At 37.2% G+C, this 115,290-nt stretch overlaps 8 protein-coding genes across 8 annotated transcripts; 5 read left to right on the top strand and 3 right to left on the bottom strand.

Moving 5' to 3' along the window:
- Positions 1–3,414: 3,414 nt before the first annotated feature.
- On the top strand, positions 3,415–20,929 carry LOC146132256 (uncharacterized). Its single transcript, XM_083397240.1, has 17 exons — positions 3,415–3,559; positions 4,131–4,237; positions 4,543–4,683; positions 7,524–7,575; positions 8,180–8,344; positions 9,202–9,350; positions 10,873–10,980; positions 11,809–11,919; positions 12,288–12,407; positions 12,756–12,935; positions 13,744–13,930; positions 14,271–14,397; positions 14,769–14,892; positions 15,064–15,259; positions 16,735–16,864; positions 17,731–19,705; positions 20,527–20,929. The coding sequence occupies exons 1-16, from the start codon at positions 3,415–3,417 to the stop codon at positions 18,062–18,064; spliced, it is 2,376 nt and encodes a 791-aa protein (XP_083253366.1). The 3' UTR covers positions 18,065–19,705; positions 20,527–20,929.
- Positions 20,930–22,191: 1,262 nt separating this feature from the next.
- On the top strand, positions 22,192–29,615 carry LOC146132255 (uncharacterized). Its single transcript, XM_083396882.1, has 4 exons — positions 22,192–22,260; positions 22,405–22,597; positions 22,883–23,109; positions 24,508–29,615. Exons 1-4 carry the CDS (start codon positions 22,242–22,244, stop codon positions 28,281–28,283), a joined length of 4,215 nt encoding a protein of 1,404 aa, XP_083253008.1. The 5' UTR covers positions 22,192–22,241; the 3' UTR covers positions 28,284–29,615.
- Positions 29,616–38,876: 9,261 nt separating this feature from the next.
- Positions 38,877–46,072, top strand: LOC146132254 (uncharacterized). The gene is made up of 4 exons (XM_083397312.1): positions 38,877–39,101; positions 39,183–39,378; positions 40,287–40,510; positions 40,764–46,072. Exons 1-4 carry the CDS (start codon positions 39,050–39,052, stop codon positions 44,606–44,608), a joined length of 4,317 nt encoding a protein of 1,438 aa, XP_083253438.1. The 5' UTR covers positions 38,877–39,049; the 3' UTR covers positions 44,609–46,072.
- Positions 46,073–49,791: 3,719 nt separating this feature from the next.
- Positions 49,792–53,428, top strand: LOC146132253 (ras-like GTP-binding protein Rho1). Its single transcript, XM_083397492.1, has 4 exons — positions 49,792–49,912; positions 50,607–50,803; positions 51,372–51,584; positions 52,817–53,428. Exons 1-4 carry the CDS (start codon positions 49,901–49,903, stop codon positions 52,989–52,991), a joined length of 597 nt encoding a protein of 198 aa, XP_083253618.1. The 5' UTR covers positions 49,792–49,900; the 3' UTR covers positions 52,992–53,428.
- Positions 53,429–55,152: 1,724 nt separating this feature from the next.
- Positions 55,153–67,240, top strand: LOC146132252 (uncharacterized). Its single transcript, XM_083397459.1, has 10 exons — positions 55,153–55,297; positions 55,632–55,785; positions 58,586–58,769; positions 59,252–59,371; positions 60,263–60,422; positions 64,343–64,553; positions 64,870–64,987; positions 65,081–65,241; positions 66,079–66,184; positions 66,944–67,240. Exons 1-10 carry the CDS (start codon positions 55,165–55,167, stop codon positions 67,103–67,105), a joined length of 1,509 nt encoding a protein of 502 aa, XP_083253585.1. The 5' UTR covers positions 55,153–55,164; the 3' UTR covers positions 67,106–67,240.
- A 12,904-nt stretch (positions 67,241–80,144) lies between these two features.
- LOC146132251 (retinol dehydrogenase 10-B-like) lies at positions 80,145–94,909 on the bottom strand. Its single transcript, XM_083397029.1, has 6 exons — positions 94,809–94,909; positions 92,274–92,416; positions 88,409–88,558; positions 85,546–85,704; positions 82,975–83,131; positions 80,145–80,742 (listed from the first exon to the last, which is right to left on the bottom strand). Exons 1-6 carry the CDS (start codon positions 94,865–94,867, stop codon positions 80,499–80,501), a joined length of 912 nt encoding a protein of 303 aa, XP_083253155.1. The 5' UTR covers positions 94,868–94,909; the 3' UTR covers positions 80,145–80,498.
- Positions 94,910–101,831: 6,922 nt separating this feature from the next.
- On the bottom strand, positions 101,832–105,163 carry LOC146132250 (epidermal retinol dehydrogenase 2-like). The gene is made up of 6 exons (XM_083397239.1): positions 105,105–105,163; positions 103,837–103,979; positions 103,410–103,559; positions 102,998–103,156; positions 102,391–102,547; positions 101,832–102,072 (listed from the first exon to the last, which is right to left on the bottom strand). The coding sequence occupies exons 1-6, from the start codon at positions 105,161–105,163 to the stop codon at positions 101,832–101,834; spliced, it is 909 nt and encodes a 302-aa protein (XP_083253365.1).
- Positions 105,164–113,620: 8,457 nt separating this feature from the next.
- LOC146132249 (uncharacterized) lies at positions 113,621–115,261 on the bottom strand (the record flags this gene model as incomplete). The annotated part of the gene is made up of 1 exon (XM_083397238.1): positions 113,621–115,261. A coding segment is annotated over one exon (1,641 nt), but the record flags the coding sequence as incomplete, so codon positions are not given.
- Between the last annotated feature and the right edge of the window lie 29 nt (positions 115,262–115,290).

The following is a 115,290-nucleotide window of genomic DNA, read 5'->3' as shown; positions in this document are numbered from 1 at the left end:
TCGATATAAAAAAAACGACATAAACGCATTAAAAACGTCAAACTTTGCTTGAAACTTAATAAGAATTTCAAAGCCCATACAGAAGTAGGTATCATTTTGGACGTTTCGAATAACTCTTTATTCATTTTCAACATCTTGAAAAATATCTTGAAATATGATGTTGAAAATGAATAAAGAGTTATTCGAAACGTCCAAAATGATACCCACTTCTGTATGGGCTTTGATATTCTTATTACGTCTTACTACAACCTCCAACCATTTTGCTTGAAACTATTTTTCAAGAACAAAAACCGAATGACTTACTAATAAAACACCATCTTGTGTGACGTACAGTAAATGACAAGTGGACAAACGAGATAAAGGTGTGGCAAGTCTAAGATTGAATGTTGTGTTACAAAATCAATACCAATCGTAAAAACAAATCTAATAGAGTATACAGTTTTAAACAAAATTATTGGACTGTAAACAAATATTTGTGTCATTTTTTGCAAACATATTTATAATTCTAGGCTTTTAAGCACATTTTATCGTTTTATTTAGACACAGATTTTACCAATATTTTTCTGACCTGAAATATGACAACCCTAAACTTAGTTGAGGTAGCTTTAGCACAGGTACAAGGGTCAACAAAAACTTCGCGGGCCGCTTACTGAAATTGATATAACCTATGTAACATAGGCTATAATGTTTTAATGCAAACTTGTTGGCAAATATGCAGCTGAAATACAGTCCAATCGAGAAAGCGCTTACGTTTTTAAAATAGTCAAAAAGTATTTGAAATGGACTCGTGTCTAATTTATCAAAGAGGTTGCGGGCCGGATGAATTACATTGGCGGGCCGAATCCGATTTACTTAAAATCGATAAAAAGCATTAGCGGATATAAGTTAACAAAATAGTATTTAACTCACTGTGTTGTAATCAGGGCTGCGTAGTCGGATTTGGGATTGTATGTATAGTCGGTTTGTTTTCTGAGGTCGGACTCGGAACTCAAAACTAATGAGCTAGTAGGCTGCCAGTACGGCAGTTTTGTCAGTGCTGTATACTTGTGAATTCGGAAATAACTTTTCCTACAATTCCACTGACGCCTTTCTCGTACGGATCAGCTTAGAACAATTTGATTAACAGCCTTAATTCAAAACCAGCTGTTAAACATAAAATCTCAGTCAATATGCGTGGCAAAAGTATGTTACACCTTGACCATACTAGACAAGTGTAATTGTTGCAAAACAATTCTTTATCATAACAACGTTACACCAGTAAAACTTTATGAATGTAGATTGTTTTGTCATAGAGGCTTTCCATTCAAGTTTAACTGCATTAGAGTAGCGATGTAGCCTACGGGTTACATTGTACTTCAAACAGGAAGCTGATAGAGCAAAAGTCCCAACATGGTTCAAACCCGTAGCCTTATTTAGGGAAAAATAGCTGAAAGAAGGTGAAGGGCCGCACAAAAAACTGAAAAGGGCCGCACGTTGCCCACCCCTGGCCAAAGTGGATATTTTTAACATGTATTGCGAGTGGATGAATTACAATCATACGAGGGAATTGTTGAAAATCCACCTTAATTTAGTTACGTAAATGGCTGAAATAAATACAGGTTGCAGAGTCGCAGCCGGACTCGGGACTCGACGAAATCGCACTTTGGAGGAAGTCGGAAATGAATTTTTTTATTTGCTAGGGTCGGACTCGGGTTATTTTTAACCGACTCCGCAGCCCTCGATGCATTTCCCAAAATACTACTCAGTCTGGCGTAGGCTACCAAAAGTTTCCCCCACGTTTATTCACTTTGTGCGACTATCCATGTTTCACTAAATTTTAAAATGCGACCTAAAACGTTTGATCACCCTTAAATTGGTTAATCATTATATTTCTTATACGCTTACAGGCACTTCAACCAATAGGCCTACACATGAAAAATGCTTAGGTGTTTTCGCGAATCATGTAGGTACTGTAGTTAATCGAAAAACGTATATATACTAATAACATCCTGAGCCGTAATAATACTCAGGTTGAGCAGTTTTCGCTTTTACCAACAAAAAAACAAAATAATTCGGAGCTAACCTGCCGTCGGTGCTACAATTTGACGATATATTTTGGATATTTATTTAAATGAAATTAACAATAATTAATAAATTAGTAAAATTCCCGATATAAAACGAGTAGGCTAAGAACCCATCTGTTACGTTGGAAAAGCAAACATGCCACTCAAGTCGAAAGTAAAGAAAAGTGTGCAAGGGGTCGCGCTAAGTGCTAAAAATGCGACTGTTTTATTGTGAAATAGCGGTATTATTAAGTGCAAAACACGGAACAATGACGTTAACTAAATTACGGTGAAAACATGTTCATCGGGACATTGTAAGGCCGGGTTGCTTAACATTTGTAACGCCTCTCTTGACACAATTCATGAAAACTAGCGCCTCCTTCCCAAAATAATATTTGGTCCAACAAATCCCAAATACTTTCAGTGTTGTAACTTTCAATTTAGAAACAACTGCATTACGGAGTCAATCTTTAATATATTTTAGAGAAATAAGGTGCTTAACCCTTAAACGCCTATCTGGGTCCAAACTGATCTGAGTTGTACTTTCTTTCCACATGTTTCTTAAGGCTGCCACAATATAACTACAAAGTTGCAAAATCAGTGTCGTTCAGGAAGAATTTTCTTCCTTAATACGTTGATGGACGAGTTACTACATAGTAACGTTTAATATATACTCCTGCACCCCGGAAACTAATTTGTTGCACATAAACCTAATATATATCGCTTTCGATGGATATTTTCTTGCCTTACACAAAGGCAAAACATCGTTTTGACTTGATTACAAAGTTACTTTGGGAGAAATTAGGGCGATAACGTGTTTTAATTTAAACTTCATGTTGTTAAAAACCACGCAGAAAAAAGTATTGGATAAACACCCAAATCGTACGACTAAATCAAAAAAACAAGCGTTTCAAGATCGTCGATTTCTAAGGTCTAAACATATGTTGCCCTACCAATATTGACAGAGGGCAATTGTTGCGCCCCCGCCGCGACCTGTGCACTGGGGCCTGGCCCCTGACCCCATACAGTTGCCCGGCGGGTCGCAACCGCGCGAGTTCTTGTTGTTTGCAAAGGTTTCTGGTCAGATATGCTACCTGTCATAACCACAACTAAAATTCCAATTAAAAGTATATTGTTACAACGAATTAAAACGTTATCAAATAGCATTAGTGAACGTTATTTTCAAGTTAATGTGAGACAGACAGCCACCGCCTATTGCAGCGACTGTCGGCTAAAACTTCGCAAAAGACTTCTCTAGAGAAAAGCTCAAAGCCGCTAAGAAACGACATGTATATAGCCAATACGTAGGAAGAAAAAGAACACGAAAATTACGTCATATTTGGCCAATAAGACTGGCCGGCACTCTGAAAACATGGCAAGGCATTACAGCGGCTATTCTAAGACCAATTTGCAGCGGGAGTCAGACGCCAGCGAACAAGTGGCTTGTTTTGCAGAACGTGAGAAAACCGCCGCAAGACTGACAGTTATAGATTACGAGATTAAAGGTTACATGTCAAGTTTGAAACGAGGCGAACTGAAGCAGGAAAACTCAGGAATTTTACACACAACAATACGGAAAACTTTACATCATCAAATATGTTATTTTGTAACTGAAGAACATATTTGGCAAACGAAAGCTGAAACGCGTAATCTAAAACCCTATTTATCAAATCGTAAAATCACTTAATGAACTCTAAGATTTGGCTTATGGCAATTAATTAATTTGGGTGTTTAAGTGTTGATAAACACGTAACAGCAATAACAAATCAAAATATTGCAAAACAAACATTTTTGGTCAAAATTCGTTAAAATGCTAATTTATATGTCGCCCTAGCCATAACAGTCGAAGTAGTACACGACGTTTAACAGCTTATAATAACTCGTATACTTAGCAAATAGAAAAAGATACTAAAAAACAGAGATGCAAAACATGAAAACACAACACAACTGGCCCAAAGTACGTGCTGTTCTCGGCCATATCGAGTTTAAATAAATTCAAGGAGAAAAGATTTCGCACAAAAACTCTACAAACCTTGTCATTATGCAGTTTACGAAATTAAAGCGCCGTTTTTGTTATTCTCATTTCAGCGGAAGGACAAAAGATGGCAGAGGAAATCATGGATGCTAAATACTTTGAGTGTTCAGCTCTTTCTGGAGTCGGAGTTGAAAAATTGTTTCAGTTCTTTCATGACTATGTATTCATCAGTAGTCGAAAACATAAAAACAAAACTAGTTTTATAGAGTGGAAAATAGTATAATCCATATTATACGTCAGGCCAGGGATTCACAACTCAGTCCAAGTACAGGACTAATATTTGTTTAAACGAGAGTTTAAGTATAGTTAACAAATGCAGTTAAATCATACAGACTGATGAAACAAGTTCAAAAAATCTATTTTTTATGGATTTTATTTTTATTTTTTTTATTAAAAAAAACTGTCTCGTATGTTCTCCGCCTCTACCGAACTAAACCCAAACCATACAATTGTCTTTGATTTCAGCTGGTGCAGCGCAATAGCAAGACTGGCCCGTGCTGCCCCAAGTACAAGTTCCAATGTATGAACAACGCCATGCTACAGTCGGTCTGCGTCCAGTGGAACATAACCTGTTCGATCGGTTTGAGGCGCGTACGTACCAACCAGGTTGGAAAGTTTGGAAAAATGTGTTCAGCCGCGCAAATCTTACTCGAGCAAACGCGCAAAACTTCAGCCGCGCAAACTTCTGTATGAAACTTAACCAGCACAAAAAAAATTGGCGGGCCGCATACTGAAGTTGCATAACATTTTTTAACGCTAGTTTATAAGACGTATATAATATAATGCATCATATAGAATCACTTGCGAAACGCTAAAAACGCACAATTCGGCGATTTGGTCACGCATCAGTGGACAACGGTCACGTGTTTAGTGACGTCAAATTAGGCTATTTCGAGTAATATTGCATATTAAATGCATGCGCACTGCGCCCGCAAACCAACCAAAAATTGCGCAGTGATTCAAGTATTCTATGAACGCTGTAAGTTTAATATAAATTCGCAATTTACAACTTTCGGTAGCCTGATGGTTTATTTTCAGCCGCGCAAGTTCAAGTCGAAATTTTATTTTCAGCCGCGCATTTTTTCAGCTGCAAAACATCTCCCCCGCGCAACATCCAAAGTTTCCAATCTGGCGTACCAACGCCGTCAGTGAGTGTTTCCCTGAGTTCGACTGCGTCTGCGACAAGTGCGTGCAAAACGAAATCGTTTTCCCGGTAAGTCTCTGTATGTTTTCACATGGCGGATTCAACCTTTTTCTCCGATGTACGCATCAATTTTAGATGTTTTCCAGGAAATTTAATTAAGAGTGGTAGACGAAATCGAAACATTATTAATTGGTTCCCTGAAATGTCTACCTGACTGCAATTCGCAGTGTACTTACTGTCATTATACACGAACGCCCTTTTTTTTTGGCGACGATCCTTTTATAAGATCTTTTTGCAATGCGGAACGAAAACCGTTTATTTATAAACTCAAATGTGCCACGTTTTTAGTCATTTTTTGTGCAAATTTTGGCTTGCGATTCAAACGACAGCAGTTACAAAAGTTTACTACCTCATGCTCCGTTGTTTTTAGATTGGAAGCTCTATCCGAAACGACTCCTGTTATGCATCGACACCCGATTCGATTTGTTTTCAACGCTTGTAGCGTTCGTATTAGGATAATTCGGGGCTTTGAAGCGTCTGTGTTAGAATATGTGTTAGAAATTAGACGCTTTAAGCGTAGTGTTTTAGAACAGGATACAGGCGAACAGCGAATGCGCAGACTAATCATGCATAACGAAACGTTGCCAAGCGATGCAAACTACAGATTTTTTATCTTGTACAGTTTTGGATATTAGAAATGCAGAAATGTTTATAACTGTACCAAGTTAATGCGATGTTTATAATTTTACCCAGTAAATAGCAGATAAAAGCTTTTATTGTTGCTGAAGCCTACCTTAGCGAACATTATTTGGGTTAGGGTGCGGGTTAGCGTTTCGGTTTGGGTATAGGTTAAGCAATACTATTAATGATAATACTTGAACCACCCTTACCCCAGCCTGGAAAGTATAACAGAACACGCGGATGCAGGTGCAACAAAGTTAAAAAAGGGCGCTGGTCTAGAATCCTACCACATTATTAAATCAACGCACAATATTAGGGTTAGTGGCGGCGAGAGTTAGTGTTTGGGTGTGGGTGGGTCAAGTATTCTTATATTCATTTTAAACCCTAACCGAAATAATGCGCGTTGTGGTAGGACTTTAGACCAGCACGAAAAAGTGTATCTCTGGTCTGCTTTCGGCGCTGGTCTAGAATCCTACCACAGTTATGAAATCAAGGCACAAAATTTGAGTTAGGGTGCGAGTTAGCGTTTGGGTGTGGGTGGGTGAAGTATTATAATATTCTTTATTTAATACTAATACTTGAGGCGCTCTTTCACTATTGTACGTGAAAAGTTATGCAAAAAAAAAATAATAATAATACCGCATACCACAACGCATATTGTTTGGATTAGGGTGCGGGTTAGCGTTTGGGTGAGGGTGGGTCAAGTAATATTATGTTTATTATTAATAATAACTTGACCCACCCTCAACCAAACGCAAACCCGCACCCTAACCCAAACAATATGTGTTGTGGTATGCGACATTTGAAGAAAAAAATTTTTTTATTAATTTTGACGTACAATAGTGAAAGAGCGCCATACTTGACCCACCCAAATCCAAACGCTAACTAGCACCCTAATCCAAATACTGTGCGTTGATTTAGTTATTGTGGTAAGATTCTAGACCACCGCCAAAATTATAAACATCGCATTAACTTGGTACAGTTATAAACAATAAACATTTCTGCATTTCTAATTTCCAAAACTGTTCAAGATAAAAAATCTGTAGTTTGCATCGCTTGGCAACGTTTCGTTATGCATGATTAGTCTGCGCATTCGCTGTTCGCCTGTATCCTGTTCTAAAACACTACGCTTAAAGCGTCTAATTTCTAACACATAATCTAACACAGACGCTTCAAAGCCCCGAATTATCCTAATACGAACGCTACAAGCGTTGAAAACAAATCGAATCGGGTGGCATCGAGCTGCGAATACAATACAACCACCAAATGTCCGCAAATCGTCTCCTACAATAAGTACGGGTGCGAGCCGATAAACCAACCTTGCGTTGAGGTAAGTATGCAGTACAACATTCCCATCTGAACGGGTATATTTTGTCGAGAACTAGTATTCTTATTCTTCGAAAAATTGCAGTTATTCTAATCACCACTGTCGGGACAATGTAAATAACAAAAATCGGGGCAAATATCTGCATCGTTTTTTTTTATTAAATGCCTATTACGACTATTTGAAAATGTTTGAAATTAAGGGATTAGTCATGGACCGCCTGTCTGATCTACCTAAAAAAACATTTTATTGAATTATTTCTGTTTAAACTAAACCAAACTGTTATATGTTGCACAGAGGGGTGGACGGATTCTTGCCAACCTTTCTACTTCTGGCTGCTGCAAGTACTGTAAGTATACGAGTTTGCTTTCTTGAGGGTTATTTACAGTTGGTGGTACTAACAAATTCACACGATCAGCGTAAAAAGCTACCTTAAACAGGTTGATTTGGAATCAGTTATTTGACGAAAAGCTATAGGGCTGGCATAACGACTAAGAGGACCTAAATAAAAGTAAATTTTAGTTTTTCCCCTATGGCGGTACAACACAGTTGAACTGATTAACGCATCTAAGAGTTTTCTTTTGCGAATGACAATATCATTTTTCTTTTCATGAAAGACGTCAAAAAGTGACATCTGTAGCGTCACATCTAAATCGTCATAAAGAGTAACCTTTAGTACACCACACATTGCAACAATGTTATCGACTTGCGCAAAGCGGCGTTATATCGTTCAACCCCAAAGTTTCATTTTTAGAGTGCTATAGGACGCAGGACACTTTTATGCTAAAACAATTTTATCTAAAAGGATAAGACACACCAGAAATACAATTTATATTTGCGCGGAGCACGACAAATTTGGCCAGTTCGGGCTACCCAGCGTTTGTACGATGTTTATGTGAACGACGAAACATCTGCATAAAAGCAAGACTAAAACTTTACTTTCCATTTTAAAGGTGAAGAGTCGCCCTACCCGTGCGCAGTCGGCACTCGGAACGTAATTCTCAATGCTACCGTCGAAGGTCACCGCTGCTGGACAAACAAGGCCTACGACATCAACTACTGCTCGAGATCGTGCCCTACCACACAGCACATCAACCCTACGTCGGGTCTCATAGCAGGTAAAAATCTCTTCTTTGGCTACAGTGCATGGTTTGGGGATAACAAGCGCAGTCAATTCGTTGTCATTATTCAAACTACCAACTAAGCTGGCACGAAACAGGAGTGATAGAATAATGGTAGATACGAGGGTTATCTTAACCAGCGGTTCTTAAACTTTTCCAGAAAATTTGCCTGGCGGACCCTTTGCAATTACTTTGATATTTCGCCGCCCTATAAAAGTTCAAGGGTCATTTGACCCATGTTTCTTGTTGTACACTAGTGTAGTGACGATTCTTTCCAATGTAACAACTTTCTAACTAAGGCGAACGATTCGCTGACATCAGGTATAGTAGAGTATAATAGTTGCTTTATGATGTCACAAGAGACATCATAAAACACTCCACATGATCGAATAATAAAGCATAACTAAAGAGGATAATGATGACAGATCATGTTTAAAACATAGACTAGTGTTTACAAAATTCGCCAAAGCCTAATGTTGAAAACCTTAAAGAGTTGTTCTCCTTGCGGACCCTCTGAAACTGTTGTACGGACTCCATTTGGTCTGCGGACCCCAGTTTGAAAACGGCTTATCTAAACGTTTATTTTTTCTATTTGTTTGTTTGTTTAAAACCTATAGAGACACTGGTAACGTTGTTGGTAAACTAAAGCTATAACTTAAGGGTTCGCTAGTCCAAGTGGTAAAATTAGACAAAATCGCTAAAAGGTTAGCCTGCGGGCCCTGTTGCTCTCTAAGGCTGTATAAAGACAAAACCGCGGTAAAAATACCCTAGAAAGCACTAGTTTCTCGAGGCGCTGCCCCGAAGAAAAGCACAGCTTTCTACAACTACCTAATTTTGTCGCTGTTTGTCCCTAGGGAAGTGCAAGTGCTGCAAACCGGCCTTCACCGCGTCGAGGAACTACGAGATGGTTTGCGACGACGCCACGCCAAGAAAGCACAGTCAGTTAACCATCTTGTCTTGCACCTGCAAAGACACCACCTGTGAAAAGGCAGCGGCAGAGAAGGTGGTCGTGCCTGCTGAATGATCAGAAACGAAATCAGCTCTCTTCTACCGACCACGCCGAACCGTTTTTAGTTTTAGTTTTGCCCATCTGTAATCGTCTGTCCGCTTTGCACATGTACCATAAACTCGTCGCCCTTGTCACGAATGCTTGTAAATTGCGTTACCGGTCTTGTTTTACCAGAAGCGACGTCAGAGCGAAAGTGCAATATTTGTGGAAAAGTTTCCACCAAAGTTCCGAATCGTTGTATAACCATTGCGAATAATTTAGAATCCGAATGTCGCCAAAATGTTTAGCATACAGTCTGGATATATAACTTACCTGTTGTAATGTTACCATATAGTCTGGATATATAACTTACCTGTCGTATGTTTGCATATGCTTCGCGTAATACACAACTCTGCTATTGAAGTGTAATCTACAGAATTGCGAAATATTTTTGAAGTATATGAACAATAGCCAGTATCAGATATAGCGTTGTGTGTAGGTATATGTGTATTTGTTTGCAGTGGATGTGTGAGCAAATGAATCGTCTGTTGTTCTGTGTTGCGTAGGTTTAGTTAGGTAAGCTCTAGCAGCAGCAAGACAAATTTGAGTTTTAGATTTTTTTGGCAACATTTGAACAACAGCGCAAAGTATAAAACATTTCGTTTCCTGATCTAGAATGCTACCATGGTTGCAAACCCCAGTGAATATTTCTAATTCTGCTCAAAACACCACCATGGGGAAATTCTCGTAGGTTATTCCCCGGTCGGCGGAGTTTACTTTCCATAACTACGGTTAATTATTATAAATTTTAGGCTGTTAGTACAGGCTGTACCAGAAACTGCCAGTTAAGCCTTTACAAAAACAAGCGCAGAAGCATGTTTTGCTAAAACACAATGAAATGAAACAGTGGCCAGAAACAACTTTTGTGTGATTTTACCGCCAAAGGTTTGTCCGTTTAGAATGCTCGCGCAAAACTGCCGAAAATTAGTTGTATGTTTAGTCATGAAACTAGGTAAACCTAGATATTTTTAGGACATTATTATCCACAACAAAATAATTAAACAAGAGAGACAAAAGCGAGTTCAACACAGAAATTTCGTTGGTAAACTTTGCAACAAACGTAATTTGCTTTTTGATTAAGAAGCCTACAACGGCTTCCGGGCCCAGAGAAAAATGTGACGCGTTTATTGCTCTTTTCATTTATAAGATCAAAGATATATAGAAAAATTAACCTTTTGCTGTGGTAGTCTAGCTCATTAAAGACTAGAAATTTAGTGCAATTATAGAAACTATAGGCTATATTTATTTCTATAGGTTTGAAACCTGTACAAAAACCTAAATACATTTTCCAAGTTTTTAATTGATTTTGAAAGACTTTTTACTCAAAGCACTGTGTGTTTTGTTTTTCAATAATAAAGGCTAGCGAGTTAAGCAAATATGTATAGCCTACTACGAATATAGAGCTTCTACAGTTAGGTTGCGTAGGTATTTATAGGATATAATTTAATTTAACACAGTTTATCTTTAATTATTATAGCTCGGCGAAGTAAGTGACAATATTTTCATCTATTATTACAGAAAACATAATATTGAGAGTAAATGGTTATTGAAAGCTTATAGTGGAAAATGGAAGCTGCTTCTACAGGTATCTCGGTGATTTTATACTTTTAATCCTTTTACTTTAACAATATATTGGTATTTAATTTGATTATGTGCTCCTTTAAATTTTTTTTACCAACACGCACATCTTCACTGGATAATGTAAATAATACACAAGTTTACTACACAGCTTCAACTGTGTCATCGTCTGGCATCCCGGATGGGGATATTGCTTTGATTGGACATCCTGGTGAAAATCTGCAGTTTCGGTCCAAAAAATGTGAAAGTGAAATGAAGTCTGAATACATTCAGTGCAAGAATGTTTTAGTTTTATTAAACTTTTTCTTTGAAAGTTTGATTACTTCTAAATATACACTAGTCTTTTAATTGGGCATTCATGGACCCTTAAAACGAGCTCACGTTCCCCAAGGGGTCTATGGACCCCAGTTTTAGAACCCCTGTTCTAAATGAACCTTTTGGCGAAACAAATGTGATTTTAACTATTTTGATAAGTTGTTGCACACAATCTTGTAAAAGAACTTCATCCAGTCTTTTGAAAACCAATTGTCTGTCGACCGCGATAACGCAAAAATTATTTTTACGACATTCATCCCTCTTCCTTACTTAGATGACATTACTTTAACTTCAATTTTTAACTAAACTAGTATTTCTTGTCTTTTAGGTATTTTTTATTTGGCCACACCCTGTTTAAACATTAAAAATGGCTGCACAACACACTTTTTCGCAAATAATAAGACGTTGTCGCTTATAAAAAGTAGGAAACCAAATCTAAACCAAGATTAGGAGGGTAACAAACATACCTCGCAAATTTGAACCAAAACAAAGTTTTTCTTGACTATTCGGTGTGTTGTAGGAATACCCAGCTACCGGAGATGAATGCTGTCCGTCCTACAACTGCTCTTGCAACGAAACGCAATGCGCCGCTTCTAAACCAGAGTGCGGCATTCTGGAGGAAATTTTTACGGTAACGCGTTTGAAATAACGTTGTTGTGTATAGCTAAGCCGGGCAATGCATTACAGATAAGTCGCGCCAAGTCGAGCTTTCGCAGGTAAACATTGTTCACAACTAAGAAATTCAATCAGAGAAATATATAGGTGCTTTTTATGGACCACTTTGTTTTAGAAAAAAAAAACACGATTAGCTAAATTTACCTATGAAGCACATGCGCACAATTAAATTACCGAATTAAAAATCTCTGATGTCTCACTGCGCACTGAAAATATTTACGTTTCCGCAATTGTATATTTAAATTCAAATTGTCATTAACGTTGCAACCCTGCCTTATTTACAAACAACTAGCTTACAAACTGTTTTATTTCACATTACTTCAGGACGGTATGCTTAATCCCTGCTGCGCAAACCGAACGTGCGTTTGTACGAAGTGCCTTGACGCAGAAGAAAATTTGAGAGCGATCAACGAAACTTGGAAGAGTTCTGAATGCGTTACCCAGGTTTATCGCGTTTTACCAAAACTTGTGTTGCATTCATTTTTTTGCCTTATTTTTTAAATTAGTTTAAGTCTAAAAAAATATTTACAACAAGCCAGTAAAGTAGCATATTGCTTTACCTGGGTGTTTTCCTGTTATATATTTTCAGCATTTAACAAACAGTTGTTTTACCAGTAAACATTTTACCGACTAAATACGTCATGCTACGATACTGCAACACATGTATGTAAGACATATGTCAAACTAGTAACAAAAATAATTTTGCAACGGCAATTTGTGTTGTTGCCACCCGTTTACAATAACGGTTACTTTTGATTAAAAACGTAACTGTGAGAGCTAATTTTGTTACAGATATGTCTCGAGCAAGAAAGCGGCTGTCCGCTGGTGAAGTTATACCAAGACGATAGCGTTTGCACAAAAGAGGTCTGCGCCACCGGCCAAACCAGCCTACCGAACACGAAAAGTAGTACGCCGTGTTGCAACGCAACTTGCTGTGTATCGGACTGTTACGACCAGGGCCAAAGCTATTCGGTAAAGAACAACGCTAAACTAACGCAGCGCTGTATGTTTTTAGTTCTCTTTTTGTTTGTATTAAATCAATCCTAAAATAATAAGATAAACGGCTCCACCTTTATTCCATCTGATGTCTACAATCTACTTATACTTCCAAAACCAACTATCGGATATCAATTTTGAGTGACATTAACATGTGCAGAACACGTTGCCATAAAATGCTAATGCATAACAGCCCTATATGGTTATATTGTGTTGTACATTCAATAGTTAAACATATTTTATGCCCTTGACGAAATGATAAAAGTATCTGTAATTGGTGCAGAATGTATTGACTGCCTTAAACTATAGGAGACACAGTCATATGCTTTAGCTGTAAACCCGTCAGCTAGGACTGGGGATAGGTTACTTATAATTTACGATTATTTAGTTCGATATTTAGCTATAGTCAGAAGAGTTAAATTGTGCTAAAAATGAATCGCCAAACCCTCAATTATTTTTGCTGGAAATAGCAAAAACAAGTCTGCGAAATTCGCACTAAAACGTTCAAAGGTGGCTTTAGATTAACTGTTTTTTAATGATTGCCCTTATTGTGCGACACGGCAAATGGATACTGTATTACACCAAGCTCTCTATAGTTTTATCCTATTAAGTATAAATCGTTTTCCACACGATTGCCTTTCGGGTTGATGGTAGCCATGAAACATCCCCCTCCGCCGTCGCGTTGATCCGTCCATTTTGTTGTATTTTGCGTGCTGGAGCGAACGTTCGTGACAAAGCGGGAAACCGGGACATAATAAACCGAAGTTGTTTCGCTTGCGCACAGGCCGGCTCGACATGGAAAGCGGGCACTTGCATGACCAAGAGCTGTCAATGCTCTTGCGACGGCGATTGCGAGATTGTCGAGCACCCCAAGTACTGCACAAACTCACAGAAGACCTGCGCGATAGGACAGAGCCGAGTTGATATCCCCAACCCCGACGACCCTTGCTGCCCCAACGTGGAATGCCAATGTGAGTTGATATACTCAACAATAAGCTCATTGCTATACGTAAAGTTCTTGGTTGATAAATTATATCACCTGATCGCAAAGTGGGGTCGACAACAATTTATTCATTAGGTTATATAACTTTTTTGGGGGGACAAAAAAGTAAAACGCTCTTATTACAGCAGTAATGTTTAAACAGGTTAACTTTGTTACATCTTTTCTTTCCTTCGAATAATGCAGGGACCAGTCAAATTGCCAAAACCTCAGTTCGAGATTATTAGTTTACAACGGACCTCTGTTTAACACTTTCTTGTCATCAGATACCAAGCGATTTTCACATGCTCACGTGATTTGTGTATTCGCAGGTGCTTGTGTTGCTTATGGAGACCCCCATTACATGACTTTCGATAGCAGGCCATATAGCTTCATGGGTCAATGTCAGTACACTCTCGTCACCTACCGAACTGCACCATCTCGCCTCCATATCTACAGGTATGGTGTTTCTAAAAATTACTTTTTTTATCCTAGGTTATGTTTAAAACTATATGGCACCAATCTTGCAATGGCATTCTTCTACTCACCCCCTGCTCATGTTAAAACATCAAAACTAATTGCAGTCTCCTCTAAAAATGGGCAATCAAGATGTCGCTGTTAATTGGTGCAGACTTTTATAATTACTGCTGAGCACCTCAAATACTAAGTCAACACCGCAAACTTGCGATGACTAAATAAAAAAGAGGTCAATTTTGTTGCTACTCATAACAAGGGAATAAGGCAAATGCATCTAAAAGAAAATGAAACATGGCCAGTTATAACGACGAACTACTGCGAACCAGGCAATTAATGACATTTGCTTTGTTTAGCGAAAACGAAGTGTGTTCCACCTCACCAAGCGGACCGCTCACTTGCCTGAAGAAGGTGTTTGTCCGATGGGACTATACAACAGTCGAGTTGTATCAAGCTGACGGCATCTCCCTGTCTAATTCGGTGAATGGCGAAACACGTTTGCAGATATTTAATACATTGTTTTCCAATTTGTTTTGAAGGCTAGGCAACCGGCGTTTAGTTCGACACTTAAACCAAGTTGTCCTTTCATTTAAAGCAATTTCGGGCTGACAAGAAAGCGCTCATCTAATCTAAAGAATATTTTTGTCGCAGGTTTTCGTAAACGGCAGCAGTGTTACGCTTATGTGGTCTGGGGCAGGAATGACAATATCGATGGCCGATAGCAAGGTCAACCTGCGTATTCCCGAAATCAACCTGAACCTGTTTTACGTCACCCTCGCCACCTCCCCCTTCGTCGTCATTATGATACCAGTCTCGACCATGTTTAATAAAACAGTCGGCCTCTGCGGTAAGTTTAAACAGATTAAGAATGGTTACCACCTTCGCACAATTTTCTTGTTCCAATCGTTATGTTGGAGCCCCTTTATAGATAAGTGTCGCCGCTACCCGATTTTAGACCATTACATACTGAAACAGTTTAAGTTTTTGTAAAAATACATTTGTATTCTCATGAGACGTAAATTTCAAAACCTTTAACTTGGTTTGTTGACCACCCAGTTCAACATTTTTGATATGTAATAATGACAGCTGAGCTTAATTAGTACACCGAAAAGCCATCGCAGACTCGCCGAATCTGTCGATCTATGATGCAAGCAGAGCAAGCCAGAAAAACAACTGGCCTGAAGTGAGGTTCGAACTCACGACCTCCGGTCAAGCCGGGACCGTCGCTCTACCAACTGAGCTATGCAGGCTCAGAGAGGAGCGAGTCGAGAAACAACCATGCGCCAATACTTGCACATTACAGATGTTATTAAACACATATGTTTGTGTGTGTCTTTCATTGATTGATACGGACTGATGATCCCCCAGTGTGAAGTTGCTTGTACTAACAAAATGTGCAAGTATTGGCGCATGGTTGTTTCTCGACTCGCTCCTCTCTGAGCCTGCATAGCTCAGTTGGTAGAGCGACGGTCCCGGCTTGACCGGAGGTCGTGAGTTCGAACCTCACTGCAGGCCAGTTGTTTTTCTGGCTTGCTCTGCTTGCATCATAGATCGACAGATTCGGCGAGTCTGCGATGGCTTTTCGGTGTACTATTGATACGGAAGCCGTAATCGTTGGTCATAAAGCAACTTCCGAGGGGCTAGATCACAAATGTTATTAAACACATTTGTTTGTGTGTGTCTTTCACTGAGCTTAATTATTGAGACTTGAGACCGCGACTTCATGTTTGTAATGAGAGGACATCACTTGGAGTTAGACACAACTCTATAACTTGAAATTGGGTTAGAACCCTTTTTAAATTGTTACTTTGACAATTATTCTGGGACAATTCTTTCATATTATATTTTTATCGCTTTTGGATAAGTGAAAGTGTGCGTTTTTCAACATAAATTCCCACGAAGGAAAATATTGTGGGTGGCAGGCATTGTTTCAATTGTAAAATTATTCATCCGGCAAGATTTATTGATGCACCAACCTTTCGACCACCAATTCGGGCAATCTTCTTCGGGCTAATGTTATTGAAACTATAGGCGAAAAAATGCATATATACCAGACAAACAATGAAAGAGGAAAAATCGATGGACAACGTACTACACCAAAAGGCGAGAAACACAAAACGAAAAGCCTCGTTTTTCGCGCAGGCTGTTTTTTGGTTGTGAACTGTTTATCTCGTATTTCTCGCCCCGAAGATTGCGCTAATAGGTTGTCGAAACGTCGGTACTTTAATAAAATTTCGCCGAGAAAGCAAAATTGAAAATTGATAAGTTCTGACCTTGCAAATACACACTGTCGTTTAAAAACAACAAGCGCGGTTTGCCCAGGTACCTGCTCCGCCGACAAGCAAGACGACTTCGAGGGCAGCAATAAGACGATCATTGACGACGTGAATGACTTCGGACACAGTTGGAGAATCAACGAATGCAAAAAGCCGAACGTCACCGACTGCGCAGCGTAGGATAAAAGTTTCTCTTTCAATTTGCTTTAATCGTGGCCTTCTTTAGCTCAACCATGTTTTTTTTTAAATAATTGCCGAACTGTAGACTGCTTTCGTTACTAGGCATCACAGGATTATTGCTAACTATAACCTAAGAAGGTAGATTGCTGTATAATAAATACAGAAATGTTCGTCGTCCATTTGGGGAATTGAAGAAAACACGTAGGCCGCCCTTTTATAAAAAAGTTTCCCCCGATATTATTCCAATGTTGTTAAATTATTACATTTATTTAATTTTTAAGAAAATATACGTCAGTGGCCTTATATATTTCTAATTAAGTTGGTTGGTAAATAAATATTTGGGATGGGCAAATTCTCGTAATACTCTACTTCGAGAGGAATGCTTATCGCGATTTTTGGTTTACTGATAACCCAGTGATATTGACCACGTTTAACAAATTACATTGAATGATAATGTTACTATTTTACACGCCAAGTAAAAAGAAGAACAGAGATTTAGATCGTTCAATGTTTTCTTTTCCATGGGGCATACCTTCCTTGTGATAAAAATGAGTGTCTACCTTTACGCACACCTTGGCTAAAAAGTGTAATATTCAAAACGTACACAACTATTTGCTTAACTAACGTCTGAACCGATAAATTACTTGACTCGGTCGAGTATTTGATAACGACGGTATTCGATTCGTGGCCTCCCCAATAAAGAAACCCATATCCTGTTTTGCTGTTCTACAATAAAATATTTTACATCCTGATTCGTAACGTTTTCTACTCGTCGCCAGCGCGACCAACTTTCACGATTTCAAACGAAATACGACGGCAAGGACCAATCAAGCACTTACGGCAAACCTTTATACTTTGGAAGGTTGATCGGGGAAGGTGTCACACCGCTGCCGTCCGTCTGCGGAAACCAGACTTGTGAAGAGGATGTGTGCGATCTGCTCACGTCGTCTCTGTTCGAAAAGTGCCAGACAATCAGCACCGCCAAAGATCACCGGGACAATTGCATTTTCGACGCCAACAGGACGAAAGTGGTTAGTCTTAAGAAGACCCCCATTCAGAATAACCGGTGGTTTTGGTTTGGCGACGGTATCCGACACGCGCGTTATTGCAGTGTTACTCGTCTTTTGCTATATGTTGATGATAATATCATCAAAGTCCCCATACTGGGAGGTTATATCGGTACTCGTCTGGTATGACGTGGTTTTCATCGGTGCCGATTTAATGCCCGACGATATAGAAATTTTACCTACGGTTTGCGACCCAACACGGCGTTTTTCTTGGTTAAAAGATAAAATTCTGAAGAGTGACCATGCCCCCTGCCCCCAAACCGTGCTTTTTGCCCATTTTAACTTTGTAAATGCAAAACAACTTGCCTTTGCGCGGATTACCGCTATGTTTGTACTTTACCATAGCCAATTTTGTTGAAATCGGTTTAGTCCTTATTTGCTGTACCTTTGGGCAACTTAAACTATAAAGGCATTTTTTTATGCTGCAAGCGAATGTTTTCCGTCTTTGAAAAATTAAAAATAATAACGTTTACTATACCTAGAAACAAATCAACCAAGAACAAAAAATGACTCTTTAAGAGCTGCCATTACCTTACATGCTCCTATTTTGCCTATAAGGTTTACTTGTTAATTGATTAATCTCTGAACTGTCAAATATCTTTTGTTGTTGCAAGAATAAAATAGCGGAGATTCTGAATCGCATTCTGGGTATAACCATTAAGCTGATAAAACAACAACGAAAATAATAAAAGGCCAACCGGAGAGCTGACAATTTTATAAAAATACTCACATATATAGGCCTATATATATATCTTTGAAAGAGTTTATAATCATGTTTATAAGGCGGGTTAATGAAAAAAAGTTTTCACTCGGCGTAGCTTCTAGGTCACATTACAGTTTCCCCCTTCAACATTCCATTTTTAGTGAGAACATCAGATTGTTTTGAGTTTTTTATGAATTTAGTTATTCTGTGAAAAAATTCTACGTTTAAATAACGAGAGGGGTAGACGGATTCTTGCCAACCTTTCTACTTCTGGCTGCTGCAAGTACTGTAAGTATACGAGTTTGCTTTCTTGAGGGTTATTTACAGTTGTTGGTACTAACAAATTCACACGATCAGCGTAAAAAGCTACCTTCAACAGGTTGATTTGGAATCAGTTATTTGACGAAAAGCTATAGGGCTGGCATAACGACTAAGAGGGCCTGAATAAAAGTAAATTTTAGTTTTTCCCCTATGGCGGTACAACACAGTTGAACTGATTAACGCATCTAAGAATTTTGTTTTGCGAATGACAATACCATTTTTCTTGTAATAAAAGACGTCACAAAGTTACATCTAAATCGTCTCAAAAAGTAACCTTTTGTACACCACACAGCTCGTTTATTTTGAAAAAGTTTAAGGCTAGAGAGGTGCTATTTTCAATACAAAAGCTACATTGCAACTATGTTATCGATTTGCGTAAAGCGTCTTTATATCGTTTAAGTCCAAACTTTTATTTTGACGGTGCGATAGGACGCAGGACACCTTTGGGCTAAAACGATTTTATCAAAAAAGATAAGAAACACTGGAAATATAATTTGGACCAGGAAAAATTTGGGGCTACACGGCGTTTGTACAATGTTTATATGAACGACGAAACATCTGCATAAAAGCAAGACTAAAACTTGACTTTCCATTTTGAAGGTGAAGTGTCGCCCTACCCGTGCGCAGTCGGCACTCGGAACGTGATTCTCAATGCAACCGTGGAAGGTCACCGCTGATGGACAAACAAGGCCTACGACATCAACTACTGCTCGGGATCGTGCCCTACCACACAGCACTCATAGCAGGTAAAATACCGTCTTTGGCCACAATGGTGTGGGGATAACAAACGCAATCAATTCATTGTCATTATTCAAACTACGGACTAAGCTGTCACGAAACAGGAGTGTCGAATGAGGGTATTATCTAAACCAGCTGTTCCCAAACGTTTCTAAAAAAATTGCCTGGTGGTCTCTTTGCAATTACTTGATATTTCACTGCCCTATAAAAGTTCAAGGGTCAGTTGACCCACATTTCTTAAAGTACACCATAATGCAGTGACGATTCTTTCTAATGTAACAACTTTCTAACTAAGGCGAACGATTCGCTGACAGTAGGTAGTACAGCATAATAGATGCTTTATGATGTCACAAAAGGCATTATAAAACACTCAACACGACCGAATAATAAAGCATAACTAAGAGAAAAAACATAGAATAATGTTTGAAAACATTCGCCAAAGCCTAATGTTGAAAAACTTAAAAACTCATTCTCCTTTGCGGACCCTCTAAAACTGCTGTACGAACTCCATTTGGTCTGCGGACCCCAGTTTGAAAACGGCTTATCTAAACGTATTTTTTTTTCTATTTGTTGGTTTGTTTAAAACTTATAGAGACCCTGCTAGCGTTGTTGGTAAACTAAGGCTATAACTTAAGGGTTCGCTAGTCCAAGTGGTAAAATATTACAAAATCGCTAAAAGGTTAGCCTGCGGGCCCTGTTGCTCTTTAAGGCTGTAAAAAGTCAAAACCGCGGTAAAAATACCCTAGAAAGCCCTAGTTCCTCGAGGCGCCGCCCCGAAGAAAAGCACAGCTTTCTACAACTTCCTAATTTTGTCGCTGTTCGTCCCTAGGGAAGTGCAAGTGCTGCAAACCGGCCTTCACCGCGTCGAGGAACTACGACATGGTTTGCGACGACGCCACGCCAAGAAAGCACAGTCAGTTAACCATCTTGTCGTGCACCTGCAAGGACACCACCTGTGAAGAGGCAGCGGCAGAGAAGGTGGTCGTGCCTGCAGAATGATCAGAAACGAAATCAGCTCTCTTCTACCGACCACGCTGAACCGTTTTTAGTTTTAGTTTTGCCCATCTGTAATCGTCTGTCCGCTTTGCACATGAACCATACACTCGTCGCCCTTGTCACAAATGCTTGTAAATTGCGTTACCGGTCTTGTTTTACCAGAAGCGACGTCAGAGCGAAAGTGCAATATTTGTGTAAAAGTTTCCACCAAAGTTCCGAATCGTTGTATAACCATTGCGAATAATTTAGAATCCGTTCGTCGCCAAAATGTTTAGCATACAGTCTGAATATATAACTTACCTGTCGTATGTTTGCATATGCTTTGCGTAATACACAACTCTGCTGTTGAAGTGTAATTTACAGGATTGCGAAATATTTTTAAAGTTGATGAACAATAGCCAGTATCAGATATAGCGTTGTGTGTCGGTATATGTGTATGTTTAGGCAGTGGATGTGTGGGCAAATGAATCGACTGTTGTTCTGTGTTGCGTAGGTTTAGTTAGGTAAGCTCTAGCAGCAGCAGGACATAGATGAGTTTTAGATTTTTTTGGCAACATTTAAACAACAGCGCAAAGTATAAAACATTTGGTTTCCTGATACAGAATGCTACCGTTGTTGCAAACCCCAGTGAATATTTCTAATTCTGCTCAAAACACCACCATGGGGAAATTCGGTATTCCCCGTATGGCGGAGTTTACTTTCCTTCACTAGTTAATTATTATAAACTTTGGGCTGTTAGTACAGGCTGTACCAAACACTGCCAGTTAAGCCTTTACAAAAACAAGCGCAGGAGCATAGGTTTTGCTAAAATAAAATAAAACAGTGGCCAGTAACAACTTGTGCGTGATTTTACCGCCAAAGGTTTGTCCGATTAGAATGCTCGCGCAAAACTGTCGAAAATTAGTTGTATGTCTAGTCACGATTTCCGATGTCTCTTTGAAGTTACTAATGTAGTGGGCGGGTGGCGAGCGCACAAGATTCGAAAAACCATGAAACTTGGTCCACCTGGATATTTTTAGGATATTATTATCCAGAACAAAATAATTAAACCAGAGAGCCAAAAGCGAGTTTAACACAGAAATTTCGTTGGTTAACTTTGCAACAAAAGTAATTTCATTTTTGGTTAAGAAGCCTACAGCTGCTCCCAGGGCCCAGAGAAAAAATGTGACGCATTATTGCTCTTTGAATTTATAAGATCAAAGCTATATAGAAAAATTAACCTTTTGCTGTGGTGGTCTAGCTCATTAAAGACTAGAAATTTAGTGCAACCAATTTTTTAATTTATTTTAAGAGACTCTTTTACTCAAAGCACTGTGTGTTTTGTTTTTCAATAATAAAGGCTAGCGAGTTAAGCAAATAGGTATAGCCTACTACGAATATAGAGCTTCTACAGTTAGGTTACGTAGTTATTTATTGGATATAATTTTAATTTAACACAGTTTATCTTTAATTATTATAGCTCGGCGAAGTAAGTGACAATATTTTCATCTATTATTACAGAAAACATAATATTGTGAGTGAATGGTTATTGAAAGCTTATAGTGGAAAATGGAAGCTGCTTCTACAGGTATCTCGGTGATTTTATACTTATAATCCTTTTACTTTAACAATATATTGGTATTTAATTTGATTATGTGCTCCTTTAAATTTTTTTTACCAACACGCACATCTTCACTGGATAATGTAAATAATACACAAGCTTACTACACAGCTTCAACTGTGTCATCGTCTGGCATCCCGGATGGGGATATTGCTTTGATTGGACATCCTGATGATTTCGACTATGTCTGTGCTATCGAGCGAAATTTAAAACTTATGGGCTACAGTGTTGTACAGTCTGAAATCGCCGGAAGAGAAATCATTTCTAACTTGATGTCGGGCGTTCACCATGCACTATTAACTAGGTAAGCCTTTTATTTCTGCAAATAAAGCCTACGAAAGAATTACCGAAAGAAAAAATTAATGTTTCAGTTGCTGAAAACGAACTGTTGATCCCCTTTAAATGAGTTTTTCTAGCCTGGACTTACTTGCACGAAAATCCTGATTTGGCCAACTGATTTTAGTAATCCTTTCCGAAGTTATAACGTGTATTATATAATGTTTTAATCGATTAATTTCTTTGTAATTTTTCTGTGTAAGCTAAGAAAACTTAACCTGTGCTATCGAACATGTTATATTTTACCTTTCAGTATTTTGGTGTTCACGGACAATACGTGCAAACAGTTTCATAAATACTGTGAGCCATTGTATCAATCCAAGTTGTTGCTGAAAGATTTGTATCTTCTCATTTACGAAAGCGAAAAAAGTAAACCATCCAGTTCAGAGTTTCGAGGCGGGTTTCACATAAAAGCAGGATGCTCAGCTGAAGAAACCGCAGAAAGAATTGCGCAGTTTGCCGAAGCGTTAAAAGAAATAGGTCAGTTATAAAATATTTTCTATTTATAGAAATACAGAAGTGTTGTTAACGCCACTGTAAATTATTCTAACGCTCCTTATTTATTTGGTTCGGCTGCGTACAGCCCAACAACTCTTTTAGTTTTCTCTGTAATGCTGTCATGAGTGTCATGCAGAATTTTTAAGCAATTAATTGTTCTTGCTAGTTGTTACTGACCAGTAGGGCTGCGGAGTAGGTTGAAAACAATCCAACTCCGCCTGAAAAAATAAACTGTAGTCCCACTCTCAAATCCGATCCTGGCCAATTCCCCAATTTCTTTGAATCCTGAGTCCTGTGTCGACAGCCTGTATTTCACCCATTTACGTAACTTAAATAGGGCGGATGTACAGCAATCTACTCATATGCGTGTAATAAATCTAATACACCCACAATAGTAGTTAGAATATTATTTTAACTATATGGTATTTTACTCCTACGATTTATAGTTTGTACCTTATCGGTTACAAATTTGGTAAGCATTTTCACGTTGGACTTTGGACTCGGTTGGTCTGATGTTGTCGTGCTAGAGTTCAGACTCCGACTACGTAGACCTGCCTCTTTATTATAGATATTTTAAAAACAAAAAATGTAGGTCGCTTTACATGTTTCCCGGAAATGTATTTGGCATGATAATAACGTTCTAACTATTTGGGGAACCGGGAGAATCAGAAAAAATTAGCGTAATTTAAGCAATTTAATTACCAATGCATCATTATGATGTCACACGCATAAGTGTAGTTGAGAAGGCGTGATATATACTACGCTTTAATAATTTGCAAAGCAAGGTAGTGCAAAACAAAAGCAGTGTTATTATTACTACAAGACGTTTTATACAAAAGGCCGTTAATGCTGGGCGAACTGACCGACGTGTCATCGTAGTAAATTTGACAAAGGTTACATTTTGCACATTGTCAGATTATCAGGGCTGGCAAAACCATACAATAAACAACGCAACTCACCTAAAATACTCGTTCTTTTACACAAAATCGGCATGAAAACTTGCACCACGACAGGCAGGCAAAAAGGAAAGACCGTATCGCTCAGAAAGTTAATTCACATATAAATCGGTAATTGTTGGCAAATCAGATGTAACATATATATAGCCCCCAAGCAAAAAATTTCCGTTTTTATCTGCATAAATTCATTCAGTTCAAAAAATAAAGTAATTTAAACTAAACTGAAATGCAACCAATTAACCTACCATCTAGATACATCTTGTCTTTGTACTTTTCAGTTTTTGATTTTGTTTACTATACTTTTTTTGTTTACTATAATTTTTTTTTTTTGTTTACTATAATTTCTACCTAAACTAAATCAGGGTCACCGGCATTGAAAATTCGGAAAAATATGTTTTATTAATATCCAACTTGTTGCATACAGGTATTTCAGATATAGAAAGCTTAAACACCCAAAGAGAAAGAAGAGCTTTCTGTGCTAATCTTCTAATCAGCAGCATCGTTAATCCCAAGGAAGATTCACAACTGGCACGGAAGTGTCTAGATGACACAAAATCACAATATGAAGCACGATTCGGTAGTTTTGATGCTTTAAATCTGGGAAATTTTAGTTCATTTGTTGATTCAAGTGACTATATTCACATTGTTGATAATAATATGATTAAAATAAAACGTGAAGGGGCTCTTATTCATCCGAGCTGGATGACAAGAGTTCGTGATGCACTGAGCCATAGAAACGAAATAGCTACCACACAACGACAAAACGAAACTTGGATAAAAGATAAATTGCCTTCATCTGCATCTACCAATAAAGATTCGATGTTTTCGATTTTAAACACGTTTGACAAAGTCGATGGCAGTCAAGCGTACTTTCTAGTCACAACTAGCGTACCAAACAACAAGTTAGGCGGAATATCAGCAATTCCGTGGATACAGGTGTTCGACTTGGACTGTCAAGATGAGGATGAGTGTCTGTTTGGCTCATTAGATTTCAGGCAAAAAGAGGTGTCGCGAAGAAATGTGGATGACTACGTTGATGATTTAGAAGCTGACAAAACCAATTGGCTTGCGATAACCGATAAGGACGTTACAGATTACTCGCATTGGGAAGATAAATACGATACCGCTTTGGAAACAGTTGTGACCAAAGCAGCTCAGTATTGTTGTCCAGACAAAACGGCATGCTTTGTTTTGCTCTGGTACAAAACAGATTCCATTTCTTGCTACATTCTTGATCGATTATTACAGTTAATTCGAAAACAATTCACAATTGGGAATATAAAGACTTTTCCCGTTAAACTGATTTTTTGCGTTCCCGAAACGCCTAAATCTGGCTCACACTTGTTTACAACAGTGAGCAAGTATAAACTAGATTCTACGTGTGTGCAAATTTCACCTTATGAAGTTAGTCTCTGTTTTGAAAAGGTTGGACCAACCATGTTAAATACAGGATTGTATGGAGTCGTGACCGTCCCTGGAAAGACCTCTAACGATGAATTAAAGAAAATCAAAATCAAAACCAAAGAATTTCCTTCTTATATGGATATTTTGTCAACGGAAATAAACATAACAGAAGAAGTTAGCGATGAGAGGTTACGCAAAACCAAAGAAGAGTCATTTCACAAAGGTGGTGTAGCAACATGGGATCACATTGCAAGGGGTAATGTTGCTATAAAAAGAGATATTGAAAATGAAGCGTGTAAAAAGATAAAACAAGAGATTAATCAAGAATGGAAGCCAAAAATATTAAGGCTGATTCATACTCCAGGAAGTGGGGGTAGCACTCTCGCACGACAAATACTGTGGTCTTTGCGACAAGTTATTCCATGTATTGAGGTTAAACCACCCTATCCTACCACGGCTGATCTTGTAAAAAATCTAAAAGTTCTGTATGAAAAGACCAGGTTGCCGTTGCTCATCTTACTTGACGGCGTCGATAAGAAGAACATCGTCGATCAAGCGAAACAACACATCGAACTCGTGGTGCTACTTGTTGAACGAAAGTCGGACCTAATCGAAAACAGAAGTGATTTAAAATCTGATTCACTAAGCCTTAGTGAATCGACATCTTCGGACGAAGCTTCACGTCTGATAACAATTTTGAACAATTTTGTTTCAAACGGTTCTTGTAAAATGGCAGAGCTTCAACTTCGCGCTGATCAAAAATATGATGCCCCACAAATGTTCGAATTTGGTTTGTGCGCGTTTAATGAGGAGTACACCGGCATTAGGAGCTACGTTACGGGATTTTTTTGTAAACAAGCTGAACTATCAAAGTGGCAACGTATTTTGGTCTACCTTTCACTTCTGGATTATTACGGACAGACTGGAATCAGCAGGAATGCGTTCAGGGCTTTCCTTCACCCTAATTCGATGAAATTCGTAAAAATGACCGACCTTCCTTACAGAGCCTATCAATTTTTTATCGAAAACGAACATGAATGGACAATATCGTATCCACTGGTGGCTAGAGAAATATTGCAGTTGGCACTTTCTCCCTCTAGCGAATATGATCGAACGGTGGCTAAACCGATTTATGCTCAATTGTTGCCATCCGTTCGCCAATCTCTTCACACCCATGTGATCGATCTGATTAAAATTCTTAAACAGATTTGTGGTCGAAATCAACCTTGGTCGGGAATTGGACATTCCATTTATTCACTGCTAATCCGGCGTGAATCTACACCAGACGATAAGGCGAAAGTAAACTTTGCTCCACTTATAAATGATATTCCAGAAAATGATAATAAAATAAAAGTAATGGTAGCTCTGGTCGACGCATTTCCCGATAATTCAGATTACAATGGACATGCCGGAAGAGTGTGCACTGCGTTTGGCGACTTTCAACGCGCAGAAACTTACCTATCAAAGGCACTTGACCTTGAAAAGCACAATCCAACTTCGCAAAAATCCTGTCGATTTCACAACATTTTTGCAAATTGTTGTTTTAGACATGCTAGTCAACTTCTAAACGGAGGTAACGAAAATGTAGAAAGTGCCCTTGACCAAGCCGAACTTTCGATTTCCCATTTTCACAAATCCAGACAAATGGCAATTGACAATTTTTCTTTTGGTTATATGGGCGAAATAAAGCTTCGACTTCGTTTTGCTGAGTATGTGGATAAGCGACATGGTGGCTGCTCTAATGTCGAAAAACTAAATGAAACCTATCCCAGACTTGCTGAGTTTATCAGAAATTCGAACTTCATATGTGGTGATCTTTTGGAAGAATGCAAGCTAAAATCAAGGAAACAGGAACTTGCCAAATCAAAATATAAAGAGGCACTCATGTCTTACAATTTATATTTTAAAAATGACAGGGTTCAGTTGTTTGAAATTGAAAATATTCATCGTAATATCCCCCTTGTTCGCAATCAATTACGAAATACCAGAAGGGCAATAGAAGGAAACGAAACAGTTGGTTACATTGATAAAAATCAGAGTCGAAGGGATGTTGTCACTATGTACGAAAATTTATTGTCCACCATTTATTCCCACCAAATTGATGTCTCTGTCAATCTTGATATGTACAACTGGCTCCAGTATATTCGTCATCCAGCTTTGTCAGAAAAATGTTACAACTTAAAAGAGGTGGTATTTCGATTTGTGACAGATTGGAGAAGTCGTAACGAGCGTGGTTATGCCGATCTTTACCTGTACGCGATCAAATTTGCAATTGTAATATCTTCTGATAAACCAAACAACGATGATATTGAACTTATTGAAACGTTACGCCAAAAGATGCGCTCGCAAACATTTGTTAAAGGAAGACGTTTGGAATTTCTTACCAATGAAAAATCAAACACCATTAAAAAATTTATTCAAAGACAACAATTAGGAGAGTGGAATGAAACGCAAAAAACTTGGGCAAATACTCAGGCTGTGCAACAACTTCAAGTTTGCACAGGCACCGTTGAAAAGGCAAACCATCCACTCTTTGGATTAATATTATTGGATCTGAAATTTCAACAAAAGATATACATTTATTTCACTCCGAAAAGGTATCAGATGCAAGGCAAATCGGGGTGCCGTGTTGAGTTCCACGTAGCTTTTGACACCTTTAACGCAGCAGAGGCCAACTGCGTCCGGTTGATCGAGAAAGTCGAATGTCCTTCGTGCAATCGAAAAAGCGAAAGGCTGACTCTTAATCAGCAAAACATCTCCTTCAAATGTCAGTATTGTGCGTATGTTATTAGCTAGATCAGACCTTCGCAACCAACAGTCCGAGCCGCGGCTGATTTTCCTCCATTCATGCTGTTCGCTTTTATTATTTTTTTTCTGGAGACGAATGATGCCATTATTGTATCTTATGTAATGATTTACTTTGATTAGACCACAAAACACCCTGTAAACGTTATTATTCATCTGCATAATTTACAATATTACATTTTTTGTAAATAAGTTATATTATATAGTTATCCTGTGTCAGTCTGAGTCACAGTGAGTAGGCTTTATCCGTTGGGCAAAAAAAATGTTTTTTGTTTCTAAACAACTTTTTCGCATTATGATTACGTAATGTAAATTTCTCGATACTTTGCTAACACGAAAACCTTCAGCAATTTGGCTAGTTTATGGATATACAAAATGAAAAGTGACTCTCAATTAGCAAAACGCCTCCTTGAAACATAGGCCTTACATCCAGGCTGTTTCCTAGATCGATGTTTGTTCAATCCCTTTCCGAAAAAAATGTAGACGCGTGATGCTTTCTCTTTTTTGTGAATTTTATGCTCAGTTTTTAGTTGTTGCGGCCGGTTGTATTACATTAAATATTCGTTTTTTAGACACTAATTAATATTTACCGCTTGTGCTGTTATAGCGGCGTCTACTCGCCATAATGTTTTCATATGATAATGCTTGTACCAAATTTGTGACGTCCTTGTTTAATAATATATGTTAAAGATCGAGAATACAGCAACAGGTATCTCATTGAAGTTTGTTAAACATTCAATTTATTGCGAAAGATCATTACAAGTATAAACAGATGTGTACCATTTTTTGTGTTACATTCTTTTATACCATTTTTCTTGTGAGGACCTGTAAGCATTCTTCTAATATAAACAACACCAATTATTTTGGTATATTTTTACGTTTTTCGCATCTCCTTTAAACATCCATTTATTCGCAATTCTCCTAATCTTTAAACTTAACATCAAGTATCTAATATTGTAATCGTGCATGCTGTGTATTTCTTAAACTATCGTCTTGGCATATTTAGCCGGTGTTTCGTGCTATCAATATAAGAAATTTGTAAATACCAGTTCCTGATAGTTGGTGTGTATTGCTTTTTGTGTTGGAAAAATGTATAAAAATATTACGTGTGTTGTTATTTAACCCAACTATATGCTTTTGGTGTTATTATTTGGCAAAATATATTTTTTTAGCCGTAGACATTGTATGAGTTTTTAGCCCAACTCTGCTTTGTGTAATGCTTTTCATCCCCAACTATACTTTGTGTGTTGTCATGTTGCCCCGTTATATGTTGTGTCTTGTTATTCATCCAAATTCAATTTTATGCTTTGTTACTTAGAAATAAACGCCATGAAAAGCAGTTTCTGTCCGTGAGCCGCATACATTCGAATTGAGGGTCAAATTACTTTCAGCCGTGTAAGTCGCTAGCGTAGTCCTACGGCGTAGACTATAGCCTTTATTGTTTTTCCAGTTGTTCCCTCTCAACCGATATTATTCATTTGCAGCCAAGCGTTAGCGTTTTTTTGAGTCACATACTGTTTAGTGACCTCGGGTTATTTCAGAAATCCCATAATAAACTAAAACCATTTAAACAGTTATGTATGTTTTATTCAGTAAAAATTTATTAATTCTATTTTCCAAATGTTTTTATTTGGTTTCGTCCTAATAACTATTTCTACTGCAAATTTTAAAATTTATTACTACATTTATTTGATATTCACTTTAAAATAATGTTTTACCCAACTATTTGAAACACATGTTAACTGTTTGTTGGGGAAGGGCATAGTATAGAGCGAATATGACGCCATTACGCAGGGTTTGTTAATCTTTTTTGGCTGCCACCCAAATACTAAGCTTAAGTATCAAAGTAAAGCTTTGGCGACTCAACTACTCTCTTCATTGAATCACTTTTGAGCTTAAAGTAAACAAAACATTACACATGAGCATATTAATTCAATTCGGATTTAATTAATATGAGGCCTGTCTTTATATTGCTTTAACATTTTGTTTGCAGAAATCTTGCTCAGGACCAATCTCCATAAGCTAACTATATTAAACTAACCAAATGTAACACCGACCCAATATTGCGTACCCATGGATAAATTGAACATCATTACATGCCATAACGTATCTCATTCTCAAGGAACCTGTCCTCGTGCGAAGCAGAGGCAAACAAGCAATTACGTACAGTGTGATTGCGCGAACCGCACGAAAATATATTTACGCCAAACTTTTTAAAATAGATTTCAGAAATAATCGTGACGCATTAAGAACATATACCAGCTTCGATATAAAAAAAAACGGCATAAACGCTTTAAAAACGTCAAACTTTGCTTGAAACTGTTTTTCAAGAACAAAAACCGAATGACTTACTAATAAAACACCATCTTGTGTGACGTACAGTAAATGACAAGTGGACAAACGAGATAAAGGTGTGGCAAGTCTAAGATTGAATGTTGTGTTACAAAATCAATACCATCGTAAAAACAAATCTAATAGATAATAGAGTATACAATTTTAAACAAAATTCTTGGACTGTAAACAAATATTTGTGTCATTTTTTGCAAACATATTTATAATTCTAGGCTTTTAAGCACATTTTATCGTTTTATTTAGACACAGATTTTACCAATATTTTGCTGACCTGAAATATGACAACCCTAAACTTAGTTGAGGTAGCTTTAGCACAGGTACAAGTACAAGGGTAAACAAAAACTTCGCGGGCCGCTTACTGAAGTTGATATAACCTATGTAACATAGGCTATAATGTTTTAATGCAAACTTGTTGGCAAATATGCAGCTGAAATACATTCCAATCGAGAAAGCGCTTACGTTTTTAAAATAGTCAAAAAGTATTTGAAATGGACTCGTGTCTAATTTGTCAAAGAGGTTGCGGGCCGGATGAATTACATTGGCGGGCCGAATCCGATTTCCCTAAAATCGATAAAAAAGCATTATCGGATATAAGTTAACAAAATAGTATTTACATAGCAAAAGCTGGCGAAACCATGTTTAGGCTGCCAGTACGGCAGTTTTGTTAGTGCTGTATACTTGTGAATTCGGAAATAACTTTTCCTACAGTTCAATGACGCCTTTCTCGTACGGATCAGCTTAGTACAATTTAATTAACAGCCTTAATTCAAAACCAGCTGTTAAACATAACATCTCAGTCAATATACGTGGCAAAAGTCTGTTACACCTTGACCATACTAGACAAGTGTAATTATTGCAAAACAATTCTTTATCATAACAACGTTACACCATTAAAACTTTATGAATGAAGATTGTTTTGTCATAGAGGCTTTCCATTCAAGTTTAACTGCATTAGAGTAGCGGTGTAGCCTACGGGTTACATTGTACTTCAAACAGGAAGCTGATAGAGCAAAAGTCCCAACATGGTTCACACCCGTAGCCTTATTTAGGGAAAAATAGCTGAAAGAAGGTGAAGGGCCGCACAAAAAACTGAAAAGGGCCGCACGTTGCCCACCCCTGGCCAAAGTGGATATTTTTAACATGTATTGCGAGTGGATGAATAACAATCATACGAGGGAATTGTTGAAAATCCACCTTAATTTAGTTACGTAAATGGCTGAAATAAATACAGGTTGCAGAGTCGCAGTCGCAGCCGGACTCGGGACTCGACGAAATCGCACTTTGGAGGAAGTCGGAAATGGATTTTTTTATTTGCTAGGGTCGGACTCGGGTTATTTTTAACCGACTCCGCAGCCCTCGATGCATTTCCCAAAATACTACTCAGTCTGGCGTAGGCTACCAAAAGTTTCCCCCACGTTTATTCACTTTGTGCGACTATCCATGTTTTACTAAATTTTAAAATGCGACCTAAAACGTTTGATCACCCTTAAATTGGTTAATCATTATATTTCTTATACGCTTACAGACACTTCAACCAATAGGCCTACACATGAAAAATGCTTAGGTGTTTTCGCGAATCATGTAGGTACTGTAGTTAATCGAAAAACGTATACTAATAACATCCTGAGCCGTAATAATACTCAGGTTGAGCAGTTTTCGCTTTTACCAACAAAAAAACAAAATAATTCGGAGCTAACCTGCCGTCGGTGCTACAATTTGACGATATATTTTGGATATTTATTTAAATGAAATTAACAATAATTAATAAATTAGTAAAATTCCCGATATAAAACGAGTAGGCTAAGAACCCATCTGTTACGTTGGAAAAGCAAACATGCCACTCAAGTCGAAAGTAAAGAAAAGTGTGCAAGGGGTCGCGCTAAGTGCTAAAAATGCGACTGTTTTTATTGTGAAATAGCGGTATTATTAAGTGCAAAACACGGAACAATGACGTTAACTAAATTACGGTGAAAACATGTTAATCGGGACATTGTAAGGCCGGGTTGCTTAACATTTGTAAGCACGCCTCTCTTGACACAATTCATGAAAACTAGCGCCTCCTTCCCAAAATGATATCTGGTCCAACAAATCCCAAATACCTTCAGTGTTGTAACTTTCAATTTAGAAAGAACTGCATTATGGAGTCAATCTTTAATATATTTTAGTGAAACAAGGTGCTTAACCCTTAAACGCCTATCTGGGTCCAAACTGATCTGAGTTGTACTTTCTTTCCACATGTTTCTTAAGGCTGCCACAATATAACTAAAAAGTTGCAAAAATAGAGTCGTTCAGGAAGAATTTTCTTCCTTAATACGTTGATGGACAAGTTACTACATAGTAACGTTTAATATATACTCCTGCACCCCGGAAACTAATTTGTTGCACATAAACCTAATATTTATCGCTTTCGATGGATATTTTTTTGCCTTACACAAAGGCAAAACATCGTTTTGACTTGATTACAAAGTTACTTTGGGAGAAATTAGGGCGATAACGTGTTTTAATTTAAAAGTCATATTGTTAAAAACCACGCAGAAAAAAGTATTGGATAAACACCCAAATCGTACGACTAAATCAAAAAAACAAGTGTATCAAGATCGTCTATTTCTAAGGTCTAAGCATATGTTGCACCACCAATATTGACAGAGGGCAATAATAAATCAAAATATTGCAAAACAAACATTTTTGGTCAAAATTCGTCAAAATGCTAATTTATATGTCAAAAAATATTCGCCCTAGCCATAACAGTCGAAGTAGTACACGACTGGTAGAACTGAGCAATACCTTTAACAACTTATATTGTACACGTTTAAAAGCTTATAATAACTCGTATACTTCGCAAATAGAAAAAGATACTAAAAAACAGAGATGCAAAACATGACAACACAACACAACTGGCCCCAAGTACGTGTTGTTCGCGGCCAAATCGAGTCTAAATAAACTCAAGGAGAAAAGATTTCGCACAAAAACTCTACAAACCTTGTCATTATGCAGTTAACGAAATTAAAGCGCCGTTTTTGTTACTCGCAGTTCAGCGGAAGGACAAAAGATGGCAGAGGAAATCATGGCTGTTAAATACTTTGAGTGTTTAGCTCTTTCTGGAGTCGGAGTTGAAGAATTGTTTCAGCACTTTCATGACTATGTATTCATTAGTAGTCGAAAACATAAAAACAAAACTAGTTTTATAGAGTGCAAAATAATATAACCCATATTATACGTCAGGCCAGGGATTCACAACCCAGTCCAAGTACAGGACTAATATTTGTTTAAACGAGATTTTAAGTATAGTTAACAAATGCAGTTAAATGATACAGACTGATGAAACAAGTTCAAAAAATCTATTTTTTATGGATTTTTTTTTTTTTCAAAAAAACTGTCTCGTATGTTCTCCGCCTCTACCGAACTAAACCCAAACCATACAATTGTCTTTGATTTCAGATGGTGCAGCGCAATAGCAAGACTGGCCCGTGCTGTCCCAAGTACAAGTACCAATGTATGAACAACGCCATGCTGCAGTTGGTCTGCGTCCAGTGGAACATAACCTGTGGCATCGGTTTGAGGCGCGTACGTACCAACGCGGTCATTGAGTGCTGCCCTGAGTTCGACTGAGTCTCGACAATTGCGTGCAAAACGAAATCGCTTTCCCGGTAAGTCTCTGTATGTTCTTCACATGGCGGATTCAACCTTATTCTCCAATGTACGCATCGATTTTAGATGTTTTCCCGGAAATTTAATTAAGAGTGGTAGACGAAAACGAAACATTATTAATTGTTTCCCTGAAATGTCTCCCTGACTGCAATTCGCAGTGTACTTACTGTCATTATACACGAACGCCCTTTTTTGGCGACGATCCTTTTATAAGATCTTTTTGCAATGCGGAACGAAAACTGTTTTACTTATAAACTCAAATGTGCCACGTTTTTTTGTGCAAATTTTGGCTTGCGATTCAAGACGACAGCAGTTACAAAAGTTTACTACTTCATGCTCCGTTGGTTTTAGATTGGAAGCTCCATCCCCGAGGTTCCCAACGTGGGCGGTGCCGCCCCCTTGTGGGCGTTGGCGAGTTACAAGGGGGCGTTTTGGGTCTGTTTCTAATTTGGGGGTCGCTGAATGCACATAAGGGGGCGTTACATAAAAGTACTTATAGGCTAAATTTTATAAAAAGTTCACATAAAAATAGTAACAAACAGAACTGTAGGTAACTTTTAACCTTAAATGGCAACTTTTGTACTGCGAACTTGTAGTAGTTTTCCGACCATAGTTACGAAATAATTGACTTTCTTATGTAAAGTTTTTGGTTGTTGTTGCGCTTCTCAGTTTTATACGCGGCAAAATGTTTGTATATTTAAAGCAGGGGTCACCAACTTACGGCCCGCCACCTATTTGACAACTTGACAACTTTGACAACTTTAAATACTTTTTAACGATTTTAACTTAGTACGGGCAAAAAATTTTCGCGCTTCGCGCCAATGATCTTTCTACGTCCAGTTTGTTTACGTTTTAATGCTGTCTTTGGAATAGATTAGCGTTTTGTTACGGTTGCGGACAAAAGGAAAACGTATTCAAAATTATTAGACATATATTTTTTAACATTTTTTGATTTTTTTCGGCAATGTAATAAATACTAGCACGAAATTTAAAAGAAATGTTGGTATACCCCCAAAATATTGCGCTCGCTTCGCTCGCCAGGTGCGCCAGGACTTAACAAACACTGAATTACACTATCTATAAACACTAAGGTTATCGCGTTTCCTCAAACTAGCTTTATTACACTTTTCATTAGTAGTATGGATGAAAAAAATCCGAGGTCCGCCTGATTCACAGTTGTTCTAACATTCCAATAACACAATTCTTAGTTAACATTTTGTGCGGCCCACAGAGACCTTTCTGAGTTTGATCGGTGCCCGTGACAAGAAAAGGTTGCCGACCACAGATAGTATTGGTGCAGAAAGTTGAATATGTCCTCGTAATGACATAACCTGGTGAACTAATGTATCCATAAATTCCTATAGTGAATGTATGTTAGACAACCTAAAATATTACGGACAGCTTATCGAAACAAAAGTGCAGACAATATGATGTTAGACAACGATTAATATGATACTTTACTGTAAAGCAAGATGAGGGGGGCGATATGAAATAATATATATCCCAAGGGGGCACTAGTGTCAAAAAGGTTGGGAAACACTGCCTATCCGAAACGACTCCTGTTATGCATCGAGTTGCGAATACAATACAACCACCTAATGTCCGCAAATCGTCTCCTACAATAAGTACGAGTGCGAGCCGATAAACCAAACTTGCGTTGAGGTAAGTCTGAAGCAAGCTACATTGTTGTATGCATCTAGTACAAGATTCCCATCTGAACGGAATGCTTAATAAAAATATATTTGGTCGAGAATTATTATTCTTATTCTTTGAAAAATTGCGTTTATTTTGATACACACAATTGGTATTTCTGTTCAAACTGAAACAAACTGTTATATGTTGCACAGAGGGGTGGACGGATTCTTGCCAACCTTTCTACTTCTGGCTGCTGCAAGTACTTTAAGTATACGAGTTTGCTTTCTTGAGGGTTATTTACAGTTGGTGGTACTAACAAATTCACACGATCAGCGTAAAAAGCTGCCTTAAACAGGTTGATTTGGAATCAGTTATTTGACGGAAAGCTATAGGGCTGGCATAACGCCTGAGAGGGCCTGAATCAAACTAAATTTTGGCTTCTCTTCTATGGCCGTACAACACAGTTGAACTGATTAACGCATCTAAGATTTTTGTTTTGCGAATGACATTACCATTTTTCTTGTCATAAAAGACGTCACAAAGTTACATCTAAATCGTCATAAAAAGTAACCTTTTGTACACCACACAGCTCGTTTAGCAGTCAATTCATTGTCATTCTTCAAACTACGAACTAAGCTGGCACGAAACAGGAGTGATCGAATAAGGGTAGATACGAGGATTATCCAAACGTTTATTTATTTTCTTTCTATTTTTTGGTTTGTTCAAAACCATTACAGACCCTGGTAGCATTGTTAGTAAACTAGAGCCTATAACTCAGTGATCCTTTTATGCCTTGCGTCATCCCTCAAAAATATTAAATAGATTTTCAGGGCCCTAACTGGAATTTTTGTTAGGTATTTTACTAAATTGTCACTAAAAATGGAAGTGGAACAACACAATCAGCGTAAAATATGTAGGAAAATGTCATTTGAAATAATGCTCATTTATTGTGCACAAATAGTTGTATCAAGAAGCTTACAAATTGAGCACAAAATCACATTTTTTTAAATTCTCAAATACCTATCGGCACCCTTGAGCATAAGAAATGGCACCCAGGGCGCCGCAGCACCCGCACCACTGCTATAACTTAAGGGGTGGCTGGTCCAAGCGGTAAAAGGTAACAAAATTGCTAAAAGTTTAGGCCTGGTGCTTTGTAAGGATACGAACGACATAACCGCGGTAAAAATACCTTAGCAAGCCCCAGTTCCTCGAGGCGCCGTCCCTAAGAAAAGCAAACCTTCCTACAACTTCCTAATTTTTTCGCTGTTCGTCCCTAGGGAAGTGCAAGTGCTGCAAACCGCCAAGGAACTACGACATGGTTTGCGACGACTCCACGCCAAGAAAGCACATTCAGTTATCCATCTTGTCTTGCACCTGCAAGGACACCACCTGTGAAGAGGCAGCCGCAGAAAAGGTGGTCGTGCCTGCTGAATGATCAGAAACGAAATCAGCTCTCTTCTACCGACCACGCCGAACCGTTTTTAGTTTTAGTTTTGCCCATCTGTAATCGTCTGTCCGCTTTGCACATGTACCATAAACTCGTCGCCCTTGTCACGAATGCTTGTAAATTGCGTTACCCGTCTTGTTTTACCAGAAGCGACGTCAGAGCGAAAGTGCAATATTTGTGTAAAAGTTTCCACCAAAGTTCCGAATCGTTGCAAATAATTTAGAATCCGAATGTCGCCAAAATGTTTAGCATACAGTCTGGATATATAACTTACCTGTCGTATGTTTGCATATGCTTCGCGTAATACACAACTCTGCTATTGAAGTGTAATTTACAGCACGGCTTGTCAACCTTTTTCAAATTGGGACACCCTTTTTACGTTTACTCATAACTTACACCCCTGTCTACGCAATATACCGAATCTGTGTAGGTATATAAACATCCTTCACATTATTTAATTTTTGTTTTTTGATAAAAAAAGCAGAAATTATTTGTTCGCAAAGGTATGTCAGCATGCAAACAAGGATGGAAGTCGCGTTTTCACTAAGTTTTTCGTATTTAGGAATTTTAAGAAGCAATACCCTTTGAACTCTGCCTTTTAAAACAAATATGATCGTAGTTCAGGAAGTTCACTGGTTAAGCAGCCCAAGTTACTCTTCCAAATGCGGCCCGCAGAACCAAAATATGTGGCCCGCGATGTGCGTTAGGTTTTGACCCGCACCACAAACATTCAGTTGTAGGTTCTTGAAATTGCTTCAGGGCGTCGTTGAACCATATTTTGCTCTAACTGGTGTGTCACAAACTTTTAATTAAGGTACTGCTTTGTTCTGGCAAACCTTATACGTGTACAGAAAAAATTGCAGATGCCTCCTGTTTTGCTTTAACACCGTTTATGTCGAATAGCGACAAGTCAAGTCAAAACAACAGGTTATTACAAGTCAAACTGGTCGCACGATAAAAAATTTAATATCACATAATAAGAATATTACCGTACGATGGTCAGTGTGAGGCGGCAAAGTAACGCAACTGTTATCCGATAGCTAAGTTTAAATAAATTCTGTAATTCCTGTTGCTAACTCCCAACAGTTCTCGGACGGCTGTGGTTAACATTTAAGCTTTTCCTCGAAAATTTATATATAGTAAGTTATCGAAAATTTTAAAATAAGTAAAGTATGTCAATTCACTTTTTAGGTCGGCTATTTTCTCAAAATCTTTTAGTTTTTTTGTGATTTTATGTGTTGTATCTATATGTCGCTGGAATGACTCAGTTTTAAAAAGAGTAAGTAGCACTGTTTAGTCCTTACATTTTTTGCTACAGCCAACATCGCAAAAAATAAAACAAATGACTTTATCATGTAAATTTGTAAATGCTAGTACTGGTCCCAGTAATACTTAATACATTGTCTCAAAACGCCTCTTAGCGATTGAAATATACGAGGGGATTCCCCACTGTGCGGAGACCTCTTTCGTAATTCTGATGCTATTGTGCAAACAGTCGGCAAAGAGGAACTGTTTTTAAAACAAGGAACTTGTTCAATGTGTTATTACAGATTGTGTTGTTGTTGTTTAATGACTAAATTTTGACCTAAGATATTACTGTCAACAATCCGAAAGAAGAATATACCTCATATTGTTGACAATCTAACCGATTTGGAAACGAAAGCTGAACTTCATAATGGCGGCAGATATTGCAACTTCCTTATTGGAGGATTTGGATATAGCGTCAGGTTATAGCTTTAAACGTATTTAGTGCATGCATATCTTTGGGCAAACCTCTAGTTTGTTAAAAAAAAAAAGTTGTTTAACAGTTTCATCACATTCCTCTTCTGGTCTTTCCGATGGCGACATTGCGTTGATCGGGCACCCCGACGATTCGAGTTATTTGCATGAAATTGAAAAGCACCTGCAGACTTCTGGCTACACATTGGTTCAGGGGCATCTCATTGCTGGTACAAGAACACAACTTAGCAACATGATGTCAAGCATCAAACATGCAAGCTACAGGTGGGCCTACGCAAAATAAATGAACTGCTGTCGTATTTAAAATACATTTCTCGATAGTAGCAAAATCTATGCATAATTCACACATTCATTAAAAAGCTCTTTGGAATGCAGAGTAAAAAACAAAATTATAATGCAGCTCTTCTTTCAGAAAATATGTAATGTATCAAGCCGAATTCTAATGCTCATAAATTTAAACTAAATTGATTTTAACAATTTGTGAAAGATATGATTTGATGGGTAAACTTTAAACCCCGATAGGTTGAGCTTGATACTTCTTATACCTGGATACTCAAAGTTGAACTGAGCTACTTAGGCTACTTCGATTTTTTCTGTAAAACTCATTTAAGCAATGTTAATTAACTTAAACTTAGACACAATGAAAATTAAAATAAAAAAAATGTCACGAAGGTTCGGATAATTTTTTTATTTGGGACATGGGATTTTAAGTTACACCATAACGACACGTCACAAGTTTTGTCTATCCTTGATTATACAAAAAGTAACCTTAAGAAACCACACAGTTCGTTTATGTTGCAAGTTTGTTTTTGTTTAGAGAGGTGTTCCTTTTAATACAAAAGGTCCATCACAAAGGTGTTACTGAATCGCGCTAAGCGAAAAAACCTCTACATTGTTTAAGTTGCTAAAAATTTCCTTTTAATAAGTGCGAGGAGACGTACGAGGCCTTCGGGCTAGCACAATTTTGTCGAAATAAGCTGAGCCATTCAACGAACGATATTAAGATTCGACTTGCATTTTGTTAAATGTTTGTATTTAGTTGAGAAAATAATAGCTTGGCGTGCGATGCCCATTTATGTGCTCGTTTAAAAAAATGTTTAAAATCTAGGTGTCGAACTAAATCCAGGCATAATGTCCCTTAATCGATTGTTTCCTGTTTTTACTGTTTACAGCATTTTGGTGATGACAGATGATACCGCTTCGAAACAAAAATGCTTCATAAATGCCATGCTGTGTCCAAAAGGCTTACTTGGTAACATAACAATAATCACTTATCAAAGCAGCAAAAGCAAGCCAGGCCCCCCGGAATTTCAAGGAGATCTACTTCTTAAAGTCAGCAACCCAACTGATGCTGCACAAAAAATAACTATGGGAATTGAAGCCTTTAGAGAAACAGGTAAGTAGTATTTCTACCCAACCTTAAAAAAAGCGATTTAATTTAGCCATAATTCAATACTGACACATGTTACAACCAATTTTGTGCTATTCACAATGATCAACAATTATATTTGATATATGCTACGTAAGGCTAAATTTATCCTGTTGTTAAATTCTTCTTTTGTTGTTAAAGTTTTCACATTACCTAACTACAAAAATGCAAATTATTTAGCGAGAATGTGTTGTCCATTTTGTTATTTGTTTTGGAACAGAAAACGAGGGTATCAAAGATCAAACAGAAAAGCGCAAGCTCGCCAAAACAATCCTTATCTGCTCTATTATCAACCCGGAAGGAGAAAATCGTCGTAGCATTACCCCCAAAACCTCTCAAGAGGTAAAGGATGCATTCGAGCGGAGGTTTGGAAATTTTAAAGAACAGAAACTTCAAAAATGGCAAGAGTTTATCAGAGGAAATCAAGGTATTACGTGGGACACAAAGAAAAAGGTTTTAACACTTAGCAGTAAAGGGGCACTGACGTATTTAAGCTGGATGGGAAGAATACAACGCAGAAATAAAACGGAAAAAAGTAAAACAGTAGGTCTAAATAAAATTGAAAATTGGTTGAAAAGTCAACCAACAGATGACCACGTAAATAAAACCGATAAGGGGTCTAAACTTAAAATTTTGAACGAATTACAATTTGCTGATGATGATACGGCGTTCTTTTTAATCTCTACCAAACTAACTTCATCCGACACTTTACAGGGCTTTGCGAATATTCCTTGGTTGCGTGTCTTTGATTTTGATGACGAAAGTGATAAAACTGGATTGCTCAATGCTCTGGGACCACTCGTTTCGGAAAACAGGAATTTGACGTCGTGTTCTTTGGGCGAAGAGGTTGGGAAACTGCACGAAAAAACTACGGACTGGGTGTTTCTTAACACTTCTGCAAATGACAGCTACATGTCTTGGTTTAAAAAAAATTGTGCGTATGTTGACCTGCTGATGGAATCCACGGCGAACCACTGTTATCCACAGATGAAACCTTTCTTTATTTTGCTTTGCTATGACATGGAGCCGACCATCTATCATTATATTGACTGCCTATTGACCACGATAACAAAGAGCTTTTCGTATGTAGGGAACTTTAAAATGTTTATATGCGGGCCAAACGTTTCTGAGCATCGTTCAGATGACACGGTACCCAATCAACTACTACAAACTTTACTAGATAAATACAAACTTACAGATTCCTATATCACAATCACCCTGGAAGGTCTAAGCAGCTGCCTTGCCCAAATCACTGGGCGTGAAGACAAGAATAGACTTATTTTAGCAAAGAAAAGCGAGAATGACGATGAAATTACCACTGTTGCCGTTTCAAAGACCGATCACCTGTGGATCAGTTCGTACGTCGATATAGTTCCAATAGAGCTAGTTGCTACAGACGTGGTAATTGAAGAAAGAAAGCTTGGCGTCAAAGAGGCTAGTAGCGCTGAAGAGTTCCTCCACGGTGGCGTGGCATCTTGGCGTGTTTTGAACGACCAAAGCGTTGCTATTATGCGAGATATATTCCACGACATTCACCAGTTACTTCAAAGTAAAATGGAAGGATGTGAGACCGTTGTTGTCTGGCTTAGCCACACGCCAGGTGGTGGAGGATCAACTCTTGCCCGACAACTTCTCTGGAAATTTCGTATGGAAGCCACTTGTGTGGTGATAAACGTTCCAGTTCAGTCGACAAGCGATTTACTGACGAGAATCGAGCACTTGTACCAAATCACAAAAATGCCCATCTTGGCTCTCCTTGATGGCGGAAATGCGTCAGACCTTGTAACTCGAGCTCGTAAATCGCTGGCAATCAAAATGGTTATTCTAAGTGTACAGAGAGAGTATGAAAACGTTCAAATTGAGAATGAAGTTCTCAAAACGAAACCATTCTGCCAAATAGGTACATTTTTGTCTAACAAAGAAGCGGACCAGCTCAAGGTCGTTTTAGGTCGCTTTGTTTCCGATAAAAGTAGGGAATTGGCCGAGTTGCACCACAGATCTGTTGAAGGAGAGGAACCTGTACAGATGTTTGAGTTTGGTCTAACTGCTTTTAAAGATGAATACTTCGGACTAAAGCAATACATAACTGGTTACATGGACCCAAAACTTCTACATCTTCTTAACTGGCAAAAAGTTGTTGCTTACCTGGCACTTCTACTGTATTACGGCCAGACTGGTATTTATAAAAATGTGTTTCAGCTACTTTTGAATCCCAGTGCCCAATCAAGCGTTCAGCTTACCGACCTTCCATTTAAAGGCCAGCAATTCATTACCGAGAATGAGTACGGTGTATGGAAACTTAGATATCATATCGTTGCAAAGGAAGTTCTCGAATTTGTCCTTTCTAACCCCAGCGAGTATTCCCAAATTAAAATTGGAAACAACTTGTCAAAGTCATCCCAAAAAGGTCTACACCAATTGGTAGTCGATTTTATTAATGAGATAAAAGAAGTCATTGGAAATACGTCGCCGTCGGATATAACAGGTCCTTTGTTTGACATGGTTCTCAAACGTGAAATAAAGCAAAGCTCAAAAGAGCGGCAACCTCAAAAACTTTCCCGACTTTTGAACGACGTCGCACTGGAAAAGGATAGAATTTCAGTGGTTGTTGCTCTTACAAAAGCCTTCCCAAAGCACGTTGATTTCCACGCTCATTTGGGTAGGTTATATAGCATCTCAAGAAAGTTTGACAAAGCAGAAGAGGCTCTCCGTACCGCCATTGACCTTGCGTCAGGCAAGAAGCGGTTTCGCGACCTTAACGAGCTTGGTCGAATCCACAATATGTTTGGTTTCAGCTACCTTAAGCACGTTAATCATTTACTGACTCGAAAAAATACCAAGCCAAATATGTCTGATGTCCTTGAATTTGTCGTGAAAGCTGTGAAGCATTTTCAAGCTGAGCGATATTTGGTAAACAATAATATTTGGTACAGCTACATTGGAGAACTAAAATGCAGACTACGTATTGCAGAATATGCCCACGCTAGCCTAGGTGGGTGTATGGCCGCCTTCAATGGAGCAATTAGCGAACAGTTTCCTGATGTGGCCAATTTTGTACGTGAATCATATTCTATGTGCTTTACGCTTCTGAGGGAGTGCAAGCAGTATTCCAGCGATAAGCAGCTACAGAAAACCGACTACAGCATTCTACAAGCCAGTTATAACTTGTACTTTGGTCAGTCCGAGATATCTTCCCTTAATTTAAAGGATACTCGTCTTAACGTACCCATGGCCCGAGCTGAATTAACGAATCTTAAAAACCGTGATCGAATGACTACCAATGACGTCCAACACATCGTAAACCTCCACGAACGACTTCTACATGACATATTTTCTCACCAACTGAAAGTACATGTGTCGTTTGACATGTGTGAATGGCTGACGTATATACGCAAGCCATCTATCGACGAATCGAACTACCCAATCACGAAGGTGCTTCCTCTGGTACTGAATTGGAGCGAGCGAAAAGAATACGGATTTGCTAATATGTACTTGTATGCACTAACCCTGGTTTCATATTTGCACAACTCTTCGCATACCATTACTTACGATCGTCTATCAGAGATTGAGGAGTTGCGAAAAAAGCTTCGTGAACGGATTTGTTCTTTTCACGACAAAACTCTGGAGTTTCTGGTACACAACCACAGCCAGCAGTTTGCTACTATCGGCATGCTCATGCCGTCCCGCCTCCTTGGCCAGTGGAACAGTCAAACGCACACATGGCAAAATAAATTTCAAGTGGAAAGACTAAAGGTTTGTACAGGAACGGTTCAGCAGAGCCAATATCCAGCAAGGGGCTTTATATCACTGGACATGAATCTATTCAGAGATCAAAGGGTAAACGTGTACTTTCATCCCGAGCGATATAATCTCCATGGAAGAATTTTCTCCGACCGTAAGACGAGGGTTGAATTTTATCTGGGATTTCACACTTACAACGGTGCCGAAGCGCATTCTGTGCGGCAATTACAACAGCAGTTATGCAACTCTTGCAAGAAAAACACCGAAATTCTTACTCTTACCCCTTTCATTAAAAAATGTCTGCATTGCGGCCAAACCTTATAAAGTCTTAATTGAAACTATTACGTTAAAACCTTTTCTATTAACCCCTGAATTTATCTTCTGTAAAACGGTTAAACTGGTTTCGAGCGAAGGCGATATACATTCTAAGGTTGTAATAGAAAAACAAGCTACTGTATATTGTTACCAGTTTATAATAGGGTGCATTCTCGTTTAATTCTGTCTATTTGAACAACCGGTATAGCTTACAAGCTTCCTAGCTTATTTGTGGTCGGGTATTCCCTTTTTTGTCTTTTTCTGTTGTTTATAAGCAAAGTTGATATTTCTATTAGACTTAAACTTTAAAATCCTCGTGTTTATGAATTTCCATATCGTCTATAATAATAGTAGTGGTCGGTGAACGTTTTTGTCGCGGAGCTATTGAAGGCCAACTGCGTGAAACCACTTCGACAACAGGGGTGCATCCATATTTTTGTTTGGATGAATTTTTTTTAGGATGATGTCACTAAGCTGCGCCATTTTCTGGTGTCATAAAACAAAAACCCGTTTTTCTAAAGCAAAGTCATGCGCCAATATACAGCTAAAATCCAGGCTATAGTCACGCGTAGCGCGAAAAAATGCGTTTTATTTGTTTTCAGTTAGGAAACCTTCAAATAAACATATACATGACTCTTGAGACACGTAATAAAGGTTAGAAAATTAATAGAAACAACGGCATTTATAGGTTTATTTAACAGAAGGAGAATTAAGTAGAGATTACGGGACGCACAGAGCCCCACGCCGTAGTATATTTAGCGTCTCTTGGCGAAATAAATTTCAATAAAGCGGTTTAAAGTTTTTTTAAAATGTATTTACATAGCAACTTGAGTAAATCTATACTTTGGGGCGCATGGCCTGGTGGCCCTGTGCAAAAATAAAATAAACACTCTTAGTCAAACAACTTTTAAAACACAGTACAATGAATGTGCGGCTATGACGCGGCCTATACAACTACATAATAAACTAAAATAACAACAAAAACATCGCGCCTCACTAAACATGGCTGAAAGGCCCACAATCGGGCCGCTGCCCTGAGTTTGCCGACCACTGGCCTACACATTAGTAAAAAATGATGCGATTTTAAAACTATAGTAACGCTTTTGTATATTAATTCGTTGTACTTATTCGTTGTGTTTGAAGTTACGAATTGTGTAGCATTACTCCACTTAAGTAATCGTGTGACTGTTATTATTGTTTTCAACTTTAAAGTTGTTCACATTTTTCTCTATGTACGATGCATTTCTGTGTGTTTATGGTTGTTCTTAACTAATATTAAAGAGGTAAAATAGTTTGTTTATTTTAAGCGTATAGTGAATCATTAAAGTTGGCTAAATTAAATGTTGATTATAGCCGTGTAGTTATTGATATTTTAAATGTTAGGCCTTTAAAGTTTTTTTAAGATGCTGTATTTCTGTTGTGATGTCTTCTGTCAATTTGTGATAACTCGTGTTTCGCATTATATTCCATATAAAATTATTTAGAAAATTACTCATTATAACTTGGTTTAAGCAATATTAGCGGTAAAACCTTAGGTGAAGTGGGATATTTGAAATTTAAAGTAGACGTGGTAGCCGTCACAGTTCTAGAAACTTCAAACACTTATTAGATCAACTATACTCCTTTGCTGTCCGATTTAGCTTTAAGTTTTTCTCTTCGCCCACTTTTTGTAATAAGGAGCACGACGTTTTTTAACCAAACTGTGATTATATTCACAGTACTTAGTGACATAAATCACTTGGAAACATAATGTGGATACGGTAAAATAAGTTTTTGCTTATAAACAATCGGTGGTGCGAGGCAAAGTTTAAAACTTCAGTTACCATTTTTTTTATATTTTGGGGAATTTGTTTTAAGGGATTTTTAGTTGTTTATGGTCGCCAGTGCAATGAATAAGTGTTCATTGTTTCCACTTATCTATAAATAGAAGGCAATCATGGTTTAAAAATGTCACAAAACTAAATACAATTCCTGTTTTCCTTGATTTGTTTTATATTATAAATTTTTGCCACGTCCTTTGAAATTCTTGCGACGAAACTTTTTAGGTATTTTACTAATTTATATATATATTTGTTTGCTAGTAACAGAACATTAAAACCATTTCTCGTAATTTTTTCGTAACAAAGTACAAAATGAACATGTCAGGGACAGTCTTTAACAACTTATTAACTCCAGTTGTCTAATCCATTGTTCCGCAACATTTTTACAACGGCCAGGGACGTGCGGTCAGGGGAGGCAGCATCTGGCAAAGCAAAACGTATATTAAAGAGATGGTTATCACAGTATATTATTTGCTAAAGTATAGTACACATTGCATGTTTTTGGGTGGTTTAATTTGTATGAATTCCTGTAGTCCATACTCCCTCTCCCGCAAATTTTACGTTTCTATACCTAAAGTGTGCTTTATTTTTTCCAATTTCTGTTGCGTTATTCGTATCATGCGTTCACGCCGTCAAAATCATTGAATACGCGAAGTGAGGCAGTGCCAAGCTGTGCCTCTCTTCAGATCACAGAAGTGCTATGCACTGCATTAAGCGTGCCTTTTTCTTTCCCAATTCTCTCGGAAAACATGATTAACAATTTAGCTAGGATTTGAGGCATGCCTCAAATGTGACGTCCCAGCTATGAAAACTTTCTACATTGACTTCTTGCAGTGTAAAGGATTGTTTTTTTTTTTTATAAAATTTAACTAAAATGGAGGAAAATTTACACTTTCAAATAATCTAAAGTTAGAGTCATAAATAAAGGCAAATCTGTTTCACATTTAAACGGTTTGCATCATACGACTGGACAAAAAAATAACACGCAACTTTCAAAGAGATTGATGAAAAAAGGAGTGATTGTGTCTGTCATAGGCTCAGCCAGGGGGCCGCAGAGGCCATAACCCCCGAAAAATTTATAAATTTTGTACTCTTAATAATATTTGTTTTGTAGCATTATAAGCAGTACCACAAAAGTCGATCACAGGTATGCCAGAACTTCAATTGTTATGCACTGTTACGTCATAAAAGATTTAGTTATTATTAAATTCGCTATACTTATTGATGTAGGTTTAGGCCACTACTTTTTAGTCATTTTGTTTTTGCTCTGAATGTTTTTTGAGTATTGCGCAAAAACTCAGTCAATTTATTCTCGAAGCGGTTTGCTAGCGTATTTATTTGTGTTCGATACGCAGTTCATACAATGGCAAAAGCTAAACAACAAGAGTTTAAACTTTTTGCCCAGACCCCACCTCCCTAAATTTTTTGACTGGCTAAGCTAACGGTGGCTGTGCTTTAAAAAAATCGCATTTTCTACTTTCCCTATTTCTTGTTTTCATTTTTCTAATAAACGTGAAAGCGTGCCGCTAGTTTTTTTTTATTTTTTATAATAGCCTACGATACCATTTTTGTGATTGTTAAAGAAAAGCGTGGCTTGAAAAAATTAGTGCCTCACCATCTGGGAACCTCACCGCACGTCACTGCTTACGGCACACCAACAGAGCTAAAAAAATTGGCTGCACACGTACTAAATATATTGTCTAAAAGGCAGTAGACAACACTAACAAAAATCCTGGGCAACCAAGTGAAAAAGGAGCAATTTATGGTGAACGCGCCAAAGGCGCCGAAAATTTTACTTATATTTCTGATTTTGCAGTTTTTCAGACTTCCTACAAAATTCTTAAGTTGATCAAATTTCAAAAAACGGCTAGCAAGGCTAGGTATACAATCACAAAATACCAATAATATGTTTACTTTGATATTTTATAGGTCTCGAGCACATGTTTAATCCCCCCTGGTAGTTGATTCAGTTAACAAAATATTTTGATATTGATTTTTAGCGATAGAAGTTAACACAGGTTTGAATAAAAGTTTTAAATATTATGGAAAGTTCGTAAAAGTTACACTTGAATAATTGCATCAAGTAAAAATACCTGCCTTTCAGCCGTAACGCCATTGCTATTACCACAAAACGCCCTTCCATTCGGAAACGGGTGATTTGCAAATATACGTGACCAAAGTGACTCAAAGGATAGTAAACAATTGGTTGTAGATTACACAGCTCGCTTATCTTAGTGAATTAATAACATTTCCTATGATCCAGCGCGGATCAAGGGGAGAAATGTACCAGACCACCCCCCCAAAAAATACTATATTTTTGCCAACATTTACTACGTAAATAAGATTGCCTTTGTGCTTCGCGCGAACTTCTGCCCGCTTAAACTACGTTTTACCCTGCTTTAAGGAAAACAATTCTGCTCGCCAATCGACTGTTTCGGCTTTATATTTGCGCACAAGTTTGCTAGAAACAAGACGTGTTTTAAAGAGTAATTTTTTTATGACGCCAAATGGGGCGAATGTGGTGTATGAATTGCTGTGAGGGACGACAGTGCATAAGTTTCCTCAGATCTAAACAGAATTATACCAAAATACGGCTGATTTTAATCGTCATCTAGTTGGGGATTTAGCAAATATGCTACTTAACCCAAGAGGTTCATGATTAAAATGCCTGCTCCATTTATATTAAAGAATGCTAAAACAAGTCGTAAGCGGTTCAGTTGACTCAGCGATATAATGAGATAGGCCGCTGATCAAATCATTTCCTGAGGTGCTTTAGAAACAAAAGCCTGTGCGGGGAGCAGTAAACATAGGCCAATGGCTTGCTTGCTTAGTTACCTATCAGCATGGCGGATAATAATAATGTGACTCAGTTTTCAAAGCTGATTATATGGGACTAGAGTTAGCCAACCTAAACGGACTAGGGTGGTTAGAATTATATTGATAATAAAAGAACGAAAAGATACAAACTATAGAACGGCAGAGGAAGTCATATTGAAGATTGTACTTACAAAATGTCCCAGCGCAGTTTAGCGGTAGACTACGTGAGTCAACAATACAAAAGGTTTATTGTAAGCCCTGTTAAGAGACTGTTTGTCCTGTTTAAAGACTCGGTAAGCCCCAAAGGTCACTACGAACGTTAGTTGCAGAATATATATCTATATATATGTATATCAAGCATGAGACATAAAACCAGAACAAAAGGTGTTAAAATGTGAAACGAGGGCGATGTAAACATTGCGTACGACCACGAGTTTGAAAAGATTAGATATATATACAACGAAACACTGTTAAAAAACAAATAAGTCATAGCACGGAGTGAAAAGCAGTTTGATCTGCTGAATACCTACCTGCCACTACAATTACTTGTTTTCAGTAGATTACGATGCAGGTCGATGGTAGTTTAGTCAAAACCCGTAAGTCAACATGAACATGCGAAAAGAAATACCAGCAAGAATGATTTAACAGCGCTTGGCAAACCACCATGCTTAAAAAAGTAAGTATATAACTATACAATGTGGCCAAAGTCAATGAAACGGTAGGACGTTCCTTTCATGCCCACGTAAATATCGTAGGGCCTTTTTAAGTAGTCAATGAACTGAAAACTAATTGCCGGATGCAAAACGACTTCTTAAAAACTTTTTATAGATGTATACAGGGCTTGAAGTAGACCTTATGCTTTTAGCACAAAGCTGCTTTGCTGGTCACAACAGTTTTGTTTGAACAAAAAACACCTCAGGAAAGCTGGCAACGCCTATAGTTTTATCAGGACCGTGACTATAGCTGCCTGACAGCTTTATAGTGTTAATTATACAAAGGAAAAAAAGAGACTGTAAACATTTGACAAAGGGAAAACATGAAAACTATTGGTGAAGCGCAGTGCGACGCTTTCTTTGTTTAGGTGCGCCTTATACAAATATCTTTCTCGAAGCAATTCCGCGCGTATCTAGAAACATAGAATAATAATTTATATATGCCAAATGTATAAACACAAATCTGCCTATTTTGAAAACTTAACAACTACCTAATTTTGGAATATACAAGCCAATCCTAACAGAATAACTTTAATACGTTACACTATACGTGCCTCTTTGTTGCAACAATAAACAGAGATTAAAAAAGATCTAAAAGACAATCGCAATTCGGATGCACTAATTAGGTATAATGACCACAGTTTGTTTTATATTTAGGAAGTTCATTTCAAACTGGTGACGGTGGGGGACAAGGGGGTCGGTAAAACTTGCTTGTACACGCGTCATGCTAAGGGCACTTTTCCGACCGACTACATTCCCAGGGTCTTTGACGGCTGGGTATCGACGGTTGAAAAGTCGGAAAAGATCTTGCATGTCGCTCTCTGGGACACGACCCCGGACAAGGAATACGATAGGTGTGTGACATCCGTATCAACTCTGTGAAAAATGTTGAATTGGATTCCTTGGAGATTGTTTTAAGACCTAAAAAAATATTAAAACCTAAACAAAATTATAAGTAAAATTGTGAAACTTTTCTAATAAATATTGACAACGGCTGCCTAAACCTGATATAGGCTGTAGCCTACTGTTCATACTTTTTACCATTACGGTTACATTGCACCATAGATAGCTTAGACCTGCATTAAGCAAATCTAAAGATTTGCTATATGCTTACTGCTTTAAAAACAAGATTTGCTACTTTCTTCAACAAACACTTGTACGCCAAAGCACACACGTGCTGGATATTTTGCTTACATCGTATTAAATTAGGAAGGTATATACTTACTTTAAAAACCGTCTTTATCCTTCGCTAGGTTGAGTGTTGTTTAAACCAGAAACGGGGAAAAACAAACAGGACGAAATGTCTCCTTCAATTTAGCACTATATATTTTGTTTTACTGACTGTAAAACGCAAACTTTGGATTGATGTGCAACGCTAACATAAGTTTGTAATTAACATACCTATTTCCATAATGACACCAGGTTAAGGTCACTGTCGTATCCGGACACATCGTTTCTGGCTGTGCTCTTTGCCATCGACAATCGCGAATCTTTTAACAACGTGAAAACGAAATGGAAGCCGGAACTTGAAAGGTATTGCGCCAACGTTCCCATCGCATTGGTTGGAAGCAAAATTGATCTGAGAAATGACGTCACAGAAAAAAGCAACTGCAATAGCGAAACACAACTTGTCACGTGAGTACACTTCGTGCTAAAAAAAACGATTACCTATGGTATTATGTATGGTATTATGCGTTGCTAAAAGCACAGTTGCTTTCGTCGCAAAATGTTGTCCCAATTTGAAAAAAGGACTTAATAATTGTAACTATTAAGAAAAACATGATTTAGAAATACCACCGAACAAAATAAGTTGATCAATGGCAATCTAAGAGTCATAAATAAGTCGATCAGTTTTTGACCTGAAAAACAAGAAACTTGTCGAAATTAAAAATTTTCAATAAAATAAACAAAAACTGATATAAGCTTTCATAAACTCCATTTTGGTTGTAATACCTTCATTAGAACAATATACGGTCTTCGTATTTTGAATGAGACTTTGAACAGCACTGGCTGTGTCAATTTTTGGCCGTGGTTTGCATTTACTTCATTTTCTATTTCCAAATATGCTAGGTCGTAATTTAACTATCATTTTTACCTTGTATTTCAACTAACCGGTTACTCACCAAATTTATCAAACAACAAGTGTCTTGTTTGTTTTTGATAAATGTTTTTGATTATGATATTACGAAATTAACTACGCGTTTTCAAGATTTTTGCATGAACCCCAGAAAATGTCTGATTGCGCTCTATCAGTCGTCTGCAAAACACCTAAAACAAGTGACTGACGACGCCAAGACACCATTAATACTTATACAATATTGCGAAGGCGTCCAACCTTATTGATTAAAGGGCTAAATTTGCTTTTACAAAATTGACGGGCTATAAATCAGCAACATATATAGGCGGATCCGTTAAGCGGGCCACTTCTAAGGCTTTGGGGCGCAGTCTGGATAGCCATGCAATAATGCATTGTTTTAATCACAGTGTTTTCAATAAATCAAAATATTGCCAAACAAAAATTTTTGGTCAAAATTGGTCAAAATGCTAATTTATATGTCAAAAAATAGTCGCCCTAGCCATACCAGTCAAAGTAGTACACGACTGGTAGAACTGAGCCATACTTTTAACAACTTATATTGTACACGTTTAATAGCTTATAATTACTCGTATACTTCGCAAATAGAAAAAGTTACTAAAAAACAGAGATGCAAAACGTGACAACACAATACAACTGGCCCTAAGTACGTGTTGTTCGAGGCCAAATCGAGTTTAAAAAAATTCAAGGAGAAACGATTTCGCACAAAAAATCTACAAACCTTGTCATTATGCAGTTTACGAAATTAAAGCGCCGTTTTTGTTATTCGCAGTTCAGCGGAAGGACAAAAGATGGCAGAGGAAATCATGGCTGTTAAATACTTTGAGTGTTCAGCTCTTTCTGGAGTCGGAGTTGAAGAATTGTTTCAGTACTTTCATGACTATGTATTCGTCAGTAGTCGAAAACACAAAAACCGAACTAGTTTTATAGAGTGCAAAATAATATAATCCATATTATACGTCAGGCCAGGGATTCACAACCCAGTCCAAGTACAGGACTAATATTTGTTTAAACGAGAGTTTAAGTATAGTCAACAAATGCGGTTCAATCATACAGACTTATCAAACAAGTTAAAAAAATCTATTTTTTTATGGTTTGCCCCTTTCAATTTTGGACACGATTTATGGTTACATCATGACCGGTTTGATTATATCCCAAGCACAATTCTCTTTACGCATAGTTTGCAGAATGGCTGAGCAGAGTTTCATTGAGAAATTCACTAAAGAAAAAGGTTGAATATACCGTGTTATCGTTTATAACCTGAAAAAAAGTTCTATATTATCTTTGCTAGACATGACTAAGATGTTAAAGATTTGAGTTGAGCTTTGCACTGCTACGACCAGCTTGACCTAATTTCCCACGTATGTCCCTGTCAGGATTTTTGTTTGGGGGGTCATGGTAATTGTTTTACGAGATGACTACACCAAGTTATGTCACAACGTGGCGTTACAATGTTACACGGAAACGTGACGTGATAAAAAAACAACCAATTTATACACCACACATTTTTTTTATTTAAAAAAAAGTTTTAAGTTGAGAGGTGTTACTTTCAACACTGCATTACAAAAATATTATTTATCGATTCTCACAAAAAGAAAAGAGCCTTTATATTGTTTAAGTTGCCAAAACTTTCAATTTGATTGCTGCTATAAAACGCACGCAGACTTGGTCTAAAACAATTTTATTAAAATAGGTTAAAACACACTGGAAACGTAATTAAAGTTTGCATTTAAGCATTTAAATGGGCAAAAAAATACAGTTTGGCATGGCCACGTACCCCCCTCGTCCCCCCTCCCCTGGTTCCTGTAGTTTACAGTTTTAAATGTGATTTACAACTTTTTTGTGTTTTGGTATTCTTTGTCCTATTGTGCAAATGGTTTATTGTGTCGTTTGCCTTACCTAATATATATTATTTCAATGTGAATGCGTGTAACACCGCTTATTGACAACACTGCATTTAAGCTTTTTATTGCAACTCAGGACCCTTAGTAATAAAAATCGTATAACATTTGTAAACTTCACGCCGTTTTGAGAGATATACGGAGTAATCATAGGTTTTATTTGCCTTAGGAAAGTTATTTAGTTAGGCCCACTGTCTGACTAGAATGTAAACAGATAAATTTTGCCAAGCGTAACTGTTCGGACGAAAATATTAATCGTGCGTGGAACTAATCTAAAATACAGTAGGAAAGTTTGCCCAGAGCGTTCAAGAAGTACGACAGGATGGTGAACAAAACTCAAAAATCCGGGGCCAAACATTACTGGGCATATAACAGAGTGTTGCTCTTCCCGCAGAATATATAATAGATCGAGGAAAGAGCAACACTCCGTTATATTTTATGCTTGGCAACGATAGCTTATTTCATTACTGGGGCTATTTTCTATTTACATTCGGATGTGGTTTAAAAAGTAGTAGCAGTGTTCAATTGAGATGTTGTTTGGGTTTGGGACTCAAGTCCTTTGGGACTCAGGGGTTTTGGACAAAATTTTACTAACGGTAAAAATTGTTTCGAAACCGGTATTTAAACCTCTTTAGTTCCAATAGTTCTTCCAATGTTCTTTAGGAGATATGCAGTGCTTCCTAGCTTTCTTATGTGAAGCTGTGTAGTGTATATTGCATATCAGCTTTTTTAATAACCATGTGTTATCGTTATCCTATACTGCAGGCCACTAATTTTTGCTAGATTTGAACTAGAGAACACAAAGTTACATGTACTGCCTGTAGTCTGCACATCTCGTCATAGTTTGAAAGTGCAATAAATAAACACGTTGCACAACGTTTGACACGCCATTGTCTTACGCACGAAGAAAAATATGTGACGCAATTTGACAGCTTTAATGATGTTAACTGGAAAGAAAACAATTTATTTTTAGGTTAAATGTGGATTGCCCAGCTGTAATATATTACCATTGGTAAAATGTATTCTGTTTTGCCCTTAAATTCATAAACAGTAGGAGACCCCTCTCGTACAATTGCCCACACTTTGAAATCCTTGCGCAGTGCCCTTTTATTTCCGGTTTTCCTTCCAGATTTTGCACGAATCGCACCAGCTGTCATCACATTAGTTTGAAAGCGAGCGACTTTAAGTCTGTAGTTGTTAGCTACTACAAGCCGAAACAATGTTGCGGATTGTGTTCATGTTTGCTGCAATTTGTGTTACTTATAGCGGAGGGTCCGAATTAAAGGGACACCTTAAACCTTTAGGATATCAATGGGGGCCTGCAAGTGTGACAACGCCAGAACTGGACATCGGTATGTATTTGTTTAGATGCTAAGTTTTGAAAATGTATGTTCGCTTTGGCATTCTTCCATATAATACACACTGGGCAAAGTAAACTACTTCAAAGTAGCATTTCGTTTTCGATTTTTGTTTTGCTTACACTTAATGGATATTAAACGTTTGTAGGAATTATTTTTTAAGTAGATTTATTGACGTAACATTAATATTTTGAAATAAATTAGTTGTTTTCCAAAAAAGAAAACCAGCGTTTTGTTACCAAAGTTTGTTGTGACTATAGTTAATGTCTCCGCTAAGCTCACGTGCCAGTTGCCTTAAAACAATTAACATACCTACTGGCATTCAAAGTGCCGCAGCCCCGCGAGTTTTACAAGCAATTTGTAAAGTCGAGGCAACCAGTCGTCTTTCGCGGTGCTGCTGGTCATTCCAACGCAAGTCGGAAGTGGACAACGGAATACTTGGAAAGCGAGTATGGCGACAACGTTGTGCGTTTAGAAGCAAGGTAGGTGCATGCTCAAATATAGGAAAAACACAATATACAGTGAAACATGTCTCCGTTAACGTTTTGGCTATCGCTTTTTGGAATATGTGTATTACAACCAAACTATGTTCGCTGGTGACAATAGCGGCACACTTTTCACCCAAATGTGTAGTTTAGCTGTATTTTCGACCCATTTTAGATTCATAAAGCATGTTTTTATAAGTTCTGTTCCTAGTCCTACAAATGGCTAAACATACTAGAACTTAACTTTTGTCTTGAAAGTGCGTATTTTAACGCATGGTATACTCTGGTCTAATTATTATTCTAATTATTAGACGATTTATAGGGGTTGTTGATAACAATAAAAACTCCAGACTAGTAAAGTGTGCTATTCGTTAAACGAAAAAATGATTAAAACAACAAACAATATAACCTACAAAGTTAGCAGTATAGAAAAAGTAAGCTTCAGCTATGTTTCGTTATGACGCAAATAAACCATAAACCGTGACTTTAGTTATTGTTGCATGCTTGTGGACTAAATCCGGACATTCTCGCCAATTTTTGATACACTTTGCTTAAAAATGTCAAAATTTTGCCAAATTGTATAATATGTCCAGAAACAATGTACATGTTTAATTGTTTATTTTAAGTCGCCAACTGAAAGTGAACAAAGTCCGGTCTGAATAAGCTGCGAAATGCCGTCGTTTGCAAAACCTTCGGCAAGACTTTGCGGAAATACTGCTTGGCTGTCGAAGATTAGTCAACCAGTATACATTGGGGTGTGTCTTAAAAGGGTCAGCTAAAACAAACGGCCCATCACTTTTTTGTTGTGTTTTTATGTATATAAACAGAAAATAATTTTGATTTTAGTATTTGTTACACGTTTGTTAGGTAAATTTTAGCTGGAAATTTTTCAAAATTCTTGTATACTGATACATTACAAATAAATATTCAATATTGATTCAGCCATAACTATTAACTTTTCTCCCCGTTTCATATTTAAAACAAGCTAGTTAGTTCATATTCACAATGACTTCTATTTATAAGCACGCGATAGATTAAAGGATAGATTTGTCAAACAAATAAACCAGTTATTTGGCATCATTGCTTGCAAGTTCCCAATAGTTTTCTGTGCTGAGTTTGAATGTGATCATGACTGTAAATCAGAGGCCCACATATACTGTATTCACAAGCATGAACAAAAGATTCCCGTAATCGAACTGGCATTTGTCAAAGCTCATTTGTCAAAGGCTGATCTAAATGTTGAACTGGAACGATGAATGTGTCCCTAACCCAGAAAACGTAAATTCCAACGTCCCAGGCATAAGATAAAAAGTAGAAAATAAAAGGTAGAGAAAATAATAACAAGGACGAGAAAAGAGTGCCAGTCAGCAGGAAGATCTTGGATATGAGACTCATGAGAAAATCTGTACATGACGGTTATGTTGGTGACGACTCGTTCAGTGTCAAAAAGATTAGTGAAATCAATCTAAATGCGAAAATCCTCGGTGATCTCACAGGCCTGGAGAATATCGAGGCTGGCTATAAGCTTCCTCTCACCTGCAGTCTCACTAATGTACAAGTTAGAGCTTTCTATGATAATACCATGTCTGTCCCTGTCTGGCCCTCGCACACTCAAGAGTATAGAACGTAGTGCGAAGCAAGTGACTGCGGCCAGTGGTCACGTGTACAGCCAGGAATGGAGAGAAGGTTACAACTGAACTTAGTTATTCAGTAGACATATGATGAGTAGGAACAGAAGCAAGAAAGACCCAGTTTTTTTTGCAGTAACGAAGCAGTAGTAAAATCGGTTATTTTTTAGGTTATAGTATAATTACTAAAGTGGTAATTTCGTTTCTAAAATAATATTAAATGTTACACTTGTATTCACTTTTACGGACCTATCTTCACCCTAAACATTCAATGTAACACATTTGATGAAATTGGGAAAATTACGAATTATCGTAAAACTTAAAGTAAAAATTTACTATGCAAAAAATTACAATATTAAAAATTTGAGGTTACCACAATATTTGCACATAAAACTGCATCAAAAATTCCATGGGCAGATTTTTTTTTACCTCAAAAAAATGTTTAGCCATCATATGACAAACCCTGGTATACATGACAAATTTCTTCAAAATAGAAACATCAGTGGGTTTTCGTTTTCCGCTTTCCCATACGGTCTTCGCCCATACGGTCACCACTGCCGTAAATAAATGCAGTGTTAACGTTAATACATCTATATTTTAAAATCAATTCTTGCGCTTTTTACTTTTGATTTCTTATAATTTTATGAAAATCTATGGATTTCAACCACGACGAACCTATAGAAAAATTTTTGTTCATGAAATTGTTGTAGTCACAAACTAGTACGTTCTAATAAGTTATACTGAGTCAGTGGTTCTCAAACTGGGTGCCGCGGCACTCTAGGGTGTCATTTAAACGCTCAAGGGTGACAAAATATATTTCAAATTCTTTAGGATTCCAAGTTTTGCTTTGCTCTATTGGTAAGCTTATTGATACAAATTTTTGTGGAGGCCTACGATAAAAGTGCCAAACATTGAAGAGTTTTTCTAACTTGTTGCACAGTTATGTAACGTTACAGTTAACCACTCAGCAATATATTTGCAAGGGTGTCGCAAACTATTTATTTTTTCTGTAGGGCGCCGTAAGCCAAAAAACGTTGCGAAACACTGTGATCAGTAATAATTCAGTATTATTATTTATATATTATTTTTTTTAATTGTATATTATGCACAGTATTATTATTTGCCGCCTATTCTATAATACTTATACCTTACGACTTATTTCTGAATAGGCACGAGCAGGACACTTTCACGCCAGTCACGGAGGTTGGCTACGGGCGCGACACAATCCGCCATTTCGCGAGAAATTTTAAGAAAATGAACGCCTACGTCATATCCCAGATCCCGCAAGCAATGGAGAGAGACATAGCCGTACCACCGTGTCTTCTGTGCGGCAATTTCGCCGAAAGCATTCAGGTTTAAAGGTTACACTTTCAGCTTGGAAACTTACTCTATGCTAGAGACATCCTAATTTAGTTAACAATCTGTTTGTCCTACATTTGGTAATGATGGTGTTGAACGGTTCGGCAATTAGCTCATACACTGGTTGAATCAGTTCATTCATAAAGTGGGGATTATGTAAATTAACCTTAATATTTAGTTTGGTATTCGGGGAATGAAATTTGAATATTCGCTATTTTGTTAAAGAATTTTTGCCCAAACTAAATTAACCTTTAAAGTTTTCTTGTTTCATTTGACCTTGTGAACGGCCACGTCTTCCAGATATTATTAAACAGCCAGGACCAAATAATACTGTTTTAACCAAATGCTATACGTGCACCAAGTAAAGCATAACCCAAAAGGCACTGGCGTTTGGTAAAACCAATGATACAAGCCCTAGTTTACTTACAGCAATTGTTGCTGCCGATGTTTAAGCTATTTTTATTTTCTGCCGTTAGGAGGTGCACGTGTTCATAACAGCAAAGGGTGGCAAGACAGCGCTGCACAGAGACCCGTTTAGCAACATCCATTGTGTGTTCAATGGCACCAAAGACTGGATCCTGATCGGCAACGAATATGTAAGTCAATATTATTTTAAATACCGTGCTAGAATTAATAATATTTAACTATATTACGTAACACACTGGACTGGAAGTCCACAAAGCATCTTTGTTTCATTTTATCTACCAATTGTAATGACAATCTTTTAAATTGGCTATTGCCATCATTATTAGCATGCCAGGCTTAAAGTTGCATTTCTTTACCAATAAATGTAATCCTTAAATTAGCTCGTCACGGCTTCAAAATTTGCCACGCTAAAATAAGGTGAGAATTAGTTGTTATCGGTCGACCCCCCTTTTTTTCAAACTTTATTATAACCTTCTTTGTTGCTCAATAGATATACATTCTGTTTGTGCAATGTCCAGTGAAAGCCAACTGGCTACGGCTATCTTACCTTAGAATTGGAAAATCTTTTGCCAATGTGTTTCCTATTCCAACGCAAATTATTTCTGAATTGGTTTATTACTCACAATGCCCAACTGTTTATTTTTATTGTATTCTTTTAAATAAGATACCAAGACTTATATTTTTATAATTTGCTGTTTTGCGTCAATATTGCTTAAGTTAATTTGATTTTTTATAGAAAAAACCTTAGGAAGTTTTTTTTTCTAAATAGATCGAACTATTCTAAATGCATAATTCAGAAAAACAATTAGCTACACCATAAACGGATCTGTAGTTCTAATCTAGCTTGAAAATTAACGCCAAACGCCCAAAACGTGAAGTAAATCAACATCATTTTAATAAAGACGTTCCGATTTGCACTTATGCTATTGTATCGTTACCACACTTGTATGATATCGATTTGCTAGACCTTTTTGGCTTCGAATTCATTCATAAGCAGAACAATAATATTTGAAAAAAAAACATTCTTCGATAATAATTCATCCGTTCTATTTTCCATCTAGGAACACCTGATCTACCAGAGTGACGAGTCCACCGACGAGTTCGGCGGATTCTCGGTCATCGACGTCGATTCGGTCGACATGGAGAGTTTCCCGAAAATTCTCCAAGTCCAACACTCGCTGGTCACACTCAACGCGGGAGACTGTATCTACATGCCAGCCAGTAAGGCCAATTTGAATTTATGTCAAACATTGATCAATATATTTATAATCATGAACCAGGCACATAGCAATAATAACTCAAAAAAAAACGTCACTCCCGCATATTATTGCGTAAATCTTTGTGGTTTTATTATTTAATGCCAACAATTAGTTTTGCGTCAATTATTGCAGTGTCGAATCTTATTTTATGCCATCTGTAAAATGTTTTTGGACATATGGTATCGGAGCATACGAGCTAATTATTTATAATTTTAACAAGGTAGGAACATAAAACCAATAATACACTTACTTTAACTAAAGATTTAGTTAAAAAAATGTGCTTTAACTAAATATTTTGTTTAAAGAAATGTAATTTAAGTCGATTTCTTCAGGCAGTTAGAGTTAGTAAATCGTTAAAATAGAATACACAGTGTTAACAGCGTGCGTAGTTTCAAATTTATTTAAAAAATTTATTTTAAATGTGACTGTTGGGGAATGCAATTCTTGTTAGCTACAAAGCAATGTTTAAATCGTAGAAGACGGTTGTACATGATTCTGCAAAGCCAAAATAAAACCCCGATAACCCAGCATACAACAGTGATCATACACAACAACGCGCTAATCAGTCAATATTTTGTTATTTTATTGATCAATTTGCCAAGTAATATTACTTTCTTATTTAATTTGATTTCAGGGTTTTAATTTTCGACAATTAACGAACGATATGTTTACTTTTCCATACATTACAGCAAAATTTGTAAAAGATCACAAAAAACAAAGGAATTCCTGAAAAAGGTGGTATTTGCTTGAAACTTTAAGCTCAACGAGCATAACGGAATAATGATATTTTTCTTATTTAGCTTATTCGTGCTTTAAAAGGGAAAATCACGGAAAAAAATCAGAAAACGTTATGTTTCGAAAATATTTAATATGCGAACAACCCTAAACAGTTAATAGTTTAGTCCTTTTTATAATGTTAGCAGACAGGGTGCTGGACAACAACAACAACCCCTTTTCAGTCGTTTGAAGAATGTTAATTTTTGGCATATTTTATTAGCAATTTTAAATAGCCTACACTGTACAACAATTAAAAGAAACAGTTGCACTAGAGGTGTTTTCCCCCCAAAGATTGTTATTAAGCCTCGTTGACATTTCTGAAAAGGATGTTTAAATTGGTGATATCGAAATGGATCAATTAAAATAACATAATATGAAAACCGGTTTTAACTCAAAGAACGCATTCGCATATATAATTTTTAACGATTATACATTCATTTTTTGTGCTATGTCTCGAATTTAGTGCAGGTGTCGGCAACCTACGGCACGCCGCCTCTTTGTCAAACTACACACGAGTCCATTTATCATAACTACGTAAGTGCAAAAAAAATTTGGCGCCTTGCGCCAACGATCTTTATACATCAGGCTTGTTTATGTTTTACACTTCACTGCCTCCCTGAAAGTAGCTAAACAAGTTTAAACAAGTGCAAAAAGAGGTCCGAGGCCCGCCTGATTCCCATTTGTTCTAGTATTTTAATAACACTGTTCTTAGTTAACAATTTGTGCGGCCCGCAAAGACCTTTTTAAGTTTGGTTTTGGCCCGCGACTAGAAAAAGGTTGCCGACCCCTATATCAGTGCGTCACTTGGCGCATGCGCGGTAGATTGTTCACCACTGGCATATTTGAGTGTTAAACCACATGCTAATAAACAGAACTTACTTTTTTGGATTTGAATATGCAATCAATTACAGTAAAACCGACTGAAACAAGTTCGTTAATTGTTTTGTTCATCTTTGTCCAACTAAAATTGATTAACCTTCCAAGCAAAATCAAATATTGAACGACTTCTTTCGTTTTACTGTTAGCACATGTTATTCAGTCATATTTATGCTAGTTTGTTTTTAAATTACTCAATCTATGGTTTTTGCTTCTAAAATGCCAGGTTTTGATTTTCTAATGGTCAATATGGGTATAACTTTAAGGGCTGTCACCACTAAATTGCTACGTTAAACCTGTGGTTCTCGACCTTTCATGGCTTGCGTCACCCCTCCGAAATAATAAGTAGATTGTGACACCCCTACAGGATTTTCCGTAAGCAATTCACTAGAATGTCACAACAAACGGAACTGGAACAACACACATCAACTCTACACAACGTACGAAGTTATAATTGGATTGATTCTACTCCAATTTACACAAAAACGTATAAGAGTTGAGCAAAAATTAGATTCTTCAAGATTCTCAAATACCTTTAGGCACCCTTTGATATAAGAAATGGCACCCCGGTTGAGAACCAACTAGTTCTCATTTATCAGTTAAATAACCCGGTAACAGATCTTTTTAAATAATGTGTTTTAAATGAAGGTATTGACTAACTGTTTAAAAGTAACTTGCTCTCTATTATATTTACAGCGGAAAATCGATAAAAAAACACAACTAAATCTAATGGTCTTGTCCTCTACTGCGATATTACTTACTGATTGTGTCCAACTTATATTTTATGCATAAGGCAGAAAATGTCGTTTTGACAAACACGTGTCACAGCATATGACTAAGAAACAATCAATCAATAGTTTAATTGTTAACTCGCTTATTAACACTTGTTTAGAACAAAAAAGACCCAGATCTTTTCTTGACCCGGGACATTTAAAAATCGATGCTGGCTGAATCATCCGTCAAATAAACAAGTTAAAATCGATGAACATTTTTCCATGATTGATTTTGGCATAAAGTAAAAATTATGAACATCAGGAGTCTAATGTTTCAGTCTCCATATGAAGTTTCATGCAAACAAAGCATCGTTGATTTGATTTAACGAAAAATCTTACCAGATTAATATTAATGCAACGTTTGAGTTCGTTCACATCCTTCGAGCTAAACGTAAAATAATATTGTGGTTTGTAAACGGCTGAATTTCTGTTTATTAAAATTTTAATAATCAAAAAAAAAAGTCTGTAAAAATTGAGCCGGTTTTAAGAAAATTAAAAAAATGCTTGTGAGTGGTATAACAACTAACTTAACTTGGTTAATTGGTATCCGCTTTAAATAGGTAATAGTCATTTAAAAAAATACTTTTATCTGTATAAAGCATTCTTTCTCAAATTTTTGCTCTCTTGAAACCCAAATTCTTCGCGGCCAGCTAAGTTTGGGTGTATTTGACTTCAACCAGATTTACTAATAGTTTTCAAATTGGAAACGTACGTTAAAATTTCGTGTTGATTGTTTTAGTATTTGACTGATATCATTCAGTATTCTGCCCGACTTATTTTAATTGCGGTTAAAGTATCAACTTGCGTTACTTGCCGCTGTTGGTTTCCAATAAAGAAAAAGCATTGTGGGACTAAGATGTAACTATGGGAAATTAGGTTCTCGTAAGTTAAACACTAGAGTAAGGATTAATTTACTTCATATTTGTAACCCTACATCTGGAATTTAAAGTGAAAATTGACTTAAATATCTGTTAAGGTTTTATTCCTTAATGTTTTATAAACAATACAGCAGGGGTTCTTAAAACTTTGTTTACCGCGGACTCCTAAACATATGTGGTAGGCATGGAATTTTAAAGATGACGTCAAAAATTGATGTCATAATACAAATAGACTTCAAAAATCTGCTCGTTCCGGACCAAACAAATATGTAAGCATAATAGGATCTAAATATATATTTAGTACAAAAACATTTTATTTTTAATCCAACACTTTTCTTTGAAAAAATGACTGCTTTTTAGATATACACTAATATTCTAATTATACCTTCATGGACTCCCTAAAGCACGAACCTCCAAGGGATCCATGGACCCCAGTTTAAGAACCCCTGTAATGCAGGGTCTTGCTTTACGACTCTTTTGTGTTTAATTTTAGTACACAACACCGCGACCCTCCCAACTAACTCTTTGCGAGCGTTTTTAGGGCATCACTAGCTTGCATATCATGATGCTTTTTTCAGGTTACTGGCACCAAGTGCGAGTGAACGGCGAGTACAACACGGCTGTTTCGATTTGGTTTTCTCGCGAGTTCAAATCGATCCAACAGAACTGGAGCAACTGCGACGAGGAAAACTACGGCTTTAAGCCTCTGTCGGAAGTGAAGGTTTTGTGGCGTTGGTCCGGCAAAAACGGGACGATTGACCAGGGGAGAATGGACATTCATCTATTACGGTGCGCTCAGTAAAATTAACCCATGAACGTTGTGCAAATCTAAACGCTCGAGACAAGCATTTGAACGATGGCGAACCTGATTTTGTAAATTAAGCCATGTGTTGCGACTTCTATAAATATTTGTTTGTATAATTAAACCCTTTATTTTTTTGTTGTTTAATCTCCGACCTGACCTAGGTTTTTTTAAACCTCTGAAAATATTGTCTTAAAATATTATTACTGCATAGTTTTTAAACCAGTTTTAAGCACTGCGTATTTTAATTGAGTTTTCCGGTAATAATAAAATAAAAATGTCATCCAGTGTTTTCGTACACAGTGCTCTTCTTCTCAATGCGGCCGACGCCGAAAAAAGAATAAACTTGGAAGATTTCGGGCGTAAATTTATCGTTGGAGACCAAAGGAAAAAAAGCAACTCCACAAATATGCGACAAGAGGTGTAACTTCAGTTGTTAAAGAAATAACCCAAACCCAGCACCATTGTACTTGTCTTGTTTATGTTCTGAAAATAATATTTTATGATTTTTCAGTTTAAACTGGCCCTCGGGCATGGCGCCGATTACGTCACGACATCTCAGGTACGTCACATGACTGTAGAGAAGCTCAAGTCTTTGATGGACGTCATTGAACCCACCGACGTCTCCAACACCGATCAGTACGAATACAGCAATGTCGAGCCTATGATTATACGGTAAATCGAAATGTGTCTTAAATGTTTTTTTGATCCGCTGGTGTGCGTCAGCCACTGTAATGACTTAACAAATATTCGACGCGATCGAACAGGTGAAATGTGACCGGTCTATCGCGATCGACATGTTTACCACCCCTGGTATATTTGAGTGGGCAAAAAGTAGGCTTACAGTAATAAAAAAGGGTTTGTGTCTAAAAGTAAATTTATTGTGGTGGGGTTCTTCTCCATACACCTTGTTCTTTACAACACCCCTCAAAAAGAAATCCATTGGTGTCAGGTCTGGTGAGCGTGGTGGCCATTAAATGCTACCTCTTCATCCAAGCCAATGCTGTAAAATAACTGTAAGCCTACTTTTGGCCCACTCATATATACCAGGGGTAGCCAACACGTCGATCGCGATAGACCGGTCAATCGCCACATTTCACCTGGTCCATCGCGTCGAATACTTGTTACGTCATTACAGTAGCTGTCGCACACAAGCGGAACATTAAAGAGACCAATTGTTGTCTGGACAAGCCTAATAAAGCGTTCTTTGACGTAACAAATAAACTTCCATCCATGGCTTGAAATGAAGTTAACGCCTAAAACTGTTTAATGAGAGTTCTTGTGACTTTTTTACGGAACCAGTCGATCGAAAGTCTCTAAAATATATTTCAGTCGATGGCAATCAAACATTAGTTGGCTACACCTGGTATATACCATTCCCCTGACTTTCTCGAAACTCCAGTAACTTTAATGTTAAGGCAATTGCTACTCGTTTGCCGATAAACCTTTAAATAAGTTTGCCAGAATTTACGTTTTGAATGTATTTTTGAACTAAATGTGTCTCGTTAATAGGAAACTCGTCATTGACCTGCTTCAATCGAGCCAAACCTTTTCCCGGGACCAATTCGTCGAATCATACTTGAACGTGGCCGGAGGAAGCAGAATCGTTGGACAGAAGGTGACTAAATCCGCAACGTGTATCGATATTAGTAGGGGTGAAAGAAGCATGAATTTTTATTTAGATAATTATAATTTTTTTCTTTTTTTCAATGTTTTTGCAACCTTAGGCTTAAGCTATCGGTCGATCTCTAGTGAAATCTTAGGGTAAGTGCGTTTCAACGAGCTTTGACGCAACGATAATTTGCTTATCGACATACTATTCGTATGGAAAGGAAGTAAACAACATTGAACGGCGTACCAGGAATAATTAATTAATTATTATTTTAGCGAAAGGCCGTGCCGGACCTTTAAGTCTTGCCTTGGCCACTGTACATCTGGCACAACTCGTAATTTTTACTCGGCCTTGACTGATTCAGGTAGTTAAAACTGCAGGCAATTAAGTAAAGTCATTTCATAGCAAAGTTTATCGAACGGCATAAAATTACTCAGTACTGCCTGTAAATTCAGAATAACAATAAAACAAAAATATTAAAAGAAATGTAGGAACAACGTTTGCCGTTCATTTAGTTCATTGTTTCCTTACAGATTTGTATGGTTTGTTTTTTATGGTATGTCTCATGTTTACGTTGCTGGTAATATTATCGGGCACTGACGACGCCATACTTGAAAACATACAGTTTTAAATATAAATGACTGACTTTGTGGTCATTTTTTTCAAACAGCGTGTACAATTAGCTGCTTTGCCATTCGGAGTCAATATACTTGACTTTTTGCAAATGGCCGGATAATGATGTTTGACAAACAAATTTGCCGACAGATATTTAACGAGCTTGACGTTGGCGGCGACGAGGTAGTGAGCCTCGAAGAAGCCCGAATGCAGCTGAAAGATGCGCTGAAAAACTTTACGTCGGCCAGGAGCCATGACCCGAGCAGCGAACGACTGTGGCTAAGACACATGAAAGAACACGACGAACTGTGAGGAGCCGTTTTTCAGCACTTTTATGGTTTCACAGTGTTTGGTGACTTTGGAATTTTCTAGTCGTGTGTCAATTCCTTTTTGTATAACTGCTTCGAAAACGATTAACATGACTGAAAAACCTTTTCTTAATCTCTTTTTTGAATTCGCAATACACCGCAGAAGCACCGGAAGAAACATTGTACAAGTGGGTTTGTTGACTTTTTTAACAACACCATGGTCGCCGTAAGCTCCGGACGGAATTTAGTTAAATACGGATTAAAAAACTGTATTAAATTACTTATTCAGAGATGTACAACCTTGTAGCTTTTGACAGCCACTAAAACGTTTTTTTCATCAAGTAAATTTTTTTTAGGTGTGACGTCATAACGTAAAGTCTAAATCAATTATTGCTCAAAACACCTTTGCTTTTGAGTGAACTCGTTAAAATTGCGTTTATTTGGTTTAATTTGGCAAAGGTTTCAAAATAAACGAAGTGGACATTAAACACATAAAAATAATCCCATGCTAAAAATAAAATAAGGGCATCTATATTCAAATTAAAAAAATTAACTTTACAAAATTGATTAGCCACGTGGCTCAACATGGCATAATATGCACAGCTTCTTTGATATAAAAGGATTTCCTTGAATTGGACTAAATAATAAACACAGATCGAAGTTCGCGCAAGGCAGCCTATACTTACAATGCTTTTGGCAAATATGATTCCCAGCAATGGGAGGCTGATTTCTGGGTGGCCAATAATCAGGGGCAAAAGTACAATAATTGTCCTACTTGACCAATGAAACATTTTCTTAGCGGAAGGAATAACAGTTTTAGAGATTACGTCACAAAGTTACGTCATAACCAGTATTCCAACGCAAGTAACCTTAGGAAATATGAAGTGATCGTTCGATGTAGTGCACAAATATACAGCTGAAATCTTAATTTTAGAGCATTCAAGAAGTTGGATAGATAGCCTGGTAAAAAAGGGACATATGTTGGTAAAACACGAAAATTTTTTACTGGTACGGCGTACCTGCAAATTTATTTTACCAAAACGCTATTCCGGACTATTTCGGTTTTCTTTTACCTCTGCCTAAAGAAAACCCTGCCTGCTTTTCTACCAGTTTCAAAAGTCAAGTTTCCACTTAAAGTGTACAAAGGTTTGCATTGACTTATATACGGCGACCACCAACAATTGAATTTGCCAAACCCGTGCACGAAATAACGGGTCTGCAAATAGTGGGGAGACCATTTAATTCTGGTCGCTAAAGCATTAATATATATTAACAGCAGCTTATATTGGGTATGTTTTTGTTGTTTGCATTGGGGTACAAAATAATCTACAATAGAGCCTTCTTTCTTTTAGCGCGTCTTGTCACATGGCAGAAAGCTCGTAAAATGTTGTCTTGATCTTTGGTTGGATTCAAGTAAAAGGAACGAGAACCCAACACTACTTTTGTCCAACTATATACAACACTAAAACTTTTTTACCTATAGCCTGATTCTGGGTTCGCTTCCTAGTATGTTGTATTAAATATGCTATTTTTACATCCTATCAACCCGTTCACCATAGCCGAAAGAGTCGTGAGAACGTTGTACTCAAAGTTGTGCAAACCTAATTTAGACAAATGAAAATCTAGTCACCTGAAAAGTGTTAAAACTCGAGGCTTGCGTTGAGATTAGGCTAAGTATTGTTAAAGCTGCTATTGAAATATTTTTTCTTACCAATACAATTTCACACATTTATCATCTTATTATATAGAGACACCACAAACCACTGTTTTTTTAACTTTTGAATTAATTGTCTCGCTAGACGTTGGATGGCAAAAAGTATTTACGAACCCCTGGTATAGATAACACTATATGTATTACATAGTATTGTTAAAGTTTTGTTTACGATATCACACCGATACACTAACTTGAATACTCTGGAAAACTGCCACTCACCACCATTGGACAGGTCCAGGAGAAATCATACTGCAAGTAAAGAATCTAGTCTGTGTTTTTGTTAAAACTGTGGATACAACAGTGCATTTAAATACCTTACCACCAGGACTTCATGCTACATTTTTTTATTGCTAATAGAGATCTGAACTCGAGTTTTACAATGATATATAAGGAGAGCAGATTAAATGGACTTACTTTACCATTTTTTTCTTACACCAGACCTCTAAAAAACTTGCCGGCACAATTGCTGAACAAAGCGAGCGTGAAAATAATCTGCTGTTTCTTTTGTCGCTTTCAAGTTTTTATTAAATAGACAACGTGGTTACAAGTATATGAAGTACTGTGAAATCAATAAGCCAAGGTGAAATATAAAGGAAACTATATTAAAAAATATTTGTTTATATTTTAGAACTTTTTTTTTCATTTAACCGTGCAACTTTTTTCAAATCCATTGTCTTATTACCGAAAAACCAAGACTAGACGTTTCACTGACACAGTTCAACTTTTTTGTATTGATAAATTAATATCAAATTGGACAACCTGTGTACCGTTGTCTGAGTAGATTGTAATCAAATACTTATTGATTATTGTACGCAAAACTTTTTTCTTACTTTAAAACATGAGGGGACCCATAAAGTATAAACGTTCCCTTTCCCGCATACAGAACCCCTTCCCGTATATTTTATTCCCACATAAACGGTAACACTTATTTTAAATAGTAGTAAATAACATCGTAATAAATCACCATCTCCAATACCTTAAATTTCTGATTTTTTCGTCACTCAGTACTATGGAGTCAGTAGTCTGATTATTATTTTAATCTGGGAAATTGCTTAAATATATATTAAATTTATTAATAATCCGCTTGGTGCTGCTCGCAAGCAATATAGGCGAAACAAAACTCAAATAAGTTAGGAAAATGTAACAATATCGTACACTTGTACGGTTGTTAAAATTCCACAGATGGTAATACGAAATTTAATCAACGCAGGTCCACTTATGTTAGCAGAAAGGTTGTTAATTTGCCAGTCAGTAAACATTTTTTTAAATTTAAGTCGGTATCATAAGGAAACCCTTTTTGTTTGACATAAATACTGCAGATTACATTTGTGGTTAACTTTCGGGCTAAAATCCATTTAACTTTTATTACAAAACTCGCGCATATTTCCAAATTTAATAAAACTCGCATAAATTAGGCATTCTACCACAGGTAAAACACTACAAAGTGTAAACCAAGATGATTCATATGTTCATAACAATGAACCAAATAGAGAAAACATAATGTCAATCAGTCACGGTACGAAGGTATTTTAAACAAGAGATACGTTCTGGTGAAACTTAGTATTAGAAAAATTAAAAACAGTTATTATTTCAGTAAGTCCTTTGCTATACCTAAAGTTTATAAATCTGTGATCTAGCAGCAATACATAACAACACTCACAGGGATCAGTTTTATGACGAAGGTAATCCACTGTGAATTTATCGCCAACTTGGTTGGCATAAGGCAGGGGTCTCCAACTCAAACATGCCGGCGTGTCAATTTTTATCTTATAACTTCTTCCCGTGCCAAAGTTTCGTAACCGAACCAATTCTTTTTAATCATAAAAGCGCTTTTTTACCAAAAATAATAACGTTTGTTTAAACTTGAAAACTGTCTAGTAGTAATGCGCGTCACTACATTAAAGTGTCTCTCGGTGAGCTGAGTTTTGTTTCTTGTGAATGCTAGCCTCCATACAGTATATTGTTTCTATTTCAAAAGTAATTGTTGGTTGTCGTGATTGTTTTATATTGTAAACAAACAATGGCAATTGGCTGTTTAATAAACTTAGTATTTTCTGACTATTGGCTGAATAACAAATTGAGCTTTTTGGCAATTGGCTAAATAACAAATTTAGTATTTTTGGGAAGGGCTTGCGTGCCATTTTTTATTAGGTCGCGTGCCACATTTGGCACGCGTGCCGCTTGTTGGACACCCCGGCATAAGGCAACAATTTTCATGGTAAAATGCCACCTTTATTGATATATAAACCAGACAACGTACAATTGAATAAGTTATCTGATTACACCAAACTCATGTTTAATGTATGACTTAAAAACATTGTCAATTTAGTTTTACTAAATACCACAGCATATGACTAACAAAAATCGATTGTAATGATTGTCTTACGACGTCCCATACTTTCACGCGTATTGCAGGACGAAGAATTCGAACTTACGAAAATCGATTTATTTGATACCGCCGGCATCAAAAATCACTGAATAAATTTTGAATAATCGCTTGCCATGGTATATATAGTCTTTTCAAAAAAATCAATTTACTTACAAAATTAGCGATAATCTAAAAACACGAATTGCCACTGATAAATAAAACCCGGATAGCATAGTGTTTCCCAACCTTTTTGACACTAGTGCCCCCTTGGGCTAAATATTATTTCATATCGCCCCCCCCCCCTCATCTTGCTTTACAGTAAAGTATTATTTTAATCGTTGCCTCACATCATATTGACTTCACATTCGTTTCGATAAGCTGCCAGTCTTATTTTAGGTTGTCTAACATACATTCACTATAGGAATTTATGGATACATTAATTCACCAGGTTATGTCATTACCAGGAAAAATTCAACTTTCTTTTGAATACGTTTTCCTTTTGTCCGCAACCGTAACAAAACGCTAATCTATTCCAAAGACAGCATCAAAACGTAAACAAACTGGACGTAGAAAGATCATTGGCGAAAAGCGCGAAAATGTTTTGCCCGTACTAAGTTAAAATAGTCAAAAAGTATTTATAACGGACTCGTGTCTAGTTGTCAAAGAGGTGGCGGGCCGTAAGTTGGCGACCCCTGCCGCGTATAAAACTGTGAAACGCAACAACAACCAACAACTTTACATAAGAAAGTCAATTATTACGTAACAATGGTCGGAAAACTACTACAAGTTCGCAGTACAAAAGTTGCCATATAAGGTTAAAAGTAACCTACAATCCTGTTTGTTACTATTTTTATGTGAACTTTTTATAAAATTAAGCCTATAAGTACTTTTGTGTAACGCCCCCTTATGTGTATTCAGCGCTCCCCAAATTAGAAACAGACCCAAAATGCCCCCTTGTAAGTCGCCAACGCCCACAAGGGGGCGGTACCGCCCACGTTGGGAACCTCTGATCTAGCATCATCGAAATTTAGTTTGGTTGCGATTGACAGTTCTATTATATTTAAAGTATTATACTGATTGCTGGCACTGTGATTGACGAACTTCATCAAATCTCTTTTTCTTATATGTTGTTTAAACTTTGCCAAAATTTTAATTTGCGGGCGCGAAATCTACTCATTATTCGATTTAAGCCGAAGGCCTTTGTTGAGAAACCCTGGTTTAGAACAACTGTCTTTTTGGACAGCGCAACGCTAAACATAAACCTCTGTTTATTAATTCGTTGACTTATTTTGGCGCTGTATTTTGTATGCGTAGATAAAGATTATGGACAGGTTTTAAACTTTATAATAGACAAAACGGCATCAAAATTCGGTAAGAAATGAAAAAGTTAGCTCTTTTGCCAGAATAGAATTTTGAAACGAAAATCACGATTTTCAGTTGAGCGTCAAATCTTTGTTTTAGCAAAATTAACAATTTCCTTCAGTGGAGTTCCTAAGATAGCATAGGCCTCGAGGGGTATTTCGTCATTTTAGTTTTCACGTGCCCCCTTCTTGACATATTTCTACGTTGCCCATCTCACATATTGTGCTAACCAAGCGTCAATGCCAAGGGTCGGTGATAACAAAAACGAATCTCGTAAGAAACGATTTCCGTGGTACTTCAAACATTCTGTGGTTTCTGCACAGCACTTAAATGCCGTTGCCGATACTTCGTGTTGTCAAGTGCTATCGAATAAGCCATCACATACAAGTCTCGCGTTTAAACGATTTTTACAGTAATTTTCTTCTGTTTGCCGATAATAAAGTAAAGCTTGGGAGGTATTTTTCCAAGCACAAAGGCATTTTTGTTTTTTTTTCAACACTGATTTTCACACACCTATAGATAATAAGTGACACTGCGTAGTTAACAACAGATAGTGTACTTGGATCCTAAGCAAGCGTAATAATTTAAGAGGTTACATTTCAAAACTTTTTTTGGTATGACGTTATTTCGCCAAGGGCTTTTCCAAAATACTCACGTTGTTCCAAGTGTCATTCGACTATCATAGTATTCATCGACCGTATGGGCGACATGTTATTGTATTTAGGAAAACAATTAAGCTCGTGAACAAATAGACATTTAAATAAACAATAAACAAAAACGAACGCAAAAGCATATATCACAGAATTTGCATCTGTACTGTATAGTAATCAAAATAACACTATTAAATTAAATTAGGTTGTCTCGACATCACTTTCACGTTGAATTGAAGATCTAACGCTAAAACACAAATCATGTTTCATAATGGTTAATCAGCAAATCGAACGGGCGCACAATAAAACTGTCGACACTCGCAAAGTAGTCCGTTGATTTTCCGTTCTTTCTTCGTGTTATATATACGCCTTATGCCACCACCAAAGGCTAATCGCTCTTCTGGTAAGGCCTGTTCGGCACGAACGTGTCCAGCGACTCATTGGCGCCCACGTAGCTGTAAAAGGCCGCTTGTAGCCTCATAGGTAGCCAGGTGGCCATGTTGTAACTGGCGTACATAAGACGTGGAAGTGCGACAAACTCCCGGTTGGTGAGAGTGGCATGCATGACCGCCTGAACCACCTCGTCCGGAGTTAGGCTCTCCAACAGCGAGGTCTTCTTCACTTGGACGCCCCTGCGCGTACGCGTACAAGTGGTTAGGGAGGACTCGATGGTTCTTTACCTGGCCTGCTTAGCTATAGGAACACATGAGGACATATCGTGGGGCTCGATAGAAATTTTTCGAAGTAAAACTTTCGTTGCAGATTTGCAGAACTTGTTTAAAGAAAGCATGTGAACAATAACTGTTCACTTCGTTGTTAGTCACTGGAGCAAGCAGCAATGGAAAAAGGTGTGCTATTCGTATTTAAGATGTGGCTCTAAATATAGGTTATTATACTTGTTAACTTTGGGGTATCTGCTGGGGGCAATAGAGTTATCCGATAGCATAATATTACAAGGATGAATCCAAGTTAAGAACCCCCTTAATTTGGAAGATTTAATTTTTTTACCATGTATAACGCAGTGTACATACATTTGAAATTGGTTATAAGCAAGCATGCCCATTTTAGAACCGCGCTGTACTCTCGAGAACATTATCCGGATATCTCGAGAACATTATCCGTACTTTAACATTAAAACTGCAAAAATTTTCGCGCTGCGCGCGAATCTTATAGTTCCCTTTTAGAAAATCCATGGTATCACCGTCCTATTAAATTAACTTATAGATAAACGATAAAAGCTATCGCCCTTTCGGACTATTTTTCATCCATATTTTATATATGATAACAGGCTATAGCAACAGGGGGAGTCGAACTTTTTTTGCGCGAAACTATATTGTTTTTGCAATATTGCCGTTGTATTGTGTGTCGCTACATCTTTTGAAACACGATAACGCAATGTTTAATATTTGCGCTTGACATTTTTTGCGCTCGACATAATAACTCTTACAACTGTGGAGTAAATGCCCTCGCAACACGTTTGTCAAAATCAGCTCGATAAAATCAATGTGTCGAGCTCGCGCAATTTGTTGCGTGCCCAATGCGAAACGCCTCTTCGGTTGCAGTTTAGCCAATTCGACCAACTAAAACTCAAAATTTTTCGCGCTTCGCGCGACCAACAATCCCTTCCTTCACTATTTTCCTGTTTTCTCAGTGATATTTAATTGCAAAATGTCGAAATATTAGGGGGGCGCAAGGCATGAGAAAATTACCAAAGGGGGGCGCGGCTGAAAAAAGGTTAAGAACCACTGAGTTAAAGTTTGAGATATTCTGGTAAGGTGTAACTTAGGTGGTACATCAACACTGTACAAAAGCTCAAAATGGTTCGCGAGAAAAAAAGTTTGGGAATCACTGACTTAAAGTGTACAAAGGTTTGCATTGACTTATATACGGCGACCACCAACAATTGAATTTGCCAAACCCGTGCACGAAATAACGGGTCTGCAAATAGTGGGGAGACCATTTAATTCTGGTCGCTAAAGCATTAATATATATTAACAGCAGCTTATATTGGGTATGTTTTTATTGTTTGCATTGGGGTACAAAATAATATACAATAGAGCCTTCTTTCTTTTAGCGCGTCTTGTCACATGGCAGAAAGCTCGTAAAATGTTGTCTTGATCTTTGGTTGGATTCAAGTAAAGGGGACGAGAACCCAACACTACTTTTGTCCAACTATATACAACACTAAAACTTTTTTACCTATAGCCTGATTCTGGGTTCGCTTCCTAGTATGTTGTATTAAATATGCTATTTTTACATCCTATCAACCCGTTCACCATAGCCGAAAGAGTCGTGAGAACGTTGTACTCAAAGTTGTGCAAACCTAATTTAGACAAATGAAAATCTAGTCACCTGAAAAGTGTTAAAACTCGAGGCTTGCGTTGAGATTAGGCTAAGTATTGTTAAAGCTGCTATTGAAATATTTTTTCTTACCAATACAATTTCACACATTTATCATCTTATTATATAGAGACACCACAAACCACTGTTTTTTTAACTTTTGAATTAATTGTCTCGCTAGACGTTGGATGGCAAAAAGTATTTACGAACCCCTGGTATAGATAACACTATATGTATTACATAGTATTGTTAAAGTTTTGTTTACGATATCACACCGATACACTAACTTGAATACTCTGGAAAACTGCCACTCACCACCATTGGACAGGTCCAGGAGAAATCATACTGCAAGTAAAGAATCTAGTCTGTGTTTTTGTTAAAACTGTGGATACAACAGTGCATTTAAATACCTTACCACCAGGACTTCATGCTACATTTTTTTATTGCTAATAGAGATCTGAACTCGAGTTTTACAATGATATATAAGGAGAGCAGATTAAATGGACTTACTTTACCATTTTTTTCTTACACCAGACCTCTAAAAAACTTGCCGGCACAATTGCTGAACAAAGCGAGCGTGAAAATAATCTGCTGTTTCTTTTGTCGCTTTCAAGTTTTTATTAAATAGACAACGTGGTTACAAGTATATGAAGTACTGTGAAATCAATAAGCCAAGGTGAAATATAAAGGAAACTATATTAAAAAATATTTGTTTATATTTTAGAACTTTTTTTTTCATTTAACCGTGCAACTTTTTTCAAATCCATTGTCTTATTACCGAAAAACCAAGACTAGACGTTTCACTGACACAGTTCAACTTTTTTGTATTAATAAATTAATATCAAATTGGACAACCTGTGTACCGTTGTCTGAGTAGATTGTAATCAAATACATATTGATTATTGTACGCAAAACTTTTTTCTTACTTTAAAACATGAGGGGACCCATAAAGTATAAACGTTCCCTTTCCCGCATGCAGAACCCCTTCCCGTATATTTTATTCCCACATAAACGGTAACACTTATTTAAAATAGTAGTAAAAAACATCGTAATAAATCACCATCTCCAATACCTTAAATTTCTGATTTTTTCGTCACTCATTACTATGGAGTCAGTAGTCTGATTATTATTTTATTTTGGCAAATTGCTTAAATATATATTAAATTTATTAATAATCCGCTTGGTGCTGCTCGCAAGCAATATAGGCGAAACAAAAAAGTTACGAAAATGTAACAATATCGTACACTTGTACGGTTGTTAAAATTCCACAGATGGTAATACGAAATTTAATCAACGCAGGTCCACTTATGTTAGCAGAAAGGTTGTTAATTTGCCAGTCAATAAACATTTTTTTAAATTTAAGTCGTTGTCATAAGGCAACCCTTTTTGTTTGACATAAATGCTGCAGATTACATTTTGTGGTTAACTTTCGGGCTAAAATCCATTTAACTTTTATTACAAAACTCGCGCATATTTCCAAATTTAATAAAACTCGCATAAATTAGCATTCTACCACAGGTAAAACACTACAAAGTGTAAACCAAGATGATTCATATGTTCATAACAATGAACCAAATAGAGAAAACATAATGTCAATCAGTCACGGTACGAAGGTATTTTAAACAAGAGATACGTTCTGGTGAAACTTAGTATTAGAAAAATTAAAAACAGTTATTATTTCAGTAAGTCCTTTGCTATACCTAAAGTTTATAAATCTGTGATCTAGCAGCAATACATAACAACACTCACAGGGATCAGTTTTATGACGAAGGTAATCCACTGTGAATTTATCGCCAACTTGGTTGGCATAAGGCAGGGGTGTCCAACTCAAACATGCCGGCGTGTCAATTTTTATCTTATAACTTCTTTCCCGTGCCAGTTTCGTAACCGAACCAATTCTTTTTAATCATAAAAGCGCTTTTTTACCAAAAATAATAACGTTTATTTAAACCTGAAAAAAAAACTGTCTAGTAGTAATGCGCGTCACTACATTAAAGTGTCTCTCGGTGAGCTGACTTTTGTTTCTTCACACCAAGCTTTATATTATTATGTGAATGCTAGCCTCTATACAGTATATTGTTACTATATCAAAAGTAATTGTTGGTTGTCGTGATTGCCGCGATTGTTTTATATTGTAAACAAACAATGGCAATTGGCTGTTTAATAAACTTAGTATTTTCTGACTATTGGCTGAATAACAATTTTAGTATTTTTTGGGGAGGGCTTGCGTGCCATTTTTTATTAGGTCGCGTGCCACATTTGGCACACGTGCCGCTTGTTGGACACCCCTGGCATAAGGCAACAATTTTCATGGTAAAATGCCACCTTTATTGATATATAAACCAGACAACGTACAATTGAATAAGTTATCTGATTACACCAAACTCATGTTTAATGTATGACTTAAAAACATTGTCAATTTAGTTTTACTAAATACCACAGCATATGACTAACAAAAATCGATTGTAATGATTGTCTTACGACGTCCCATACTTTCACGCGTATTGCAGGACGAAGAATTCGAACTTACGAAAATCGATTTATTTGATACCGCCGGCATCAAAAATCACTGAATAAATTTTGAATAATAGCTTGCCATGGTATATATAGTCTTTTCAAAAAAATCAATTTACTTACAAAATCAGCGATAATCTAAAAACGCGAATTGCCACTGATAAATAAAACCCGAAAAGCACAGTGTTTCCCAACCTTTTTGACACTAGTGCCCCCTTGGGCTAAATATTATTTCATATCGCCCCCCTCATCTTGCTTTACAGTAAAGTATTATATTAATCGTTGCCTAACATCATATTGACTTCACATTCGTTTCGATAAGCTGCCAGTCTTATTTTAGGTTGTCTAACATACATTCACTATAGGAATTTATGGATACATTAATTCACCAGGTTATGTCATTACCAGGAAAAATTCAACTTTCTTTTGAATACGTTTTCCTTTTGTCCGCAACCGTAACAAAACGCTAATCTATTCCAAAGACAGCATCAAAACGTAAACAAACTGGACGTAGAAAGATCATTGGCGAGAAGCGCGAAAATTTTTTGCCCGTACTAAGTTAAAATAGTCAATAAGTATTTAAAACGGACTCGTGTCTAGTTGCCAAAGAGGTGGCGGGCCGTAAGTTGGCGACCCCTGCTTTAAATATACAAACATTTTGCCGCGTATAAAACTGTGAAACGCAACAACAACCAACAACTTTACATAAGAAAGTCAATTATTACGTAACAATGGTCGGAAAACTACTACAAGTTCGCAGTACAAAAGTTGCCATATAAGGTTAAAAGTGACCTACAGTCCTGTTTGTTACTATTTTTATGTGCACTTTTTATAAAATTAAGCCTATAAGTACTTTTATGTAACGCCCCCTTATGTGCATTCAGCGCTCCCCAAATTAGAAACAGACCCAAAATGCCCCCTTGTAACTCGCCAACGCCCACAAGGGGGCCGTACCGCCCACGTTGGGAACCTCTGATCTAGCATCATCGAAATTTAGTTTGGTTGCGATTGACAGTTCTATTATATTTAAAGTATTATACTGATTGCTGGCACTGTGATTGACGAACTTCATCAAATCTCTTTTTCTTATATGTTGTTTAAACTTTGCCAAAATTTTAATTTGCGGGCGCGAAATCTATTCATTATTCGATTTAAGCCGAAGGCCTTTGTTGAGAAACCCTGGTTTAGAACAACTGTCTTTTTAGACAGCGCAACGCTAAACGTAAACCTCTGTTTATTAATTCGTTGACTTATTTTGGCGCTGTATTTTGTATGCGTAGATAAAGATTATGGACAGGTTTTAAACTTTATAACAGACAAAACGGCATCAAAATTCGGTAAGAAATGAAAAAATTAGCTCTTTTGCCAGAATAGAATTTTGAAACGAAAATCACGATTTTCAGTTGAGCGTCAAATCTTTGTTTTAGCAAAATTAACAATTTCCTTCAGTGGAGTTCCTAAGATAGCATAGGCCTCGATGGGTATTTCGTCATTTTAGTTTTCACATGCTCCCTTCTTGACATATTTCTACGTTGCCCATCTCACATATTGTGCTAACCAAGCGTCAATGCCAAGGGTCGGTGATAACAAAAACGAATCTCGTAAGAAACGATTTCCGTGGTACTTCAAACATTCTGTGGTTTCTGCACAGCACTTAAATGCCGTTGCCGATACTTCGTGTTGTCAAGTGCTATCGAATAAGCCATCACATACAAGTCTCGCGTTTAGATGATTTTTACAGTAATTTTCTTCTGTTTGCCGATAATAAAGTAAAGCTTGGGAGGTATTTTTCCAAGCACAAAGGCATTTTTGTTTTTTTTTCAACACTGATTTTCACACACCTATAGATAATAAGTGACACTGCGTAGTTAACAACAGATAGTGTACTTGGATCCTAAGCAAGCGTAATAATATAAGAGGTTACATGTCAATTTTATTAATTGGCGTGTTTATAAATGACCGGTTAACTATTTTAATGTGACAAATTAGTTTCCACAGGTTCAAGGTTGCGGTAAACTTTTTTTGGTATGACGCTATTTCGCCAAGGGCTTTTCCAAAATACTCACGTTGTTCCAAGTGTCATTCGACTATCATAGTATTCATCGACCGTATGGGCGACATGTTATTGTATTTAGGAAAACAATTAAGCTCGTGAACAAATAGACATTTAAATAAACAATAAACAAAAACGAACGCAAAAGCATATATCACAGAATTTGCATCTGTACTGTATAGTAATCAAAATAACACTATTAAATTAAATTAGGTTGTCTCGACATCACTTTCACGTTGAATTGAAGATCTAACGCTAAAACACAAATCATGTTTCATAATGGTTAATCAGCGAATCGAACGGGCGCACAATAAAACTGTCGACACTCGCAAAGTAGTCCGTTGATTTTCCGTTCTTTCTTCGGGTTATATATACGCCTTATGCCACCACCAAAGGCTAATCGCTCTTCTGGTAAGGCCTGTTCGGCACGAACGTGTCCAGCGATTCATTGGCGCCCACGTAGCTGTAGAAGGCCGCTTGTAGCCTCATGGGTAACCAGGTGGCCATGTTGTAACTGGCGTACATAAGACGTGGAAGTGCGACAAACTCCCGGTTGGTGAGAGTGGCATGCATGACCGCCTGAACCACCTCGTCCGGAGTTAGGCTCTCCAACAGCGAGGTCTTCTTCACTTGGACGCCCCTGCGCGTACGCGTACAAGTGGTTAGGAAGGACTCGTTGGTTCTTTACCTGGCCTGCTTAGCTATAGGAACACATGACGACATATCGTGGGGCTCGATAGAAATATTTCGAAGTAAAACTTTCGTTGCAGATTTGCAGAACTTGTTTAAAGAAAGCATGTGAACAATAACTGTTCACTTCGTTGTTAGTCACTGGAGCAAGCAGCAATGGAAAAAGGTGTGCTATTCGTATTTAAGATGTGGCTCTAAATATAGGTTATTATACTTGTTAACTTTGGGGTATCTGCTGGGGGCAATAGAGTTATCCGATAGCATAATATTACAAGGATGAATCCAAGTTAAGAACCCCCTTAATTTGGAAGATTTAATTTTTTTACCCTGTATAACGCAGTGTATATACATTTGAACTTGGTTATAAGCAAGCATGCCCATTTTAGAACCGCGCTGTACTCTCGAGAACATTATCCGGATAGGTTTTAAAAGTATTAAAAAACTTGTTACTAAGCCGGAGTGTCATTCGGTTAAATCGGTTTCAGGGTTACGCTAAAAAAACAGCAGAAAATATTCGTCGCAACACACGGCGGCTTGCGTGAGAGTAAAAGGTGAAAAACATAGGTATATTTGATACCCAAAGGGGGTACAATAATACAATAGCCGTTTACGTATCATATGATCTCGAAATTTAAATGATTGCATCTGAAGGCAGTTTCAAAAGGCCACGAACCGGAAAATAAATCACTGATGCGTGAACGGCGGTGGCAAGTTGGTGGTGAGAATATAGAGAGCTAACCTAGGCAGGCGCTTCCTCAGTCAGTAGCAAGCGTAGAACTCTTTAAGGCCGCACACTGTAAATCATCACAGTCACATATAGCGTAGGATAAAAAAAAAACCTATGAGTTGATGGCTCTAGTACAGGGGTTTTCAACCTTTTTTTGCTCATAGCCCACTAAATTAGTAAAAAAATGGGGGTGGCCCATTTAACGTTTAATGAAAAACATAAAGTTTCAACAACACAATAAATTAATCAAGCTTGTACATTATTTCAAATGTGTTACGTCGCCTTATACTTAATGGCGTGGATTGGGACCGCCCAGGGGAGTAGTTCAATATATAAAGCGGGGCAGTAAATATCATGAGCAGCCAATATAAAAAGAAGTAGCTTATAATAAAATGCGAGCGCCAGAAATTTTACGCACTACATTCCTTTATCTTCTGATTTTGCGGTTTTACAGACTTTCCGAAAATTTCTGAAACCAGTTTAAGTCCTAAAAATTGTACTTCCTTGCAACAGCTGACGAAAAACAGAGGGCTTTTGATAGCATTTGGAAAATGAAACCAGACACTGGTGCTTTATATTTTGCAACTTCAGATATTTTTCGAAACAACTCCCAAGACTAATTATAAAATGCCAATAATATTTTTGCAATGATATTTTTTGGGTTTCGAGCGCATAGTTAATTTCCATTTCCACGTTGGTGTAAAATTTGAAAACAATTTTTCTATTTTTTTACTCCTGGTAGTTCCTGGTGGTTAAGTCAGCATTCGATTTATGACGATAGAAGGTAGCATAGGTTTCAAAAACGTTTTAATTATTATCGAAGTTCATAAATTTATACCTGAAATATTGCACAAGGTCAAATACTTACAATACGACTGATTGAAAAGTATACCCTGAAACACAAGTAGGCCTAACACAACTACGGGAACGTCGCGGCACACCGGTTGCGCAGCACTCTATAAACGTAACAAAGAATAATACGAAAGCAAGGCGATCGCCATTGTAAATAGAAACGATGTTACAAATATAACATAAGGTGAGGTTTTGTTATTTATCTGTCGGACTCTTATGTGTTCATAATGACATTTTTTTTGACATCACTGTATGCAAAGCTCTGTGGCCCACTAAAAACAGTGTCGTGGCCCACTACTGGGCCATGGCCCATAGGTTGAAAACTTCTGCTCTAGTATATGTCGACCCTATTTTAGTTACGTTGATGGACGGAAAACAGGATTGCGGAGCCGAAAGCAGATTCAGAGATCGATGGGGTCGGTTAATTTGGCTATAGTCGAACTCCACTTTATTTTCTAGGCCGTAGTCGAACTTGTTTTGTACTCAAGACTCCGCAGCCCTGATTACAGACGACTTTATGACCGTTTGCGGATATAACCTAATCGCAGTAGGCTTTTAATAAATATAGACGATTCACAAATAATGTGTCCGCTTGTTTCTCACTTAAATAAGCCAGTGGTGATGTGGTAGGGACACAGCAGTGTCATTTTGATGCCGTCGTACTTCTTCTTCTGCAGGTCAAAGTAGATCGATTGGTGCAGTCCAACTGCGGCGTGCTTGCTTGAATTGTAGTCCGGCATTCCCGCGGTGGCAATAAGACCTGTTTTTAAAATATTTTTTTTATTTATGCAAAGCCTAGCGAACAAACTTTCGTTTTGTATCAATGATTGTTTTGATACCCAATGTCCCGATACCCGATTTCAACTGGTTGTAACTTCCAATACTCTGGTAGAATCGATGCCGAACCGATAACAAATTACTTATCGCCTTGTTTTGTAATCTAATGCAGTTTTGTACACTGAGAGGTTAATTGTTGAATATAACATTAAAGTCGAAGATTGATTAACATTGATACACTATCGGCAAATATATAAGATGTAAGTTTCCAAACAAAATCCTAAATATTTGACATCCCTATTTAGAATAGTAGGGAAAATAATTGCAGTTGGGAGATTATAAATAAGCAAGTTGTTCCATATTTTTTTTATTTCAAAGGCTTTTTAATTGCATGGACCCTGAAGGCAAAATTAACGCTGAATCCGGTACCTCGCCAGCGTAAATTAAAGTATGGTCGAATTAAATTTCGTCACTACCGTGACGTGTGTCTGGATTTCGGACATTTGGTGTTGTGGATTAAAAAGGTCCCGTTTTGTAATAACGACGATTGGTAATAATGAAATAATTTGCCCGTAAACGATTCATCTAATTAGGCCGAAAATGCCGGCGCCAACAAAAGGTCGTCGAGAGAAGTTTGTTTATTTAAATGCGACGCTTTAAATGGCTTTGGCGCGAGGAATTGTCGACAGAGCAGTGTAGAACGTCAAAACTCAAAACTTGTAGACAGCGTTGTAACGTTAAAACGGGCTTAATAAAAAAATATTATTTTTGCCATAGCCTCACTGTAAGTTAAACCACACTGCATTGTAAAAGAAGTTTACTTAGGTCCGCAATTGACAGTTCGCAGCTGACGGTTGTCATAAAATTGCAAGTGTGTTGTGATTTCGGGCATATAATATAGCACAGGAATACCCTATGTACCTAGCCTATGAGTTGCCACCTAATGTTGGCTCACTTGATGACTCTTCTGGGTCGCCGGTCAAGATACAAAATTAAAGACAAAGTTTTAAACAAATAAATAATATTGGTAACAATTGTAAGTGTCACGCTTGACGTATAGCATTATTACCTCATAGTTGTAATCTGTTTAATAAAAGCATACTCTTGTAAGTTATCTTCAACACGTGTAGATTTGGTATTGGTCGTACTAAAATCTTTTTTCATATCGCGCTTTGCCAACAGAATTAATGTATTTAATACGAATCACATATTCCCATTGCCAATATTAGACATTTAGGTCAACAGTTGTCATACAGTTAGTTAACACGAACGTGGCTGGATTAACAACTTTCCACGCCGTATGCCAACTTAACCCATAAGGCATTTGTTGAAATTTGGTATCAGAACGATTACAACCTATAGTATCGGAAGAGTACAGATACAGATGCAACTTGACATCGAGTATCGGCCCCGGTTCGATATTATCGGACAAAATTAATCTTAATATGTTCAGTGTAGCAAGTTTTAATCCACATTAATTGCACCCGTTTATTGTTGTCGGCCATGGCGTGTGTCTGCATTTGGAGTATTTTTGTTCTCCGGGTGGAAAGTTCCTGTTTTGTAATTACGATGATTATTTTCTAATAACTATAAGTTTCGTTAAAATAATTTTCGCCTAAACGACTCACCAGCCATAAATACCATAGCCAACAAAAGGAAGATGTAAAAAGTGTATTTATCGAAGTGCAGAAACTCTGACAAAGCTGGCATATTCAGGTCAGACTCTATTAAAACTTTTAAAATAAATATATTATATATATATATATATATATATATATATTTCGCTAGCAAAGGCATATGTAAGTGCAACGCTTTAAATTGCATTTGAGCGAGAAATTGTAGACAGGGCAGTGTAACCTCAAAACTCGCCACATTTCCCTGGTGAAAAATCTTGATTTGCAAAGTATTTCTATAAATTTAAGCGCACTGTATTGCGAGCGATTTTAACTTGGGTGTTTAATTACCAGTTCGTGACTAACTGACTAACAAAAATTGCAAATGCGTGGTCTGTTGATTGGATTTCGGCTAGTGCAGCTAACTGGTCATCAACCTACGTTCTGATCAATCGGCAAAGATGTTGAGCATAAAACTCCTATTCTGTTTCATGCGCGACTGATGCGTTTGGTTAGTGTCATGGTTAAGCTATGAGGAAGGCTATCCTCGAAAATGTTTCGGTTTGCAACGCAAGGCGCAATGCGTTTAGGTCGAGTTCTTGCAAACCGTTACGGCGATGATCACCACATCGTCAATCTGGTAAACGGCACGTCTGCGGGCAAAGCTAGACTACCGTCTGTGGTCAAAGCTAGACTAATATTGAAGACAAACACAACTCATGCTTCTACGAAATGTATCGCGCCAATAATTCAAGGAAAAGTTAACACGGATTGGAATACTTACCAACTACAGAAGCCGTCGTCACTATGTGTCCATGATTGTTGCGCTGCATCGACGGGAGAAACTCTCTCAAGGTCCAAAAGTGGGCCATCACGTTGACTTTGAAGGTCATTTCTATCTGGCGTTGCGAAAGGTCCAGCAAGTCTTTGCAATACGTGATGCCTGTATCGAGTACAACGTTTAGATTAGGTTAAACAAAATTCCCGAATGTAGTGTCTTACAATGTGTATGTGTAGTGTTCGTTTGCACCATAACTAAGTAAAAGTTGTTTCGTGGGATTGATCAGTTGTCTGTAGGACCTTGGCTCATTACAGACCTCGTGTGAAGTTCATTATAACATATTTACTATGCGAACAGGCTGACTTAATTTTTTGCTTGCGCATTTTCCACATTTCATCTAGGCTAAAAGTTTAGGCTAAAACATTTGTACATGTTTTAATAGAGGCGGTCAAATGTTTTCATGGGTATTTCCATGGGTTTGTTGGGCTGCACAACACATACGAAAGTCAACTGGCTTAGGTTCAGGTTGTTGTCGGTTTCCTTGTGCTGGCAAGTTTGGAAACGCACAGGCGCGAGCTCAAATTTCACGCTTCCCTTTTCGACTGTTTGGTGGTAAACAAGCATCCGTGTTCCAGCTATTTGTCTGCAAAGCAACCTTTGCCGAGGTAATGGGAAATCCACGCGTGGCCTTATGTTGCCATATCCGTAGTTCGGTCAAGCTTTGCTTTGATGTTGGTACACACGAAATGGAAAGTGAATAGTTTGATTTTACGCATCTGGATTTTAAAAGCTATAGCAATTTATATTGGCGTAAATTTACTAAAGCAGTCCAAACATGCTTTTTATGCTTTTTGAAAACCCACTCCAAAGTTGACCGGAAACCAACAACTATAAGCAAGCGAATTTTAGTTTATTTTCGTGTGCATACATGCCAATTGAGCATACATTTTCGGGGTAAATTTTATTATAACAACTGTATAGACTGTTAATCAGGGCGAACAAAGGGTTTTCAATGGGAAATGGGTCACCCCGTTAAACTCTAGTTCATATTGAAAAGATAGGATGGATCGTGTGAAGCGCAATGGAATGCATTTAGAAATAATAATTTGGCAAAACATTAATTATTAATATTTCCAATCAAGGGTAGGCATGACACCTTAAGGCTGACAATATTGCCTCAAATAGCAAACATACTAGATGCATGAACAAGATTTGCGCAAAGCGAAGGAACTTATCGCATTTACGATAGTTGAAACAACCAAAAAAATAAGGAATCGTCTAGTTACCATTTTGTAAAAAAATGGCGGGCAGAATGTTACCCACTTTGCACTACATAATGACGTTCTAAGTTTAAACCGTACAGTGCCTGGTAACGCTTCGTTTACCTATTGAGAACAATATGTTTAATAATGTATATCTCGCCATTTACAAGCAGCTTGATAAGCGTACTGCTTCGAACAACAATCAGTCAAAATGTTTTATTTTACATTTTTATATTTTATTACTTTTTTACTATTTATTTGTACAGATAAACTGATGATACCATTCACTTAAAATGCATATCTCCATTTACACGTTTTAACCTGGCTGACTTTATTATTGTGCGGCCAAGCTATTATAAACTTCTAGAACTTTCAAGGTCGGCGTTTATGTGTTCCTTTGAAGGACATGATTCTGTTGTGGAAACACATACTTAGCGTTGTGCACACTTAACAATGCTGCAAAAATTATTCCCTCCAAGTTAAATTGTCTGTACACACGTGTGATTTTATAAAGTGGGTGAAAGATTTCAACCGTGATTTGGAGCTTCTGTTTATAGGGCAGGCTTTTAGTAAGAGTTAACGGAGCGTGCAAAACGTTATCTAAGGGTGGCGGTTTTACTTGCACTACTGGACACGAGAGTTTACTGTAAAGGGATATAGAGTTTTTGTTAGACCTCTCTATTTCCATGGATATTAGTTCATTTGGCTTTAAAAGTTCACTTAAAAAACGCTATTTGATTTGAGGCTGATATTTCCTGAATCCACATTCCAATCAGAATACAATAGCTTGACACAGCACAGTAATGCTTGTACTTTGAACTTTGTGAGGGGGTTGTGTTGCGTTTAAATGATTTCCTTGACACAACGACACGATAGTCACGATTTGTGATCTATTTTTACGCTGTTTTGATATAGCATATTAGTCGAATTTAGAGTTAGACCGAAATAACGTTGAAATATCCTCGGTTTGGGTACAGTTTAATCGAATTTATTGGGAAATTAAATACAAATGTTTTTAATATAAAACTTAAAGCCAGCAGTTGTTTCTAAATGTACGCTAAGATTTAACATAATTGAAAACATTTAGGTCGAGTTGTCAAAAACAATTTAAACTAAATTAAATGACCGCAAAATACGAAGTCATGAATGTCACCGTCATTCAAATAGAGTATCTATAGCAGTGGTTCTTTTCATGCGGACCACTAAACAAATTTTTGGTTCGCGTGGACAATGTTAGACCAAAAAAATTCAAAGATGACGTCATAAATTGACGTCACAATACAATAAACTGCTAATTTCAGGCTGAAAAAATAGCCGAAAAATGCTGATTTCAGGCCGAAAACTGTGAAAGTAAAATAAAGCCTAAATACATTCAGTGCAATACCGTTTTATTTTTAATTAAACTCTTTTTTTTAAATGGATTACTCCTTAAACTTACACTAATACTTATACCTTGATAAACCCCCTAAAACTAGTAGTATACCGAACCCCAAGGGGTACACGAACCCCTGGTTAAGAACCTCTGCTTAAAGGTTTACAGACGCAGTGTCCAGCAACATATACTTATGGGAGAATATGCACCGAAAAAAAACGAACTTTCTCACCGGCGTTGTTCACGAGAATGGTGACGTCACCGAAAATTGTTCGCGCTTTTTCGGCGGCTTTCGCGATTTGCTCTTGCTGTGAAAGGTCGCACACGTCAGTGAACACCTGAGCACCCAGCTCCCTCACCATTGCTCCTGTCTCCTCCACGCCTGTAAAACAAAAGAAGAAAATGGTCGAATAATTACCTCGAGTGTTTCTCAATCTATAGGTCGCGACCTATAGTTGGTTCGCCAATTGATTTGGTTTGGTCGCCGACTGCTGCAATAGTTTACATGGCTAAATTGGTTGAGATTGGTTCTGAGCAAGATTTGTCCTTTAATTGAGAAAAATTGCCGGAACACTACGAATAAATTACTCATATTAATTAAATTGGAAATTAGGTCTGCTATGTTTATTATTTTTGTTTGCTTAAAAAATCATGAAGATCGTTTGGTCGCCAAGTGTTGTTGTTAAACTTACGCTTATAGTATTTGGTTCGCGATGACAAAAATATTTAAAAACGCTGATTTACGGCCTCAATCTAGCACAGTGTTTCTCAACACATGCGCGCGGTTTAATTTTGTTAGGGCGCCGACTGCAAATATACTTTTGTATGGTTAGGTGGACTAAGATTGGTACGTTTTTTTCGAACATTTAATAACATTGCGAAAAAAACAAAATAAGGCGCTTATTAATTACATTCGAACTTATTATTGCTAATGTATTTTTTATTAAAATGTTAAGTGAAGGAAATTGTGTCGCGAAGCTTTCTTTTATACTTACGCTTGAACCACTGCCTATGACATAGTTGTGTAGCAGGGATGGGCAACCTATTTCCAGTCGGGGGCCAAAACCAAACACAGCACAGTCTCAACGGTCCGTACATTGTTTTTTACAAATAATTTTATAGTTGATACGGTCGGATTTTAAAGTATGATATAATACTGTTATCTGTTGTTGGTGTACTTTGAATATAGGGCTGGTATAATCTTGATGTTAAATCGCTTTTTAAAAAAGTATTCACGTCAAGCGCAATAAAAAGCATCTATATAGACTATAGGTTAGCAAACTTTGTAAATGGCCGTATTTGTCTAATTCCAAATAGAGAATTCAGGTGGCACTGTCTAAAGACAAATTGTACTGAGTTCTTGGCAAGCTTTCGCACAACCGTGCTTCATCAGGTCAAAGTATAAGCCAGTGGTTCTCAACCTTTTATGCTTCGTGGCCCCCTTTGAAAGGTTCTTAACACTCGCCACCCTGCTTATAAAAAAATATTTAGCGTTGTTTCTACGAGTATTTTTTCTTGTTTCACGTTAATATCAAATACAGACATTAATCAACGAATAAATGCACTTAGTTGTCTCAAAATTTGTTTTTTTGCTATAATTTGTACTGAGCCAAGCCAATGTTACTACATTCGTCAAGATGATTTAGGATTTTCGGTTTATGAATTACTATTAATTTACATAACCAACCTAGCTGAGTATTGTCCTAAAATGGCCTTGAGTTACCCAGCGTACTTCATGCGTTTTCCTACGGACTGTTTATCGATAAACGAAAGAAAGGATCCACGCTTCTACTTTTAACATCTCTCGTCTAAAAACGTTTTAGAAAACTGTGTTATAAAACATTACAAAAAAGTTTTACAGTCATAAAGTTAACTGGTAATTTTTGAAAGTGGTGACTGGTTTTGCAATACGTAGCTAGAGAGTTGTGCCCGTGGTCAGTGGCTTAGCCAGCCGAAATATGTGTGGCGCAAAAATTTTGAACTTGAACTAGTAAGAATATTTGATTTAAAACAACGCTTCTTGATGCAGGAAAAGACAAGACACGCTGAGTAGGCAAACATATAACTTGACACTAAAACTGTTATCTCACAGCGATTAATCGACTTTATATAAAACATAAACAAATAACTATATTTACAACGAATCAGTAATGACACTACGATTAAAAGTCTATTAGTCGGTTCCCGCCAGCGAGACTCGTTACAACTGACTAACTGCCGTATCAAAAACAAATAAATATACTAGCAAAATATTTCGCTCAGCAACTGGTCGAGTTTTAACACAATGCTTAAAATCTATTTAAAAAGAAAAAAACAAATAACTAAAAGTAATAAAACTACTTTAATAAGTATACAGCAAACATAATAACTATATCGTTTGTGACGTAACAGTGCCTGACAATTGAAGGTGTGGCATGCCTGTGATCGACAGTTGTGTACTGCTTATAAATGCTACAAAAAATGATTAGGAGTAAAATATATTATAATTTTTTCGGAGAAATGACCATGTGTCCCCCTGGCTACGCCTATGCCCGTGGCCCCCCAATTACCGCTCCGTGGCCCCCCAGGGGGGCCGAGGACCATGATTAAGAAAACCTGGTATAAGCCTTTTACTCGCGCTTGTGCTTTTACGTGCTTTTCAATTGTCTTCATTTATACTTTGACCTGATGAAGCACGGTTGTGCGAAAGCTTGTCGAGAACTCAATATAATTTGTCTTTATATAGTGCCACCGGAATTCTCTAGGTTAGCAAAGAGTGTGTAATTGTTGAGAGTTCCATGGTAGGTGGGCATGATAATTAAAAAGCTGAATAATAGTGGTTTAAGCCGGGTTTAGATTATTGTGGTGATGAAAAAACGTAAATTGCCATAGAGATGCGATAATTTAACGTTATCTGTCAAGGTTATGCTGTCCTTGGAACAAAACTCTGCTTCTCGACGGTTAGAATTGGTTTAAAAACATTGTTGCTTCTGTGAACGTGACCTTTCTGACGCAGTAAGCCGTTGTTTTACATTGCTCGCGAGTCAAACATGACGAAATGGCTCCGTAGGGGCCCGGTGGTGCCTCAAATGCTGTCGAACTCAGTTCATGCTTTAGCTTGAGCTATACCAAATACCTAAGAAAATGGAAGAGTGTTTACCAAACTAACGGGAGCGATTCCAGATAATTTAACAATAGGCCTACGTGTGATTTTGATTGCCTTTCCCTTTTGCCGGTCACCTCATATTATGTAAAGGTTTTGTGTGCTATTGCCCACATGGGACCTACTGCAGTATTTTATCTTGCACATTAAGTAGTGGATATTGTCCGAAAGTTTAGCAGGATTATGGATTATGTAAGGGCACAATGTGGGTTTCACCATTATTTCGAAAGTGCGCTAACTAAATATATATTATGATCAACATTCCTTATTTGTTGGCTCTTTTTTGACCTGGACACCACAACTTGGTAATTCCAACCATATTTCCATTTGTTACCCATCGAATACAGTGCACAGTCAGAATTCTCATTTCTAGTTTCACATCTTTTACAGCGGCCCTTGGGAGTAACGTTATTTACGAACCGGCGGGACAGTTAATTGTTTAAACATATTCTAAAGGCGATAAAGCGTCGTTTTCTAACGAACGTGTAGTTTGCGGGTGTTCATGAGGTTTAGACAGGTTTGGCCAGGTGATATACAAACAAGGTTAGGAATTCCAGGAGTTTCCTGTAGCGTAGGGTAATATAAACTGTGACGTCTAAGACTGGGGCCTTCCATCGAAAACGCTACACACCATACGATTCCACTCAATACCTAGAAGTCTCGTGTTACAACAAAACAGTAAAAGCTAATTAAAAAATCAGTAAAGCGACACGATATGTGTTCGTTCAAGCGCATCAAGTTTCTTTTACGCGGAATATGGCCCGGTAATAATTCATGACATTTAGTCAGGAGCGTTTCTAACTATTTGTAAACGTTTTTTTTATTAGACTAACGTGTCCTAATGCTTATAGGAGAACGAGTTTTACCAGAGGTCCGGAACTCCATTATACCGCTTTAAATCGTATATCAAGAGTAAAAACACATTTATCCAACCCCTTATTTCCCCTATCATTACCTGTTTTGTCGATGTCCCATAGAATAAGCTTTGCTTTTCTCTTGGCGTATTCGATTGCGATCAGTCTTCCGATTCCGTTGCCAGCACCAGTAATCAGACAAACTTCGCCTTCAACTGATTTGTATCTGGCTGGCAATATCCATCTGTGAACGTACATGCTAAATTTGAACGTATGCTTGGTGTATTTTACTGCCTCATTAACATGATTTAAGGAAGTGCCCTGGTCTAGATTAAATAAAATTAGGGTTTTCTTAATGGCAATTCACTATATGAAGCGTTTCAGGCCTATTTCTTTTCGCCAAACGGTTCGAAAATTAAATAGATTAGAGGTTTTGGTTAAAGTTAATTCAAGAATTTAGAGTGTTTTCTCACCACTAAAAAAGGTATTTTTTGTATATTAGCGTTTAAAACAATGTAATAGGACTGATTTTTTTAGAAGTGTTACACTGGTTGTCTAATTACAGGTTGAACGTTACTCAAGCAAAGGTGTTTAGCGTTTGCGCAAACACTGTCGAGATTCACGTCGTTGTTCGCAAAGTTGGATATTTGGACAAGGGCAAACATAGACTTCGGACGGAATGCTGAACAAACATAATTTGCTGGCATAGGAGGAAAATATTTTGGCAAAACTATGATTTTCAACATTGCCAAGCAAAACAATTGGGTTCATTGGATGAAAAGGAACAGACAAATAGCAGGCTTGTCGTACAAGTACTATACTATTTTTATATCTAAAGTTGACTGCAACGAAAATCGGGAAAGATATTCATGAAAACTATTGTGGATTAGCCATAAAAACAAATATTTTTGCGTCGTTAACTTATGTCCTTCAAACGCCCTTTGCTGACCTATTGCGCCCCCCAGAGGGGTGGGGAGGCCCCCGGCCCCCCAATGGATTAAATTTTGTACAAATCTAAATCATGACTAACAAAACTGGGGTCGCGATGAGTTTTTTAGGGTTAGTCAGTTAGGCTGTATTAATTTTACACACAGTACTTCAAGCTTTGTTTTCCTTTCGATATGCAAATGTCAACCTTATGCAAAACAAAGTCCTGAACTACACAAAGACATCGCACCCGTACGTTATTTTCCAGAGACTTTCATTAAAAGCAAACCAGGTCACTAATAAAACATATAGCAAACACTGTGATTATTATCCGTATCGCAGCTTGTGTTACAAAAAAACAGTTAACGTTTGGTTTTAAGCAATACAATAGGCGCTTTAACAAAGCTGCCCTATAACCTCTGCTCCAACTTAATCTGGAGCCTTTTACGTCATGTGCGCTCTATGCAAATGCATAGACAGTACGAAGCACTGTCTTTCTGATCCTGGATATGGTATGCAGTATAAGCTTGAAGGTCGTTTAACATACTATGGTATAAGACAATTTTCCGTCCTGGACATTAGTTGAAGTCACCATTATAGTAAGTAAGTTTGCTGTATTTAGGGGAGAAAAGTATTACAAAAATCTACAAATTTACCTTTCAGCTGTAATAATTTTTGTACTAGTCTTAATGGCAGTTTGAAGATTTACCCAAACAGATATTTTTAACCCGGCTCGCCATGTGTTAAAACAAAACACTGCCAGACTGCCTGAAGCCTAAGGCGGCCTACTGTCCACCGGATATCAAGTATCAGTAGGTTTTGTGTAATCTTGCCATTCAAACAACTATTTAATAACGATGCGTTGATTTCTATCTATGCTTTCCTAGTTTAAAGCAAACCGCCATCACATCAACGTACGTCAATCGTACCCACGGCCCACGCGCATGTAGAGCAGGAAAAACCTATACAATAGTACTCAGCCTGTTTACCACACTGCGTTACGCAGGAAATTGTTTCGTCACAAAAAGATAACAAATGATAGCGGACCAAGACGTAGTAAAAATATCAAAGCCCATACGGAAGTAGGTATCATTTTGCACGTTTCGAATAACTCTATTTATTTTCAACAGATTGAGAAAGCACTTAATAAAGTATGGGTTTTCTTATTGCGTTTGATATTTTTACTGCGTCTTACTATAACCTTCAACCATTGTGCTCGATTGCAGAGCAGAAGCGCTATTTCGTACTTCACACGGAAATCGACATAAATGAAAACACTTCAGTAAAAACGTAATCGCAATATTGAAGAAGATGCTCATCAACCTTAAAACTTTGAAACTATGATGTCGTTAAATAATGTGGATATATCCTTTAGTTAAATGACCTTATTAATCCATCTGTATAATAATAGGTTCGAGTAGGTCAGTAGGCTAACGTTAAAAAGCCATTGCAGCTAAAGAGTTACTTCAAATGAGTGAGTCTGATAACAACGGCGCTGTGTAAATAAACCAAACCGATTAATAAGCCACGCTGCGAATGAAGACCGCGATTCGTTAGCGTTATCCTATTCCAAGTCACCCTTTTCTTGCAAACCAATTTAAACGAGCAATCACTGTACAAAACTCGAAAAGTAATTTGCGGTTACCCGAATTCTGCGTATCTGTAATTTTAAATGAGCACATCAAACAAGCAACATTTGCAAAACTCACCCTAAAATTGTTTCAATTAGGACCTTGATAGCCACCCACAAGAATTGAAATACATTCATTTTTCTGGTTTTTAACTTTAGCAGCTTACATGTAGTATCAAGATGCTTTGCCGGAGGCAACGAATTTCTGTACAGAGCTGTGGCACCGTTGCCTTTTTCTCTCGACGCGTTTGATTGTAGCTTGTGTCACCACTCAACGGAAATTAAAAAATCTCACAGGTACCTTGTGCTAAACCAGCGGTTGTAAACCAGTGGGCCATGGAAACACTTTAAGGTGGGCCACAGACCATTTTTTTAAAGCAACATTTATTGAAGAATTTAGTTTTATTTGTGTCCCATACTTAATTTTACAGGCTTGTAAAGAAACTGAGAACGCATGTAAATGAAATGTAGATTTATTGTTCAGCAGCAGTATTTCAATAATGCCCGGTTGAATAAACATTATGTTTTAAAAAATGTTTTTCTTCTTTGTTCTAAACCTATTATTTATTTTTTTTCTTACATAAAATTTTTTGGGCCACAGCTTTATTTTGCAACGAAAATGGGCCACGAAAGAAAAAAAAATTGAGAATCACTGTGCTAAACGAACCAGCATCAACAAACGGAGGGTTAAGGTTAAGTGCTGTAATTTAAAGGCGACTTGCTATAAGAAGAATAATATTTGATTTGGTCAAAAGTCAAACATCCAACGTGTCAGAAATCTAGCAACTATTTTTTAATGCCCGTCATCTAAAGCAGTGTTCAGCAACCGCTGGTCCGCGGACCGGTGCCGGTCCGCGAGGAGTTTGTTACCGGTCCGTAGCAGGGTTGCCAAATTAAAATTTTGGTTTAAACCCGAACTGTACATAAAAACCTGGAAAAAGGTCATTTACAAACAGACGTATTTTTATATTCAAAACACATTAACTTTTGTTTAAATATACTGACTGGTATGATACGCAATCAGTAACAGGCTCTCGTGAGGTTCAAAACAGCTAGTGTGCTGTATCCACATGAGTTACACAAATCGCTCTCAACATCCAAAAATGCATATTTTTATTGCAAAATCTAATTCCTAGTACTGACAATATATCGCAAAATGGGCTACCGCTAAAATGTCATGATTTTTATTATTCAAGCGTTCTCACCCAAAAGTGCAATAGAATAAATTCATGCAAACAATGTTTATAAAGAATGTACCATAATGAAATGATTTATTTTTTTAATATTTAAGAAGGAAAGGTTTCAAAAAACGTATGCATTTTAATTAGTTTTAGCAAGTTTTAGCCTCTACATTTTTAGTTTTAGCCTCGATAAAAATGACAGAAAAAAAAAAGTCTAAATGATTTTTTTAACATCAACCACGTTGAAAAAAAACAGATTTTTTAAATTTGTTGTCAAAAAGCCAATCTGGTATCCTTTTATATGTATCTTCTATACTTTTTAAGTGCAGGTCTGTGGTTCGTACTTTTTCATATTGCCAATATTATTTTCAAGTTTTTGTATTACGTAACTATATAGAAAGTGTCGTGTGGGGCCTGGTTAAAAAACGGGTCTGAAATGATTATTATACAAAGTGTGACTATTTAAAAATAAGTTTTAAATATTTTATTTTGACAAGCTGGTAAGAGTAGGAATAGGTAATAATGATATTCAATTGTAATTTAATGATATACAAGTGTAAATTAAGAAAAACCGTTAAAGTTTTATTGACATGAACCGCGGGCTGAGTAAAATTGCTTGGCGGGCCATATGCCACCCAAGGGTTTCATTAGGTTTAATAATTCTTAGATGGGAGCAATTGTTTGCCGATATCGCATTGAAAAAGTTAATTAATTTTCTTTACTGGCATTTGTTGTTTTTGTAAGGCCGGGCCGCGACAAAGTTTCAGTTTTAAACCGGTCCGCAGTGCAAAAAAGGTTGCCGAACCCTGATCTAAAGAGCATAGATACATGAAGTGGCCAAAAGGGTAAAGCGAATGTTCCACTAAAATCATATCTTAATAGAAACTAAATCATGTCTGTAAATACTGATCTAAAATTTTTGCCTAAACGTTAAATGACATTTTATTTGAATCAAAACCTGGATTGGCGAACGGCATCATTCTAATGACTTTGTGTTACAATAGAAAACTGAAAAGATTCGAACTTGTTCAATGCTAAAAAGCATTTTCCCTTACCTTATTAAGGAGACTAAGGATGATACGTAAGCCGCAATGGTTGGTCAAAAATCAGCTTTAGGAGAGCTAGATCTCAGTTGTTAACACATATGTGTGTGCATGGTTTATTGAGACTATAAGGTGTTAGATACTTGTCATTTTTTGATATTTATACCCAATTGTGGACAGAAAGTATCGTGATGCGATATTAAACGACGTCATTTTAATGTACAAACAAGCAAAATAGATTAAATTGTAGATAAAAATAGGAAGTTTAACTACGTCTAGGTGTTAGCCAGATACTTTTTGACAACAAGGTAGATACACTGAATTGGAACGCAAATCACGGCTGAAACTCACAGATTAATTCCTGGTATCGGCCGAGTACCGATAATACCAGGCTACGATCCTATATTATCGGATATCCTAAGTGGTACCCTACAGCTAACGTTAATGAGTCGCGAACATATGTATGTAAAGTTTAATTTTTTTACATTCTCAAGATTTAGATTTGCGCGTAAGCACAAAACGGTCATAAGTCAGTGGTAAGACTAACCATTGTTTATCTGCAGTTACAACCAAATACACCCGCTCGCATGAATCATTTTCAAACATTTTTATTCGTTTCTTGTTATTAACTTATTTTATTTAGCAATTATTTGCTTTTAATGGACGAAAGAGATGCGCTTAACTTTCAAAAAAAATTTTCACAATAAACATCTGAGGTATAAATCTATGACAATTCACATCCTTTTTGAAAGCTCATACCGTTAATTTTTTTAGGCCAAAAAACACAAAACATAGTTTGAGTGGTCTTGTACGAATGCAGGAAACACTTATCTATCATCGTTCGTTACTTCAATTTGAAAGCAGCTGTTATAAACAGGCAGTTTACTCGCAAAGTCCAACTCTAAATTACAAATACACCCAATTAGCGCCAATCGACAAACGAAGAAAATATAAATAGTTATTTTGCACTCAAACAGTAGGAATCTTTATGAGCTTAAAATTATCGTTCTTTATCAAAAAATTTATCAAAATTTAATTTTAAATTTTATTTAACAACATTTTAACTGCATGTTATTTTTTAGGGTTCCACAAGCCCGGTTTATTGCATTAGGTTCAGCTCGTAATTTGCTTTGAATTCAGATATTGCGTATATCTGTAATTTTGAAAAATGTATTAAGCAGTATTTGCTGCTTACACTTTTGGTGATTATTTGCTACTACGCAGTTCGTATTTCGAAATATGATGAGTAATTTTTATCCTGTATACATTTTAACTAAATTGTTTACTGGGAAATATGCTAAAGTAACCACCGTTTTCTTTATCCAAAAGAAATGATTTTATCTATGTTTGTCTTTGATTTACAATTTACATTTTGCATATACCCAAGTATTTTATAGAATTTGTGTAAAAAGTTAACAAAAAACTGACAAAACTGAGACGCTAATACAGTCCTTGAAATAAAAATTATCTGCTTAACAACTGTCAAATGCTTGTCAAAAAAATTTGTTAATTTTAATTTCTAGATCAAAATTTCTCATTTTTAGATAAAAATACAATTGCACTAATCATTACACCGATCTGTACTGTAGGCCTTTCGAAATCTTGCGTGGATGGCCGGCTGGAGTTCGCGCCACGGGTTTTTCAAGTTTCCATAGATTAGAACGAGAAGATCAATTTCACACAGAGCGTTACATTTTTTCTGCCTTTCGTTGTGCATATGTCACGCCTAGTACACAACCCCCCTTTAGATACACGTAAGTTAAACATTTACTTCTTACCAATGTCAAACTTGAAGGCTTTTTCTACCAAATTAAAAGAGGACACAGACTGGATGTTTGGAAACCTTGTGTTATACAGTGTAAAATAGGTATTAAGTCTCTCGCGATTTTTTTCAAAGGCTGTTTGTAATGCTTATGGATATTTTTCCAAAGTTGAAAAACGTCTCTTGCACATTTAAGAATCTATCGGGACACACTGTTGATATCGTTTGAGAACCCCTGCTTCAATTAAATGCGTTATTCCAACAACTGCATAGTATGATAGGCCGAATTGAAGCTAATTACGTTATTCAACCGCAAAAACAATCATTTTTTTAATAAAGTTGAAGCTTTATTTTATTCGAATCTTTATGTTTATTAATACCAAAAAATCATAAGGCAACTTTAGAACTTAAACGACTAGAACGACATGGCAAAATTAAGGTTTGCGATTTAAAAAGGCAAGGCGGTGATCGCATGGTGGCGCAAGAGTGCATCTGTGTAGTTTTATCTATGGATCTTGTCGATGTACTCTGCTGAATTGTTTAGAAATCAGTTCTATTGCGTTGTACATTTTTACTGCGCTTCTGTTATTACAAAGTGAAAGTTACTTTCCTAAAACAAATCCTATTCCGACCAGGTATCCCTTTCGGTTTTTCTGTCATGGCCTGTCAACCCAATTTGGCATATCATTAGACCAACTTTAAAAGGGAAAAAACAACATTTATAAACAAGAAAAACGACATTTATAAACAAGAAAAAAGACATTTATAAACAGCATAAGCAATGTTTGATTGATTTTTAAACAGGCCTTGAAACCAATAAATAATATATATTGATTTACTTTGAATATGTGGATGCAAAAATCATCCAATCTTGTATTTTCCTTGAATATGTTTTAAACAAGTGGCAACCAACTTATCTTTGAATATTTTTCTTAAAATAAATAGAAAATACTATGAGTAGTAGAACGGCCTCATTGCCATCTTGAAATATATTAATAACAAATGATTTCGATTTTAGAGCAAAATGCATTTTTCCAAATTATCCTATGTAGTTAATGCGCTTTTTATAGGTGTGCACCGTCCGTAACAACCCTATTTTTATTCACAAGAACCCGCAAGTTATGTTTTTTGCGGTTCGCGAATGCTGTTTACGCTGAGTTTGTCTTAATGAATGCCATAGTATATTAATCAATGTGTTTTTGAGGTGCAAACGTCGTCAGGCCTCCTTGCAAAGAAAACGTACTGCCAATTTTAACCGATAAAGTCGCAATATTTGAGTTTGGATTGATCAGACTCAATTTATGTGACCTATTACCGCACTATAGTTTACCAGAAAACTAAAGTGTTTTGACATTAAATCATACATCGACTCCCCCTCATGTCCAACAGATAGTTTATGAGAAGTGCAAGTTTGCCCTGTGTCCTCATCTGGATACACGTGTAAGGCCGTCCTGTTCAAAAGGTTGCACACCACCGATCTTATAAAATAAGCTTACTTTTTGCGAGCTAATAGTCTATCCTATATAGGTCATCGGTTCCCAACACACATCCAAATTTTCCAAACAACTGACTGATTCCTTTAATTCCAATCGTGATAACAGTGTCTTATAAACGGCTTCCGCGGTGTTAAATTGATTGCGGAACTATGTTGAAACTGAATAGTTAAGTAGGTCAGTGAACTGAACAGGGGAGGATCCAGAAGGGTAACGGGACCGAAAGAGCGCCTTTGCCGTCGTTATATTCATTTAAAGTCGCTTGTTTAAAACGGTAATATTGATTTGAAAAGTATAGTACCAAACAACCATTTTTTTCCTTCCATAAAACATACTTCCTTTCGCTAAACATATTTTCTTCGAAACAAAAATACGCAAAATCTATGTACGCATTGGTAAGTTCATTTCAGGCAGATAAAACATATAGATAGAAATTTTATTTACAAGTACGTATAGCAGTGATTCCCAAACTTTCTTTCTCGCGTACCATTTGAGCTTTTGTACAGTGTTCATGTACCACCTAAGTTAGGCCTACATCCGACTAGAATATCTCAAACTATAACTATTTTAGCATATAGATAAGAAAATTTAAACAACCGAGTATGAAGGGCAGATGTTTTGTCGAAATTTACTAGTTTGATCACTAGGTTCAAGCATTATAACATATTTCATACAAATACACATTGTGGAAGAATTTTTCCATTGTGTTCAATAGCTATAAACCCGTACTTTAGGTGACCCTGACTGTACTTTCGTTTAAACATGTTCCCAATTTTTTTAACGAAATATAGTTCTCTCACTATTCCTTTATTTTAGAAGAAATTAGTACTACTGTCCAATAATAATATGATTGAAATATCAATACTCCACTGCTGCTATCAGTGCATTATTATTACATACATATTAAACCAGTTAGCGTTTTATTATCTTGAACAAGATAAGCATTACGCCATAAACGTGCAAAACCAAAGGTAACTAAAACGACATTACAAATTACCCTGTCTTAAAGTTTTAAAAGTTGAAAGTTTTTTTCAAATTTGTCAGTATGCTGAAGTTAGTCGCGTACCACCTGAAAAATTCTTGCGTACCACTGGTGGTACGCGAACCACAGTTTGGGAACCACTGGCGTATAGGAAGCAATAATACATTATAAAATTGTATTTAAAGCAGTAAAACTGTTCAGAATATGTCAGTAAACAAGGAAGCAGTACTGTGATGATGGTTTGTCCGATTTTTTTTAGCATCGACAAACTATTGAAATAGCACACAATTTACATAAGAAGCAAATTTGAACACCTATATGAAATAAATAAAATCTTTATTGACGTTATATGAGCAGGACATTTGGGTTCGTTTCGATTAAATTTGTTTAAATTTCATCGTTTACGCAGCATGTCAGGAAACATTTTTTTTGCGTCTGTATTTTTTCCCCTGATCCTGGTCTTACTTATTCTAACGCAGTGCTCTTCAACCTTTTTTGGTTTGGTAAACCCTAAAAGTTGTTGTGACAAACTCGTGCACCCTATTTACTTAAAAGGTAAACTGAGGTAAAAGCGATATGAAAAATCATTTATGCATATCAATATCATCATGTCACTTAAACCGAGCGGAGCTGCCGAGGTTTTACACTTTTTGGTACACGCGTGTTGGCACAAAACCGTCCACAGCATCGTTGATTCCCATAAAGCGATAAATGGCGGCCTGAAGCCTCATAGGCAGCCAGGATGCGATGTTGTAAGAGACGTACATCAATCGAGGCACCGCCACGAAGGGACGGTTCGTCAGGACGGCGTGCATGATGGCTTCCACCGTCTCTTCAGGTTGCAGGCTCGGCATGAGCCATTCCTTGTCGATTTTAAAGCCACTGGAAATGAGACGTTTATTACCTATTTATTTTTAGAAAGAAATGTTCAAGCGATTTCAAACTGCTCCTTTCAAAAAAAATTAAATTTCTAAACAAATCTTTAAACAAAGAGCTGTTTCAAGATGAGTAACAAAACTTATAATAAATTCATAAAATTTCGGTCAGTTTTACAGTAGTAATATTGACTCCGGCCCCTGAGTTTGTTCACGTATTTCTAATTAATACAACAAATGACAATAATATATTCATTCAAGAAATAAAAATTGTGTAAATCACGTCGTCTTCATAAACGAATAACATTTTAGCAAGCAGACTTACGTGAACATTCCAGTGTGGATGTGATAAGGGCACACCAAGGTCGTTTTGACCCCATTGCACTGCTCCTTTTGCAAGTCAAAGTACAAAGCCTGGCTTAGACCAACAGCTGCGTGTTTGCTCGCAATATAGGCAGGCATACCAGGACTTGCCGATAAACCTGAACCGATGTGTAGAAAAAGAGAAATTTCGTTAATAATTGAGCAACTTTACGGTGCTTACAACATTGGGTTGAAGTATTGATTGTACTTTGACTCTTACAAAATTTTCCCTTGACAATAAACCTCCGCCTGAAATGCATTGCGTAAAGCCTTTGAGTTTCCAAAAATATGTAGCATCATAATATTTTTAACAAAGTCTTTCTAAGTTAGGTATACACTATGCACGGATCTGCTGTGTAGACTAAAAATCAACGCCAATGCCAACAAGGTCGAGTAAATCGACATCATCGTGGTAAGGACGTTTTGATAGGCAGTTATACCATCATCAGTTAATGGAACTGAATATATTCGAACCTATAAAAGTTTGAGTACAGCGTCAAAAGAGACGACATTACACTTCACCAATCTTTCTGCGGCAATATGTATGTAAAACTTTTGCTAAAACTTACCGACGACGCTTGCTACATTCACGATGTGGCCATGATCGCTTTTCTTCATGGACGGAAGAAATTCCCTGATCGTTCTGAAGTGTGCAAGCGAGTTGACATTAAATGTTTGCTCGATTTGCTGATCACTTAGGTCCAACAACTGCTTGCAGTAAACCACCCCTGGAAGTTTGCAATTGAGTCTAATAGTTTTAGAAGAACACTTTTTTCGTTGTTGTTATTTAAAACATTATGGTTATATTACACTGATTAACATATATATTCCAATATAAAATATTCTATATTAAGGACATTCAGGTTTGACTAAATTCTTATTTCAAATAAGCCAAGCACAATAATTTGAATCAGATATAAAATGTGTGGTCACCACAGTTTTAAGTCAAAACGAAAATTGAGCAGATCAAATTTGACAAACCGGCGTTGTTCACTAGAATCGTGATCTCTCCGAATTGTTTCCTTGCCCGTGCAGCTGCGTCCTTGATTTGATCATGGGAAGCAACGTCACAAACGTCGGAAAAAATTGATCCTCCCATCTCACGGACGAGATCTTTCGTTTGTTCCAGAGCTGTAGCAGCGAAAAGGCATTAAATTGCAAGTTACCCTTTTTAATTTGGAGTGCTTACAATATATACCTAATAATGCCTAAAACCCAACAGCAAATAATGTCCTCACAAGTAAGCATGCAAGCGTGTGTTGTGACTATCTTATACGCTTTCTTATCTCCGATTGCGTTATTTTAATTTTAGCATGAACGACTTAATGCCCCCCCACCCAAAAAAAAATCGACTGGCTACGCCACTGACCTAAGCTGAGTATGGCTCAGCTTAAAAAAAATTGCTTACATGTTTTGCTTCGGCCCCAGATGACTACGTTTGCTCCACGTCGCGCGAACTCGATCGCCATGAGTCTTCCGATTCCGCTTCCTCCTCCGGTGATGAGGCACACCTCGCCCTCCACGGATTTGTAGTTAGCCGGCAGAAACCATCTGGCAAGAAAGCGTCAACTTATACATAATGTTGATGGGGTGCAATAGTGTTACGCCATATCTTATTCGCTGCTTGACGGCCTGTCATTGACCGGATGCCGCACGTAAGTTGAACTTCAGTATTTATTATCAGTATGACTGTGTGGCGCGAACGACAACACTAAGCTCGAACTGTAGCACAGCGGCTGGCGCGTACGCTAGCTCGCTTGGTCATAAAACAACTACAGTGTACTTAACAAATACAGTGTACCACGCTCAAAACAAGACTGTCGGGGTTTCCAAGGAATTGCCCTTTAGCAACAAAACAAAGGCGAAAATCAATTAGTGGGAATCAGTGAAAACGCAAAAGTAGGAAGGCAAGAGAACAAACCAAGTGGGGTGAAGTGAACTAAAACAAGACAATGTTAAATAAAGAAAACGAAAATATAATTTGGTATTACACTAATGTCCTTAGCACAGCTAGTATCAGTTTTTACACGGAATGTGGAATGGAAACAGTTACGGGCCTGCTGAGGATTTAAAAAAAAATACAAACATTCTGGTTATTTTTTGACCCACACCAGGATTTCACATATAAGAACACAAAGTTAGTAAATTTTGCTGTCTGAACAAAACGCACTTGACATAAAAGGCCGGTTCATCAAGTATAACATGTATGAAACCTGGCCACTTTGAAATGCGCAAACGAATTGAACTTTTGGCAATTCTGGAAATTACCGACGTCCTATGATTCTGCCAGTTTTTTTTTGTTAGATTATTATTTTAATGGATCTATCAATATGTCATAATTGGGCGTTAACTCAGTTTTCCAATGTAAGAATTTTCTTGGTATGTTTCGTAGATTTTCTGAGAGAGGAAACCTGCTAAATAAAAATTTAAAATCAGTGACCTAAGTGCACTTCATCATTACCCGATTGTATCCTCATATAATTGTATTTATTGTAAGCTTTATTTAAATAAATTTAACAAGGCTATCAACCAATTTTGATACTAGAAACTGCGAACTGTGGACAACATAATTTTGTTTCTTGTTTACAATAATTAATTTCAATTCTTGATCCATAGTAGAATGGATCGTAATGGTTACTACAAAAACAAAATCCTACTTTAAAATCACGTTCTTACCTTACAATAAATTCAAGCAGAGAAAACAAACCCTCCCAGATAAGATATAAAATGTTCATGACTGTTATAGGTCACGCGACTGTCTGCCACTGCAAAACCTTGTGTACTTTTATATGTAGGCCTAAAAAGCCACGACCGCAAAGTGGATTAAGGGGAACACTTGCCCATTGGAATTATTTTGAGTAGAATAACCAAAAAATATATATTTGGGGTGTTTGAACGCTTGTGTTAAAGTCGAAAATTAACGCACTTTGCTCTATTGTTATTTGACAGGAAAAAAAGTAGCATTTAATAAACCAAAGAAATTATTTTTGTTTTATGGCTTGAAAATCCTACCAACAAAGCTGCACCGTCGTATGTGATAGCCACCCGATTAAAGAGTTTTGCTTTGAAATTATAAAAAAACACCAAAACGGTTAACTAACGTGAACCGTTTGTCCCTTCGGAAACTATTTATTTTAGCGCCCTGCTTACTCAAGTGATGCGCACAAACCTGTGGACTTTGTAATAGCCCTTATTTTAATGCGTCCAGCCGTCGGTATGTCGCAGCTTATTCCACTTTGGGCTAATCTTCCCCTTTGTTTACCAGTTGTCATAAGTAATATAAATTATATGAATTGTGAAATAACGTGTTTTAATGATTTGGTCTTCCATTTAAAAAACAAACAAATAATCGAATTACCAAATTACGTTAAACTATGGTTTGTTTTCGGTGGATTTTATTTGCCACAGTTAGATGAAGTGAAATGTCCAATAAAATTCGCAAATCGTAAAATCAAGACAAAAAATAAAAAATAAATTTATGTGTACCTCTGTAAGTTGACCCAAACTCCAGCTTATGAAAAGGCGTAAATGTATTAGGAAAGTAACGGCTTGTGCAATACATATAGGGCAGATACGTCGTAAATCGTTAAAATGATCCACTTTGCAGAAGTTGTTTTTTTAATTTTTAGACAAAAGTTTTGTTTTTTTCATCTAAAAATTGTATATATATATATATATGTATATATATATATTTATATATATATAACATTTTCTAGTTTAAAAGACCATTTGTCGAAACACTAAATATAGCTGGGAAATCGTTGAAAACCAGTTTAGGAGCCATCCTATGATTCAACTAAATACTTGTGATTGCCTTTTGCTGAGATTGTATGTTATGGTTTTACCTTGTTTAATAAAACGAAATAGTTTATGCAATTAAGCGGCCGTGGTTGCGCTCAATTGTTTGTATCGGAATGGTTATAAACTTCTGACGTTGATATACGAACCGCTAGGATGTAGCATAGTGACATATTTAATAAATTAATTCCGCGTTGTTTAACCTGTGCGCCTTGGAAAATTGTCAGATGAACCGCTGGCAAATGAAAAAAAAAACCTGTATTAATTTTAGTTTGCGAAAATGACTAAAAACACCGAAGTTCGGCGGCACACCCACCTATTATCTGTATATCCATCGACAATAGACACGTGAACAAATATCCAATGCAGTCTTTCAAATGAATGTTATTTGGTTGAATGAGACTAGGCCTCAACATATTGACGTATACTACTTTCCTTAATCTTTAATTTTTCTGTATTTTTTACGAGTTTCGGGCAGAGTTGTTAAAGGGTGTACCATATTGGTGGGGTGTACTGCGGTGTACAAGATACCGCCTTACAATAAAGCCTATATGCTCAGCTATCATAAAACAACAGGGTTTATTAGCAGACTGGAGTGTACAATACATGGCACAACATGTATTTAAGCGTACGTAGCTTGTAATTTGTGGCATCATAACCGAATATTTCTCTTGATAATCGTTATTGTTCATAACGGTTGACAGTTTATTTTGCATTGCGTGGTCTAAGGTGTACAAGTTCTTCAGAAAACGTCAAAAGTGTGTAGTGTTCCGAAAAAGGCTGACAAGCACTGGTCGCCCGGTTGTCGAAAATATGACTTTTAACTCCTACGTTAAATGGGTTTGAAAAAGTTTTAAATATTAGGAAAGGTACCCACTATTGCAAATCGCTTTCTTTGGTGCACATTTTGATCTTAATTCGTCCAATTATTGAAACGTTTCTTTTAATAACGCAAGCTTAAAACCTTTTAAAAATCGCAAGCACACCTGGCATGGTCTCACGGCACCCAGTTGCGAATCCGCTAGTTCATTAAACTATGTAATGTTTTAAATTTATATCTAACTTCTTCCGACAAAGGATGTCTTGAACGTTTTTTATACTATGACATTATTACAATATAAATGGCTTTATTTTTTATTTTCATTTTCACAGTCGGATTATTGTCCGATTGATTGTACAGTACTTTAAAAAGAATGCAGTAATGTGTCTGTGTAATAGAAACGTAAAAGTAATGCTAGAAAAAAATCGGTAATAAAAACACATATCGCATTTGCTTTTCTTGCTTTTGGGAGACAATATGCATGGTTAGACCGTTTACAAGTGCCTCCTGAAGTAACAATTTACGAAACATTGCATTTTACGTGTCAAATTACGGTTAAACACTTTAATGGCACTTAGTTATCACACAAGTTAAATGTTTAAACGAAGTTTCACCATGGATTTAGTTCCATTGCTTCTGATGTGAATGCAGCTATGGCGAAGCACTCAATAGTGCAAGTGCAATTTTCCCGTAAAGCGTTTCGTTTCTCGGAAACCTTGCGACCGTGATTTCGCAAGAAAGGTAAACACTTCCAGTAAAACAAAGACATATGGCCGGCGAGCAAACACTTTGATTCATGTTAGCATAGTGATAATAGCTGTGCGGACTTTTCGTGTGGCGTACAATAGCAGCCACCAACAAACTATAACGCGACCTACCAACTACGAGACCTTTGCTTTAAACTTGCAAAAAGGCTGTTTTTAAACCCTTTTATGTACTAAACAATTAAAAAAAGTACAATTACCAAGTTTAATGAAAATATTTCCCACTGTATCATAATTAAAAATTATCTCAAGCCTGGCTGATACCCTTTGAAATTGCCAGAAGGTATATTACAACGTTCGGCAAACTTTCCAGGCAGTATATATTTATCTATGCCCCTAGCTGTAGTTTGCAGTTTCACAATAGTGTCATTGTGCTTTAAAAGTTGAAGTCATTCTTCAAGGCAAAACCGGAAAGCGGAAAAAGTAATTTTTACGTCTTACGTGAATTTTTGTGTTCTATGTATCAATTTTTGAACGTGGAACTTTAATTTAAACGGCTTGCGATTATTGTATTAATTTTGTTTAGGGTTAAACTGTTAATGGAGAAAGATTAGTGTTCCAGCAGTGCTTGGAATGATATGATGCGTTACTTTGCCTCTTTATCGCCACCGAACGTTGTATTATTCAGCTTTCTAACTCCTCTCACTGAATTTGCTTGTGGTACATACAGGATATGAGCTCGACTAACGCTCCACACCCAATTTTACAGTGTTTTGTAAATAAAAAATATTTAAAGTGATTATCAATAAAATTATCAACTCGCAAAAACGTAAAATTAAACTAAAAAAAATCAGCATTACCATTACGTTTAATTGTTTATGCAAATAAATTTAAGTAAAATTTAGTTTTTTGGGGCAATTTCGCGCGAATCTGGCTTAGATTTCTAGTAAGTCTTGTCCCATTTTGTTAAATTCATTGCTCGAAGGCACAGTGTGTCTCATCGCAATCTCTTAAGCATGGTTGATGCAACCTTTTTTTCACTTGCGGCACACCAATAAAGCTAAAACAATTAGGCGGCACACCTACATAATATGTATCGATCAACTCTCTTTATGTCATTTTGGAGTTTGGCACACTTTCTAAAATTTCTTAGGCCGGAAAAGTCCTGAATGCTGCCTCTCGCAATAGCGGTTTAGAGAACTTTGCCTACTTTTAATAGCTTTTTCGAAGAAAGAAACCTTGACATTGGTGCGTTGTACTTTTTTGCTTAATATATTTTTCGAAACAGCTGCCAAGACTTTTTATGCTAAAACAAACTGCCAATAACACATTACCAATCGTATTTTATGGGTTCCAAAAGTATGGAAAATATCCCTTTTCACTTTTGTGTAAAGATGGAAAAAAATTGTTGTATGTTTATACTCCTGGTAGTTAAGTCAGCTAAATAAAAGTTTAGGCAACTTTAAATGATACTAAGGCTTTTTTACGCGGAGCGTGAGTGTTTTTCGTATTTCTAACATAAAACTACCTTAACGTTTTGACGTAACTTGTAGCTTCATGTTTTGATTAATCTTTATGCCGTCATTCTTAACATTTCCCTTTTAAAACAATGTTAAAAAAGCATGGGTTTATGGAAACACACAATACGACGTGAAAGGCAATAAAATCTAAAGCAGAAAAAACTATAATACCATAGCATTAAAAGCAACAACATAATAAAGTTTTAGGGTTCAGTAAAAAGATCACCATTTAATTTAAGTCTCACTCCGAAGGGTTTAGAACTTATTCCGATTTACACGTTGTTACGACTTTTAGATATTAGTCCTATTTTGGTCTTATTCCGAACTGCAATTTAGTCGGGTGTTGATGTTGTTCTTATTTCGGTCTTATATAGCTGAAATCCGTGTGTGCATGTTTGGTTGAAAATTGTGCAAATTGCGTCCATTAAGCTGATATTTTTTTGACTTATTTTAACCAAAACTCTAAATATCATAGCTGATGACAAGGCAAAGTAAACAAATATTACTTGATTCATTATTATTATTCTCCTCTATGGCCGTCTACCGCTATTCCTGAATACTATAGGTATTAATTTGAAAATATATTATAGTTAATATTATATGTATTTTGGCGTTGGAATATTGACTGTATAACTATGAACTTTATACATTTTTCTCAGAACTAATAAACCGCAGCGGGTTTAACAAAATATTACCGAAAATTGTTTTTTCTGTTAAATTCAACACAGCGTCGAATTCTACTTTGATTAATTGATTATGCTTCCACACAGCAGCTCACCTGAATAATGCTTCCAGCAGCGGACTTAAAAAGTTCCAGACAATTTCCAAGCTATTCATGACACTGATTTTAACTTGACTTGCCCGAGGGGCGTTACGGCAATCGTTTTATACGTGCGTTGTGCGGGCTAGGGAGGTTTCAAAAATAACCACGATGGTTGGCTCTTGAATTTAACCCCACCAATCGCTCATCTGGATCGAATATAGCTGCAATGAAAGATACACAATAGATAACGAGCAAGGCGCTAACCGCCAGGGTGGTCGCTCGTGGGAGAAAAGGAGCGCATTCTCAACGTCAATGTTTAGTTTCTCTTTCAAAACTGCGCGTCGACCGTCGTGGTTGGATTAAGTGCACTGCGGCATAGTGGTTGACCGCCAAAATATATCGGGTGTGCGCGGTTTAAACCGATGTTTTTTCACTTTAAAGAAGCTGTTAAATCTATTAAAAAATGTCATATTTCGTCTGAACTATCCAATAATGGTTTTCAATCTTAATAGCAAGACGGGAAGTTAAACTAAATATAATTAATACGCCGAACGCACACAAGGTCAAGGTACAGTTTTTGTTGATTTTGCCTTTATTAGATTTATTCAGATTTAACAATCTATCCTTCGGTTTTTTAAATGAGCACACAGTGTACACAAATAAGTGAAAACCAAGTAAACTTTTTCGCGTAATCATTTACGGCCTTTCAGCAGACAAATTGGGTTCAAGTCAGCTGCAGAGGATTAGTTCGTTGTGGCACAGTATCTTGACATGATTTTCCCGAAAAATAATCAGCAGTTAACTTGCCATCATTTAAAATCCCGTGACCAGGATGTTTGTAAATTCACTTCAACTTCTGCGACGTGGTTTAATATTTTTAGCCATTTATGTGCGGCATAATAATAATTGTTGAAAAAGACGGCGCAATGCTCTCTTTCTGCTTGGCGTCGCGCGATTTTATACATTGCGCGGTGCTGCTGCCATACGTGTGGCAGAGTAGCCTTTAAAACAGGGGTCGGCAACCTTTGTCTAGTCGCGAGCCAGAAGCAAACTCAGAAAGGTCTCTGCGGGCCGCACAAAATGTTAACTAAGAATTGTGTTATTAAAATGTGAGAACAGCTGTGAATCAGGCGGGCCTCGGATTATTTTTTGCACTTTCAGACGTATTTAACTACGTTTAAACAGGCAGTAAAGCGCAAAGCGCAAAAAACAGCGTTTGTTTGGTTTAAAATTCGAGTTCACACGTCATAATCCATACTATTAATGAAAAGTGTAATAAGACTTATTTGAGGGAAGCGCGATAACATATCAAGTTAATCTATCTAAGTCTGGTTAAGCTATTTAAGTCAGGACGCTTTTGGCGAGCGAAGCGAGCGCGATTTTTTGGGGGGTATATCGGCATTTCTTTTCAATTTCTTGAAAGTTTCTATTACATTGCCGAAAAAGAAAAAGAAAAAAATGTTAAAATATACATGTGCAATATTTTTGAATACGTTTTCAATTTTTCCGAGACGCACTTGGTAGCCTTGCACGGCGCAACAATAAACAAGCGCTGATTTGGTTGAAAAGACAGCATGAAAACGTAAACAAACCGGACGTATAAAAATCATTCGCGCGAAGCGCGAATATTTTTCTAACTTACGTAGTTAAAATAGTCAAAAAGTATGTGAAATGAACTCTAATTTGTCTAATTTGTCAAAGAGGCGGCGGGCCGGATGAATTACATAGACGGGCCGGATCTGGCCCGCGGGCCGTAGGTTGCCGACCCCTACTTTAAAACAACATTCGAATTCTCTTTACACGCTATCCACCATCCACATATTTATAAACATTCAGTAAAATATGCAGAGGTATCTAAAAAACTAGAAAACTGTTTCGGCCCCTCTAGAACTGGTGTTTTTGGGTGTGCGCGTTTTGCAATTCGCAAACTGTAAAAAACGACAAACGACATTGCACATCGAAAAGTTTATATATAGACAAATGTATTAACATTCACAAATTTATGATAACACAGTTCAATTTACAAATGTTCTATTATCGCCAAACCAATGCTATCACTTATCACAGCAGTCTTGGTAGAATATTTAGTTTTAATTGCATCGCTTAAATTTTACAAACACAAAAAGTCGATTGGAAAAATGCTCGGGGTTATTTAAAAAAGATTAATTGCTTTGCAGAAATATTGGCTCCTCGAAGGTTTGCTACAACCTGTAAATCAACAGCATTTGTCTCCGTGGTGTAATGCTACGTTCCTTATGCAGTATAGGCTATAGCTAGTTGGAGGTGAAGGAAATAGTTTGGTGTTGTTTAGAATAAACATCCTTGTTAACTAAGGCGAAAACCCGAAAACGTTTTTTAAATACATAAAATAATTATCCGACATTTTGTTTTCGTATTACGTCAATCGACCAAAACTAAATCGAGTATTTTTTTCAGGTCATGATTACAGGCATAACAAGCCTAATAAGCAGGGACGCCGGATCGATTGCGAGCAAGGGGGCGACTTTTTTGTTAAGGGCAACATAGACCGCAAGCGAGCGTAGCGAGCCGAAATATTGGGGATGCGGGGGTATTCCCCCGGAAAATTTTTTGCGGCCACGCCCTCTAGATTGGCTTAGAATGGTACCAAAAATGTTTTAACAAGTGTCAAGCATGTCATTTTACGAATTTTTTTTGCATTTTTCCGTAGCTCAATCCCTACCCCCTTTATAATTTCCGTCGCATAATATTTAACGTTGTGAAAGCAATATACTATTTTTCATGAAAAGGGCACTTTTGCCCCCCCCCCCCCAAAGTGCATTAAATATAGGCTAATTTAGCAGAAATTGCATTTTGCTCTAGAATCGAAATCATTTGTTGTTGATATATTTCAAGATGGCGATGAGGCCGTTCTACTACTCATAGTATTTTCTATTTATTTTAAAACAAATATTCAAAGATAAGTTGGTTGCCACTTGTTTAAAACATATTCAAGGAAAATACAAGATTGGATGATTTTTGCATCCACATATTCAAAGTAAAACAATATATGCTTTGTATGTGTATTAACAACAGAATCTGGCCCTCCAACAGAACACATAATGCCGACGATAAAAGTTCTAAAATTTATTAATAAAAGCTTGAGAAGCGCACCGCTCCGAACAAAAATCAGTCAGCAAGGTGTAAAACTTTAATACAAATATGCATTTCGCCTATAAATGGCATCATCAGTTTGTCTGTACAAATAAATAGTAAAAAATTAAAATATTAAAATATAAATGTAAAATAAATACATCCAAGATGAACAAAGACAAAGACAGTCTGCGTATAAACCCCAACCACTACTGTAAAACAAAAGCAAAAGGAGCATGCGATACGTGTAGCGGCCACAGAAAGCCACTGATAAAAACACGGCCCAGAGGGAAGCGGTATGAGAATCAGTGACGTAGCAAAACACGGTAGATAAGAAAAGGTGGAAAGGCAAAAACAACCTAAAACCACAGTTAGACAAGAAAACGGATATGACTCACATTCCGAAATGGAACGGCACAACGCAAAAACGAAAAAACAAATCCGCAAAGATATATATAAAAATATATATAAAAAGGCTACCGAATTTGGGGCAATATCATTTTTTGAATGTTAATTGAGGCTCTGGTGAGTTTGAGCCATTTAGCCTCACATTCATCGAGCTTGCTGGTGTCTGGCTCTTCAACGAAAATTACCGTAAAACATTCGGCAATATGCGGATGTTTCTTTAACTTCTCGCCATGGTAGGTTGCGTAGTGGTGAAGCAGCGCTGCGTTGTCGTTTGTTGTTGCTGAGTTAAATGTATTCCAGGTCGTTCGGTGTGCGTTCCACCTAACAGAAAACCTGTTCTTGGTTTGACCGACGTACTGGGCAGAGCAGATGTTGCACGTTGCCACGTAAATTCCGTGGTTTCTACAATTAAGGCTTTGCCGGAGCTCTATGGTCTTACCTGCAGCCTTAAGTTTACTCGATTCACCAACCATCCCTTTGTGTCCCCCATGGTGACCGCAGAGTGCGCATTTGCCGCACGGCGTTGACAAACCGACTGCATTGCCAAAGGTGTGCGCAAGTTGTCGGTAGTTAGTAAGAAGGTTACCGAGTGTATGAGGCCTTTTGTATACTATTTTAACTCGTGGTTGAAGCGCCTTTTCTTTGTTTGAGAGCCTGAGTAGATGAGCGAATGGAGTAGCCCATGCGACAACACGGTCTTTCGTCTTTTCTTTAGTGTGTCGGAGTCTCTCGGTCCACGATTTAGCCTCATTAAGGTTGTAATCCGTGAGGCCAGCGGGAAAACAGGACTTCCTGCATTTCATCTTCAGTTGCTCTAGACTTCGGTGGTAGTCCTCATCGGATTCATTAAGCCTCCTGAGGCGGCTTGCTTCACCCAACACAATAGATTTGTAAATATGCAATGGATGGTAAGAGGAACCATGCAAAAAACATCTATTTTTTGCTGTGATCTTAACGTTGTCCCGAGTTGTGAATCCTAGTGAAGCCGTCTTAGAGTGAGCGTGAAGCACATCGAGAAATTCAACGTCATATTTAGGGTAATCCGAACAAAAAACCCGAAATGTTAATTGCAGTCCCTCGTTGGAGAATGCCGACAAAAGCGCAGATCTAATTCTTTGCGTGGTATTGACCCCGATGGATATGAAAATGATATCATCAATAAACCGCTTGAAGATTTGAGCCGTGCCTAACGTGTCTGCGATCGATTCAACGATGAAGTGCATGGCAATGTTGGCTATTGAGACGGAATGATTGTCGCCTGTTATAATACCCTCTTTCTGACGATAAAAACTCCCGTCATACTGGACAATAACATTGTCCATCGTGAACAGTGTAAAATCCAGGAGACATTTACAGCCCACAGGGTTTAACCCAGAGTGTAGCTCTAACGCGCGGGCTAGGGAACGCCTTATGAGCTGTCTGCTAACGCTAGGATAAAGCGCTACCACATCTGCTGCCACAATGTAGATATCCTCCGCCTTTAGACTTTCTTTTGCTACGCCGTTCTTCCAATTGATTAGCTCAGTGATGTAGTGCTTACTGTCTTGGCAATATTCATTGAGTATATTCCGGCAGTATGCTACACTGATTGGCTTCAGGATATTTTCAATTAATGCTGTATAACGGGAGCAGTAGGTGTTTCCAGCAGACTGAAGCAGGCGGGTAGGGATATCCGTTAATTGGCAAGATGCAAGATCTTCAAGCGGTTTATTGATGATATCATTTTCATATCCATCGG

The sequence above is a fragment of the Ascidiella aspersa genome, chromosome 9 (assembly GCF_963924565.1).
Source record: "Ascidiella aspersa chromosome 9, kaAscAspe10.2, whole genome shotgun sequence".
Classification (NCBI taxonomy): domain Eukaryota; kingdom Metazoa; phylum Chordata; class Ascidiacea; order Phlebobranchia; family Ascidiidae; genus Ascidiella; species Ascidiella aspersa.
The sequence above is the reverse complement of the archived record's forward strand: the minus strand, read 5'-3'. Positions and strand labels throughout refer to the sequence as shown.

What these genes read in the sequence shown, in the direction of transcription:
- LOC146132256 (XM_083397240.1), top strand. Translation starts at nt 3,415, where the DNA reads ATGGCAAGGCATTACAGCGGCTATTCTAAGACCAATTTGCAGCGGGAG. An exon ending in TTCAGTTCTTTCATGACTAT is followed by an intron (nt 4,238 to 4,542) that starts GTATTCATCAGT and finishes CTTTGATTTCAG; the next exon opens with CTGGTGCAGCGCAATAGCAA. An exon ending in GCATCTCCCTGTCTAATTCG is followed by an intron (nt 14,893 to 15,063) that starts GTGAATGGCGAA and finishes TTTTTGTCGCAG; the next exon opens with GTTTTCGTAAACGGCAGCAG.
- LOC146132255 (XM_083396882.1), top strand. An exon ending in CACCATGCACTATTAACTAG is followed by an intron (nt 22,598 to 22,882) that starts GTAAGCCTTTTA and finishes TTTACCTTTCAG; the next exon opens with TATTTTGGTGTTCACGGACA. An exon ending in CGAAGCGTTAAAAGAAATAG is followed by an intron (nt 23,110 to 24,507) that starts GTCAGTTATAAA and finishes TGTTGCATACAG; the next exon opens with GTATTTCAGATATAGAAAGC.
- LOC146132254 (XM_083397312.1), top strand. Translation starts at nt 39,050, where the DNA reads ATGGCGGCAGATATTGCAACTTCCTTATTGGAGGATTTGGATATAGCG. An exon ending in GGATTTGGATATAGCGTCAG is followed by an intron (nt 39,102 to 39,182) that starts GTTATAGCTTTA and finishes GTTGTTTAACAG; the next exon opens with TTTCATCACATTCCTCTTCT. An exon ending in ATCAAACATGCAAGCTACAG is followed by an intron (nt 39,379 to 40,286) that starts GTGGGCCTACGC and finishes TACTGTTTACAG; the next exon opens with CATTTTGGTGATGACAGATG.
- LOC146132253 (XM_083397492.1), top strand. An exon ending in CCGGACAAGGAATACGATAG is followed by an intron (nt 50,804 to 51,371) that starts GTGTGTGACATC and finishes TAATGACACCAG; the next exon opens with GTTAAGGTCACTGTCGTATC. An exon ending in AGCGAAACACAACTTGTCAC is followed by an intron (nt 51,585 to 52,816) that starts GTGAGTACACTT and finishes TGTTATTCGCAG; the next exon opens with TTCAGCGGAAGGACAAAAGA.
- LOC146132252 (XM_083397459.1), top strand. Translation starts at nt 55,165, where the DNA reads ATGTTGCGGATTGTGTTCATGTTTGCTGCAATTTGTGTTACTTATAGC. An exon ending in GTCGAGCCTATGATTATACG is followed by an intron (nt 65,242 to 66,078) that starts GTAAATCGAAAT and finishes TCTCGTTAATAG; the next exon opens with GAAACTCGTCATTGACCTGC. An exon ending in GCAGAATCGTTGGACAGAAG is followed by an intron (nt 66,185 to 66,943) that starts GTGACTAAATCC and finishes ATTTGCCGACAG; the next exon opens with ATATTTAACGAGCTTGACGT.
- LOC146132251 (XM_083397029.1), bottom strand. Translation starts at nt 94,867, where the DNA reads ATGAATGTATTTCAATTCTTGTGGGTGGCTATCAAGGTCCTAATTGAA. An exon ending in CATTCTCGTGAACAACGCCG is followed by an intron (nt 85,705 to 88,408) that starts GTGAGAAAGTTC and finishes TACTCGATACAG; the next exon opens with GCATCACGTATTGCAAAGAC. An exon ending in GACGACGGCTTCTGTAGTTG is followed by an intron (nt 83,132 to 85,545) that starts GTAAGTATTCCA and finishes TTTTAAAAACAG; the next exon opens with GTCTTATTGCCACCGCGGGA.
- LOC146132250 (XM_083397239.1), bottom strand. Translation starts at nt 105,163, where the DNA reads ATGAACATTTTATATCTTATCTGGGAGGGTTTGTTTTCTCTGCTTGAA. An exon ending in CTGCTTGAATTTATTGTAAG is followed by an intron (nt 103,980 to 105,104) that starts GTAAGAACGTGA and finishes CTTTCTTGCCAG; the next exon opens with ATGGTTTCTGCCGGCTAACT. An exon ending in GATTCTAGTGAACAACGCCG is followed by an intron (nt 103,157 to 103,409) that starts GTTTGTCAAATT and finishes GCAAACTTCCAG; the next exon opens with GGGTGGTTTACTGCAAGCAG.